Genomic DNA, 144,179 nt, shown 5'->3' with positions numbered 1-144,179 from the left:
ATCCAGACCAACACATTCTAAAGTACTCTGATGATACAGTTTTAATTTCACTCTTAGATAGTTCCAGTGATCCTGGACTGCACCAACTCAGAGTGAATAAGGTGGTTGAATGGAGTGATAACAACGCTCTCATCATTAACACAAAAAAGACAGAAGAGATTGTTTTTGGTGCACCACCAGATACACACAGATCTCCCATTACTATTCATGGTGAACAGATCAACCAGGTATGCTCGTATACGTACCTCGGAGTAGTAATAGACCATCTTTTGTCATGGAAAGATCAGATTGAATCTGTGTGTAAGAAAACAAAGCAAAGAATCTACTTCCTTCGCCGTTTAAGATCATTTGGTGCTAGTAGACAGATTCTTCTTATGTTTTTCACGTCTGTCATTATGAGTGTTCTCCAGTACTGTAGTACCACCTGGTATGGATGCTTGTCTGCAGCCCTAAAGTCACAACTGCTGCAACAACTGAACATTTGTTCAAAGATAGTTGGACAACCACTTCAGAGGCTATATACGAATACGTATGATAACAGCATTCTAAAGTTGGCAAGAAATATTACCTCTAATAGTAGCCATGTGTTGCATAGAGAATATAGATTGCTGCCTTCAGGAAGGAGATACGAAGTTCCAGCATACAAAAAGGTCAAACTGAAAAGGTCCTTTGTCCATCAGTCGACTTTAAGGCTTAATCAGGAGCTTGGCCATAGGTAGGCTTGGCGGTGGACACTGCTCTCGTCTATATTATCCTTATGTATGTAAACCAGTCTTGTCTTTTTTTTGTTACATGTGTTAAATGTGTGTATATATGTTATGTGTCGCATACATGACCTGCTGTGTCGCAAGACAAATTTCAGTGTGAACTGACAATAAAGTACTATATCATATATCATATCATATCATACAGAATATTTTGATACAGTTAAAACATTTAATTAAGTCACCACAGGTTCTGGGTGCCACGGCAGAAACAGTGCAGGCTTCAGCGTGTGTGTTGTTAAGAGGGGGCGTGTCCACTGGCCGAACTCCGTCGTTATTTTGAATCACGCGGGCCGCGGACCCCCTTGTATTGATTCTGGCAAATTAATTATGCGGACGTTGGAGCGACGGCTATATCCTTCTAACGTGGAGAGCTTCTGTTTGATCCAGTTGTTTTCTTTTAGTAGGCTAGCATTAGCCGCCTCCAGCTGGTCAAGACGTTGGGCAACAGTGTTTGCGTTAGATTCGAGATCTGATATACATTGAGCTTGGCTATCAGCTGCGGCCTTCACGTCGTCCAGCTTTTTCTCCAAGGTGTCGAGTGCTGCTTTCCAATCAATAGCAAGCGTCGCTCTTTGTTTGTCAAATAGCACAAGCATCTCAGCCATTGTAATAGGGGCAGTGCCACTAGCTACGTTGCTAACGCTAGCATCGTCGTCTCCGTCACCCAAATCTTTGCTGGCTGCGCCGCCCTGGTCCTTCCTACTTCTTCCTCCAGGCATCGTTAGGTTAGTTAAAGGTTTAGAAAGGCGAAAAGTCACTCTTAAGGAAAAGTAAACAGGGTTTAGGTTGGAATCTGAACTTTGTTTGTGGGGAGCTGGTGAATCGTGCGTCTACTCCATACTCCTGCGCATGCGCTCTCCCTATATAGCACATTTAAAAACAATTCTCATTGTACCAAAGTGCTTCACAGGTTACCGTTAAACATGCATCATTACAAACAATCAAAAATGAAAATAAAATAGAATTGACAACGTAACCATAGTACTTTACATAAAATTTACATTAAAAACATAAAAAATAGTAGGGAAAAAAGAAAAGAAAGGCCTCTAATCGAAAAAGTGCACAGTTCATCATGGGGATTCAAAGGCTTGTGAAAATAAAAGTGTTTTAGGCCTGGTTTTAAAAACAACAGAAGGGGCAAACCTAACAGAGGCGGGAATGCTATTCCACAAGGTGGGGCCAGTGACTGCAAAGGCGCGGTCCCCCCTGTGTACCTTGTTGGAGAACGGGACCTCAAGTGTCCCCCTATCTGCTGATCTGAGGGTCCTGGTGGTGGTGGGGGGATAAGACAGGAGTTCAGAGATGTATGGGGGGGGGGGGGGGGGGGGGGGGGGGGCGTCCATTTAAGCCTTTGTACACAAACAGTAGGATCTTGAAATGTATTCTGTACCGCACAGGTAGCCAGAGGAGAGATGCCAATATGGGTGTAATGTGCTCTCTCCTCCTGGTGCCAGTCAGGAGTCTGGCCGCAGAGGGAGTTGCAGTAATCTAACCGGGAGGATATAAGTGCATGAATGATTATTTCTAGGTGATGTGGAGTGAGACCTGTCTCTTTGTCCTTTATGGCATCCTCCTCCTCTTCTCCTCCCCCCTCTCTCCCTCCCCCCACTCTCTGACACACACACACACACACACACACACACACACACACACACACACACACACACACACACACACACACACACACACACACACACACACACCTATCTTACCCTTCCTCCTTCTCTGTAACTCCCCTCTCTCCCTCTTCCCCTCCCTCAGTCTCTCTGTGTCTATATCTGTCTATCTTACAGTATGTATTTTCATATAGTTACTCTGACAATTGCCAGCTAAAGTATGCTTAATCTGTTTGTATGATCCCTCCCACTATTGTATCTGTCCTCCTCTAGGGAGGAGTCAATCTGTATAAATACTTGTGTATTCTCCTATTCGGGGTGCTTCCCCCTACATACCAGATGCGTCTGACATCTGACGTGTAGATGGACACACCCGGACATATAGTATGTTTTGTTACAGTATGTTATGCTTCGTCTCTTTGACATACTGTCAATGAGACAGAGTATACTACAATGTTCGTGATCAATAAACACGCCAGAAAGCCCGACCCAGTTGTTCTTATTGAAGCAATTCTCAACACCGTTTGCCTCCAAGATGTACTATTGTACGTCCCAAAATCGCCCTATCAACGTCATGCTATCCACAGTTGTTAAGTGCTATAGAAGTACGTCTAATAGTCTGTTATTGTCTCTCCAGGTTGGCAGAGGGAGTGTAGCGCCCAGGATTACATTAGATAGGCCTCATTAACAAACAAACAAATAAATAATAATTATATTAATAAGAATCAAGTTTGCTGCAATAAATAGGCATATAGATGCTATTGACCGTTAAAATGTTTATCTGCCTGGTGTCTGACCGAGTGGAGCAGGCGCAGGAACTCCTGAACAGAGTGGAGGTGGAATGTGCTAAGGTTGGCCTCAGACTGAATGCAAAGAGACTGAGGTAATCACCTATAACATCCACACGGCCATCAGATGGCAACGCTCTGCAAGAGGTCAATGACTTCAAATACTTGGGTTCCTGGATGAACTCCACAGAACAGGACCTTAAAGAGGTGGTGCCATGATTTCCTCCCCCCCCCCCCCCCTCTAAAACATGATTATCAGGTATTATGATTATACTAGGAGGAAGATTTTTTTCCAAAAAAGTATACAGAAAGAGTTAAAATTGGGTTTTTATGTGGCCACACCCCCAGTTCATTAAGTATGCATGGATCATGGATGTCATGGTGGGTGGAGACCCAGCTGAAGTTAGCCACACCCCACAGTGTTGGGTGAATGGTAATTAGGGGAGGAGTTGATACTGTGACATACTTAGCATGTGTGTTTTTTAACTGACACTTTTGACCACAAGGTGGCAGCCTCCAAGAGAAAACAAACAAATACTAAGAGAATACATAATTAAAAAAAAAACACATCAGGGGGTCTAATGAAGTACTTTCAACCTCCTAGACACATGAAAAACAGAAAAAGTACAAAACTATGGCACCACCTCTTTAAGGTCAGGAAGGCACTAGCGTGGAGGGCCCTGAACGGCATGTCAAGATTGTGGTGCTCGAATCTCCCCCGACACATAAAGCTGAGCCTATTCCACTCCACTGTGGAGTCTGTCCTCCTGTATGGCTGTGAAAGCTGGTCCCTGACACCCACCCTGCAGAAGTCCCTGGATGGGTGCTACACCAGAATGCTACGAGCTGTTCTGAATGTGGACCAGAACATCCACATTACCAACAAGGACCTGTACAGGCAACTGCCGAGGCTCAGCAAGAAGGTAGCAGCTAGGAGGATGAAGCTGGCCGGCCACTGCCACAGACATCGGGAGCTCAACGCGCGGGCATCGATCGCGAGGACGTTCCGCGCTAACGTATGTGGACGTCCTGAAGAAGGATGCGGGAGCTAAGAGTTAAGATCTGTTTATTTGACAGGGACCGTGCTCATTAATGGACATGTCAGTTTTCACTTCAATGTAAATGAGCCAGAGTTAGCCCGCCGCGTGCTAATTTTCATCTGCAGTCCCTGGACCCCCATTGGTGGTGATCAACCCCCCCAATCCAACCCTTGATGCTGAGTGCCAAGCAGGGAGGCATTGGGTCCCATTTTTATAGTCTTTGGTATGACCCGGCCGGGGAATTGAACCCCCGACCTCCCAGTCTCAGGGCGGACACTCTAACCACAAGGCCACTGAGCTGGTCAGTCAGACAGACAGACAGACAGACAGACAGACAGACAGACAGACAGACAGACAGACAGACAGACAGACAGACAGACAGACAGACAGACAGACAGACAGACAGACAGACAGACAGACAGACAGACAGACAGACAGACAGACAGACAGACAGACAGACAGACAGACAGACAGACAGACAGACAGACAGACAGACAGACAGACAGACAGACAGACAGACAGACAGACAGACAGACAGACAGGATCCCCATTGGTGGTGGTGATCAACCCCCCCAATCCAACCCTTGATGCTGAGTGCCAAGCAGGGAGGCATTGGGTCCCATTTTTATAGTCTTTGGTATGACCCGGCCGGGGAATTGAACCCCCGACCTGCCAGTCTCAGGGCGGACACTCTAACCACAAGGCCACTGAGCTGAAAGCTCTTCGGAGCTGGCCGGGTGTATGGAGAACCGGAAAGATTGGAGACTCCGATGGAAGCTCGTCTGAGGACGACCGAGAGAGAGCCCTTAATTATAAAGACCACCGGCTATTGTGTCCGCCTGGGAAAATGCTGTTATGTTATTAGGCTTTTTTTTATCATTTAAGCCTATTATTAATAATATTATTTGGATAAAGTAGAACAAGCATTAAAACATCATAATCATTTAAAGTTTGTATCGTTAATAGCGTAAATACAGCTGCCTGCCTGTTATCCCTGGGAGGTCCACACCACACACACACACACAAACACACACACACACACACACACACACACACACACACACACACACACACACACACACACACACACACACACACACACACACACACACACACACTGTGGCAGGGCTAAAATAGGCATGAATCTGACTCTCTGGAGGATAGCAGGGGCTCAGTGGAGGGAAAGGGGAGGCAATGGAAGGTACAAGATTGGAGGAAAATACACAAACTGAATGTGAAGTGTGTGTGTGTGTGTGTGTGTGTGTGTGTGTGTGTGTGTGTGTGTGTGTGTGTGTGTGTGTGTGTGTGTGTGTGTGTTTGTGTGTGTGTGTGTGTGTGTGTGTGTGTGTGTGTGTGTGTGTGATAGAGACAAACAGTGGGAGAGATGTAATTAGACGGTTTGGAATCAATCTTGTCCTCCGCATAGCGTTCACCCAGAGTTCATCCAGCAAGCCTTGCAATAGTTAAATATAAAATATATATATATTAGAGCTACAGGCTCACAACACGACAGGTTGTGAGATTGTGTGTCTGCCATTTAGATATGCAGAAACACTGTCGTACGGCGAAGGCTTCTCCAGTTAATCAGCGCTGTGTACGGGGTTTAGTTTAGTTTTACTGTTATGACAAACAGAACCGGGCCTGATCTGAACCAAGCTGGACCCGGTTGAGGATAATAAAACAGGGATACAAACTTCTATGGGTGGTGGAATCCCTTGGCTTGGATACGATCAAGCACAGACTGTCTGATCACAGCAATGGATTAAGTGCCAAGTGGTGAAAGTTGGTGACACAAAGGTGCTTGCCATCATGGCATAAAACGAACCAAACAAAACATGTTTGCATATTAAGGTTGAATGAGATGTAAAAGCCCAAATCATATATTAATTGGTAGGCGACTGTACGACTGCATTGCACAATCACAACGTAGTTTGGACCTCCTCTGCTCCTCTATTTCTGTAGCATAATGTTTTGGTGTAGAGGTTTTAAAAGACTAAATCCTTCTTTATTGCATTTGACACAACAATGTCACGGTCTAATAAATACCAAACAGTTAAATCACTAAATTGGTCATCTGTGTCCGTCATCCTCCAAGACTATCATCAAACCCATAGCGGCTCTGAGTTGCGCCCCCTAGAGTTGGATGGACCCAAATAATCCCAGAAACATTTGCACATACCCAGAATGCATTGCGCGATATCCAAGATGGCACTATTTGCGAACTGGGTTATGCTTGTAGATCTGCTATTTTAGAGTGAAAACGGGATTGGGCCTGGTATACAGCCTTGGGAATACAGTGAACTAAATATAGGTTTGAAGTGGTTCAAAAAGTCATATTACTTTGACTGTAAACTAATAATCAATAAAGTGTAGTTTGTCTTTTACCTGAGCAGGTGAGTCCAACAGTCTTGTCAGGTGAGCTGGTGTTTCTAGTTGAGTCTGAGGTTCTACAGTCCAGGAGAACAGACTCACTGCCTTCACACTGGAACTCTTTGGTCCACATGGGAGCCTTCCCTTCTCCATAGAGCGCCCCCTGGAGGACTGAAGGAGCCCCACAGCCAACATCCCTACAGACCACCTCTGCATCCTGCTGGTCAAAGTCACCTTCACACACTGAGAGCCACGACTGATCAGACTTCACCTCCACTCTGCCTGAACACCAACCAGGACCATTCACCAACCTCACTGACTCTGGAGAGAGAGAGAGAGAGAGAGAGAGAGAGAGAGAGAGAGAGAGAGAGAGAGAGAGAGAGAGAGAGAGAGAGAGAGAGAGATTATTTTGGGGGGTCTCCAGTTCAAACGCTGTGTCCTTGTGAGAGCTGTGAACTGCTAACAGTGATGTATGTGTGTTTCTATATCAGTGGTCAAACTTTTTCATTTCAAGAACCCATAAAATCATGTTTCTGTCTGCGGACCCCCATTTTAAACCATTTTGTTCCAGGGACCACAAGTTGAAAACGTTCCCATATTCTTTTTTTCTTTTTTTTATAATAATAGTCAAAGATTTGAGAGAAAACATAGCAGATTTACAAGCTCATGTCACGCCACAAAGTGACAAGCTAAGAGCTGATAGATCTGCTACTTTTTAATAGACATAGATTTTTGTTTTAGTTTTCATGTTAGATTTTAATCTCTTCAACCAGTATTTTATACTTTGTCTGTTCATAAATAACAGATCTATAGACCTTCTAGGGTCCCTGGAACAAAATGTTGATAGGAGTCGACGGCCAAATACTGACAGACAGACAGACAGACAGACAGACAGACAGACAGGCAGAGACAGGCAGACAGACAGGCAGACAGACAGACAGACAGACAGACAGACAGACAGACAGACAGACAGACAGACAGACAGGCAGTATAGATTAGTGTCATTGTTGAAGTCATTGTTTGTTACCTGAACAGATCAGATCCAGACTGGAGGAGGAACTAATAGAATCCATTCTACCTCCACACTCCCTCAGTGAAGATTCAGATCCAACACATTCAGATCTAATCCTCCATGTAGGTTGACGTGTAGAACCATCTCTCCTCTCTGTAGAAACAACAGAGCCACAGCCCAGTTGTCTACACACTACAGGTGAATGATTCTGGTTCCAGAAATACTGATCCACTGGTCTCCATTCTCTCTGGTGTTTCATCTCCAGTCTACCAGTACAGCGTCTGGCTCCTCCCACCAACCTGACATCATCAGACTCTGTACACAGACAATAGAACAAACAGTTAAATAAAGTAATATTACTTTTATATTACTTCTAGGTTAAAATTTATAATATTGATGTGTTTATTGATGTTTGTTTACCTGTTGTGTGGAGAGACTGGAGAGCTGAAGAGAAACATGATCACATTAATGAGTCTGAGTGAAACCAGTGGAGGAAGAAGTACTGGAGTAAAAGTATCAATAAATACTCTGTTACAAGTAAAAGTATCAATAAATACTCTGTTACAAGTAAAAGTATCAATAAATACTCTGTTACAAGTAAAAGTATCAATAAATACTCTGCTACAACTACAAGTATCAATACATACTCTGTTACAAGTAAAAGTATCAATAAATACTCTGTTACAAGTAGAAGTATCAATAAATACTCTGTTACAAGTCAAAGTATCAATACATGGTGTAACCCAGTGATTAGCTGTGTACATGATAAAACCTGAAAATGTATCATAAAGAAAATATGTGCCAACATATTGATTATATTACATAAATATATTTAACACCATCTAACAGGATACAATGGGTTAAATATGTATGATTAAGCACAATGTGAAAACTACTAGACATCAACCAAGTTTGTTTTATTCTGAAGCTGAGTACTTTTATTTTGTAACATGACACTTCCTGTTGAGGGAGCATAGTGCTATGTGCAGCACCATGACACTTCCTTTTGAAGCCACACCTGAGAGAGAGAGAGCAGCCACAGAGCAGCCACAAACCATTACCTGGTTTTAAACTGATAAAAGTTACAAAGTGCAGCTAAAAAGCAGTCCAGCTACTGTTTTAGCCAGAGATAAATCCTATGGTTCCAGCCAGAGGGTCCATCCGTCGAGTTTGATGTGAAAAGAGAGATAACCAGCATGGTGAGGATTGTTCATTGGTGGATGCTACAAACAATTAGCATGCTAGCTGAGGGGGACATGGTGAATGAATGAACTGGGTTGATGTCAGATGTACTGTATCTGTGCACAGCAGTTACAAGTTGGATGTTTATTGGGAGAAGTGTACACACTCTCCCTGGGTTCTATGAATACTGAAATGCACTTTTGTGTAGAGTTAATTTTTACAGCATGTGACTGTACAGGCAGCCTGCCCTGCACCCACTAATGGAGGCTGCCATTGCATTGTACAGGCCACATAGCAACATGTTTGATCCTGGTGTAGCAGTGTTATGCCATTTCTGTAAAGATATTTATTTTATTTTGGTAAAAAGAATTGTTTTGTATTGATCCAGATTATTTGATTATTTATTTTATTTGTTTTGATCAATGGAATTGTACAGTAAACTGATGTGTATTGGTTTAAATAGTAATTCCCAATTGATGTGAAATGATGATGAGAGATAATTACAAGAAGAAGTTTTATTTAGCTTTGGTTTATAATTCCCTATATGCCATAAAATGACAGTGCCTACTCTGACTTACTACTGTAGGTCAGGTTTTTTGGAGCCTGTTGAATCTGCTTGGAAGATCCTGAACTTTAGATGGCGAGCTAAACCCACAGACGAACCAGCAGAACCGGAGAACAGAGAGTAATTGCATGCAGAAGACTGAAGATTGATCCACAGACTGTCTCGATTTCCAAACCCATCCAGCTCACTCTACAGTGTGGTAGGACAAAACCAAACTCCACTGCACATCCACAGTGCAGTGGGACTGAGTCAAGCACACGCCACTCTCCTAGTGGTGTGATTGAACTATTGGGAATTGTACTGATTTCACATCAGTGACTACAGAGATTAAAGGGAACATTGAATTTGAACTTTGAATTTAGATATTGGCCAATTAGGATTTTATTTTGTTTTTGATTACCCGGGTTGTATTTGTATTTTGAAGGTTTAAAAAGTATTTGAATGTTTTTCTTATTTTTCTATTTCATCTTTACATTTATTATTATTAAAAGGAAGTGTTTGCATTTCATGCCTTCCGAATAGTACAACATTGCAGTGGTGTTCTTCCTGGTGTGAAACAATTACTGGCTCCCTAGTCGAACCTAGGACTTCTGATAATTAGCCCAAAACTCCCCAGCATAACTATAATAGGATTATATGGTTATGCCAATTGATAAAATCATTCTTTAAGTTGTAGTAAAGTCATACAGGCTACAATACTCTGTTACAAGTCAAAGTATCAATAAATACTCTGTTACAAGTCAAAGTATCAATAAATACTCTGTTACAAGTCAAAGTATCAATACATACTCTGTTACAAGTAAAAGTATCAATAAATACTCTGTTACAAGTCAAAGTATCAATACATAGGCCTACTCTGTTACAAGTCAAAGTATCAATAAATACTCTGTTGCAAGTCAAAGTATCAATAAATACTCTGTTACAAGTCAAAGTATCAATAAATACTCTGTTACAAGTCAAAGTATCAATAAATACTCTGTTACAAGTCAAAGTATCAATAAATATAGACCTTCTAGGGTCCCTGGAACAACATGTTATGGGATGGGAGTCGACGGCCAAATACAGACAGACAGACAGACAGACAGACAGACAGACAGACAGACAGACAGACAGACAGTGTCATTGTTGAAATCATTGTTTGTTACCTGAACAGATCAGCTCCAGACTGTAGTAGTGTGTATCAGATTGTATTTCACCCCTACACTCCCTCATTGAAGATTCAGATCCAACACATTTAGATCTAATCCTCCATCTAGGTTGACCTGTAGAACCACCTCTCTCTACTGTAGAAACAACAGAGCCACAGCCCAGTTGTCTACACACTACAGATGAATGCTTCTGGCTCCAGTCCCAAGGATACACTGGTCTCCATTCTCTCTGGTGTTTCACCTCCAGTCTACCAGTACAGCGTCTGGCTCCTACCACCAACCTGACATCACCAGACTCTGTACACAGACAATAGAATAAACAGTTAAATAAAGTAATATTACTTTTATATTACTTCTAGGTTCAAATGTATAATATTGATGTGTTTATTGATGTTTGTTTACCTGTTGTGTGGAGAGCCTGGAGAGCTGAAGAGAAACATGATCACATTAATGAGTCTGAGTGAAACCAGTGGGGGAAGAAGTACTGGAGTAAAAGTATCAATAAATACTCTACAAGTAAAAGTATCAATAAATACTCTGTCACAAGTACAAGTATCAATAAATACTCTGTTACAAGTAAAAGTATCAATAAATACTCTGTTACAAGTAAAAGTATCAATAAATACTCTAAAGAATCAATAAATACTCAGTTACAAGTAAAAGTATCAATAAATACTCAGTTACAAGTAAAAGTATCAATAAATACTCAGTTACAAGTAAAAGTATCAATAAATACTCTAAAGTATCAATAAATACTCAGTTACAAGTAAAAGTATCAATAAATACTCTGTTACAAGTAAAAGTATAAGAGATAAATACTCTGTTACAAGTAAAATTATAAGTAAAAGTATCAATATATACTCAGTTACAAGTAAAAGTATCAATATCACAATGTTCAAAATGTATTTCTAAAACTCACTCATTGATTCACTCTTAAACCAAAATGTGTTAAAAAAGGTTTCTCAGTTCAAATATTTAGATGAGATTAAACATTCATTTTGATTAATTAATTACAAACACTAATTAATTAGATTGTTTTATCGAGTCCCAGATCTACTAGATCTCATAATAGATCTGTAGATCTGATATTAGATCTACTAGATCTCATGTTAGATATATAGATCTGATAATAGATCTACTAGATCTCATGTTAGATCTGTAGAGCTGATAATAGATCTACTAGATCTCATGTTAGATCTGTAGAGCTGATAATAGATCTACTAGATCTCATTATAGATCTGTAGATCTGATATTAGATCTCACCATGAAGCAGCAGAGAGGTCACCATCATCCATAGAACCATCTTCATCCTGTCTGCACACGCACGCACGCACGCACGCACGCACGCACGCGCGCGCGCGCACACACACACACACACACACACAGACAATAATGCATTATGTTGACAGTATCCTATCATAAGTACCGTATAATACAGAATATAATCAGACATGCAAGGTGAAAAAGGTGACAACATTTTGTGGGGTTAAAATGTTCGCTGCGCATAGCGCGGCGCGAAATTTTGGACCTATTTCTGTAAGACCCCGCCAGAACCCCCTGTACCTATGGTACTGCCGAGCAAATCTCCTATTTATTTATAAACATGTTTTAAAAAAGTAAAGCACGTAATCATAACAACACAATCGGATCGCTCCGTGCAAGCCAGCAAACAGGGTTTTTTTTTTTTTTGGCCAACCTTTTTTCATGGTCCAGAAGGCTGTTCTCGTCCGGTCATTAACATGGAGCGATACGGGGAAAACAGCGATAATAAACAGCACCCGAAAATACAATCCGTCTTCTGTGCACGCACATCGATCTAATTCCATGTATTCCACTCATTCCGAAGCCTTGATTTCGTCTGTCGTCTGCTCGAAAAAGACGAGAGGATGGGCTAGCCAGCCGGCTGCATACACACTACAAGGGAACGTAATGGCCGCTCGTGGATACCAGTTTCAGTCCCAGCCGATGACGTCATCACGTTTCTGACGCGATCTCGTCTCTGGAGAACTCTTAAAGAGACAGAGCACGACCGGCGACTGTATTTTTAAAAAAATTATAATTAATTTCATAAATTACGGGAAAGTACGGGAATGTACGACCTGGCGCACTGGGTGGTCCAGACAAGTACGGGCAAGTGTGGACGGCTTACAAAGTGTTAACGGGTCGGGTGAATTTGCACGATTCTAACTCGGTTAAACAGTGACTTACTCATACATATACAATACATGCAGCAAAATTTGACTTGTTGCCTACCACCGATTGTTCTAGATATAATAAAGAAAATGTAATCTACAATAAAAATATAATATAGCCTACAGATATAGTTATAGGAGTATCCTAATATTTAGGGACTTGTCTTTAATAGACAGGCATAGACAGAGACACAATGCGCACTGTGAGCTTGTAGATCGGCTATTTTCACTACTTCTTAAATAGGCCTATTTGTTTTCTAAGATCATTTCTTAGATCATTTGTATTTTATTTATTCATGAAATTAGAAAAAAAATATTTACATTTTTTAATCATGAAATGTTTAGCTTTTTTGGGGAGGGAATGTTTTTTGAAAATGTTTTGAAATAATACGTTTGTAATTGAAAATGAAATGTAGGAAACCAAAAATTAAGGGACCCATAAAAATGTGTCAACGACCCACAAATGGGTCCCGACCCAGGGTTTGGGAAAGGTTGATCCTTTTCACTTGTAACTCGAGCTCAGTTAGTTTGTTCTTGAGAGACTTTTTGTGACTAGTCGTAGTCTCAGCCTCATTCTGTATCTGTAGGAGGCATAACAGCGAAACGCTCGCGGCACTAGCATTAGCATGTAGCTAGCTCATCATCGTTGAGTAAAATCAACAAGGATATAAATAGTCGATTATATAACGCCACGCATCAATGCAGAATAGTGCACGACCGCGATGCAAGCGAATCAAAAACCACAATCAAAAGTCCACAGTCACTCCACAACTACAGTACTACACGACCACACCACAGCAACTTTCGGAGCTTTGCAACTTTGAGCGCCCTGCTCTGTGGCTCGCAGTACAGTGGCTGGCTGGGCTCATTCTGAGCGCTGCCTGCAGTTGACGACGTCGCATGCAAGAGAAGGGAGCGCTTGATTTGTTAAAAAATAAAACGACCCACTTCCCCATCCACCTTCAACACTATTGTACTGACAAAACGGACGGAGCTGAGAACAAGAAATGAACGCTCCTCTTCTCACTGCTGCTCTGACGACACAACACCTATGGAGATAGGTCTGTATCTTATTCGTGAGAGGAGATTTGTGATGTTGTGCAGTTGTATATTAAGATTTGTGCAGTCGTACCTCTGAATTTGCAGACTTGTATGATGGAATCTGAACGTGAAAAGGAAAAAAAAAACTCCAACACACGTGCGCTTTTCTATTTGCAACTACAAATCCCTGTCTACACGCTCGCAAATCGTCCTTTACAACCTCAAATCCCTTTCTACACTTGCTCAGATTAGTTTAAACTGTTGCTCTCTAAATTGCAACATATTCCTCGATATGTCGATGCAATATTTGGCAAAAGCGAGCCGGGGACACTGAAAAAATGCGAGCATCTGCACATGATGATTCGAGAGGTTGTAAACTGACATTTGTACGTGTGCAAAGTGTTTTTTCTTTCCAGATTCCATTATACACGTGTGTGCCCTGCCCTGTACACGCACGCATTTCCATTTGCAACTACAAAGCCCTGTCTACACGCTCGCGAATCGTCCTTTACAACCTCAAATCCCTTTCTACACTTGCTCAGATTAGTTGAAACTGTTGCTCTCTAAATTGCAACATATTCCTCGATATGTGGTAGCAATATTTGGCAAAAGCGAGCCGGAGACACTGAAAAAAATGTTAGTTCTTGTATGCTTGATTTGAGCATCTGCACATGATGATTCGAGAGGTTGTAAAAAGACATTTGTACGTGTGCAGAGTGGTTTTTCTTCCAGATTCCATTATACATGTGTGTGCCCTGCCCTGCTCACGCTCGCATTTACTTTTACAACCTCAACTGCCTTTCTACGCGCTCGCAAATCCTCATGTACACATGCTCAAATGTGGTAAACTGTCGCTCACGATATTGCAACATAATTATCGATATGGTCTTTCAAAATCTGGCAAAACCGTGCAGGGGACACTGAAAAAATTCGAGCGCTTCCAATCTTGATTTGAGAAAGTGTACAGGGCGATTTGCGAGCGTGTAAAGACTAATCTGAGCGCGAGCAGAGGCAAATTCGTGAGGTGAATCTGCTTTGCAGAATAATTTTGTTACGGGAGTGTGTGTGTGTGTGTGAGATGCGAGAGCACAGTCAGCTCTCCTTAGCCTTGTAGGAACTGCAATGATTTTTCTTCACCACCAGGGGAGCTGTTTTCAATGTCTCCCCATCTCAAGATCGCCTATTTCTTCCGGTTCAGAGTTAACATTATTGTTTATGCATATTATAAACTATACACTGTATAACTTTCTATGTGGAGATGAGTATATAACTTGACACATCTATTTGACACAATTGTCTCAAAGAGGCTTTATTGGCTGAATCATGGTTTTGCTAATATCTCCACTTGCAGAATAGGGGCGGGCGCGCAGAGGCTTTCTGTGTACTATCGGTTCATCCACAGACACAGTGTTGTGTAGTCATTGTCTCCGTTAGATAAAAATGCTTTCTTTTCACTTTTTCTACTTTTATCACTTGTCAAAAGACGTTTTATTTGGATGCTTCATCTTTTTACCGTTCATTTTTTTTGTTAGTGTTGTCATCGGTTTTTCTTTATAAAGGGAAACGTATGTATGCTACAGTCTTCACAGCAGAGCAGACAGACAGAGAGAGGTAAGATAACGCTATTATTATCATAAAATACAGCAATCTATCTAATAAAACGTTTGTTAAATGTGCTTAGCAGTAATGTCTTTTAGGGTTTGGGCCGGGGTCTTTATTTGATGTAAAGAAAGTTTAATATTAACGCTAGCCTCATTAGCATCTTAGCTCCGTCTATAATAGGCTACTGACTGTTGGTTCTCTAAGTGGGGTCCGGGGACCCCCAGGGAGTCCCCAGCTAAATTATAGTTAGTGACCAAATGGACCCTTAGGGGTATGTAACTGTACAAACCATTTGGTTCCATTTGTACACTGAGTTATGCTAACATGATTTTACAATATAAGTTGGGGTCTCAGGGATAGAAATGCTATTAAATGGGGGTCAGTAGCCTAATGGATGTTAAACTGGGGGTCCTTGAAATTAAAATGGTTGGGAATCACTGCTAGAGCCGTAAAAATGGTCTCTTATGGGGTCACTGGCCTAAATGAGTATATGGGGACCAAACAATCTGTACAAGTAGAGTAAAAATCCTCAATGTCAATTTCAATCTGAGTTTAGACCTTTACAGGTCCATTTGGTTAAATGTATTCTTTAATTAAATTAAAATGGAAGATTTTACTAAGTAAAAATAGTCTACAGTACATGTTATAAACAACTTTACTTTTGACCAAGTCCAGTTTCATTAACATTGTAAAATGATAGCTATAGTAACAGTAAATATCTGTTCTTACCATACATAAAAATACATTTAATAATATACATAGTCTTGGGTACATTTCTTTTTCTTTCAGGAACTGCGATGACATGGACCACATCAGCCGATCAGGGTTCCGATGGCAGGATGTAGCAGCAATCAGATTTGAGAATTCAACCTCTTGAAAGAGCTCCAAGTAGAGGTCTTCACGGGTCCAATTTGAACTACCCGAACCCAAAAGGACCCGGGGGAAATGGACCCGGACCCATATGGCCCCGTCTATCATTTGGAATTTGAGAACCGTTACCCGATCAGCCCCGAGATGTGATGGATCCGATCCGAACGGCCCCGCCTGTTATTAGAAAAATTGGATCCGATACCCGAGCAGAACGAGAGATCCGAGACCCGAACCTGTCGCCCCGAAATGAAAGAATGCCAACGTTATTATATTAAGAGTTGTATCAGACATATTTCTTACCTAACGTCGCCACGGTGCTGCTGTTGCTGTCAGCGGCGCTGTGCCTCTCGCCAAAAGATGATCTTTTCCCAGACCAGTAAGTCAATGCGGACAGTTTGTAAATACAAATAAATCCATGTTTTTATTCCTTCTTCTTTGGCTAGCCAATGCTAATGCTATCGTTTTCTGTCGCATGTGTTGTTCATTATATCTTTCTGCTTTGAGTGTCCATTTTGCTCTGCAGAGCATGACAACACGCAATGACAACTCCATTGTAAACCGTTAACCAAAACGTTACGTTAATATCTTTGATAATAATAACAATCCAACTGATACAGTCAGTGTTGTTGTGACTGAGTGCTGAGTGAGTTATACTTCTCAGTTCTCACAACCAATGCAACAGATTACATGCTGCATCTTTAGTGCCATCGTGTGGCGTTATCTATTTGGTGCAGTTGTTGCGTTCGCTTTCACTTCAATCTCGGCCTGTCTCGGCTCCACTCGGGTAACAGGAGATACCCGGGGAACCGGGGCTGACGGCCCCGGCCCCGGCCCGCCCCGCGGTAAAAGCTCGAAAACGGCCCCGTTACCCGGCTCGGGGCGGTTCGGATCGCGGGTAATTTCGTATCTCGGGCAGGTCCGAAGACCTCTAGCTCCAAGGTTGACGACTGTTTGATTCAGGAAAACTCACACACAGACATTGGGAAGGCAACTATTGATTCTATTCACAACACACATTTGTCTTTGCCTATTAGCTACACCTACATTATTCAGAACCTTATTCAATTTAATTTACCATATGCAAACAAAATCCCCCCAAAATACAATACTCTACATTCTATTGTTTTCCTAAATAAAAGGCTAATTACCTGTGAAATGATATTGCCTGTATTGTCTGAATGCATTTGAATAAAGCTGATATAATTCACAAGACGTAAACATGTCATGATTCATGTGTTTAATCGAAAAAGATGAATATGGTTAGTAGTACAGAATATTATATACTTCTATGGGAATACATTAAAGCTGAAAACAAATATATAGCAGCATAATGAATTACAATTCTTATTGATGGACATTTATTGCAGACCTTGATCAGACCGTGATGACCTGAAAGGGTAAGAAAGAAAGTGTTATTTTTTTCCACTGTGAACAATTTAGTTATTTAATTTTATACTTTGTTGTGAAATATGACTTAAATGGGTCTTTGAATGAGACATCTGGCTCAATTAGCAGCCTATGGTTGTCAGGAAACGAGGTTGTTCATATTTTAGTTAAAAATTAAAGTTCTATGAACAAGTCTATAGGGGGGAACAAACATGATGATGACACAAATTAATTTCAAGGACCCCCAGTTTGACATCCATTAGGCTACTGACACCATTTTAATAGCATTTCTATCCCTGAGACCCCAACTTATATTGTAAAATCATGTTAGCATAACTCAGAGTGTACAAATGGAACCAAATGATTTGTACAGTTACATACCCCTAAGGGTCCATTTGGTCACTAACTATAATTTAGCTGGGGACCCCCTGGAACTCCCTGGGGGTCCCCGGACCCCACTTAGAGAACCAACAGTCAGTAGCCTATTATAGACGGAGCAAAGATGCTAATGAGGCTAGCGTTAATATTAAACTTTCTTTACATCAAATAAAGACCCCGGCCCAAACCCTAAAAGACATTACTGCTAAGCACATTTAACAAACGTTTTATTAGATAGATTGCTGTATTTTATGATAATAATAGCGTTAGCTTACCTCTCTCTGTCTGTCTGCTCTGCTGTGAAGACTGTAGCATACATACGTTTACCTTTATAAATAAAAACCGATGACAACACTAACAAAAAAAATGAATGGTAAAAAGATGAAGCATCCAAATAAAACGTCTTTTGACAAGTGATAAAAGTAGAAAAAGTGAAAAGAAAGCATTTTTATCTAACGGAGACGATGACTACACAACACTGTGTCTGTGGATGAACCGGAAGTACTGTGACCGCCTCTGCTAAACCTAAACGCGCTAGCGCCTCCTATTCTGCAAAAGGCCCATAAACACCGTTAATAAATAAAAGGTTATCTTTAACCATACAGCAAAACCATGATTCAGCCCTAAGATAAAGCATCTTTGAGACAATTGTGTCAAATAAATGTGTCAAGTTATATACTCATCTCCGCATAGAACGTTATGCAGTGTATAGTGCATAATATGCATAAACAATAATGTTAACTCTGAACCGGAAGAAATAGGCGATCTTGAGATGGGGAGACATTGAAAACAGCTCCCCGGGTGGTGAAGAAAAATCATTGCAGTTTCTACGAGGCGTAGCAGAGCTAATCCCTCCCTCGCATCACAGACACTCTGCTCCCGCTCGAATTAGTCTTTACACGCTCGCAAATCCTCCCTCGCATCACAGACACAGACACTCTGCTCGCGCTCAAATTAGCCTTTACACGCTCGCAAATCGTCGTTTACACCCTCAAATCCCTTTCTACACTTGCTCAAATTAGTTCAAACTGTTGCTCTCTAAATTGCAGCATATTCCTCGATATGTCGATGCAATATTTGGCAAAAGCGAGCCGGAGACACTGAAAAAATGCGAGCATCTGCACATGATGATTCGAGAGGTTGCAAACTGACATTTGTACGTGTGCAGAGTGTTTTTTTCCCCCAGATTCCATTATACACGTGTGTGCCCTGCCCTGCACACGCACGCATTTACTTTTACAACCTCAACTGCCTTTCTACGCGCTCGCAAATCCTCGTTTACACATGCTCGCGATATTGCAACATAATCATCGATATGTCCCTTCCAAAATCTGGCAAAACCGTGCAGGGTACGATTTGTGAGCGTGTAGACAGGGATTTTGCAAATACAAAAGCGCACGTGTGTTGGAGTTTTTTTTCCTTTTCACGTTCAGATTCCATCATACAAGTCTGCAAATTCAGAGGTACGACTGCACAAATCTTAATATACAACTGCACAACATCACAAATCTCCTCTCACGAATAAGATACATAACTATCTCCATAACACCCCCCCACCCCCCTAAACAGCTACGGTAATTACACTACATGATGCGCAGCGAAATTTGGACGTCGGCTGTCAGGTGAAAAGAAGCAACTTGGACTCCTCAGTCCGTTGTCTCCCCAGGCGCGGCAGAGGGAGAGCAGAGACCAGGATTACATAGGCATTGGCACTGGGTGAAAAAATTGGTTACAAAATCATGGGATAAAAAGTATAAAGTAAAACAAATAAAATAAATAAAAGTAAAGATACAAGTAAAAGTGCGGAATTCAAATTTGACTTGATTAAAAGGTCAAAATGTAGTTAAAGTACCAAAAGCAGGAATGCAAAAGAACCATTTCACAAGCTTTCAAATGTATAACATCTATACAAGCTCATAATGGGTTGATTGCGACACATTATGAGCTTGTATATCTGCTATTTTCAAATGGCTGAAATGTAGACCTACAGTATACGGGGCTGAAGTGGTTAATGTATGTTTTGTAGTAACAATACAAATCTACAAAGTAACTCAAATAATTGCTTCAGAGATGTAGTGAGTAGAATTAATAGTATGGACAATTGGAAATACTCAAGTAAAGTACAAATACCTAACCCTATGTACTTAGGGTTAGGACATAGACTGGTTGCTTGTGTTTGACTTGGTGTTTAGATACTTGATGCACTGACTAGCATTGACTGTAGTCTGGCTGCCAAATTAGCATTTATGGCATAGGTATGTTATTTGGTAAATAGTTTTTTTTTTTTTTTTTGCCTAAAATGTTGTCTATATATATATACGTTCATGAAACCACCTGCTGACCAACTGTCAGCATTGAGCAATTTCTTTTATAGGGGGTAAAAGTTTGGGGCCCATTCACTTACTATACACACTATACTAGAAAGGAAAAAGAAAAACCCAAAAATCTGCTTTAAGTAGCATGTGAGGGCCTGCGGGGTCAAACTAGGGGTTTATAATTATTCTGAATCCATTGCAAGCATTGGTTTGGCATGAAAAACATTCCTTGGCCTAAAAACAGACAAATAAAAATATGGTTTAGTGATGAGTCATCACTTTTCACAATTTCGTGGGGGGCTTTTTAAGCCCAAGGAAGGTTTTTCATGCAAAACAAATGCTTGCAATGGATTCAGAATAATTATAAACCCATAGTTTGACCCCTCACATGCTACTTAAAGGAGATTTTTTGGGGAGTATTTTTTCCTTTATACTAGTATAGTGTAGTGTAAATTGCTCAATGCTGACAGGCGGTCAGCAGGTGGATTCATGACTGTATGTATATAGACAATAATTTAGGCCAATAAAAAAAAACTATACCAAATAACATACCTATGCCATAAATGCTAATTTGGCAGCCGGACTACTGTTATGAACACTGTTGTTTACACCAGGAAATACAAGTGAAAACAGAACGCGATCGGATAAAAATACGTCTTATTAAAGAACACAGAGGATACGGGTAATTATAGAATGCCGTACCGTATTTAGACATGAGTGAGACTTTATTAAGCACTTTGTTTGTGAAATGTGAATGTTGGTGTAGTTGTAGGGGGGTAAATAAGTCACTCTGAACCCATGACGGTCAGGGCTTGGTCTCTACAACCATGCGTGAGCTACGATGGGCTAAAATCACTTTGGGAAACTCGGCTAATATCAGATGCTGCACAATGTCTCTGACTGACACAAACTAACAGCAATAATGACAATACTTCCAAGTGTGTTCAGATCATGTGTGCATGTGTAGCTAGAACTAGTGTAGTCAGTGTTCAGATCATGTGTGCATGTGTAGCTAGAACTAGTGTAGTCAAGAAGCACTGATTTAAGCCGATTCTACAAACATCTTCTAAATACTGAAAGGTTTCTAAAAAAAATGTTTCTATGTATTTTTTCTATGTATTTGATTTATATTAATTCATTTATTCTGCTATATGTTTTCATTATTTTCGGTTTTATTTGATAATTCTATGAATGTGATGATGATTTTGAATAGAGTTGTATGGGTTGAATGAAGAAATGAATTGTATTGAATTGAATGGGGTTGAATTGAGGTCCCCTCCCCGTTGATAGAATGATTTGGGTGCGGTGAAAAGAAATGTGTGACCCTGACTTTGGTTTGATGTTAGACAGGGAAGCATCACAGTTTGTTGACTGCAGCAGGCTATTTTTTATTTCATAAAGTATTCAAAAGTTTTTGTGACAGAGTAACGGGTGAAATAAATAATTAATTGACGCAACTATCGGATCTCCGTGACTGTGATTGAGTGCTTTTATTTAAACAAGAAGAGACGTGAGTTAAACAACAACAAGACTGCAACACCACCACAACATGGAATGTGGCTTTATTTGTTTGAAAGAAAGGCCACAATAATCAGTGGTTCTCAAACTTTGTCATGTCAAGGACCCCCCAAAATGATATATACTTGGTCGCGGACCCCCATCTCAAAATATTTTGTTCCAGGGACCCCCAGGAGGAAAGATTTGAGTTAAAAATGTTCACTCTAAATTTGGAACTTGCCTTAAGCTAGATGCAGAATAGATACAAGCACAAAGAATTCAGGATAATCAGTAGAGAGTTGAAATATGGAAGGTTTGACACAGGAATGTTTGTACTTCTCACTCTGTAAGATGTTCAAATGTGTTCTTTGTTGTTGTCCAAGTTGCACTCTATCACACACGCATGCACTCACTCATTCACTCACTCACTCACTCATTCACTCTCTCACACTCTCACACTCTCTCACTCTCGTACAAAGGTCATAAACCCTGCCAGTGCAGTCAGACAATATGAAAGAACACACAGTTACAAAGAGCCTAAACAGCAGAACATTGTTACATACAGAAGGCCAGGGTTCCACAATTACATTTCTCAGAGGGCCACATTATGTCTAGGGTACCGCGCGCCAGGGGCCGGATTATGTCTAGGGTACCAAGCCAGGGGCCACAATGTCAGAAAGGTTATTCTGGCTGCTTTAAAAGGTGTAATAAATGAACTCAAAATGTTTTAAAAACTAAAAAAACAAGTCTAATATTATAAACTCCAGACATTAACCATGTCTGTTAATCAACCATTAACAGCCAACAGTTCTGACTGGGAGGTCCCACAATAGATGACCCCAGAAAGGACCTGGGGTTCAGGGACATTTGACACAACATCATTGTCTCATAGTTTGGACTCATTAGAAACGTATGTTTTCTCAAGCCAATAAAGCTCCTTTCAAATGAATTGTATTGGATTATCTTGTCTGTCTCTCTTGGAGAGCAACTGCAAGCAGCCTCAGTAAAAGGAGCTCAATGTAAACAGGACTTTAAATCCTATTAGTAGACTTTGGATCTGAACTGAACTGAACTGAACTGAACTGAACTGGGCTTTACACTGACAACTGATAAAAAACTATTCAATCAATCAGCCTACAATAACAGAACATGACATTAAATCACATGTTTTCAGCAGGATCAATCAATAATCATGATCACATTCACACATCATACAGTAATCAGTAATCATGATCACATTCACACATCATACAGTAATCAATAATCATGATCCCATTCACACATCATACAGTAATCAATAATCATGATCACATTCACACATCATACAGTAATCAATAATCACATTCACACATCATACAGTAATCAATAATCATGATCACATTCACACATTATACAGTAATCAATAATCATGATCACATTCACACATCATACAGTAATCAATAATCATGATCACATTCACACATCATACAGTAATCAATAATCATGATCACATGCACACATCATACAGTAATCAATAATCATGATCACATTCACACATCATACAGTAATCGATAATCATGATCACATTCACACATCATACAGTAATCGATAATCATGATCACATGCACACATCATACAGTAATCAATAATCATGATCACATTCACACATCATACAGTAATCAATAATCATGATCACATTCACACATCATACAGTAATCAATAATCATGATCACATTCACACATCATACAGTAATCAATAATCATGATCACATGCACACATCATACAGTAATCAGTAATCATGATCACATCATACAGTAATCAATAATCATGATCACATTCACACATCATACAGTAATCAATAATCATGATCACATTCACACATCATACAGTAATCAATAATCATGATCACATTCACACATCATACAGTAATCAATAATCATGATCACATGCACACATCATACAGTAATCAGTAATCATGATCACATCATACAGTAATCAATAATCATGATCACATTCACACATCATACAGTAATCAATAATCATGATCACATTCACACATCATACAGTAATCAATAATCATGATCACATTCACACATCATACAGTAATCAATAATCATGATCACATTCACACATCATACAGTAATCAATAATCATGATCACATGCACACATCATACAGTAATCAGTAATCATGATCACATCATACAGTAATCAATAATCATGATCACATTCACACATCATACAGTAATCAATAATCATGATCACATTCACACATCATACAGTAATCAATAATCATGATCACATTCACACATCATACAGTAATCAATAATCATGATCACATTCACACATCATACAGTAATCAATAATCATGATCACATTCACACATCATACAGTAATCAATAATCATGATCACATTCACACATCATACAGTAATCAATAATCATGATCCCATTCACACATCATACAGTAATCAATAATCATGATCACATTCACACATCATAATGTAATCAATAATCACATTCACACATCATACAGTAATCAATAATCATGATCACATTCACACATCATACAGTAATCAATAATCATGATCACATTCACACATCATACAGTAATCAATAATCATGATCACATGCACACATCATACAGTAATCAATAATCATGATCACATTCACACATCATACAGTAATACATAATACATACAAAGACCGGATTTGCCGGGAGAACTGTATAACAACAACAGCAGCACGGTTCCAACATGGCGTGGCCATAGGAGGAAGAGAGGGAAGCGAGGGGGTTCACTAGTGAAGCTACGTGGACGCCCTTCGCGACCACCCATCCCCAGCATACTGTTGGCAAACGTCCAAGCGATCGACAACAAGATGGACGACCTCCGAACCCGGCTACGCGTTGAAAGGGATATAAAGAACTGCTGTGTGCTCTGTTTCACGGAGACGTGGCTGAAGGCTGACGTTCCTGACAGGGCGGTACAGCTAGATGGCTTCTCTGTGTTCCGTACGGACCGTTCGATGGCAAACACGGGGAAGACGAAAGCGGGCGGTGTTCTGTTTTACATCAACGACTCTTGGTGCAATAATGTGGATATAGTCTCACACCACTGCTCGTCGGTGCTGGAGCACTTAACACTACGGTGCAGACCGTTTTACCTACCCAGGGAATTTCCTTGTGTGTTGCTGACGGCTGTATACATCCCACCAGAAGTGAATGCATCCGAAGCTATGGACGAGCTAAGCGATGTCATTTGTAAGCAGGAAAATAAGCACCCGGAAGCCATTTCAATCGTGGCGGGGGACTTTAACCACTGCAACTTGAAATCGGTGTTGCCGCACTTCTACCAGCACGTTAAGTGCCCAACAAGGAAGGTAAGGACGCTGGATCACTGTTATTCCACCATCAAGGATGCCTACAAAGCGGTCCAACGGCCCCACTTTGGGAGATCTGACCACCATGCGGTGCTACTACTACCTGCCTACAAGCAGAGGATGAAGAGCGAGCAACCCAGGGTGAGGTCTGTACAGTGCTGGTCCACAGATAATGTATCTAAACTCCAGGGCTGCTTTGAATCGACAGAATGGTCCATCTTCAAAGACTCAGCCACAAGTTTGGATAACTATGCTGACACTGTCACCAGCTATGTTAAATTCTGTGTGGATAATTGCATCCCAGCGCGAACCGTTCGCTCCTATCCCAACGAGAAGCCGTGGATGAACCAGGATACTCGTCTGAAGCTGAGGGAGCGCCGAGCCGCTTTTCAATCTGGGGACGAGGAACGGTACAAAAAATCCAGATACGACCTGAGGAGGGCGATCAGAGACGCTAAGAGACAATATAGGGACAAACTGGAGAACAACTATAGTGGCTGTGACGCACGGCGTATGTGGAGAGGGCTGCAGGCGATTACGGATTACAAACCGAAGCCGGCTGTTATTAACACCTCGGACTCTCTACCAGACGAATTGAATAACTTTTTCGCCCGCTTTGAATCTCACAACACGGACCCAGTTACACCGGTGCGGGGTACACCCGGTGCGGTGGAGCTGCAGGTGACACAACGAGATGTGAGTAAAACTTTTAAAAGCGTTGGGACTCATAAGGCGGCCGGTCCTGATGGGATTGCCTCACGTGTCCTTAAGTTGTGTTTTGACCAGCTTTCGGGAGTCTTTACTGACATTTTCAATATGTCCCTGTCATTGTGTGTGGTGCCGTTGTGTTTCAAGGAAACCATAATTGTACCCATAGCAAAGAAAAATCCTGTCACCTGTCTTAATGATTATCGCCCTGTGGCTTTGACCTCTGTTCTTATGAAGTGTCTGGAAAAAATGGTTATATCACATATAACGCACATTATCCCTGCCAATACTGATCCATTACAGTTTGCATACTGTGCTAATAGATCAGTCGATGATGCTATTTCTCTCGCACTACACATTGCCTTGAAACATCTGGAGAATAAGAACTCTTATGTCAGACTACTCTTCATAGATTATAGCTCTGCCTTTAACACGATTGTACCATCTAAGCTTGTGTTGAAACTCAGGGGGCTTGGTCTGGGCAGTAGTATCTGCAACTGGCTGTTTGACTTTTTGACAGGCAGGCCACAATCTGTACGAATAGGGAACAAGCATTCATCTAAGATATTGACCAGGACTGGAGCGCCCCAGGGCTGTTGCCTCAGTCCCTTGTTGTATAGTCTGTTCACCTATGACTGTGTTGCCAGGTGTGGAAATAATTCTATTCTCAAATTTGCAGATGATACCACGGTTATAGGACTAATATCCAACGATGATGAGAGGGCCTATAGGAGGGAAATTGAAGAGCTAACCCTATGGTGCCAGAATAACAATCTCTCTCTAAATGTTAGTAAAACAAAAGAGATCATCGTTGACTTTAGGAAATCTGAAGTCAATCACAGTCCCGTAACCATAAATGGTTCACCTGTAGACATAGTGGACAGTTTCAAATTCCTGGGTGTTCACATAACAAACTCACTCACATGGTCTCAAAACAGCGAAGGTATCCTTAAGAAAGCGCAGCAGCGATTGTACTTTCTGCGGCGCCTCAGGAGATTTGGCCTAAGCACCAAGGCTCTTGTTAATTTCTATCGCTGTACCATAGAAAGTGTATTGACAGGATGCATAACAGTGTGGTTTGGTAACGTGACTGCTCAAGACAGTAAACAGTTACAGAGAATTGTGAAGAGAGCTGCCAAAATCATTGGCACAGAATTACCACAGCTACACACAATCTATAACACACGCTGTAAGAAAAAGACAGAGAACATCTTAAAGGACAGCTGTCATCCCGCCCATTCCCTGTTCTATCTCCTCCCTTCAAAAAAACGTTACCAGAGCATCAAATCTCACACCACCCGTTTCAGTAATAGTTTTTATGCTCAAGCAATCAGGCTGCTTAACGAAGAGATGGAAGCGAGACGTAGGTAGTCATGTACAATATACGCAGTTTTTAAACTGTACACTGTCACACTGTATGGTTGTTTTGTTGTTTTTTGGGTTGTCCTGGGTGACCTGTTGTTGTCGTATTGTTTTGTGTGCAATAAGGCTGAGAGTGCTCTTGGCACAAGCATTTCATTGTTTGTCTGTACTTGTATGGATACGCATTTGACTAATAAACCGAACCTGAACCTGAACCTGAATCAATACTCATGATCACATTCACACATCATACAGTAATCAATAATCATGATCACATCATACATCATACAGTAATCAATAATCATAATCACATTCACACATCATACAGTAATCAATAATCATGATCACATTCACACATCATACAGTAATCAACCCAGAGTCAAAACCAACAAAGGGTCAAACTCTTTTTTCTGCTATACAACCAAAATGTGGAAAGCCTTACCGAAGGCCATAAAGGAGTGTGGATCACTTGCATCCTTTAAAATTGCCCTGAAAAACCACTTACAGGCAGCAACCGTTCGCAACTGGTAAAAATGAACCTAGCCCAACCCTACCCTCCCCTGCCCCTTCTTTATCTAGCGCAGCGTAGTTCATTGGGACACGGAAGTTAGAGTCTAGATATAACCCGAAACCCCCCCCCTCTTCGTTCTCTAACAGCTAATTAATTCATACGCCCACGTTCATTCTCATTCGCTACAAGCTCCTTCACACACGCCCTCTTTGCCCAGTGTAGGCTTATAAGCAGCCTCTGCTCACTGCTCATTCTACAATGTTCAGCTGTCGAAGCAGGTTGTGTGATGTGTGTTAGAAAAATAGTCTGGTTTATCAGCTGCATGTAGCATTTGGTCGGAGATCAGGCGGGGCAAAGAGCCTAAACCATGGGTATGGAGGTAAATGGTTGTCTTGCTCGAGTTGTTAAGTTAACCTGATATCTTGATATTTGCTGTTCTGTGAAGTTGCAACATAGTCATTCAATGGATTCTGACAGTCGCAGGAATTAGCCTGCACCATCTTCTGTAGTGGGGAAGCTTTCATTTCTGCCCTGCAGGAGTTCAGTCTCTTCGGCGTATACGATAAGTATGGTTATGAAGGTCTCATTTTGTGGCTTATAAATGTAGGCACCAGTAAATTCTCCAATGTGGTGGAAAGCTTGATAATGGAGGCTCCTTTGTAACCAAGAGCCTCTCATAACCAGTCTGTACTGCTTCTATCATTCACACATCCACACCTGTTCTCAGGCTGGCAGTGTTGCCACGTCTGCTCATTATAAGCAACTTGATTTTGTTTTCTGTTAAGTTCTAGTAGTGGGTTGCTTCTGTTTGGGCTTGTTCTGAAGTGTAGTTGTCTATATGGCCTTGCTTCATCGTTCCTTTATTGGCAAACTTAATTAGAGCGGTGAAGTGGTGAAACCTTGGGCTTGTTTTCATAGACCTGGTCCCTTGCTTCACTCACAGACTCTGGCAACCGTTTCATCTTGGTGGTGCAGTGTTGGTCTCACCTCAGTCAGCACTCTCTTGCTAGCTTGCTTTGGAGTCGATTAGTATAGGAATTGAGTCGAGATTGAGAAATTATATTTAGTTAAATGTGCGATGGGAAATGTGGTCAAGAGCTGCCTTAAGGGCTTCCAGGTTCGAGGCCTGTCTGGCCTAAAGCCTAGTTTGAGTGTTTGGTCTTGAGGCATGATGTATACAGCTAGTAGCTACTTGGTAAGTGACTTTGAACATACGTTGACATTTCATGTCAGGCTGTATGAGGAGGATATAGCCATTTGGATAGTCTGAGTATTGTGCATTGTAGCATGTGGTATGATGATTTCCTCATTCTAATTGTTTGGTGGTGAGCCAATGCTAGCATCCAGGTTGTTTGTTCATGCTAAGCTAAAGCTAGCTTTCATCTATTCCGTTGCTTGTCATGTGATGGTGGCTTCATTGCTTGGTTAGCATAACTGTATGCAGCTCTAAGCATTCTAGCATTGTATACTATTGGCGTCTATCAGTTCAGCTTCATGCTTCAGCTGCCATGTCTGTTGCTAAGCAGCTAACATGCATGCTAGTCATTTCAGTTAATACTACTTTACCCAGGCTGTTGCTAGTATGGCAGCCAAACCTTAAAGCTTGATGCTTCCTCTGTGGTTACTATGAGGTCAGTCATGAGTCTGCTAGCACAGCAGATCGCATTGATACTACAGCTTCAGCTGCTACTGGGGATACCATGAGGTCGGTCATGAGCCTTGTCCATTGAGTATTTTGCCATTTTGCTGAGTATCAAGTATTTTCTAGTAGGCCTACTGAGTATTTTCGAGTACTGAGTATTTTCGAGTACTGAGTATTTTCGAGTACTTCCGAGTGCTAAGCATTTTGCTATTTTGAGCTTTGAGCATTTTGCTATTTCGAGCATTGCATTTGCTACATTCTGCTTTTGCTTGGCATGGCAAATAATTATTCTGGGCTGGCCTATCATGGTTTATATTCTGGATTGCAAATGTATTCATTTCTGTACTGGCCTATCATGGCTTTATAGATGCTTAATGGTCCACGTCACATTGATATAAACCAGTATGCGCACGCCGGTCGGCACCAAATGAACCCCACAGTTCATAGTATGCAATGGATGGCACTCGTGTTTAAAAATGCATTCCATCAACTTCAGATGCCGTTTTTCTCCCAGTGTGGAGGAAGGATGCTTAGGACTTTTACTAACAGAGGGAGCGCTCCTCATGATCACCCACCCGATCCACTGGACCACCGAGCGTATACTGCTCGCCCAGCTGCAGTCCATGAAGCGACGGTGTTGCGCGCAGAGCCGCAGACCTCCAAGCTCAGAAGGGTGCATTGGTGACGCGATGTGAGTTTGTATATCAGCTACTCTTGACGTGGAACGCCGTTGTGCAATGAAGTATATATGTGATGTCTCGATAAGGGCGCACCCATGGGAGCACCTCACTAGCACTCAAGAGGAGGTTGAATAACCAGTGCTCCCCAAAACAACAGGTTTGGGGATCTGTTGGGAATTGATTACATAATACAGTCAGCTGTGCATTTAGTCTCATGTTTGTAAACAAATAATTGGCCGATATTTCTGCACTGCAAATATATGAATTCTGCTCTGGCTTATTGTGGCTATTTCTGCAAAGCAGATCTATTAATTCTGGTTTGGCCTATCGTGGCCTATTTCTGCAAAGCAGATCTATTAATTCTGGTTTGGCCTATCGTGGCTATTTCTGCAAAGCAGATCTATTAATTCTGGTTTGGCCTATCGTGGCCTATTTCTGCAATGTAATGTATTAATTCTGCTTTGGCCTATCGTGGCCCTTCTCTATTTCGGCACTGCAAACGTATTCTTTGCTGCGCTGGCCTATCATGGCCTTTCTCTAATTCTGCACTGCAAATGTATTCATTGCTTGATCTCATACTGTGCTGTTTTCTGTCTTATGAGCGATCGCCATCATGGAGATGTAATGCTGTCGGGACGATCTTGGGTTCATCAAGGAGGCTGGAAGGTCCAGGAGTGCGTGGGTGCTGCGGGGTTTTCATCTTTTGCAGCCATGGTCATTGCCCAGCAGTAATCAAGCTCACCTTGGTATTTGGATCTTCTCCCAAAGCCATGAAAGGCAGGTCATTCGTTGATCAAACTATATCTTTCTCAAATTAATCCCGTTCAAGTCTGTTGTATGCTATGGTGGCTGGTGTTGCCCGATATGCAACCTCGTAACCATTCACTCCATTCATTTCAAAAGAGCTTTATTGGCATGAGAAACATACGTTTACATTGCCAAAGCAAGTGTCGCAATTTAAAATAAAACTGTTGGAATTGTTTCAATTAAGCTGGAGCAATCATGCTAGCAGATATGATTATTTGTCATAAGATCTGATACCGCTGTTTTCTGTCATTCCTCTATGTCCCGCTACCTGCAATGATGACTAAATCCTGGAGGTTGATCTCATCTTCACGGATACTGGGAAGGCCATGTCAAGGGCTGGGTTCGCTGCCAGGCTGTGTTCGGTGCGCCGGAGATGTGGATTTGCCCCAAGCTGTACTCGGCAGCATTCTGGTTCATCATCCATTAAATCCACGGGACATTGGCATCTGCTGCCACGATTCTTCATTTAAATGCGTCTGAGATTCTTCAGCTAAAAAGGAGTGTTGACTCGTAATCAAGTAGCAAATAATTCAGGAGGTTCATTATTTATCCCAGTCCCTCCCTGCTAGGCATTCAGCATCAAGGGTTGGATCAGGGGTAAATTCCTGCGTCATATTGGGGCATGCCCAGGGGGTGTACTTGTCATCAGCACTGAAGCATTGGTCAGACGTTGGCTGTCTGACGCTTTCAAAACGATATATCGGCTTAAGGCATGAGATCTTGCATCTCAGAAAGCACGAGCATTAACTAATGGTAATCTATCATTCAGATGGTATGATATTCTTTGATGATTGGTCATCTTATACTCCTGCCGTAGTGCGGGTTGGGGGTTCGGGTTTGGTGATTATGCGAAGGCTTTACGTATTTACAATTTATTCATGACAGATATGTTCTCGCCGGAGAACAAGGGTTGCCCATATGTCTCGCCGGAGACCAAGGTTGCTATTACGCATTTATTACAGTAGTTCCTTAGATAGCATATTTTCTTCATGCCAGATATGACTCGCCGGAGCATGATCTGCCCTAATAATTCATCTGGCTGTATCAGAATCAGAGCTGAAACAGGGTCCACATGAATGGGGCGTCATCTTGAGTGCTCGGATGACGTGATGAAGGAAATTTCACATAGCTAGATCACTAGATAGAATATTTTGTTCATATCAAATCTGTTTTCGCCGGAGAACATGGTTTGCCGATCTATTCATGCGATGTCTCGGATCGCTTCTGAGTTATCACATGAGTAGTAGGGCTGGGTCATCGTACCTTGCATATGAAGAAAATTACACATAGCTAGATCACTAGATAGAATATTTTGTTCATATCAAATCTGTTTTCGCCGGAGAACATGGTTTGCCGATCTATTCATGTGATGTCTCGGATCGCTTCTGAGTTATCACATGAGTAGTAGGGCTGGGTCATCGGACCTTGCATATGAAGAAAATTAGACATGCTGTCTATTACTAGTTTTATTCGTTAGATTTCCATTAATCCTCATCTACGTTGGCATCGGTGTGGGATAACGGTTTAGATGAGGAGGGCATACGGCTCCTCGTTAATGGAAATGGGACACTGCACTCATGGCGTTATTTCATCGGAAATAACCTTATATAGCATTTAACCACATTTCATTCACTTATCTATCTTCTCTCATTCTTAAAGGTGTGGCTCTGCATGGATTATTCTCACAGCGGTGAGTGAGTGTTGGGGGTCTGAGATAGCAGATTCTGTGACATGTACGTTTACACAGATAAATCTGTATATCATCAGAGCAGAGCCCATCTGCCAAACTCAATGCAATATCATTGCATAAACGTTACGTTACTTCAATAAACGTCTTATGTTCAACTCTAAGCTGAAGTGTCTAAATGAAATCTAGCGCAGCGTAGTTCATTGGGACACGGAAGTTAGAGTCTAGATATAACCCGAAACCCCCCCCTCTTCGTTCTCTAACAGCTAATTAATTCATACGCCCACGTTCATTCTCATTCGCTACAAGCTCCTTCACACACGCCCTCTTTGCCCAGTGTAGGCTTATAAGCAGCCTCTGCTCACTGCTCATTCTACAATGTTCAGCTGTCGAAGCAGGTTGTGTGATGTGTGTTAGAAAAATCCTCCACCTCCCCGGCCTCCTCCCTGTGGCATTTAGCTTCAGTTGTTATGGATGCGCTGCGATAGGATAACATGTGGCTTGTACTATGGTTATTCCATGATTGTGATATGATGAAATGTTGTTGTACTATGGTTATTCTATGTTGTGTTTTGATATGTCGATTGTATGATGGTTATTCTATGTGATGTAATTTATGATGTATTGGAAGTTCGTGTACTTATGTAACTTATGCTCTGCTCTGGGGGGTCTGAGATAGCAGATTCTGTGACATGTACGTTTACACAGATAAATCTGTATATCATCAGAGCAGAGCCCATCTGCCAAACTCAATGCAATATCATTGCATAAACGTTACGTTACTTCAATAAACGTCTTATGTTCAACTCTAAGCTGAAGTGTCTAAATGAAGTACTGTTTGTTTAAGAATTACTGTCTTCTTTTTTGTTTTTCTTCACATATCTACTGCATAGTACTGTGTTCTATCTGTCTGTCATTCAATGTTATATGAGATACTTCAATGGTTTCCAGTGGAAATAAGCTTAGTCTTTTCATGGATCTCCTTTTAGTAGACCTTGTACCAGTGAACTGTACCGTCATGAAACTGTACCTTTTCCTATGCAAACTTCTAATAAAGTCTTCAATCAATCAATCAATCAATCATGATCACATGCACACATCATACAGTAATCAGTAATCATGATCACATCATACAGTAATCAATAATCATGATCACATTCACACATCATACAGTAATCAATAATCATGATCACATTCACACATCATACAGTAATCAATAATCATGATCACATTCACACATCATACAGTAATCAATAATCATGATCACATGCACACATCATACAGTAATCAGTAATCATGATCACATCATACAGTAATCAATAATCATGATCACATTCACACATCATACAGTAATCAATAATCATGATCACATTCACACATCATACAGTAATCAATAATCATGAACACATTCACACATCATACAGTAATCAATAATCATGATCACATTCACACATCATACAGTAATCAATAATCATGATCACATTCACACATCATACAGTAATCAATAAGCATGATCACATTCACACATCATACAGTAATCAATAATCATGATCACATTCACACATCATACAGTAATCAATAATCATGATCACATTCACACATCATACAGTAATCAATAATCATGATCACATTCACACATCATACAGTAATCAATCAATCAATCAACACAACAGTGCACTTTGATTGAAGAGGAAACCTTATTCCCCACATGATTATTAATCTGCAGTAATCATGTTATAGCAATGAGTTATAGCAGACACACGCACGCGCACACGCACACACATATGTGAGTGCGCACGCCCGCACACACACACACATACACAGAATGTTCAGCCACGTGAACAGAAGCAGGGACCCCTTAGCTGAGAGAGAGATGAAGCAGGGACCCCTTAGTTGAGAGAGAGATGAAGCAGGGACCCCTTAGTTGAGAGAGAGATGAAGCAGGGACCCCTTAGCTGAGAGAGAGATGAAGCAGGGACCCCTTAGCTGAGAGAGAGAGATGAAGCAGGGACCCCTTAGCTGAGAGAGAGATGAAGCAGGGACCCCTTATCTGAGAGAGATGAAGCAGTGACCCCTTAGCTGAGAGAGAGATGAAGCAGGGACCCCTTAGCTGAGAGAGAGATGAAGCAGGGACACCTTAGTTGAGAGAGAGATGAAGCAGTGACCCCTTAGTTGAGAGAGAGATGAAGCAGGGACCCCCATAACCTGTTCATAGATTCCATATAGTTTCATTGTTTGACAGCACAATCATCAGTGTATTTTGGATTCATGTCAATTTGTGTTTTCAGATATTTAACCACTTGAACCGTCAATACTTAATAAACTTGACCTTTCACTCTGTACTTAGTCTGCTCTTTTTCCCCCTCTACACCAAAGCCCCTTTTCAACTGCAGCTTTAGCACCACACCACACCACGCCACGCCACACCACACCACACCACACCACACTACACTACACTACACTACACTACACCACACTGCATGGCACTAAATAGAAATATCTACATTTTCCATTACACAAAACCGGTAAGAAACAAATTGACCCTTTTATCTGTGATTATAATACAATATAAATTTGTAATATAACTACCCAAATTATAATACACTATAATGGATTATAACTGTGATTATAATACACTATAAAATATTAATGTATTACTATGATAATTATAATACACTATTAAATAGATTATAATAGTGGTTATAACACAATAGAATCTATTATCATGTATTACAACTATATCCTGGTGGTCTAAATGAAAAGTCAGTGAGTGATCAGTCATTATGAAGTGTTTGGCCCTGTTTGGCCCAGCTCAGACCTACTCTAGACTGGATACTTTTTAGTACCACGTTTAGTACCACTTTCACACGACTCTACCCCGGTCCTTGTAGTGGAAAACCTGGCACAAGTGGGCGGTGTGGTGTGGTGTTGGGCCATGTCAGTGGAAAAAGGGCTAAAGAGGTGTTGTGAGCTTGCAGATCTGCTATTTTTGGCTTAAGTTCCCTGAATATGGACGCTATATAGGGGTTCAAGTGGTTAATATGAAAAAGGAGAACAAAAGTTTCTGTCACACAAAGATTTGGAGGACCCCCTGTACTAACTCTGAGGACCCCCTGGGGGTCCCGGAACCCTGTTGAAGACACACACACACACACGCACACGCACACGCACCACACACACACACACACACACACACACACACACACACACACACACACACACACACACACACACACACACACTCTTGTCTGTCTCACTCTGAGAACCAATGGGCTACAAAGGTCAGAGGTCATTCTGAAGAATGTGCATTGTTAACCCCTTCCCTCCCACTGTGTGTGTGTGTGTGTGTGTGTGTGTGTGTGTGTGTGTGTGTGTGTGTGTGTGTGTGTGTGTGTGTGTGTGTCTACTCGAAGCCCCAAACCCTAATGACCTTTGACACGGTGTCATGTTACCCTCTCAATACACAGAGCTGTAAGGGTCCATTTGGTTCCTTTTCTACACCCTCAGTGACACACCTTTAATAGGGGGGGTCTATTAGATATACGAATATTCCAATATCAGGCCTTGAATGGCATGAACAGTGTATGGAACTCCAACCTCCCCCGCCAAATCAAACTCTACTTCTTCTTTGCAACGGTGGAGTCTGTTCTCCTCTATGGCAGTGAATGCTGGACCCTGAAGCCAACCCTGCAGAAGTCTCTTGACGGGTGCTACACTAGAATGCTGCGTGCAGTACTTAACATCAGCAAGAGTGCACATGTTACCAACAAGAGCCTGTATGAGGGAATACCAAGGGTGAGCGAGAAAATTGCTGCCAGAAGAATGAGACTAGCAGGACACTGCCAAAGACATCAGGAGCTTCCTGCCAGCAAACTGGTGCTGGGCACCGGTCACGAGGACGTCCCACACTAACATACGTGGATGTACTCAAGAAAGACGTAGGAGCACAAAGCACCAACGAGCTGGCCAGATGTATGGAGATTTTGGAGAACCGGGATGACTGGAAGCGACGATGAAAGGCTCGTCTGAGGACGACCTAGAGAGACGTTGTTTACCGAAGTCGAATATTTTATGTTTTCTCTTTAAAAAATCTATAGTTTATAAAGCTTGGCGAGATAGGAAGTCATAAGAATGAGTTGTCGATGAATTTGTTAATGCTCTATATACCAGGGCTTCTCAAACCTTTTTAGGCCGTGACCCCCCCCCCCCCCCCCCCAAAATAAACATATTTGAACTGGGGACCCCCACCCTGACAAGCACTTGGAATTGTAGGTATTACATTTAATGTGACTCGGTTTCGCAGATAAATATTGTGAAAATAGCCGATCTACATGCTCACAACGCCTCGCGTTGCAAGGCGTTGTGAGCATGTAGATCGGCTATTTTCAGAAATTAGAGAGTAAATAGTTACTTCATGTCAGTGGTTCCCAAACCTTTAAGCTCTTAACCCAAAAGACAAATTAGATGTTTGTCTGAAAATAGAAGATCTACAAGCTCACAACACGTTTGTCTATAGGACCCAAACTAGTGGAAATAGAAGATCTACAAGCTCACAACACGTTTGTCTATAGGACCCAAACTAGTGGAGATAGAAGATCTACAAGCTCACAACACGTTTGTCTATTGGGCCCAAACTAGTGAAAATAGAAGATCTACAAGCTCACAACACGTTTGTCTGGGACCCAAACCAGTGAAAATAGAATAGCAGTGACCCCTTAGCTGAGAGAGAGATGGAGCAGGGACCCCTTAGCTGAGAGAGAGATGAAGCAGGGACACCTTAGTTGAGAGAGAGATGAAGCAGGGACCCCTTAGTTGAGAGAGAGATGAAGCAGGGACCCCCATAACCTGTTCATAGATTCCATATAGTTTCATTGTTTGACAGCACAATCATCAGTGTATTTTGGATTCATGTCAATTTGTGTTTTCAGATATTTAACCACTTGAACCGTCAATACTTAATAAACTTGACCTTTCACCACTCTGTACTTAGTCTGCTCTTTTTCCCCCTCTACACCAAAGCCCCTTTTCAACTGCAGCTTTAGCACCACACCACACCACGCCACGCCACGCCACACCACACCACACCACACCACACCACACCACACCACACTACACTACACTACACCACACTGCATGGCACTAAATAGAAATATCTACATTTTCCATTACACAAAAGTACCCCTACCGGTAAGAAACAAATTGACCCTTTTATCTGTGATTATAATACAATATAAATTTGTAATATAACTACCCAAATTATAATACACTATAATGGATTATAACTGTGATTATAATACACTATAAAATATTAATGTATTACTATGATAATTATAATACACTATTAAATAGATTATTGCGACCGTCAGGGAGCAGTTTACTATGAAAACCTCCACCGGCCGGCCGTCCGTCCGTCCGTCCGTCCGTCCGTCCGTCGGTGACACTTCACACGTCACACCTTTGCCCTGCTCATATCTCCGCATCAGTATGACATCACACCCCATGTGTACACAAACCTTTGTGTACGTTGCTGTGGCAACAGTCTGTTGTTGCTGGTCTGTTAGTGTACGTTAGCAACCACCTTAGCAACCATGGTTTTACCCTAGCAACCAACTGTTTACCCTAGCAACCAACTGTTTACCATAGCAACCATGTTTTTTTTACCCTAGCAACCAACTGTTTACCATAGCAACCAGATACGCAGAGCAGGGATCTCTATATATGGGCATAAACTGGTGACATCACACTGATGTCAGATACTCAGAGCAGGGATTTCTCCATAATATATGGGCATAAAAGGGATTCTGTTAGGGATCTCCATATATGGGCATAAAAGGGATTCTGTTAGGGATCTCCATATATGGGCATACAAGGGATTCTGTTAGGGATCTCCATATATGGGCATAAAAGGGATTCTGTTAGGGATCTCCATATATGGGCATAAAAGGGATTCTGTTAGGGATCTCCATATATGGGCATAAAAGGGATTCTGTTAGGGATCTCCATATATGGGCATAAAAGGGATTCTGTTAGCTGTTAGTGATCTCCATATATGGGCATAAAAGGGATGCTGTTAGGGATCTCCATATATGGGCATAAAAGGGATTCTGTTAGGGATCTCCATATATGGGCATGAAAGGGATTCTGTTAGGGATCTCCATATATGGGCATAAAAGGGATTCTGTTAGGGATCTCCATATATGGGCATAAAAGGGATTCTGTTAGCTGTTAGTGATCTCCATATATGGGCATAAAAGGGATGCTGTTAGGGATCTCCATATATGGGCATGAAAGGGATTCTGTTAGGGATCTCCATATATGGGCATAAAAGGGATTGTATCCCAGATGATGCCCTGTTAGGAGATCCACACTAACAGAATCCATATATGGTCCTACCGACAGCTGCTATAAGCCAACCCTGGCGATAAGGTCTGAGTCGAAGAAATGCTTCTTTCCTGGCAAGAATTGCCCCTTTATACTGTAGGGCTCGTTTGTGTATTGTATGACATCACGCCACATCATCGGCTGAGGACTGTGTGATGTCAGCATATCTCCATATATGGAGACATAAGTTGCTCATGCCCAAATATGGGCTGGTGAGGTCAGACTTAGTGTGATGCGTAGGTTATCTCCATATATGGAGATTCAACTTCAATGAGTAACCATGGCAAACTGTCAACTGCCCGTATGTCTTGATAATTGGTAAAACAAACTTTTGGCCTATTTGTGGAGATAAGCGACCAACGGTCGCTTATCTCCCGATTAGGGAGTCTTACTGGTAATAGTGGTTATAACACAATAGAATCTATTATCATGTATTACAACTATATCCTGGTGGTCTAAATGAAAAGTCAGTGAGTGATCAGTCATTATGAAGTGTTTGGCCCTGTTTGGCCCAGCTCAGACCTACTCTAGACTGGATACCTTTTAGTACCACGTTTAGTACCACTTTCACACGACTCTACCCCGGTCCTTGTAGTGGAAAACCTGGCACAAGTGGGCGGTGTGGTGTGGTGTTGGGCCATGTCAGTGGAAAAAGGGCTAAAGAGGTGTTGTGAGCTTGCAGATCTGCTATTTTTGGCTTAAGTTCCCTGAATATGGACGCTATATAGGGGTTCAAGTGGTTAATATGAAAAAGGAGAACAAAAGTTTCTGTCACACAAAGATTTGGAGGACCCCCTGTACTAACTCTGAGGACCCCCTGGGGGTCCCGGACCCCTGTTGAAGACACACACACACACGCACCCCCCCCCCCCCCACACACACACACACACACACACACACACACACACACACACACACACACACACTTGTCTGTCTCACTCTGAGAACCAATGGGCTACAAAGGTCAGAGGTATGGAACTCCAACCTCCCCCGCCAAATCAAACTCAGCTTCTTCTTTGCAACGGTGGAGTCTGTTCTCCTCTATGGCAGTGAATGCTGGACCCTGAAGCCAACCCTGCAGAAGTCTCTTGACGGGTGCTACACTAGAATGCTGCGTGCAGTACTTAACATCAGCAAGAGTGCACATGTTACCAACAAGAGCCTGTATGAGGGAATACCAAGGGTGAGCGAGAAAATTGCTGCCAGAAGAATGAGACTAGCAGGACACTGCCAAAGACATCAGGAGCTTCCTGCCAGCAAACTGGTGCTGTGGGAACCAACACATGGGCACCGGTCACGAGGACGTCCCACACTAACATACGTGGATGTACTCAAGAAAGACGTAGGAGCACAAAGCACCAACGAGCTGGCCAGATGTATGGAGATTTTGGAGAACCGGGATGACTGGAAGCGACGATGAAAGGCTCGTCTGAGGACGACCTAGAGAGACGTTGTTTACCGAAGTCGAATATTTTATGTTTTCTCTTTAAAAAATCTATAGTTTATAAAGCTTGGCGAGATAGGAAGTCATAAGAATGAGTTGTCGATGAATTTGTTAATGCTCTATATACCAGGGCTTCTCAAACCTTTTTAGGCCGTGACCCCCCCCCCAAAATAAACATATTTGAACTGGGGACCCCCACCCTGACAAGCACTTGGAATTGTAGGTATTACATTTAATGTGACTCGCAGATAAATATTGTGAAATGTGATTCGCAGATAAATATTGTGAAAATAGCCGATCTACATGCTCACAACGCCTCGCGTTGCAAGGCGTTGTGAGCATGTAGATCGGCTATTTTCAGAAATTAGAGAGTAAATAGTTGTCAGTGGTTCCCAAACCTTTAAGCTCTTAACCCAAAAGACAAATTAGATGTTTGTCTGAAAATAGAAGATCTACAAGCTCACAACACGTTTGTCTATAGGACCCAAACTAGTGGAAATAGAAGATCTACAAGCTCACAACACGTTTGTCTATAGGACCCAAACTAGTGGAGATAGAATATCTACAAGCTCACAACACGTTTGTCTATTGGGCCCAAACTAGTGAAAATAGAAGATCTACAAGCTCACAACACGTTTGTCTGGGACCCAAACCAGTGAAAATAGAAGATCTACAAGCTCACAACACGTCTGTCTATAGGACCCAAACTAGTGGAAATAGAAGATCTACAAGCTCACAACGTGGCTAGATAGATAGATAGATAGATAGATAGATAGATAGATAGATAGATAGATAGAGTACAGTAAAGAGCAAGGTACATCAAAGAAAGGGAAGGTGGAATATATTCATAAAGCGTCAAACACAGTCAATGCTCATAGGTGAAACAGACAACTTAAACAACAAAAAAAGCAAAATAGCAATCTTTAAGCACATGGATGTGATAAATATTTAAATAAAGCTGTTTCTAATCCACAATGTGGAGCATTTTATAATACACTATAATAGATTATGATAGTGGTTATAACACAATAGAATCTATTATCATGTATTACAACTATATCCTGGTGGTCTAAATGAAAAGTCAGTGAGTGATCAGTCATTATGTGTTTGGCCCTGTTTGGCCTATCTCAGACTGGATACTTTTTAGTACCACTTTTAGTACCACTTTCACACCACTCTACCCAGGTCCTTGTAGTGGAAAACCTGGCACAAGTGGACGGTGTGGTGTGGAGTAGAGGTCTTCACGGGTCCAATTTGAACTACCCGAACCCAAAAGGACCCGGGGGAAATGGACCCCGACCCATATGGCCCCGTCTATCATTTGGAATTTGAGAACCGTTACCCGATCAGCCCCGAGACGTGATGGATCCGATCCGAACGGCCCCGCCTGTTATTAGAAAAATTGGATCCGAAACCCGAGCAGAACGGGAGATCCGAGACCCGAACCTGTCGCCCCGAAATGAAAGAATGCCAACGTTATTATATTAAGAGTTGTATCAGACATATTTCTTACCTAACGTCGCCACGGTGCTGCTGTTGCTGTCAGCGGCGCTGTGCCTCTCGCCAAAAGATGATCTTTTCCCAGACCAGTAAGTCAATGCGGACAGTTTGTAAATACAAATAAATCCATGTTTTTATTCCTTCTTCTTTGGCTAGCCAATGCTAATGCTATCGTTTTCTGTCGCATGTGTTGTTCATTATATCTTTCTGCTTTGAGTGTCCATTTTGCTCTGCAGAGCATGACAACACGCAATGACAACTCCATTGTAAACCGTTAACCAAAACGTTACGTTAATATCTTTGATAATAATAACAATCCAACTGATACAGTCAGTGTTGTTGTGACTGAGTGAGTTATAGGTCTACTTCTCAGTTCTCACAACCAATGCAACAGATTACATGCTGCATCTTTAGTGCCATCGTGTGGCGTTATCTATTTGGTGCAGTTGTTGCGTTCACTTTCACTTCAATCTCGGCCTGTCTCGGCTCCACTCGGGTAACAGGAGATACCCGGGGAACCGGGGCAGACGGCCCCGGCCCCGGCCCGCCCCGCGGTAAAAGCTCGAAAACGGCCCCGTTACCCGGCTCGGGGCGGTTCGGATCGCGGGTAATTTCGGATCTCGGGCAGGTCCGAAGACCTCTAGTGTGGAGTGGTGTGGAGTGGGGTCTGTGGAAAAGGGGCTTAACCCTTGTACCTGACTAAATACTTTATAAACGTTAAGGACGTCCACAATTACAACACCAGAGGCAGCACCACAGATCACGTTCAACCCAAAGTCAACTCAAACAAAGGGTCAAACTCGTTCTTCTTATACCACAAAAATGTGGAACGCCCTACCGAAGGCCTTAAAGGAGTGTGGATCACATAGCATCCTTTAGAATTGCCCTGCAAAACCACTTACAGGCGGCAGCCGTTCGCAACTGGTAAAAACAAACATAGCCCAGCCCTACCCTCCCTGGCCCTGACCCCTCTTTGTATTTACCTACTGACGTACTGTATGTTTTTATTTTATTTGGCCTGACCCCTCTTTGTATTTACCTACTGACGTACTGTATGTTTTTATTTTATTAAAAAAAAAAATGTTTTCCCCTTTTTTCCTGACTATATCTACTGCATAGTACTGTGTACACACTCACACACACACACCCCTCTGGGCACAAACACAAGCACAACTACTAGACGGAAAACACTTTGGACCAAACCAGATTATAAGAACACAAAAAGAAAGCTACCTGACATACTGGAAAGAGACAACCCAAACCAAAGCAAAATGGAATGATATCTGGCACTAAAAAGAGAATATACATTAGCAGAATATCTGAGCACAGTAAACGACCCAAAACTCAGGAGATTCTTGACTCAGCGAACACAGCCTTGCAATAGAGAAAGACCACCACAGACTAATGCCCTAACACAGACAGTCGTTAATGCCCTAACACAGACAGACCCCGCTCCCAAGGGAAGATAGACGAATACAGGTCACTTCGCCAAAAATCCAACTCGCCAAATCAACTAGCCAGGACATCTCGCCAATGAGCAGGGTTGTCAACATTGGACTGTCAGTCCAGGAGAATCCAGGAGATTTATTTTTAGGGGGTGCACGGAACTCCCCAACCGGGGTCTAGTGGTCCTTCCCCCCTAAACTTCTTAACATATATATATTTTCCTGTATTCTGTTGAATTTTGTGCATGTTTGATACTTTTATCAGGCTTGCTTTACTAGCATGGGTACAATTTCAGCCTTAAAATGCCAAATGTAGGTGTACAGATTTGATGACAGGATTGTTGGCGACATGACCGGTTACCAGATGCACCCACTGCACACAAAATGTGGTAGAAACAGAGCTACACTTTCTAACCACCTGCCCACTGTACCAAGACATGATCTTTGTAAACAGAGTCATGTGATCACAACATTCAGACATGGAATGTGAAAATGAAGCGGATTCTGAAAACATCCACACATTATTATTCTCTCACACACACACACACACACACACACACACACACACACACACACACACACACACACACACACACACACACACACACACACTCTGGGTTGGAGAGCAACTGCAAGTCATTAAAAAGCCAGTTTTCGACTGCAGCTTTAGCACCACACCACACCACACCACACCGCATACAAAAGCCGGTTTTTCATACCACTTTTTAGCCCGACACTACACGACACGGCACAACACTGCACCGCACCGCATTTTTTAGGTAGGTTTTCCACTACAGTACCCCCCCCCCTCCTCTCCTCCTCCCCTCTCCCCCTTCTCCCCTCCGCTCTCGAAAGAAATCGACGCCCCTTTCAACATACGGATACTCGGACGGATAGGATCAGTCTGTAAACACAACGGAGATGCTAACTTGCGTTAATTGTTTTTAGAGATGTGGTGGACAATGTTTTAGATGCCACACACTCACACAGGTCTTCATCGAGTCTTTACTACTATAGCGACGACTAACGTCGGGGTGAACATAGTCAAATAATAACTTTATTGGCCAAACTATACAAAGAAGAGTGCAGTTTATTTTATCTGGTATATGTAACATTTACAGTAAGCTTGATTCACATTTATAATCACACACACACACACACACACACACACACACACACACACACACAAAGGCTATGACATATAAAAGTATGTTACAAAATTATACAAATATGTCGGCCTATAATAACAATAATTTGCATAATTAGCAATGTATTACCTAAAATAGGAAACTACTATCACTTTGCTTCTTCTTAACTTAGAAAGTTGATCTAAATGAAAATCTTATCTTGCCATAACTAAATTATGAAGTCTTTTGTCATTAAGCATATTTGCATAAATTATGAAATAATCGGGCTGAAACCCAGAAATATCTATGTATATACATATCGTCACTGTCGGGCAGAAACCTTGTATCTCCAAGTTTCAAATTTGTAATTTTTTTCGCTAAGCAAAGCCCAGCTTCATCATACAAGGCAGTCGCACAAAAGTAATGAAAACAGCAGATCTACAAGCACACAACGCCTCGCGGTGCGAGGCGTTGTGTGCTTGTAGATCGGCTGTTTTCACTAGTTTAAATAATTTTTAAAATGATAAATACAAAACTAACGGTTTTGGACATACAAGGTTTCCATCCGACAACGACGATAGCCTATGTATGTTTTGCTTTTAGTTTATTAAGAAGGATCTTACAGTCTATGTCAGTTTAGATGTCCATAAAATGATATCTTGTCATAAGTCACCAAGGTGACAGGTCACCTTGATGACTTTAAACCTGGGACAAGCCTTGAAGGTATCAAACCCTACTATGCACAAGACATGGTCTGTATTCATGCTCACAACTGAAGCTGAGGATGCCCAGGTCGTGGACAACATGCCAACAGATGACCTGTCACCTTCTTGGGTGACAGGTCAAAGAGGCCAAAATTTGAGTAATGTGACACCTTCTGCTGGACCTAGTTAACAGTCTTGCTGTAGTGTTTTGGATGAATTGAAGGCGATCTATGGAAGTTTTATTGAGGCAGGTGAGAACTGAGTTGCAATAGTCAAAGTGGGAGGACACAAAGGCATGGATAATCATTTCTAGGTCTGAATGAACAACCAACCAACCTAAGTTTCGCAATATTCCTAAATTGGGAAAAGAAAACAGGTGCGTGTTACAGATTTTATGTGTGAATCGAGGTTAATGGCCTGATCAAAATTGACCCCAAGGAAGGTCTTAGTGTGGGGATTTAAGGGGAGCTAATGCTAATTTTGTCCAAGTCTGCGACCTTCGGGGTCGCCACAGCGGCCAAATCAAGTTGGGCTCTCATTGACTTTCTGTACAGGAGGAAAATACCCAGATTATTTTTCTGGGTATTTAAGGAGGATCTGAGGGGTCTAACTAGTGGTTTGTCATGATGCTGAATCCATTGCAGGCATTTGTTTTGCACAAAAAAAAACATTCCGTGGGCTAGAAATGGCCTCAGAAAACAATACACATATGGGTGAGTATTCATGTTAGTCAGAGGCCTTAGGTTTTTTTTTCTCGTGCTAATCAGTCTAAAAGTTCAAAATTTTGCACAGATGTAGCTCAGGGCATGTTCTAATGATTTAGCTAGGGCGCCCGAGTCTGCGACATTCGGGGTCGCCACAGCGGCCAAATCAAGTTGGGCTCCAATCGACTTTAGTGATGAAAAGTGATGAGTCATCACTTTTCAGAGTTTTGTGGGTGCTGTGGTGACCCCGAAGGTCGCCGACTCGGGCGACTCGGCCTCTGTTTTCTGAGGCCATTTCTAGCCCACTGTAGTAGAAATATTTATAGAGTAACAAATGTGTGTATATAGCCTACTTGTTTTCCTTCCATTCAATCTCATTGAATGAACGGTCAACCAGCCTTCAAAGTACACATGCTAATTCAACTCAACTGTCAATCTAACAGCTGAGTTCTCTCCCCCATCAATGCTTGCTCTCTCACTCTGTCAGCAAATCTGTGCCGTGTGTAACTATTTGTATGTTGTCTTTATCTTTAGTACAGATCCTTATAAGAACATGTTTAGAATAGCATCTCTGTCAGAATGGACTATAAGAACTGTATGATAATGGAACAGGGGGAGTCTTCTGCCCGACAGGGCAAAGCTCTGGCCAGCAGGCCAGAGCTCTCTGATGCTGTGTATGCTGTTTCTCTGATGCTGAAATCTTCAATAAATGTTTGACTTCACCCTGACTGGATATTAATATTTTTCTATCATAATGGAATGTTTTTTGTGCAAAACAAATGCCTGCAATGGATTCAGCATCATGACAAACCCCTAGTTAGACCCCTTAGATCCTCCTTAAATACCCAGAGTTTTTTTTTTCTGGGTATTTTCCTCCTGTATAGAAAGTCAATGGGAGCCCAACTTGATTTGACCGCTGTGGTGACCCCGAAGGTCGCAGTCTCGGGCGCCCTAGCTAAATCGTTGGGCAAGCCCTGGGCTACATCTGTGCAAAATTTTGCGCTTTAAGACAAAATTGCACGAAATTAGCATTAGCTCCCCTTAAATCCCCACACTATCTGGAAGACTGATAAGCTTGGACCTGGCTCTGTAGGAACACACACAGCAACTAGAGATGGGTGGACAGCACTGAGGGCTGCTGGCAACACAATAGATGGAAGATAGTTGGCTTGATGAAGCCTGGAATGAGGCACATATACTGTACGCTATATGGTCCCGATACAATAAGGCATATCCTTGAAGCAAAGCACAAGAAGAGGGCCCTAGAAGCACACAGGAAAACAGTCCAAGCAATGTTTGACCTCTATGTGTAAGAACATGCAGACTAGTCAGCACAGCTAGTTGACAGCACAACTAGTTGACAGAACATGCAGACTAGTCAGCACAGCTAGTTGACAGAAGATGTCAACCACCATGAAGAGGCGGAAAATGAGCAGCAGGCCTTGCTAGCACAACAAAGTCCTTGAGGAAGAAAGAATCCAGTAATCCTAAATTCTCTCTACACCTTGGGGAACTTCACCTTTCTTCTCTAATGCAAGTATTTATTTGCTCATAACAAGCAGACATATATGGCAGACTGATTCTCCTCTAAACTGCATAAATTAAGGCCCTCAGTGCAGACCACACAGATATACCAATAATTCAGCAATGGACATTTCACTTTTAATAAGACTTAGATGACATTCTGTGCCACTGGGTAGATAATGCACTTGAGCACAATCACATGTCACTGGAGGCCTTGTGGACATTATTCAGAGGAGAGAGCAAGGTCATGACCATATAATACTCAAAAGGTTGTCCAACCAGGACTGAATGGTGATGACTTTGGTTATGTTGATCAGCAACCAGAATGTTACCACTGAATGTTTCCCCTGCCAACAGACCAAATATATATAGTGAAATCTATGTAATGTTTTGACATCCATGATCTCCCATTTTCCATGAAGTAGCTAGGCCACATGGAAGAAGTGGTACAAAACTTCAGCTTGAGTCCACTGACACTGATATGTTTGTTCTTTCAATTAAATTACACCATCAGCTATGCAATCTGGTGTTGGAAACAAGAAATGTACTGTATAATTCTCCTAGAAACAATAGTGCAGGTACTGTAGTTGGTGCAGTGAAACCTAATCAGTGAGAGGTGGAGGCAGATGTAGAAACTTATAGTATAATATACTGAAAGTATAATATGGAGTTTGATTATGTTAATTGATTTACCACTTCCTTCGTTGAGTCCCCGTTCTATATTTTCAATACCAGTTAAGACTCACTATATAGCTGTTCACATCGTGTCACAATGTGAGATGTTGTGAGCTTGTAGAGGGGAGCGCTTCACTGTTTCTACATGTCATCTTTTCGACTCCCAACTCTAACCCTTACCCTAACCTCCGTGGGGTGAGTCGATAACCCTCCGGTCGAAATGATGGTAGTTCGAAAGAGTGAGATTTTACCCTTGTAGAGATGCCATTTGTTGAATGTTTACCCTGTGCTAGAGTTCATGTGGTTAAATAAGTGAAATAAGTGAATGAAAGAGGTTGAACAATGTTTTCTTTTCCCTCTGCATGACATGTTTTATTTAAAAAAACAGTTAGACGTTTTTGATTCTGTGGTCATTGTTATGTTATGTTTTATTTATTTGAATATGGACATCACAATCACATTGGACGAACCAGATGCATTGATATAAGTGATTTTAGCACAAGTACTAATTCTCATCACCTGTCCACAGCATTGAAGGCTGATAACTGTGACTAAGCTACCTCTTGACTTGGGAAGGGCTATCATGCTAAAATATTATCTAGGCATATAGACCTTTTCAAAATACCAAACTAGATTTATTCACCTTGAATGTCCCCCGTTTGGTGAAAATTCAGTCTGGGGCTCATGGACTATTTGCTTTTATATTTGATTTGCAGCCGTGACTGCATACTAAAATCTGTCTCAAGTTGTTGTGTTGAAAGACACAGCTCAGCCGTGAGACTCTGTCTCTGACCAATCAGTATCAGCAGCGTGTATACGTCACTGATTTGGCCTCACTTGGCATAGGGGTACTAAAACTCCACTCGAGAGTGGAGCCGTTTTAGTACCCCGTTAAGTACCACTTTCACACCACTCTACCCAGTTCCTTGTAGTGGAAAACCTGACACAAGTGGGCGGTGTGGTGTGGTGTTGGGCCTGTGGAAAACCGGCTAAATATCTACATGTGAGTGTGAGTGTGAGTGTGTGTGTGTGTGTGTGTGTGTGTGTGTGTGTGTGTGTGTGTGTGTGTGTGTGTGTGTGTGTGTGTCTACTTGAAGCCCCAAACCCTAATGACCTTTGACACAGTGTCATGTTACCCTCTCAATACACAGAGCTGTAAGGGTCCATTTGGTTCCTTTTCTACACCCTCAGTGACAATAATGGGGGGGTCTATTCGATATTCGAATATTCCAATATCAAAGTCACTATTCGACGTTGTTCACCGAAGTCGAACATTTGCTTTTTTTTATGTTTTCTCTTTAAAAAATCTATAGTTTATAAAGCTTGGCTAGATATGAAGTCATAAGAATGAGTTGTCAATGCCCCTGGTGGATGAATGTGTTAATGCTCTATACCAGGGCTTCTCAAACCTTTTTAGGCCGTGGCCCCCAAAATAACATATTTGAACTGGGGACCCCCACCCTGACAAGCACTTGGAATTGTAGGTATTACATTTAATGTGACTCAGTTCTGCAGATAAATATTGTGAAAATAGCAGATCTACAAGCTCACGACGCCTCGCAACCATAGACTGTAGAAAAATATGGACGATGCAAAGCCAAAATGGTTTCTATGCAGCACTAATGGCCCTTTCTACCCCTTGGAATGGGTGTTGCCATCATAGAATTGTAAAGGCATCAGAGATGCTATTGGCTGCCAACGGTCACGTGCAACGCAGGGATACATGGGAGAATGTGGTCGGAGCCTCCCGAAATACAGCACACGAAGAAGAACACAGCCGGCTGGTATCAGTTTAGTTGGCCACGCCCCCCCTCAACTTTATAATTTATTTTAAAATACATTGGACCACATTTCGACAAAACGAATATGATGGTGATTGAAAGGCAATTTTTAACTAGCGATAGGAACCATACAGTATTCATGAAAATGTTAATTAAGGTTAGAAAACGAAAGGGGAAAATGAATGGGATCCAATGGAGAACAATTCTTTTTGCGATCGGCCGGGGGGAAAACAGCGCAACTAGCGGCCAATCATAGGAAGTTTTACTTCCGTATTGGAGTCATTTTAAATCGGCAGAACTATGCCCCTGCTCGCAACGCGAGGCGTTGTGAGCATGTAGATCGGCTATTTTCACAATGCTTGCTTACTTAATATTTACAGTTTGGCCAGTCCTGTCCAATATTCCACTATTCGAATACTTTGAGGTTGAATAATTCAAATACTAAAAATCACTATTGGTGAATGCCCTACAGTGTCTATAGACATGGAGGGGTTCAGCATTGTGTAAACAGAGCTATTTGATCTAATATAATGAAAGCAGTGTGAAAGGGGATGGGGGGGGGGCTATAGAGTTGAGCATTGTGTAAACAGAACATTGTCATCACAACATTCACATGTAAACATAGAAAAAGCAGAACTCTGCAAATCCATCTTCCACACCCAACAGAAAACAACAACCAATGCTTGCAGGACAGAATTAGGACGACACCCACTCATTATCAAAGTAAAAAAGAGAGCACTTAAATTCTATAATCACCTGTAAACTGTTCTGTCTTTGGTGTAGCCAAAGCGTGTGTGTTCTGTGTTAGTGTGTGCTTAGCTCTGGTCCATAGCTTGTGTGTGTGTGTGTGTGTGTGTGTGTGTGTGTGTGTGTGTGTGTGTGTGTGTGTGTGTGTGTGTGTGTGTGTGTGCGTGCGTGCGTGCGTGCGTGCGTGCGTGCGTGCGTGCGTGCGTGCGTGCGTGCGTGCGTGCTTGCGTGCGTGCGTGCGGTGCGTGCGGTGCGGTGCGTGCGTGCGTGCGTGCGTGCGTGCATGCGTGTCCAAGTGAACGTTTTCTCTTAATATCAAGCAGCCTTCCCAGTATCACTCCAAAACCATAAGGACATTTTTATTTCTCCATCCTGGCTGAATGGCAGCAGGCCTATTATTATTATTATTGCTACGTGATTATTTAGTCTACGTTATGCAAGCTGAAAGTCAAAGTTCCAGGTATTATATTGCCTTTATGTCTTTAGTTTGCAAATATTAACTTGAAGCAAAAATACATTAAAACTACATATTTTTTTAACTTATCATGAGATGAGCCATATCGTTATTGAGGCATTCAACAACGTTATTGAATACCAAAGGCTTTACTAATATCACGCAGCCTTAGTGCTCAACTATTTTGTCAACTACTGCTGCTCATGCAGAGAAACCTAAAGTAAAATATTTAGTAAAATATCATCTTTGGCTCATTGTCAATCATTACATCAAGACAAACCTATGGTATGGTCGTATGGAAATGAACAACTATCATCAGCATGATAAGGCTATATGTATTAATACCACGCTATACAAAGAAAAAGATGGTGCTACCTAATTTAACACTATACAAAGAAAAAGATGGTGCTACCTAATTTAACGCTATACAAAGAAAAAGATGGTGCTACCTAATTTAACGCTATACAAAGAAAAAGATGGTGCTACCTAATTAAACGCTATACAAAGAAAAAGATGGTGCTACCTCATTTCTGGTGGTGCTACCTAATGAAAAGGTAGGTGGCACCGGTCTGGAGCCCTGAACCTGATTATAAGAACACAAAAAGAAAGCTACCTGACATTCTGGAAAGAGACAACCCAAAACCAAAGCAACATGGATGCTATCAGCACTAAAAAGAGAAGAGAGGAACATGGATTTACTCCAGTAAAGTAAAAGTACCTCAACATTGTACTTAAAGGGGCACTCCACCACTTTTCAACCTATCTTCATATAATAGGTCCTCACTAATGTTCATGATAAAATATCACAATTTTTTTCTACTCAGTTTGGGTCTCATAGGAGAGCTGTGGGTGGGTCAAATCCTTCCTACCGGTGACATCATCAATGGGAAATGCAAGCTAATAGAAACTGCAGGCTTTCTATTCCATAAAAAGTTGCAATGTTAAAGTGGAAGCCATTGTTCTCGTGATAATAAAAATCTATATATTTTTTTTCAAAAATATTATTTAATTTTATTTTGTCAAACGATGATGTCACCGGTAGAAGGATTTGACAGCTCTCCTATGAGACCCAGACTGAATAGAACAAAATTGTGCTATTTTATTATGAACATTAGTGAGGACCTATACAGGTATATGAATGATGGAAATGTAAAATCATATTCCATATTGATGAACAGTTTTTCCCAACCATAATAACGTACTCCACACAAGAAATGAGTCCACACCAGTGCAATTGGGTTTTGAGTTAGTTGTATTGAAATTATAGTCCGAGTTTAGATTGTACTGTACAAGTACAGTAGAGAACAACTTCACCCATAGTTTCTCTCTGTATAAAGCATAATGATTCACAGATATATGGAGTTTACAGAATACATTAGTCACATTTTGATTGGACAATTAAGCCCAACAGTGTGCGTCAGATGTTTTCGTGTTGTTCGTCCCAGTAGCAAGGCCAGATATCCTGGCCTGGCAATATCATTTTGTTATCCTGGATCCTGGACATTGTGACCTGATTGGCATCTCTCAGCGTCATTGTCCTGCGTTAGTTATTTGTTCAAAACATCATGACATTGACGTTTAACACTGAAAATGATATCTATACCATATTAAACACAATAACATATTTTACTATCAATTCCCCCGTGAGATAGCATTTGAAGTGTTAAAGGGTCAAAGGAACATAAACCAACAAGGGAAGAAAACATGGGTTAAACTTTTTAAAGGTATTTGAAACAGAACATAATAATTGTCAAAAGTCAAAAACATTTCGATAGATATTTTCCAAAGGTATTTAAGTCAGAATATCATAATTGAACTTTGGTTTTTTTAAAGTAGAGGTAAAAGATTTTTATTATCTTAATTATTAATTATTATATATATATATTTTACAAAGGTTCAATGTGTCCAAGGTTGATTTGAAATACCATGTCAAGCAAGATAAAAACACATCAACATCACGCTCCCGGGTGGTTATTACAATTTGGGGCAAGACGAACTTGACTCTTTACCATAATTTAGGTTAAAGACAAAAGCATTCAAAATGTATTTAGACAGCATCACGAAGATCAGCCGTTTGGCGGTCATAATTCGTACACCTCCGAGGTTACCTTTAGGTAATGAGTGGTCTTAATTGTCCCTGCAGGTTGGGGACATTTATAGTGAGGTGTCAAACCGGAGCCGCCTTAAAGCCAACTGTCTATTCCTCCTTACTGGCTTTTGTCCGAGTCAAGGTCTGAAAGAAAACTTTACAGCGGGAAAACGTGTGTGATGCAGTTTCATACTCACGAAATACATATGGATTTTTCAATCATCCTTTTTGACATTTCCACTTTGGACAGACATGCAGTGAAGTATGTGTCTGTCAACTCATTCTCAATTATCATCTCAAAATATCTTTATCTGTAAGACAAGGGAAAAGACAGGGACAAATCAATCCATAATGTAAGGCAATAAGGTATTTATATATAGAAATGAAATTGAAATGTTTAGATACATCACCAAAAGAGGACACAAGTTGTGTCAGTTTGTTCTGTTAGGGGAAACAGATTAACCCTGTATTGATTGGAATCAACTTCACAAAATGAAATATATTTAAATGGGATGAAATGAAAACAAAATGAAATATGAAAATATGAAATCAGAAAATGAAATATGAATTCAGAAAATGAAAATATGAAAGAAATAAAATTAAATGAAAAAATATTAATTCGAAAATATTAATTCTAAATATTAATTCAAAATATTAATTCTAAATATTAATTCTCCAAACACATTCCCTCCCGTTTGCCACAGCCAAAAATATTGGGTGTGACAAAAATTGTTTTGTTTGGAGGATAATTTGTTAAAATATGGTTAAATGAGAAACAGATGGTACCGAGGTACAGTAGGGTACCGAGGTACAGTAAAGGACAATGACTCTGCTCACTGTCAGAGTTAGAGTGAGCTTCCAGGCCTGTGAGGGGGGAAGTGTACCATACAATAGTTAGCGAGGCCTGTTTAAAGCCTCTCTAACCAGAAAATGAATGAAACTTTAAAGAAATAAAAATAAGAAAAATTAAATAGAAACACATAACATAATCATAATGTCATTATTATTATTATTATTATTTTTTTTAATGTGTAATCCCGTATAAGCCCAGTAGGGTTGTAATAATTGTGGAATTTGACTGGGAAGGTTTGACTGGAGCCCAGCCATCTAAATTGTTTTTGGAACCGTCTCAGCCTGCTTTTACTCAAGTAAAGAGGATAAAGTATTACCAAAAATAAACCAACATGAGAAATTAAAGGTTGAGTAAAGCAGGGCTAGGCCTCTTCCATCCTTAACCCATACTGCAGTTTATGTGTTAAGAATGGTAAAAGTAAATGTTTTTGGTTCATGTCCATAAAATGTGGTTTAAAAGAACAGGATTACTAAATAATCCCACTGAGCAATAGTCGTTTTTTACACGACTAGTTTTTTTTTAGCCTTAATTTCACCCGGCTAGATTCCGGTTATATTCACACCGAAAATATACTTTGCAATTTATTCCATGATTCGATAACAATTTATTAAAAAAAACAACAGTAAGGTGCTTAACTGATCTCCTAATATTGGACTAACATAATTATAATATCCGTTGATCATTATTAAGTATAGTTTAGATCTAGCCGAGATTTAGCCAACTAATTATAGTCGCCGTATCAACGTTTATATTTACACCGAATTTAGACAATTAGATTTAATCCATATTTCAATAAACATTTCTTTAAAAAAACAACTCCACGTTGCAGAACTGATCTCGAAATATTGGTGTAAAATGATTCCAATAGCCATCCGATCATTAAGCTATTTGTCTGGGTGTAGTCGTTGTATAGCCGGCTTTTCAACGCCTTTTTTTAAACCAATGTCAATATAAAGTCTTTAAAACAAAAATATACGATGAAATGAACTCCTCGTCTGTCAGTCAGACAGTGCAGTGCCGCGTGATTATGGATCCAACTGGGAAAGATGGATGGAAACGGCAAAGAGCGCTCGTTTTCAGTTATTGTCCACGACATTGCAAGCGGCCGGCGGAGCGCCGCGCGAGTTACGAAGCCGTGGTGAATGCAATCGTTATATTTACGGCCTGGGCAAGCGCACGATAAACGCCATGATAATTGGGTTTTGGTGCACCTCGCGCGGTCCAAGTGACTACAACGGAGCGCTCCCTACGTCCGGTTCAGCCAATCACAAGCTTCAAAAATGAGTGGAATTGTGGAATTTGACTGGGAAGGTTTGACTGGAGCCCAGCCATCTAAATTGTTTTTGGAACCGTCTCAGCCTGCTTTTACTCAAGTAAAGAGGATAAAGTATTACCAAAAATAAACCAACATGAGAAATTAAAGGTTGAGTAAAGCAGGGCTAGGCCTCTTCCATCCTTAACCCATACTGCAGTTTATGTGTTAAGAATGGTAAAAGTAAATGTTTTTGGTTCATGTCCATAAAATGTGGTTTAAAAGAACAGGATTACTAAATAATCCCACTGAGCAATAGTCGTTTTTTACACGACTAGTTTTTTTTTAGCCTTAATTTCACCCGGCTAGATTCCGGTTATATTCACACCGAAAATATACTTTGCAATTTATTCCATGATTCGATAACAATTTATTAAAAAAAACAACAGTAAGGTGCTTAACTGATCTCCTAATATTGGACTAACATAATTATAATATCCGTTGATCATTATTAAGTATAGTTTAGATCTAGCCGAGATTTAGCCAACTAATTATAGTCGCCGTATCAACGTTTATATTTACACCGAATTTAGACAATTAGATTTAATCCATATTTCAATAAACATTTCTTTAAAAAAACAACTCCACGTTGCAGAACTGATCTCGAAATATTGGTGTAAAATGATTCCAATAGCCATCCGATCATTAAGCTATTTGTCTGGGTGTAGTCGTTGTATAGCCGGCTTTTCAACGCCTTTTTTTAAACCAATGTCAATATAAAGTCTTTAAAACAAAAATATACGATGAAATGAACTCCTCGTCTGTCAGTCAGACAGTGCAGTGCCGCGTGATTATGGATCCAACTGGGAAAGATGGATGGAAACGGCAAAGAGCGCTCGTTTTCAGTTATTGTCCACGACATTGCAAGCGGCCGGCGGAGCGCCGCGCGAGTTACGAAGCCGTGGTGAATGCAATCGTTATATTTACGGCCTGGGCAAGCGCACGATAAACGCCATGATAATTGGGTTTTGGTGCACCTCGCGCGGTCCAAGTGACTACAACGGAGCGCTCCCTACGTCCGGTTCAGCCAATCACAAGCTTCAAAAATGAGTCCGGGGCGTACACACACACACACACACACACACGCACACGCGCACACACACACACACACACACACACACACACACACACACACACACACACACACACACACACACACACACACACACACACACACACACTAACATTTAGTTTCCTCAACAATGTGCACTACACTAAAATGAACACAGGTGGGCAATGTCACCTTTTAATACGGCCAGAAAGTCAATACTATCATATCAGCATTGATGGCTGAGTGGATAGCGTCGCCGACTTGAGTGTCAGAGATTAGTGGATCGAATCTCACCGTCGCCCTACTTTTCACTACTTTCGACGGCCGCTAACGGCGAAATGTAGACGTTTTGTATCCGACTAATAGTGGTATATGTAGCAACCCGTGTAAATATAGCCGACTAAACAACTAGTCAAAAATATCAAATCTAGACCTTTACAACACTGATTTTCAACGCGTGGTGTAGAAGATAAAAACACGACTATTAGGCAACTAATACACCTCAAAATGCTTACTGGGATAAATCTCACACACACAGACCCTCTGACCTTGAAGGCCTGTCTTCTAGCAGACTATCAGTTGTTTTAGAAAGGAATGAAAGCAAGTCAGTTGTTTACACGTTCTCTGCAAGAGGAACGGTTTTCACGACAAAACAGTAGGACAGGAGAAAATGGGTTATAATAAAATAAACAGTCATGAAATTAAACTGGCTAAAATAAAATTGAAATAAAACCGTCAGTCCGTCAAGTTGAGTGTCAGTCAAGTTGGTTAGCGAGTTAGTGGAGTTCCTTCCACGATACCTGTCTATCCAGGTCGAGTCCGTCCTGTCCCCTAAAATGAAATAAATAAAGTAAAAATAATCCCTACCACATTGGTGAAAAAGAATTAATACATTAGGGAGAAAAAAAAATATTAAGACGTTAGGGGCATCATATATAAACATTCAAATAAACCCAAGCGTTGGTTGTTATCAGTACGAGTGTAGTCATACCAAGAGTGAATGAGATCCCTTTTTAGAGAGAGAGAGAGAGACAGTCATATGTGTAAATAATTCCTAGTTTTGCAAACCAGGCAAGTGAGTTAGAACACAAACAGAGGGAGAAAAACCCAAGACAGATTCAAATAAGACAGATTCAAATATAACCCCAGCACATTGTTATCAAGCCCTGTATTAGAATGTAAACAGTAGATTATACAGAACAAGAGCGAATGAAACCCATTTTTGAGAGAGAAAGAGAGAGCAAGGTCACACAGAAACTGAAACGGCTCGTGGCCTCTCAAGGTAAAAATAAGAAAAAATGAAAATAAAAAAAACAATTCCAGCCCCTCATAGTTTTTTTTTCAAAATAAAACAATAATAAACCATAAACCAAAATGTAAGTATCGGTCAAGCGAGCGCGGGCAAGCAGCAAGCCAGCAGCATAAGCGAGATGCACAGAACACATGAGCACTGCTCACTTCATACTTGGTTTGATTTTTTAGTTTCCCTTTCTTTTTTTTTTTCATAATAGTTGTAACCCGGGGAGGAAAAGGGGATTAGAGATGATTAGACAGAGACAGATTATCAAAAACATTTAACACACAGGTTTGTCAGTCAGAACTTGATTTTTCTTTTTTTTCTTTCCAGAAGTCGTTCTTAGTCAAAAGTAAACAAAATATATAGTACCATTATCTCGGGGCGTCCCAAGGGTCAAGAGTGTTTGTTCTTTTCGGGACATTGTAATCCATGAAAGTCACGTAGCAGATCGACAAGCTCACAACGCGCCCCATCGCAGTGCCAGCCAGGTTCGGCTGGGGGGGTTGGTGTGTTGTCAAGCCTTTCAGCATCTGAAAATATTGTTTGCGTTGTCTGTTCCTTCCTGATGAGGTTTGCAGATCTACAAGCTCACAACGCGTCCCATCGCGAGTGAAAGGCATCCAGTGGCAATAATGTCACATATCCATTGAAATGTTCCAGGAAAGGTTTTAGGTATTGTTGGTTCCAGAGTAGATTGTAACATCTCCTCCGTGTGGGTCCAGGTTTACACGGAAAAAAACACTGCTTCTCGGAGCAGGGGTCTTTTTTTAGCTTGAATGGTCATGTTTCTAAAAAACAAAAATGTTCTTGGGAGCGCTGAGATAAAAAGCTCCTGTATTCAACATCTCAGAGTGGCCTGAGACGGAAATTAAAAATAAAATAAGATAAGACGAAAACGAAGACATGTAAGCTTAAAGCATGAAGATTTCCGTCAGAACGTTCGGTTCTAGAGCATAAAGTGAAATCTCCTAATTAAAATAACCACGCTATTTCTTATGTGATTAAGTGGCTCTAATCAGCCGTATTGGGTTATCGTACTGGCCGAAGAGACATTCCTTCAGAACAAAATATGTTCTGGCCCCAAATAAAAAGATTTCTTCTCAGAACTTCTTGAAACAGCCGTTCTAGAGCATAAAATGAAATCTATATTGAAGTCTCGTACTGATACAAACCCAACTATTGACATGCAATCTCCGTGGCCAAACGGCTGCTATGTCTTCAGAACAGGAAACCTCAGTCCCTATTCTGTTACTCCTTCGTGCAACAAAAAGCGACAAACAATAGACTACAAAACATTAAACAATAAAAACGCAGCTGTGTTAAGAGCTAGCTAGACTCTTAAGACAGCAGGTATAAACTTATGACCTGGGTTCTGTTGAATTTGGACAGTGTGTGAGAATGGAGCTGTCCAGAGCCAAACCTGGCCGCCTCCATTTCGGCTTGTCTCTCTTGGCCGTAAAAACTGTTCTCAGTTCATTCTCCAAGCTTTGAAGATGTGTACAAACGGTGTTGTTCCGTTTGTAAAAAGGTTGTTTAGATTTCGGCAGGTGTTTTCTGCCTCCCTGTGCATTTTCCATTTTGCAGCTGGTCGGGTAGGTGGAGGATGAGATAAAAGCTAGTTTGCTTGCCACCTCAGCTGGCGGAATAGACGTCCCATGGTAATTTCTCCGCGCGCAGGAGAAAAAAAAAAACGTGTAGAGAGTCCTTTCCGTGGGAGTCAGGGGAAACGTCTGATAATATCCTCGACTGGTTGTTAACTGGTTCTAGCAGCGGAGGAGACCCATATCTCCTCGGAGCTAATCCGGCAATCGAATGGACCATTGATGGAAATGTGAAATCATATTCCATATTGATGAACAGTTTTTCCCAACCATAATAACGTACTCCACACAAGAAATGAGTCCACACCAGTGCAATTGGGTTTTGAGTTAGTTGTATTGAAATTATAGTCCGAGTTTAGATTGTACTGTACAAGTACAGTAGAGAACAACTTCACCCATAGTTTCTCTCTGTATAAAGCATAATGATTCACAGATATATGGAGTTTACAGAATACATTAGTCACATTTTGATTGGACAATTAAGCCCAACAGTGTGCGTCAGATGTTTTCGTGTTGTTCGTCCCAGTAGCAAGGCCAGATATCCTGGCCTGGCAATATCATTTTGTTATCCTGGATCCTGGACATTGTGACCTGATTGGCATCTCTCAGCGTCATTGTCCTGCGTTAGTTATTTGTTCAAAACATCATGACATTGACGTTTAACACTGAAAATGATATCTATACCATATTAAACACAATAACATATTTTACTATCAATGAAGACAGGTTGAAAAGTGGTGAACTACTCCTTTAAGTAGAGTACTTGAGTAAATAGTTACTTTATGTCAGTGGTTCCCAAACCTTTAAGCTCTAAACCCAAAAGAGAAATTAGACATTTGTCTGAAAATAGAAGATCTACAAGCTCACAACACGTCTCTCTGGGACCCAAGCTAGTGGAAATAGAAGATCTACAAGCTCACAACACGTTTGTCTATAGCACCCAAACTAGTGGAAATAGAAGATCTACAAGCTCACAACACGTTTGTCTATAGGACCCAATCTAGTGAAAATAGAATATCTACAAGCTCACAACACGTTTGTCTATAGGACCCAAACTAGTGGAAATAGAAGATCTACAAGCTCACAACACGTCTGTCTGGGACCCAAACTAGTGGAAATAGAAGATCTACAAGCTCACACCACGTTTGTCTAGTGGAAATAGAAGATTTAGAAGAATAGAAGGGAACAAGGAATATATTCATAAAGTGTCAAACACAGCCAATGCTCTTAAGTGTAACAGCCAACTTAAACAACAAAAAAAGCAACATAGCAATTAGGGCTGTCCTCGACGCAGGATTTATGAAGTCGATTCGAGTCGCGGGGGTTAATCCGACGCGTCGACGAATCGTTTTATAGTCTACTTTGTATAAAAAAATTAAAAAAAAAGTGTTGCTTTAAACCACGTCAACATAATACAATAATACATTAAGAGATGAATTGAATACACAGTGTTTTCGGTGATATCGGTGCGCGAGCACAAATGGTATCTGCATAGCAGTGTACAACCATAGAGTTATAACACACCGTTAAAACAAATAAAACATCTCCGCTGTTTCAACTCTGCCCCGTCTCTCGGCAGCGTGCAGTAGATGAGACATTCGCGAACGATTCCGCTCTCTTGAACAGCTCTTTTAAATGAACGATGGGATCCAGCCCGCAGTCGCGGGACACAGAGCACTGACAGAGTAATGAGTCAGTGTCGAGAACGGATTCATTTCAGAAACGGATCATAAAAAGGTGGAGGCACAGCTCCCAGCTAGAGCCCTCAGTGTGGACATGTCATGGACGCAAACACAGCGAAACACAATCATTCATCATGGATTACAACACTGGAACAATTCAGAAGCACTTTAATTAGAAAATGTAACTTGTAGCCTACACTTGTGTATGTTAATTTGACTTAAGAAGATTGTTTACTTCGTGGACGTGCGTTTGTGCTGTGGCAGGAGGTTATTTAATTTGGGATTTTGACAGCGTGCTTCCTCCTCTTAACGGAACACCCTCCCGTCTCCGAATGTTTTAACGAAGCGGCGGTTCTGAACCGTTCTGGCCGTTCTGTCTCACTTTCACCCCTACGCTGGTGCGAGACAATAAATAACTGTTCGCCAATTGCTACTTCTCATTGGAAGTACATGACACCAGTCCAGCAGCGCAGTAGTAGGCTAACTGGTGATATAAAAAATATATATATTTTCGCCTCGACTCAAACAATTGGCGTCGATTCGCGGGGCTTAAAACGACGCGTCGATTCGTCGATTTTTAGAGGACAGGCCTAATAGCAATCCTTAAGCACATGGATGTGATAAATACTTAAATAAAGCTGATTCTCATCCACAATGTGGAGCATTTTAAAATGGAAAACCTCTCACTGTGTGTGTGTGTGTGTGTGTGTGTGTGTGTGTGTGTGTGCGTGCGTGCGTGCGTGCGTGCGTGCGTGCGTGCGTGCGTGCGTGCGTGCGTGCGTGCGTGTGTGCGTGTGTCTACTTGAAGCTTCAAACCCTAATGACCTTTGACCCGGTGTCATGTTACCCTCTCAATACACAGAGCTGTAAGGGTCCATTTGTCCTGTCAGGCAGGGCTTCTCAACCTTTTCAGGCCCTGACACCCAAAATAATCATATTTGAACTGGGGACCCCCAACATAATCATATTTAAACTGGGACCCCCAAAATAATCATATTATGAACTGGGGACCCCCAAAATAATCATATTTAAACTGGGACCCCCAAAATAATCATATTTGAACTGGGGACCCCCCAAATAATCATATTATGAACTGGGGACCCCCAAAATAATCATATTTGAACTGGGGACATGCTCACAACGCCGTTGTGAGCATGTAGATCTGCTATTTTTACAATTTCTGCCTCTAATATTTGACAATTTGACCAAAGTTTGACCAACGGTACTAAAAGATTCCTTAATAAATCACTTTATAAATAAGTCACTTTATAAATGTGCAGATACCCTGTATACACATATAATGTATGTTGGTAAACAATGTTAACATTTAGCTAAACATCTGGGGACCCTCCATCCATCCATCTTCAACCGCTTATCCGGAATCGGGTCGCGGGGGTAACAGCTCCAACTGAGACCTCCAGATTTCCTACCAGTTCCTCTGGTAGTCACCATATTGAAAGTTTTGCTAGTTGTAATTTGGAATAGCTGACCACCCAAGGTTCTCCCGTAAAAGAGAATGAAGTGACATGAAACAGTACTGCAAATTGACATGATATTTATTTCTCCAATGCAGTAGCCATGTTCTGGCAGAGAAACACAAACAAATGGAAGCAATTAATAAACAGCCTTTAAACCAAACAAATCCAAAGTAAATCATATTGTAAAGTAAAGTAAATCAGAGTAAATAAACAATAGAACAAAGCTTACATTTGTCATGTACGCATGGCTGCATGGCATGGAGCTGGGAACTGGGTTGGCTGGTGACTGAATACTGGAGTGTGTGTGAGAGTTTGTATAGGGGGCACACCCAGACAGGCATTGGTTGACAACTTCGAATCAGTTATGGCTGACACCTGTCCATTATTGGTGGGGCAGTGACGGGGACCTGGCCACCAGAGGCTGCCATTTCGACAGCATGGGGAAAATTCACAACAGCCGCCCCCACAGTAGCTCAGCTAGTGTGAAATAAGGGAATTGTCTCTGATGCTGTCGGGACTATAGGTAGAGTGAAAAGGTTCAACTGGTCAGTTCAGGTTCAGAAATTGTTTTGGTAGAGGGACGTTCCGCCGCCCCATGGAACACACATTGGGGCTTGTGAAGGGAGGCGTTCAGCCGCCCCGTGCCGACCAGATCTTTGGGCATGTGAAGGGGTCTTGACCTCAGGCGGGCGGCCCGGAGGCCGGTTAGGAGCAGGACTGGCGGCCCCAGTGTGGCCAGATGGTTGGGGCCACGCTGGAGACTGTGGCCATCGACACGACCACTGTGGCGGATAACCGCTGGAGGGGAGCTGCATGGGTAGTCGCTGGCGCTTCCTTGGTGTAGGGCCCAGAGGGCACCCAGAGGAGTGGACCCACAGGGAAGGTCGGTGGTCCCAGCGGGGCCGCCCCGGAGGACGATGATGCAGGTGGGGGCGCACAGAATGTAAAACCGCTGGCTCAGAAGGCGGCTTTGGAGCATACTTTGGGCGTGTATTCGTGGTTGCTGTGGGCACCTGGACTGAGGACTCTAGGAGAGGGGGCGCTGGGCTCACCGGTACAGGGGATGCCGGGCTCATCAGGACACAAAGTGCCGGGACAGGAGGCATCAGACGCCTCTGAACACGAGGCTTCGGGACAGGATGCAGCGGACGTGTCCGGACAGGAGGCGCTGGGGTATAATGGTCAGATAAACCCTCATGGCCTTGGAGGGTCCATCCTAGCTGTGTATGGGTCCTCCCTGAGTGCCTCTTCTCATAGGCTCTGTAGGCCCTATTAGGTGGGCATTGTCAGAGCCAATCAGGACCAAAGGTTGGACATTACGGAAAGACTGAAGTGGGACATCTCTCAGATGTAGGTAGCGATGCTTCAGAGACTCAACAGGATAGGTTTGGTCAGGGAGAGTGATTTCACCGGCTGTGAAAGCATGTTCGATTGGGTATTTGACTGTCGGTGTCGATATGGGAGAGATCTTGAATTGCACACTCTTCCCCTCAATTTTTGAGAGGTCTGATTTAATAGTGTGGAGAGCAAGTACCTCCTTCTTCCCCTTCAACTGAAGATGCTGGACTGCTGCAGGTAGGATCATAGAACGAGCAGAGCCATCATCCAAAACAGCATAAGTGCTGAGTGAGAGGTCATTGTTCCAGAGAAGTACAGGAACAACTTTAAGAAGTACACGGTCAGGAGAGTTCAAGTGAGAGAAGTACACTCTACTGGATGAACATGAAGGTTCAGAATGTGGCTCTTGGTTAGCCACTGGATGCAAGACACGAAGATGGAGCTCACCACAGTCAGGGCAGGGCAACGGTGAGGTAGTTGAGCTCGTGGATAACTACAAATTCCTCGGAGTACACCTGAATAGTTCACTGGACTGGTCGGACAATGCACAGGCGATTCACAGCAAGGGGAAAAGCAGGCTGTTCCTCCTGAGAAGACTGAGATCGTTTGGGGTGTGCAATAGGATGCTACAGATGTTCTATCAGTCTGTCATGGCAAGTGTCCTCTTTTTTGGTATAACATGCTGGGGTGGCAACAACAGAGCAGGTGACACGTTTAACCTAAACAGACTGGTGAAGAAAGCAGGCTCTGTCGCGACCGAGTATTTCCCGGTGAATCTGTGCGCAAAGGTGGGGGCCGATGGGCAAGGAGGGTTGCGAGCTTATGAGAAACAACTAAAATAAGACCTTAAAACCTGGCGAAAACAGTTGCGTGCATTAGCGCAAATGGAAAACATTCAACTAACTTCTGAAAAGCCTACACGGCCTTTAAACAGCCTGCATATGGTGCATTAATTAGCGCAAGATTAGATGAGGATAAAGGAAATCATTAAATGGAAAACATTAAATTAACTTCTGAAAAGGCTTCTTCTAAGCCTACACTATAGCCTACTAAAAACGAGTGAATCTTGCCAATCTTCAGTGGTTGTAAACAATAACACAGACAATATAAATCCTTAGTCTATAGTTGTGGGAAGAAAAGGATATCATCATCATCATGGCCCCAAATAACTTTTAAATATCTTGCAATTGGCGACGAGTCTATTACTAAATCGGCAAGAGTGCCTCTCATTTTCAATACATAAAGGCTAATTAAGCTCTCCATCATCAGCAATAGTCAGTGGTGCGTGGTCCCCACACTCCCAAGCCCCCACCGTTGCGCACAGATTCACCGGGAAATACTCGGTCGCGGCTCTGTCGCTGGGTCCTCTCTGCAGGGGGTGGAGGAAGTAACCAGGGTGCGCACAGCGAGTAGGGATGGGTATCGTTCACCTTTTAATCGATATGATACCTTTTTCGATACCTGGGAATCGATACGATACCTTTTTCGATCCCATTTTCGATACTTTTTATTTATTATTATTATTATTATTTGCCTTTTTCTATGGGCTATTTTATAGACGTTGGATCATCCCTCAACCTTAATTAGAATCGCCCCAAAAAATTGTGTGTCTGTAACTCCACGTTCAGCAGTTGTTCAATTGTCTAAAAAACATAATACAAAAATCAATAACGCATGTACCTTGCCCAACATCAACTTTATCACCTTCAGATGTGTCTCTACTTCTCATAATCCCCAAATGTTTAAAATATTTTCCCAAATTTTGGCCTGTAGGTGGCTGTCCTGTGATGCGATTTACATCACAAATGGGCGTCAACAAGCAGCGCACTCCCAGTCCCAACTGCCTGCAAGCAGAGATGGAGTGAGGGGGAGGGGGGCAGTTCCAGAGAGAGCAACATCACAGTCTGTCTGCTTCACACCAAGGGGCTGTAGGCTAGTTATCATAATAATAAACATTATAGGCTATTCTCGGCTATTTTCACAGTAACGAGTGTAACCTACTAAAGCAGTCATTAAACTTTCAGTAGCCCAACTGTTACAGATGCGACCGGCAAGGGGTGCATTCAAAAGTATCAAAACAAGGTATCGTTCGTTTTTACGTGAACCGATACTCGATAGTATCGTTTCAGTGAATCGATACCATTAAAAGTATCGCCGACGATACCCAACCCTAACAGCGAGGAAGCTGGATTCCATCTTGGAGAACTCCTCCCACCCCCTCCATCTAGAGATCACCAGTTACTGGAGTAAGAGAGGAAACGACCGCTTTACCTACCCAGGACGGAGATGTGAGAGATTAGGAAAATCTTTTGTACCGGCTGCCCTTAAGCTGTACAACGAGACACATAACGGACGCTTGAAAAGGTCTCCCTTCCTAACTTAGACTGACGGAACCATTGCTGTATTGACATTGACCTCTAAGGAACTATTGCTGTATTGACTTTGACCTAAAAGGACCGTCCAGGAAGAGTGCTCATGTGCGTCTTGCGGTGACACGCTTCCTAGTTTCTTCTTTTTTCGCACTGATTTTTGACATTGCACTATTAGTTTGTGTTGGTAGTTTCTGAGTATTTTTGCTTTGTTTAACACTTTATGTATATATACTTATATATTATTCGCCCCCTCTATTGATGCACCTTCTCTTTATTGGTACTGTACTGCTCTTTTTTTGTTCTTTTGTTTCTTTCCCTCTTATCTATTTTTTTCTTACGTCTCTGTAACTTTGTAAATAACTGTATACTGCTGTGCTACTACTGGACAACTGAATTTCCCCCTTGGGATAATAAAGGTATCTATCTACCTTTGACACAGTGTCATGTTACCCTCTCAATACACAGTTGGAGGGGGTACAGCATTGTGTAAACAGAGCTATGTCGCATTGTGACATTTTATACATATACAGGGTACAAATAGCAGCATTATTTTCCTCAAAATGCATTTAAAGGTATCAGCTCTGTTTCATACTGTGTACAGTAGGTCTAGATGTCAATCCATGGTTTGTAGTCCTTAGCGTGGTTGTGTTTCTAGCCTTCTTCTACTCACCAGTTAAGAGTGGGGTGGCTCAGAGTAGATGACATAGTACAGCAACTTGCAATGGGCCTGGTGTACAAGATACACTACACCACTAAGATAGCCATGTACCTGACTTAATACTGGTCTACAAGATACACTACACCACTAAGATACCCATGTACCTGACTAAATACTGGTCTACAAGATACACTACACCACTAAGATACCCATGTACCTGACTAAATACTGGTCTACAAGATACACTACACCACTAAGATACCCATGTACCTGACTAAATACTGGTCTACAAGATACACTATACCACTAAGATACCCACCCACTGAGCAATAGTCGTGTTTTACACGACTAGTTTTTTTTTAACCTTAATTTCACCCGGCTAGATTCCGGTTATATTCACACCGAAAATATACTTTGCAATTTATTCCATGATTCGATAACAATTTATTAAAAAAAACAACACTAAGGTGCTTAACTGATCTCCTAATATTGGACTAACATAATTATAATATCCGTTGATCATTATTAAGTATAGTTTAGATCTAGCCGTGATTTAGCCAACTAATTATAGTCGCCGTATCAACGTTTATATTTACACCGAATTTAGACAATTAGATTTAATCCATATTTCAATAAACATTTCTTTAAAAAAACAACTCCACGTTGCAGAACTGATCTCGAAATATTGGTGTAAAATTATTTTAATAGCCATTCATCACTATAAGGTATACGTCTGGACGGTCTGGGTGTAGTCGTTTTAAATACAGCTTTTCAACGACTATCTTTAGACCATGTACAAGTTATCCTTGGTAGGCTACTAAGGCGCGGTAAGCCGGTAGAGTGTTACCGTGATTGTGTGTAGTCACTCACTGTAAAGTGGAAACGTCCAGACGCTACTGCAGCTACTCTGAATTACATTTCTGACAGCAACACACACAGTCAAACACAGCCGCGGCGCCGCCCCCGCCACATACGTATTGATTAAACAAAATAATTGTAATCTAATCGCTATAGCCTTATTAGGCGCCCAATACATGTAGTTTCCTCAACAATGCGCACTACCCTAAAATGAACACAGGTGGGCAATGTCACCTTTTAATACGGCCAGAAAGTCTATACTATCATATCAGCATTGATGGCCGAGTGGATAGCGTCGCGGGAGATCCCTGGATCGAATCTCACCGTCGCCCTACTTTTCACTACTTTCGACGGCCGCTAACGGCGAAATGTAGACTTTTTGTATCCGACTAATAGTGGTCTATGTAGCAACCCGTGTAAATATAGCCGACTAAACAACTAGTCAAAAATATCAAATCTATACCTTTACAACACTGATTTTCAACGCGTGGTGTAGAAGATTAAAACACGACTATTAGGCAACTTTTACACCTCAAAATGCTCAGTGGGCATGTACCTGACTAAATACTGGTGTACAAGGTACACTACACCACTAAGATACCCATGTACCTGACTAAATACTGGTCTACAAGATACACTACACCACTAAGATACCCATGTACCTGACTAAATACTGGTGTACAATATACACTACACCACTAAGATACCCATGTACCTGACTAAATATTGGTGTACATGATACACTACACCACTAAGATACCCATGTACCTGACTAAATACTGGTGTACAAGATACACTACACCACTAAGATACCCATGTACCTGACTAAATACTGGTGTACAAGATACACTACTACACCACTAAGATACCCATGTACCTGACTAAATACTGGTCTACAAGATACACTACACCACTAAGATACCCATGTACCTGACTAAATACTGGTGTACAAGATACACTACACCACTAAGATACCCATGTACTTGGCAAAATACTTTGTAAACGTTAAGGACGTCCACAATTACAACACCAGAGGCAGCGCCACAGTTCACGTTCAACCCAAAGTCACCTCAAACAAAGGGTCAAACTCGTTCTTCTGCTATACCACCAAAATGTGGAACGCCCTACCGAAGGCCTTAAAGGAGTGTGGTTCCCTAGCATAGCATCCTTTAAAATGTACTGACTATATCTACTGCATAGTACTGTGTTCTATCCGTCTGTCATTCAATGTTATATGAGATACTTAAATGGTTTCCAGTGGAAATAAGCTTAGTCTTTTCTAGGATCTCCTTTTAGTAGACCTTGTACCAGTGAACTGTACCGTCATGAAACTGTACCTTTTCCTATGCAAACTGACAATAAAGTCTTCAATCAATCAATCAATCAATCAATCAATCAATCAATCAATCAATCAATCAATGCCCAAGATGTACCAAGACATCAACTCTGTGTAAACAGAGTCATGTGATCACAACATTCAGACATGGAATGTGAAAATGAAGCGGATTCTGAAAACATCCCACATTATTATTTATCTGCAACAACAATGTTATCCTGCTCATCACTGTCATAGCCCCGCACGCACGCACGCACGCACGCACGCAGCACGCACGCACGCACGCACGCACGCACGCACGCACGCACGCACGCACGCACGCACGCACGCACGCACGCACGCACGCACGCACGCACGCACACACACACACACACACACACACACACACACACACACACACACACACACACACACACACACACACACACACACACACACACACACACACACATACACACACACACACCACATAAAAATATCTATATTTTCCATTACACAAAAGTACCCCTATCGGTAAGAAACAAATTGACCCTTTTAACTGTGATTATAATACAATATAAAGTATTAATGTATTACTGTGATAATTATAATACACTATAATGGATTATAACTGTGATTATAATACACTATAATAGATTATAATAGTGGTTATAACACAATAAAATCTATTATCATGTATTACAACTATATCCTAAATGAAAAGTCAGTGAGTGATCAGTCATTATGAAGTGTTTGGCCCTGTTTGGCCTAGCTCACCTGCTCTAGACCGGATACTTTTTAGTACCACGTTTAGTACCACTTTCACACCACTCTACCCAGGTCCTTGTAGTGGAAAACCTGGCACAAGTGGGTGGTGTGGTGTGGTGTGGTGTGGTGTGGTGTGGTGTGGTGTGGTGTTGGGTCTGTGGAAAAGGGGCTAAAAAAGTGAACTGAGCCCAAAGGAGCTCAATGTAAACAAAACTTTAAATCCTATCAGTAGACTTTGGATCTGATCTGATCTGAACTGAACTGGGCTTTTACACTGACAACTGATAAGAAACTATTCAATCAATCAATGCAGAGAGCCAGCATAAAGCCAACAACAACACAAAGGGAAAAGTCTATCTCTGCTTCATAGCATCAGGCTCCGTCCAAACATTTGAGACAGCTATCGTGTCCGTATCGTGTCCGTATCGTGTCCGTATGGTCTGAGAATGAGGGGAGGGCGGGTGGGTCCAATTCATTCTCAATTAGCCAGTAGCTATGCCCCTCCCCTAAAAGCTTTTGTCCAATGCTAGCTTAGCAACCGGCAGCTTGCCAAGGCTGTTGATTGATTGATTGATTGATTGATTGATTGATTGATTGATTGATTGATTGAAGACTTTATTAGAAGTTTGCATAGGAAAAGGTACAGTTTCATGACGGTACAGTTCACTGGTACAAGGTCTACTAAAAGGAGATCCATGAAAAGACTACGCTTATTTCCACAGGAAACCATTAAAGTATCTCATATAACATTGAATGACAGACGAATAGAACACAGTACTATGCAGTAGATATGTAAAGAAAAAAAAAGAAAGAACAAAAAAAAAAGAAAACAGTAGCCTAAGTCTAAACAAACAGAAAGTATATACAAAGAAGGGGCAGGGGAGGGTAGGCTTGGGCTAGGTTGCCAGGAAGTTATTCTAAGCTAGCATTGGACAAAAGGTTTTTGGGAGGGGCATAGCTACGGGCTAATTGAGGTCACGAGTTTTTTCTTTTTTTTGTCTCTTGCAAATCTCTTGGCCAAAAGACAGCCTTCGGTTGAACAAGAGACACGGCAACGACATGAAACCACGTGATTTACATAGAGAATGTATTGGACCCACTCCCCTCACCCCCCCATTCTCAAACGATACAGAGAAGATGTCTCACGCATAATGTGTGATTGCGGCCTTAGAATGAGTTCTCATTAACACTATGTCACTGACGCAGGGACGTGCTGGCCATTGGGAAAAGCGGGACAACTCCCGAACGGCCGGTTCATTCCCGGCCGGTCCAGGCCGGCCATTAGGAAAAAATAAATACAAACAAAATGTCGGCTTTCGTTCCATTTTGGGGGCTGGGCGGCCAACAAAGTAAATCGTCACTTGTCGGGCAGAAACCTCGTATCTCCAAGTTTCAAATTTGTAAATTGTTTCGCAAAGCAAAGCCCTGCTTCATCATACAAGGCCGTCGCACAAAAGTAGTGAAGATCGGCTGTTTTCATTAGTTTAAATCATTTTTAAAATGATAAATACAAAACAAACGGTTTTGGACATGCAAGGTTTCCACCCGACAACGACGAAATATAACTCATGTACAGTAATTGGCCCACTGGCTTGTCACTTGTCATGATCTGAAATGGCAAATCTTTGAGTAGCAGCAGCAGCGCTATAGAGAGAGATCTCTCCATAGTGCGCAATGAGGGCCTCTACAACTCTTTTTCCTGGGCTGAATCAGGGGCCCAGCACGTCCCTGCACTGATCCACTGCGCTGCAGCATGACGGTCGTTGATAACACGACCGTTGTCGTCATGGATGGGGACTCACCTCGGTTTGCGCACGCGACTTCAAAAGCGTCTACAAACTACACAAACCTTCACATTTCACAAACAAAGTGCTTTAGAAAGTCACAACTCATTGCAAATCTTGGCCGGCGTTGTATAATTACCCGAGACCTCCGTGTTATTTAATAAGGAGCATTTTTATCCGATATCTTTCTGTTTTGGATTTCCACCCACATCTCAGTGTTCAATAGATGGCGTTGGTGCGCATGGGGAAGACCAGGAAATCCATGGGGAAAACAGAAAGATATACCAGGATAAAAATGCTCCTTATTAAATAACACGGAGGTCCCGGGTAATTATACAACACCGGCCAAGATGTACAATGAGTTGTGACTTCAGAAAGCACTGTGTTTGTGAAATGTGAATGTTTGTGTAGTTTGTAGACGCTTTTGAAGTCGCGTCCGCAAACCGAGGTGAATCCTGATCCATGACAAACACCAAACACACTTTCTCTGCTCACCAAAACAAAGAGTGTTTTATGAGATAAACTTTATCTCATAATCTGTTTTTATCTGATAAAGTGTGTTTGTTGTTTTTACTACAGCAGAGAGGCTGAGCTGCAGCGCAGAGGGTCATCAGTGACATAGTGACATCATAGTGACATAGTGACATCATAGTGACATAGTGACTTTGTATTTACCTACAGTATGTTTTTATTTTATTAAAATACATTTTTTTCCCCTGACTATATCTACTGCATAGTAGGCTACTGTGTTCTATTCGTCTGTCATTCAATGTTTTATGAGATACTTCAATGGTTTAATGGAAATAAGCTTAGTCTTTTCTAGGATCTCCTTTTAGTAGACCTTGTACCAGTGAACTGTACCGTCATGAAACTGTACCTTTTCCTATGCAAACTTCTAATAAAGTCTTCAATCAATCAATCAATCAATCAATCAATCAATCAATCAATCAAAAACTGTATGTTTTTATTTTATTAATATAAAAATGTTTTCCCCTTTTTTCCCTGACTATATCTACTGCATAGTACTGTGTTCTATTCGTCTGTCATTCAATGTTATATGAGATACTTTAATGGTTTCCTGTGGAAATAAATAAGCTTAGTCTTTTTAGGATCTCCTTTTAGTTGACCTTGTACCAGTGAACTGTACCTTCATGAAACTGTACCTTTTCCTATGCAAACTTCTTCTAATAACGTCGTCAATCAATCAATCAAAGAAGCTAGGAAATACTTTAAAGTTGAACTCACCACAATGAATGGAAGAATGAATCCACGGAATGAATGAATCCACGCTCCACGAGGGAACCGTTAATTCCACAAGGATCCACGCAGATCCACGTGGTGATTTAAACAGGATGAAAACAAGACAAGTCACCTCCAACTCCCTATGCCAACTCCTCACATAGAGTTATAATATTAATAGAGAGGACACATATATCCCCGCCCGTCCACTTGCATTGAGTTGCTCACCCAGCGCATGAGGCGTTTTCACCCCTCCATCCGGGTAGTAAAACGTGACGTAGTGGGTCTACTGTGACGCATTTTGCGTCATCGAATTTGTTCATGGACGCGCTTGGGCACAAAGTCATGAACGAGCACTGCCACTGTGAACGCGCTGGGGCTCAAGTCATGAACGAGCGCCGCGAGTACGAGCTCTGTTTGTTTAGACGGTTGAGAAACGCTCTCTAGTGGGGAAGAAAGGGAAACGCCGCCCAGTACAGCTCCTCTCCCCGGTTGAGAAGCACTCTGCTCGGATTCGATCTTACGATACGTCCCGCTGGACTGAGGCATCGCCTGGAAGTGTAACTCCACGTTGAATTAATTAACCATTGTGTATTTCATGGTTTAACCTAGGGGGTCCGCGGGGACACTGCAGGGGGTCCGCGAAATTGTTGAAAAAAAAAAAAACGTTATATATATTTTTTTTTATTTAAAAAAAGAAAGAAAAATAATAATTTGTCTTTAAATATAACAAAAAGACATGATTCTGTCTCTTTTGAATAGCTTGTATACATGATTATTGTGCAATTGACAGATTGTTAGTGATAGATTGATAGTATTGACATTGGTTCTCAGTTATTAAGGTATGTTTATAAATGGAAGTGGTACAGCCATGCACTTGTACATGCATGTTGGATGGAGCAGGGACCCCCAAGGTAGGGGGTCCCTGCTCCATCTCCCCATCAGTTTGGGGGTCCCTGGCCTGAAAACGTTGAAGACCACTGTAAACAAACAAACAGAATGCATTTCAAATAGATCAGTGGTTCTCAAAGTGGATTCCAGGGACTCTGTGGGGTCTATACAAGTGTATACTGACAGTGTACAAATGGAACCAACATTTGGTTAATTTGGTTCCATTTGTATGCTGTAAAGAGTTAAGGGGAGACCTTGAAAATGTGAAAGTTTGAGAAACACTGGAATAGATTACCAAAGTGGAATCCATATTAATAACCAAGTCCATTGCTTGAAGTTTCTGAGGTAAATTAGTTAATGTATACCTCTATGAAATTAACTGTTATGGTTTATACACACAGTACAGTGTATTAGTATGTATTCAAATAATGTGATGGAATATGATCAAAAAGATGATCTGGCTGGCTGGGAATTGGCTGGGAATGTATATTCTGTTGTTTCAGAAATGTATTTTCAACATGGTATGAACAATGTATAATTATAATAAAGCTCTATATTCTGATAGCAATCATTACCATAAGAGTATGTGTACAGCAACAGGTGTCTGTATCTCCAGCTGTATAAACTGAAAATGATTTTAGGTGGGTTGACAATTGTATCACTGTACACTGATTGAGTGTACAGTGAGTGCTCCAGTTCCAATGTTGCATGCTCACTTGTTTATCAACTATCATGACATAAGTTCTTGCTTTGGATAGAAGTGGTATTTTGGACTCTCCCATTATTTACAACAGGGGTCTTCAACAGGGGGTCCGGGACCCCTAGGGGGTCCTCAGAGTTACTATAGGGGGTCCTCCAAATCTTTGTGTGATAGAAACTTTTTTCTATTCCACTTGAACCCTAGTGTCCTTATTCTGAGAACTTTAGCCAAAAATAGCCGATCTGCAAGCTCACTGTGAGCTTGTAGATCTGCTATTTTTGGCAAAGGGCTTTGGTGTAGAGGGGAAAAAGAGCAGACTAATTACAGAGTGAAAGTGAAGCTTATTAAGTATTGACGGTTCAAGTGGTTAAATATCTGAAAACACAAATTGACATGAATCCAAAATACACTGATGATTGTGCGGTCAGGCGATTAAACTATATGGAATCTATGAAAAGGTTGTGGGGGTCCCTGCTTCATCTCCATCTCATCTGGGTCCGTTGCCTGAAAACGTTGAAGACCCCTGATTTACAATATGAACCTGTGTTGTCATTCAGTGTGGTAATCTTAGCATTTTGCATGGATTCCTTGGGTGAAACGAGTCATAGTTAAAGTTACTGGTCTGTTCTAGACAAGCCTAGAGTTGTGTTCTGTTCCAGAAACAAGTTTAAATATAATTCATATAGTAGCTACAGTCTGAAATAGAGTATTTTTATTAGATGACAGTGTCTTGACATATAGAGACATTCTTTGAAATCCACATTAGATATTATATATATATACTCTATGCATTAGATGCACTTTGTCCAAAATGAATACATTTAATTACGCATTTGTAAGTGTCACAGACAGAGTGATGGAGACAGGCCATGAGACAGACCCACTTATAACTATGAGACAGACAGGCCTACTCAGAAATGGCTTTCGCCTACTTGTGGGTTATCAAACCATGTATGTATCGCATTTAAATTCCATTTTGATAGTAAATCTTCATTAACATTTCACGTAAAGCTTCTATTTAAAAAAAAGATCGGACTTTTCAGAACCCAATGCAAAGTCAATGGCAGACAGCCTCTGTCAAGATGACAAAACGCGAAAATCGTAATAACTAATACTAATGAGTAAACCAACAGTTTTATAAGAACAATATTGTTGTAACTAAGAGATTCGGGAAGGTATCTATATTTAATAAACACAGAATAAGAAGTAATAAGAAGAAGTCGCTATGGTTATTTCCTGGTTTAATGCGGTCTGCGGTGCGGTGCTCTCCGCTCCGGAGAGGAACAGAGGATTCAGCTGTCTGGAGTGGAGGGGGTGGAGCCAAAATGCGCGTTCATGAGATTAGACCCAACTGCAGTACCTCAAAACGGCCAACATGTCCTTTTGGTTTCAGGGCGCCCCCAGGGTTCTGGGGGCTTGAAGTGGATGCCTGGGGTCACTTAATATTCCCCATTCATTTTCGCCATAGACTTTTACAAAAATATTTATAACAATTATGTTAAGCCTCGAACCGAGCCATCCAGGATGGAGGTGAATCATGATCATATAACCTTTGATCCTATGTGAAAACATATTTTAATATTACATTATTTGATATACTACATTTAATAAACCCTTTGTTTAACGATTTTCAAAATGTTCTTTTCATAGAAAAAAAGGTTGTATGGTCATGATTCACCTCCATCCTGGATGGCTCGGTTCGAGTCTTAACATAATTGTTATAAATATTTTTGTAAAAGTCTATGGCGAAAATGAATGGGGAATATTAAGTGACCCCAGAAAACCACGCCCACTGCGATGCTCTATCCTGCTGTTAAGTATGACATCATTTTGTAGGCAGAGGAGAATTTCTGCCCCCAGTTTCCGTGAATCTTTTTACTATTTTTACTATTTACACATTTTCTTCTCTTTGTTGTTGAAAGGAAAGTGTTAGAATTATACTTTAGTCGTTATTTTTTAGTCGTTGTTTTTTTAAATAGCGAGGGATAGAAAATGCTCTGGGGGCAGATTCTCCTCTGCCTACAAAATGATGTCACGGCTTAAAAGCCCAATAGTAGTAGTAACTCTACGTGACGTCATTCCATTCATAAACGTAACGCCCCGTTGGAGGAGCTGACGTTGCCAGATCGGTGGGCAGAAACAAGCAAAGCAGGGTCTGTTTTGAATGAAATGGTGGTGGAAACTGGAAATCAGGCGAATATAAACCTGGTTTAAACATGATGAGATACACAACACACGGACGAGAGCAGATCTACAAGCTCACATGGGGGCTGGTAGGATCGTTTTCAAAACGAATTTTGCTATTAATGAAGTCTTTATGAAGAACACAATTCTTGTGTGAGGGTCCCTGGCTATTTTTGAAAAGTCATGAAAATGTGTGAAAATCTTTGAATATATGTATTATTTTAAGAGAACGTTTGTAACTCAAATTTTGCTTCTGTGGGGGTCCCTGGAACTAAATATTTTTAGATGGGGGTCCGTGGCCAGATACATATCATTTTGGGAGTCCTTCACATGAAAAGGTTTGAGCACCACTGACATGGAAACATAGGTTTCTTGCACAGATTTTCACGATTTTTCAAAAATAGCAGATCTACAAGCTCACAGCGCGGCACTCTGTGCCACGCTGTGAGCTTGTGTATCTACTATTTTTCAATAGTTAACCTGTTTTCACATTTCACATTAATTTAGGGGTAAATGTTTGAGGACCACTTAACCCTTTCCAAGCCACGGGGAGCCCCTTAATATTAAAACCGTACTATATCGGGGGGTTGAGAGAGAGAGAGATGAAGCAGGGACCCCTTAGCTGAGAGAGAGATGAAGCAGGGACCCCTTAGTTGAGCGAGAGATGAAGCAGGGACCCCTTAGTTGAGAGAGAGAGAGATGAAGCAGGGATAGGACCCCTTAGCTGAGAGAGAGATGAAGCAGGGACCCCTTAGTTGAGAGAGAGGTGAAGCAGGGACCCCTTAGCTGAGAGAGAGATGAAGCAGGGACCCCTTAGTTGAGAGAGAGGTGAAGCAGGGACCCTTTAGTTGAGAGAGAGATGAAGCATACTGTGTTCTGTCTGTCTGTCATTCAATGTTATATGAGTTAAATATCTATCATAGTACTGTGTTCTATCTGTCTGTCATTCAATGTTATATGAGTTAAATATCTATCATAGTACTGTGTTCTGTCTGTCTGTCATTCAATGTTATATTAGTTAAATATCTATCATAGTACTGTGTTCTGTCTGTCTGTCATTCAATGTTATACAATGTTAAACCTCTTCCCGTATCCGAAACCTAGGTGTAATTTTCGACCCCGCCCTGTCATTCCTCCCTCACGTAAACAATATAACTAAAACAGCTTTCTTTCACCTCCGGAACATCGCCCGTCTACGCCCCTCCCTGACTTTCTCCGCTGCTGAAACCCTCATCCACGCATTCATCTCCTCCCGACTAGACTACTGTAACGGCATACTTCATGGCATCACCTCCAAAACCCTAAATAAACTCCAATATGTCCAAAACTCAGCCGCTCGCCTCCTCACCAGCACCCGCTCCAGAGACCACATCACACCTGTCCTCCATGACCTCCACTGGCTCCCCATAAAACAATGTATCCACTTCAAACTACTCCTCACCACCTACAAGGCTCTGCACAACCTGGCTCCCCCCTACCTCTCCGACCTCCTCGTACCATATGCCCCAACACGCTCCCTCAGGTCCAGTGAGGATGGCCTCCTTAAGGTCCCCAAGGCTAAGAAGAAAACCTGGGGTGACAGGGCTTTCTCTGTAGCCGGCCCCACCCTCTGGAATGAACTCCCCAAGCCCATCAGAGATGCCCCCTCCCTCCCTGCCTTCAAAACGGCCTTGAAAACCCACCTGTTCCAAATTGCCTTCCCCAGTTGACTTATTTTTTAACTCCTGTTTTATTCTTGTTGTTACTATTGGATGTTTTATCTCTCTTTGTACTCTTTCTTAATTATTATTATCATTATTTGTTTTTTCCTAATAAAGTTGTTGCTCTTAGCTTCCCTCCCCTTAGCCCCCGTAGGCCCAATGTAAAGCGTCTTTGAGTACTCAGAAAAGCGCTATATAAGTCCCAGATATTATTATTATTATTATTATACGAGTTAAATATTATAATACACTATAAAGTATTAATGTATTACTATGATAATTATAATACACTATAATAGATTATAATAGTGATTATAACACAATAGAATCTATTATCATGTATTACAACTATATCCTGGTGGTCTAAATGAAAAGTCAGTGAGTGATCAGTCATTATGAAGTGTTTGGCCCAGCTCAGACCTACTCTGGATTGGATTCTTTTTAGTACCACGTTTAGTACCACTTTCACACCACTCTACCCCGGTCATTGTAGTGGAAAACCTGGCACCTGGCACCACTGGTGGGTGGTGTGGAGTGGTGTGGTGTGGAGTTGGGCCATGTCAGTGGAAAAAGGGCTAAAGAGGCGTTGTGAGCTTGTAGATCTGCTATTTTTGGCTAAAGTGGTTAATATGAAAAAGGAGAAAAAAGTTTCTGTCACAGAAAGATTTGGAGGACCCCCTGTATTCAGATTCAGATTACTTTATTAACCATTGTGTAATACACATAGGAATTTGCTTTGGCATACTACATTTTTGCATTCAAATACTTTTTTCACATATAACATAAAAACAAAAAACAGACAAACACCAAACAACCGACAGAACGCAACACGTAGTCACCACAGCAGCCATGGGCGGCTGTAGTAACTCTGAGGACCCCCTGGGGGTCCCGGACCCCTGTTGAACACGCACACACACACACACACACACACACACAAGCACGCACGCACGCACGCACGCACGCACGCACGCACGCACGCACACACACACACACACACACACACACACACACACACACACACACACACACACAGGAGGTCATTCTGAAGAATGTGCATTGTTAACCCCTTCCCTCCCACTGTGCGCGTGTGTGTGTGTGTGTGTGTGTGTGTGTGTGTGTGTGTGTGTGTGTGTGTGTGCGTGCGTGCGTGCGTGCGTGCGTGCGTGCGTGCGTGCGTGCGTGCGTGCGTGCGTGCGTGCGTGCGTGCGTGTGTGTGTGTGTGTGTGTGGTAACATGTTATACATAGTAATTGATGTTTGGAAAATGTATTATTTCTTTTTTATCTATGACCTTCATCTTGTGTGGTGTGGATACCAAAGGCCTGGTGACATAAGGTATTTATGTCATCCTAGGGACCCCCTGCATATTGTACAGTCTAATTGTGATGCAGATTTTTCATTTTCATAGATGCCATCTCATAGATTTGTTTGACAGCACTATCATCTGTGTAAACTTCACCTTTGGCTCTGTACTTGGTCTGCTCAATTTTCCTTCTACACCACCAAACCTCTTCGGTGATCTACAAGCCGATCTACAAGCCGATTGCCGACCTACAAGCTCACAATGCTCGTTCTGTGAGGCGTTGTGAACTTGTAGATCTGCTACTTTTAGCCAATGTTCTCCTCTGAATAGGGATGCTAGAGTTAAGTGTTTGATGTAAAAAAAATAAACCTTGCATACAAAGATGTGTTGTGGCCCCCCTGTAGTAACTCTGAGGACCCCCTGTTGAAGACCCCTAGTGTAGACATTTAGACAACAATAAAAATGAATTCATGGTCACAAAGTCAAAATCATATCCAACTCCCTTGACCAAATTCATGACCATTTGATTGTCTGAGAACTTGAACACGTTTCAAAATCCCTGTCATAGTTATCAACTGAGCTCATAGAGAAAAGATAATACTGCACCATACAAACTCATCAGTTCCCATTCTACCGGACATCCACCACACACAGATCCAAAGCTTCTGGCCGAAAGGGCTAATGCTTTGGCAACCATAGCCATGCCTCAAACACACACACACACACACACACACGCACGCACGCACGCATGCATGCATGCACACAACCATTCGTACACACAGGCAGAGTCCCAGACGGGAGTATTTCCTGGGAGGTGATCCGAGGGGCATCAGCATTATCCCTGGCCAATGTAAACTCATATCACTGAGAGAGACAGCTTAGACAGAGAGAGAGAGAGAGAGAGAGAGAGAGAGAGAGAGAGAGAGAGAGAGAGACACACACACAGAGAGAGAGAGACAGAGAGAAGCAAGTGGTTGTATGAGAGTGAGACAGACAGTGGAGAGAGATACTGACAGAGTGAAAGAGTCAGAGCCAACCAATAGAGCGATAGAGAGAAAGAGCGAGAGAGAGAGAGATGACCATCAATTGTTGGATAAATGAAAGCGAGAGAGAGAGAAAGAGATAGGGATAAACAGTTGACATCATCGTTCTAGAAGGATCAGTGTGTTGGCAGGATCTGTTCGTATCTCTGTGTGTGTGTTCATGTTTTCGTGTGTGTGTGTATGTGTGTACGTGGGTGCACAAACAGGGAACCAAAGCCGAGGGCCAGAAGGGAGGGGTCAGTCGAGGCCTATAAATGGCCCTGTTGAGGCGAGAGCAGAGCAGCATGCAGCAGCTCCACGACCAGGACGGACCCCACTACAAGAGACAGAGCCAGACCACCAGCTATCAGACATCCCCCCCGACCCTCCAGAGCCAGGACCCGACGGCCCAGTCCCCTGCCTGACACATCTCTGCACCCCTGCTGGCCTATTCCACCATGGACATCCCCATCCAGTACCCCTGGTACCGGCGGATTCCCAGCCCTCGGCTGACGCTGACAGACCTGCCAGCGGCGGCGGACGCGCTCTCTGATTGGCCACTCCTCTGGCCATTTTCTTGGGCCCTCCCTTGGGTACGCCCCTCCTACCTGCGCTGGTTCAACTGGCCTGACAACGGACATGCTGAGGTAAAAAATAAAAATGTTCCCTTTTACGTACTGGGACAACTCTCCTAGCCGGTTCAATACTGTCCGGAGATGACACGCCCTCTACAAGAGTAAAAAAGTATTTTTGCATACTGGGTGCAGATTCTAGTAAGTATCAGGAAAAACTCTCTGGAGTAGTTTCTTGAAGTTTTATTCATTATTTTTAGCACAACAGCAATCTCACCAGTAGAGGACCGGTATCGGCCTTTGGCCTTCTTCAGCGTCTCAAAACACGTTTTGAGACGCTGAGGAAGGCCACAGGCCGAAGCCGGTGAATAATAATGAATAAAACTTCAAGAAACTACTCCAGAGAGTGCGGATATTCTCTTTTCCCTTTTACTTACCCTCCATCGACTACTTGTCTGTCCTCAATGTTTTGAACAGACAACGTGACGGAATACATATTCAACAGGAAGCCACGAGAACAAAGGTCCACGTTTCTTGTCAACCGAAATGTGGGCTTCTTATGTGGGGACAATAACAATAAGCTATTGTGTTATTGTGGTGCCTGGCAGAGTGCTTGTCAAAGGCCTGCAAACCTCAGCTATCATTCTCAGAATCATTCATAAAACTCACATTTAGGCAGTAAGTGATACTGATAGAATGCCTGATGACCACAACTTGTAGGTCTGTAAGAAGCAAGTGCCCAAGTATCAGGGTCAAATATCACAATAGAAGTACTGGTCTCATCCATGTGTTGTCTGCTGCAGATGCGTGTGGAAAAGGATCGATACATCATTTATCTGGACGTGAAGCATTTCTCCCCAGAAGAGCTGTCTGTCAACGTGAGCGAGGAGTTCATTACAATACATGCCAAGCATGAGGACAGACAGGTCAGTGCATGGGATGTAAACCAATAATGTCTCTTTAATCTGATGATGCATGGCGGCCTAGACTGCAGCAGCAGTTGTGATTATTATTCTGATTCTGTTTCAAACATACATCCCTCTGCAGCTTCCTGCTGGCAGCTATAACCCTAATTTAGCACCAAAAAACACTATGGTTTCTCACTTCATCACATCTCACCTCACCTGGAATCATCTCAATTCACTTCAAATAATCTCACTTCACCTCCTCTTATCTCATGTAATCTAATCTAACCCAACTTCCTCTCATCTAATCCTCATCTCACGTTTCTGTCCACGAATGCATGTGCTAGCAGGACGAACACGGCATTGTGTCGAGGGAGTTTCTGAGAAAGTACAAGCTCCCCGGGGGCGTGTTGGCCTCCGAGGTCACTTCCAGCCTGTCGTGTGATGGCGTGCTGACGGTCACCGCCCCCCGCGGCTCCCCCGCCTGTCCGGAGCAGCGCTCGATCCCCATCACCTGCGACGACGGTGCCACGAGACAGAAGAAGTAGAGCAGAACCCATGACCCCGTGACCTCTAGACCCTTATCCAGTGCAGTGGTGGAAGAAGTACTCAGATATTTCACTGAAGTAAAAGTAGCAAAACCACAAAGTAGAAATACTCTCTGTTACACAATAAGGCACGAAATGTGTTCAAAATGTTACTTGAGTAAAAGTACAAAAGTATTGTCATCAAAATATACTTAAGTAAAAGTACTAAAATGTTTGAAAATAGCAGATCTACAAGCTCACAACGCGTACTGTAGGGCTAAAAGTAGTTAATGTGTGTTTTATAATATAATAATTTATATCTGCAAAGTAACTAGTAACTAAAGTTTTCAAATAGTTACAATATTTGCCTCTGAGATGTAGTGGAGTAGTATAGAAAATTGGAAATGCCCCATTAAAGTAAAAGTACTTCGTTACTTTCCACCACTGCACTTATCCAACCACTAACCCAAACCGCTACTGTCCCTGTATCTCTGTACTCAGTATATGTCCCGTCTGTCCCATGCCTGTTGACAGCAGTGTGAGCGTATATGTTTGTCTGCTTACTGTACATGTTGATAGCACAGAGTGCTTCTTTGTGATCAGTTCATATCTGGCCCTACAGCCTGGGTTTATACTTCATCACTCGGCAGTGCCACTCGTCGAAAATATTAATAATTATGCACAATGTTGGGTTTTTCACTTGAAAATCTCATATTTTCGGCAGGCGACACCTTTGTGCGATGAAGTGTAAATTAGGCGTTAATTTATAGTTTACTCTGTAAGCAGATGGTGCTTTCAAGCCAAAGTCTAATTCACTGAACGGACGTGATAAAGCTATGCTGCCTGGGATAGGCTACACTGAATGGCATTTTAAGACGTAGTGAGGAGCAGCATTAGGTGATTAACACACTGACTTTTATCTAAAACACTCATTTTATCTACCCCATCACATATCTGCAGAGCAAATGTATTTTTAATATACCTTTGTGCCTTATGTTATATTGATGCCACTGTGCATGTGAATGACTTGTTCAAAACTGTACCAATGGCATTTAGAATTTAATTATGTACAAGTCTGCTTATCGACAACCTTTAGGCATTAAAGTTACTAGAAAGTAACAGCATGTTGACAACATTGTCAGCATTCATTGATGGAAAAAAATAAATGTACACTGCTGATTCCAAGCTAACAACAACAGAATTAAACATCAGTTTAAATTCAGCAGTGCTGGTACAGTGAGGCTTATTCACTAGTATTTTCAAGTGCCTGGTGAAGAGTAGGCTACTAATGGACATAAATTCAAAATGTCATGGTGTGCCGAAGATAATGTCTGAGAGAGTAATGTGTTGGTTTTGATTGTTTGTTTCTCTGTGTGGAGGAAAATAAGGCTTTCTGGAAGCATATAGGTGTAAAGCCTGATTTGGTGTATAAATCGGGCTTCAGTATGTTGTTTAAAAACAGACGAGGGACCAGGTGTAAAGTCTGTCTCTGGAAGGACCGGGGGCAAAGAAGAGGGAGGGTGGATCAACAGGAGGACAGCTGAGGATGGGGGGGCCAAGATCAGAATTAATATTGAGAGAAGGGGAAGCTGGGCTCCTTGCTACCGAGGAACATGAGCTCAGAGCTGCTAAGATCAGTGTGTGTGTGTGTGTGTGTGTGTGTGTGTGTGTGTGTGTTTGTGTGTGTGTGTGTGAGAGAGTGTGAGTGAGTGAATGAGTGTGTGTGTGTGCGTGTGAGAGTGTGAGTGTGAGTGTGTGTGTGTGTGTGCGTGCGTGCGTGCGTGCGTGCGTGCGTGCATGCACGCGCATGTGTGTGTGTGCACGCGTGTGTAAAGGTGAGTGTGAAGTCTGTGTTTGATATGACCATGAGCCTTCATATTTATAGCTGCATTCATGTTTGCTGAGATATGGCCCATGGCTCCATCAATACCCTGTAATGATAACACCTCCATCGCCAGATGTATTAACAAAAAACAAACAAACCTGTTTTGCATAACAATCATTAGAATAAACCTTGAAACATTAATTTATCTCTGTGTCTTCTCTTGTTTGCATTAAAGCAATGTTGAACTTTTGTATCTGTTGCTTCTAAAGCAGTGATTCAGTGTGGAAATGTTATGACAATCACACAGTACACATTATTATTGCATACAAACTGTCACGCATTTTCTATTTATCTTTTTTATTGTATTGTAAAATGGTATAATTGTATCACATGAGCTGGTAGAACAACTGAATACAGGTATGCCTTGATTTTGAGTTGTCCACTGGTGTCCCTTATGCACCAAAAATGTAAACCCACTGTTCTATAGCGATTCTATTCACATTGAGAAACAATTATCAAAATCTAAAATTAGCACATAGACAAGTGTAAACAAAGAGGATTCTGTCAATTATAAAAAACAATGGATGTGGCAAGTATGCAGTAGCACAGGTCTCCAAGGGATAATCAAAACAGGTTGAAAGTCAAATTGATCGACATACAGTTAGGGTTGTCACGATTATGACATGTTACATGACGATTAATTGTCAGTCAAATAATTGCGATTAACGATTTAATTGTGTTTTTGTCGTTGACAATTACATTTCTGTTTGGCTTTTAGGCTTTGAAGTTGCACATGGCAGATATGACACATAACCTAAATATACAAAGAAATTACTGACATATTTGACAATTTTATACTTAAAAAAGAACATTGATAGTGGAAATAGCCGATCTAAAAGCTCACAACGCGTCGCGATGCGACACGTTGTGAGCTTGTAGATCTGCTATTTCCACTATTTTTTACTTTAAAAAAATATATAAAACATTTTCAACATGGAAACGATTATGAAAAATAATCACGATTATGTCAAATAATAACGTTTAGACGATTATGTAATAATTGTGACAGCCCTACATACAGTACATGCACACATGCATTATACATGGACATGTTGCCAGAAAAGTAGGAGGTTAGATGGGTTGACATTTGACAAGCAATAAAACACAATGAGCATTGCACATTTTTAAGCAGCAGCGGTGCTTTGTTCAGCCTTGTTAAATACCAGTTACATTGGTAGCTGTGGGGCTTAGTTTTGCATAACAGCTTTAGGAGTTTGTTCAGCGCTTACAGGAATAGACAGTTGTATTGTACTTAAAGTCGTTTAGGCTACAAGAAGGTTGTGTTCTTCACCGGGGATGAATGTCAGCTGTGCACCTCAGTAACAGTAAAAGTCCCATTTCTGCAAATTAGAGGAGAAATACAGTAAAAAGGGGACATTAAGACCAGACCACACACATGAATCCACTGTGAGTGAGTGAGTGAGTGAGTGAGTGAGTGCGTGTGTGCATGTGTTTGTGTGTCCACCTACAGTAGTCTGGACCTCAGTGGTTGCTGGTGTGAGTGCATGTGTCTCCTCTACCACACTGCTGGGGAAATGCCCAATCCTAGCCTCCTGCTGCCCATAGTAGGAGTCCTGAACCTGTTACATTAACAACAAGGATCCAAATGTAAATAAAATAAAATAGAAACCACAAAAATATATGCAAAGTTGTGAAACTATAACACTCACACTGCCGGCCCAGTAAAGGTTCCCTCTGTCCTTCAGCATGGCATAAACATAGACCAGTTGGCCCTGTCTGATTGGGATGAACCGGCAGTCACCAGGATAGTAGTCCTGCAAGGCACGTGCTATCAAGATGGGGTCTATAGGACAGAAGGAAAACAGAAGACACACAAATGGTGAACTTAAACATTCTCACTCCCAGGTCTACGGACAAGTTGAGCATCAACTTAGAGGAACTGTGATGTGTTCATCTGCAGTCGTTGCACCCTCCCAGTGAAACTCCTCACTGTCAGGTTAATAAAAGAAGCGACAAGCTGGCAGTGGCACCTCTGTGTGTATCAGAGGAGACGTGTGGTTGTCTAGTCTGCACCTTCCCCATGACCAACCAAAGTAGCACAACACAACACAACACAACACAACACAACACAACACAACACAACACAACACACAAGTAACATTTTCATAACGTTTAAAAAATGAAAATCCAGAGGGGCTATATGGTTGAATACAGTTAATATAATTACTACTCACTGCTGCACTCGGCATCGGCACAAAGTTTCTTATCGGAGAGTTTGGGCATCTGTCGTCCAGCCTCAGAGAGAGGCAGCACAATGCACAGCAACAGGAAACAAGCAAGACTGCAGGACATCTCTGTATCTGTGTGTGTCAGCTTAGCTTTGGGTCGTATTGTGTGGAGTTGTTTGAAATCCTGTGTCTGACTGCTTTTCTCTGAGAATGGGGTCCAATGATGGCAGACCCTTTTTCTCCACACCCCCACCAAACTTAAACGTTGACACACACACGCACGCACGCACGCACGCACGCACGCACGCACGCACGCACGCACGCACGCACACACACACACACACACACACACACACACACACACACACACACACACACACAAACAAACAGAGCTCCTTTCAGCCCTTCTAGCAGCAGGTAAACAGGACGAAGGGCATGAGGAGGAGGAGGAGGTGCCAGAGTAGACAGACCCCTGGTTGTGTACTGACCTCCTTCTCTCTTCCCCTCTCACCCTGCATTACCTCTAGTTGTGAAATGACTGGCTGAATGCTCACAGGGCACTTGGGACTTTTTGCACTTCCATAGCACTTTGCCATATCTTTCAGGTTTGGTACCAGGTTTTTGTCTGGCTGATTTGTGTATAGCAACTATGCCTATTGAGTAGTAGTATGCATGGATTATGTGAAGGCTAGATACAGTAATGCCTTGTCATGTATTCCTATTCCTATAGAGCAACGTCGCTTGCTCGAAACAGCACACAAATGACACAAAAAATGAAAGTGGGGTCCGGCAGGGACCCGTCCCTTAGGTTTCCGGGGTGGTTCCAAATGGACCCTTACAGGTCTGTAACTCTGTGAGTGTGTAAATGGAAACAAATGGAACAGTAAGGGTCCCTTTGGTTCCATTTGGAACCAAGAGTTATGGGGTCCTCCTGGTCCTTGAAATAAATAAAAAACTTTAAAAGCCATTGTTATGATTCTCACCTGTAATTACCTGGTTCTACCAGTAGATGGCAGGGGAGTGGCTTACGACAAAGGCTTCACTGATTCTACCTCTCATCATGTTGTTGTGTGACTCTCTCTCTTTCTCTCTCTCTCTCTCTCTCTCTCTCTCTCTCTCTCTCTCTCTCTCTCTCTCTCTCTCCAAGGGGTGGAGTCTCCTATGTTTCCACTGCTCCCAAGGAAACCAGCCAAACGCCGCGCACACGCACACGCACTCACACAACAACATAGGCACATGCAAACAACCCACCAGACAGGAAGAATCACACCGGAGGAGTTAGCTGGCAACTATACAGTAACAGCACAGCAGGTAAGGAAAACTTTTCTTTTTGTTCATTCAAAGTTCTATTTCACCAAAGAAATCCGTGGTTTAGCATTGGTTGAAGGGAAGTTTATTTTTATTGTGATTATTATTATTATTTAAATGGTGGTCATTGATATGAGGGACATAAAGTTCTTAACAGGTGAGGCTGATGCTGACGCAATAAGGCTGACAGACAACTTTTCTTTTGGGGGTTTCTGTAGTAATAATAATGATAATAACAGCGTTTTTATAGCACTTTTCAAAACAACAGTCTTTACAAAATGGAACAATTCAAGTATAGCCTATACTATATCCTGTGGCTATATCCTACAGCCACAGAAGTAGCTAAAGCTAGATTGTTATAACTTTGTAAAGGAAATATATCTCACAGAATATTAAGGTAGCCTACATCCATAGAAGTTGCTGGATAGTGACTGGTATCTTATAAATCAAGCCCAGTTCTGTTCCAGACACATTTTATTTTGGAAGCTATATTCAGTGAGTAACACTACAAGTTGAATGGGAACATACTTAAAATCTCAAGAATCACAGCTGAACATTGAACCAACTGAGATATAAATCATGGTTGTTATATTTATAGTAGCTGGTAGGACAATAAATGTCAGTGCATAAATAGACATTTCTGTCTGACCCGTACTGTATCAGTAGGTGTTGGCCTAGCCGGAGAATAATACCATTGGAATTTGGAAGGGGGTGGAAAAAAGATAATAGTAAAACTGGTATTTCGGTCAGAGCAACAAAAGGTGCTTTCACACAAGGTACCTGCTTAAAGGCTATGCTAGATTACATTACCAGACACAAATACTCTGATACTCACTCAGACAATACATCCTACACAAGGTCAAGAACGTCACACATGCCCCACATCTTGAAACGGAACAAGGCAATGCTGAGCTCCATAGTTATTACCGTAAATTGACATTAATTTTGAGAGATTTACTTACTAACATCTTATCCAAGGGAACTGGAGCCTGCTTTGGAAGGATGTATTCTTGCTCCAGGAAACGTGGCAGTTGATGATGAGCACGCTTCCTACTGCTTTGCCTACTAGATGTACTAAATGTCTGTTTTTTTCATTTTCTTTTTTACAGGGTAAATATAAGGAATAAATATGAAAACATCAACATCGCCACAGTGGAGGACAACTCTGTAGCAGGTGAAAGAGGCCGTGTTCCAACAGGTCCGACCAAACCAACCCCATAGGCTACCAAACCCTTCGAGGTCAGAGAGGCGAAAACGTCCAAATCGCGTCAATCTTCTCCTTTTGACACAAACCCCTATTTAAACAGTACAAAAAAGGGGCTGCATTCCTTTCCACGTCCTCCTGTGGGCCTGTGACAGCGTGTCTGTGGATCATTAACCATGCTGTCGAAGCACTGACCTCCACTCTCTGTACTGCGCCTTCTTCAACCTCCCCTGGATACGATGTTCAGCCCTAGAAAGAGCAGCCTTCCTTCTCCCAGCCTAGAGGAGTCCTTCTTCCCTTTCTCCTCGTCCTCGCTGTCCCTCTCCCTCACTCTCCCGACATCCATGTCCTCTCCACTCTCTGGTGGGGTCGACGGAGGAGGACTGGAGACGGACCTCATCCTGGCGGCGGAGCTGGGACAGGCCCTGCTCGAGAAGAACGAGGAGCTGGCGGCCACTCTGGAGGAGAGGGAGAGACAGGTGGAGGTAGGTCAGAGACGCTACAGTATGTATGTTAGTATGTTAAACATATCGTCGTTGTCGGGTGGAAACCTCGTATCTCCAAAGTTTCAGATGTATACATGCTTTCGCAAAGTAAAGCCCTGTTTCATCATACAAGGCCGACACACAAAAGTAGTGAAAACAGCAGATCTACAAGCACACAACGCCTCGCGGCGCGAGGCGTTGTGTGCTTGTAGATCGGCTGTTTTCACGAGTTTAAATCATTTTTAAAATGATAAATGCAAAATGAACGGTTTTGGACAAATACAAGGTTTCCACCTGACAACGACGATATGTCCGTTTCAATGGACGGTACAGTGGAATGAGTACAACGAGGACTTTATATGGAAGGCTATGGCAGTGTTTCTCAAACTTTCAAATTTCTGACAGTGTACAAATGGAACCAAATGAACGCGTCAGGGTTCATTTGGTTCCATTTGTACACTGCCAGAGTTACACACTTGTCTTGTATGGGTCAATTTAGACTAGACCCCCCCTAAAGGAACCCACAGAGTTCCACTGGGATTTGGTACACGTCTGGAGAGCCAGATGCAAACTCTGGACTTGGCAATGATCTTGTCAAGGGCCACGGCACTAGCTGTTTGAGAATCTCCACCACGATCCAGCCTCCCTCCACTGGCTCCCTGTTTGTTTACAGGATTCAGTTTGAGATTTTGATGTTTGTTTTTAGGTCTTTAAATGGGTTGGCACCAATTTACATATCAGAGCTTCCCCCTCCCAACAACCCTACAAGGGTCTTGAGTTGGGGTCATCAATAGGTCCATACACACAAATGTGTCTGTGACAAAGACTAGGCCTTTTACACACCATTATAATGTTCTTATTTTGATCAAAATCCCCAATTACTGAACGTTAAGTGGTTTTCCTCAGATGTATGACACTGATTTACTATGACACTGTATTGCACATTATGAGTCCAGTTCCCAAATCTTTTATTTGTAAGGACACCCATAACTCTGACCATAACAGGCCCTGAATGACCTGTTATGGTCATTCTGGGCTAGGTCTTTATGTGTTCTGGTAATATTATTCCCTTCTCATTTTGTATGTCCGTGGCAAAAATGTCTGTCTCAGGTTCTACAGCAGGAAAAACATGTCCTTCAAAGAAAGCTGGAGATGAGTGAGCTGGTGTCTGGCCAAAGGGAGTCAGAGTTGACCAATGACCTGGCCGTCTTACGGGCCGAGGTGGAGCGAAACCACAGCCGAGGACGGGACAAAAGGAAGGACGAGAGTGACCAGCTGACCCAGTTAGCCAATCACAATCAGCGCTTGGTGGAGCAGCTAGCAGAGGTGATGAACTCGTCAATGATAGGACAATGTAATCATTGTCCTATCATTGTCCTACTGTACTGTTGTCTTGTAAATTGTCAAACATGTTTCACATCATCTAGTGCAGTGGTTCTCAACCTGTGGGGGGTCCCCAAATTATTTTGTGGCGTCCCCAGATGATTAGCTTAATGTGCAACATTCTTTTCTCACTCAACAGTAAACAAACCAACATACAGTATAAGTGTATAGAGGGTATCTGCACATTTCTAACGTTACAATTTAAGAACTATTTATAGTCCTTAATATAAATATATAATTTTAGAGGCAGAAATTGTGAAAATAGCCGATCTACATTGCTCACACATGCTTTTCCATTAAAAGGAGCACTTCACCCACTTTAACCTAACCTCTTACTTACTTATTATGTTATTACCATATCATTGGTCCTCCTCACTAATGCACATTATAAGATGGCACCAATTCTGTGTATTCGCTCTGCATCTCAGTACTAGGCTGTGGACAGTTCAGAATCCTACCTACCAATGACCATGTCGATGGTTATTCCAAGCTAATAGAAACTACAGCCTTTGTCTTCCTGAAAAGTTAGCATACTGAAAAAACCTGCATAAAAACCTGTCCTCAGCCCACCTCTGACGACACAGGGCGAGTGGACAGAAATAGCACCATGTTGTAATGAACATTAATGAGGACCAATGCAATTATATAAAGATAAGATTGAAAATAGTTGAAGTGGTCCTTTAAGAGAATCATTTCTGAGTTCAGAGTGTGGGTAAGAGAGATAGAAAGAGTAAACGAGAGAGGAAGAGGGATAGCCTACATAAAAAAAGAAAGAAAGAAAGAGAGTGTTCCCATGTTGTCATGTGGTTATGTCAAATCATAGATAGGAGCAATGTGGCCTGGCAGGTTCAGGGGCTCTTACCGTTGTTACTTCAACGTCAGTGAGAACAATAGTGTTTCTAACTCTGTCTCGTCTCTGTCCCTCCCTCTCTCTCTCTCTGCCAACCATTCAGGCTGTAACACTGGAACATACCCTCAGGACAGAGCTCCGCTCTCTTCGAGAAGAGATGGACGAAACCTCCTTCAGCAGAAATATAAGCTACACGCAAATGGGGAGCATACAGGCAGAGGTACAGTACATACTGTACTACTCTATATATGTGACATCAACTACTGAAGTGTCCTTGAGCAAAACTCTGATCCCCAGTACCACTCACTTGTTGTTAATGGCCCTGGATAATTAACAAAATGTATGCTCACTAAAACAACAATAATTGCAACCAAAGGAGATCCCTGATGTCATCAATATAAATATTAAGCCCATATCTAACAGGACTTCATATGGGAATGCCCATATAGGGAGGCCACATACCACACTAACAGAATCCATATATGGCCAAGACAGCCCATATCTGTGTGGCTGGCTCTAGTCTACAGACAGGGATCTCCATGTACCGGTATGGGCGTAAAAGGGATTGTATGGATGAAGATGTCAGATGTCATAGACGAGATGTCATAGGACAAAACGAATAACTGAGTAAGCATGTTTGGGCTCTCACAGCATATCTCCATATACCGTACATCGATCTCCATACATGGGTACCAGGGGTCTCCATATATGGGTAACTGGTATGATATACCACTGGCCAGATGGCCAAGACATGGCCTTTAGGGCGAGGTTGCTTGTCGCCCTGAGGCGTCTTACTACTGTTAATAATAATAATAATAATGACATATGATTTCAGGTGCCCCATTCTCTCTGGTTTTGATATATGGGCATGTAAGCACCATATAGATTTACAAACACTTATCCAGTACCACCGTGTGTCCAATCTAAAGCCTGATTTATGCTCTGTTGCACGACGGTGTTGTTGTGCAACAACGTAATGAATTGGGCTTAACCCTGATCCTAACGCTAACCCTCAATGTCTGCCTTCCCCCACTGTAGAACAGAATGTTGCAAGAGAGACTGTCACACATGGAGGAACAAATCAAAGCTTCCCAAGAGGACAGTGAGAGGTTGCGAGTGGAGAGGGAAGGGCTGAGAGAAAGAGTGACAGATCTGCAGGGCAAACTGAACGAGAGAGAAACCGAGGTGAGGCCACCAGCAGCTTGTCGGTAAAAAGACTTGAAGTGATTTGAAACCTTTAATTATTTCAAGACTGAGAATGAGGGATTAAGCCTGAGCAGGGGTGATTGTGTGGGCCTGTCGAATAAGAAGTAACTTACATCACTAACCGTTTACTAACACGACTTGGTGTGAGACACACTCATTGTTGCTGTGTATGTCTAATATCCAAGTGTGTGTGTGTGTGTGTGTGTGTGTGTGTGTGTGTGTGTGTGTGTGTGTGTGTGTGTGTGTGTGTGTGTGTCTCTCTCTCTCTGTGTGTGCTCTCACGCATGTCTGTGTATGTCTATGCATGTCTGTGTGGATATGTGTGTGTGTGTGTGTGTGTGTGTGTGAGTGTGTGTGTGTGTGTGTGTGTGTGTGTGTGTGTGTGTGTGTGTGTGTGTGTGTATGCTGTACATAGCTAGAGCAGGAGCGAGGAATGGTGTTTGAGTTGCGTACGTTGAATCGCTCCTTGCAGAACCTTGGAGAAGAGCGCTTATTGGAAGATTCATGCACGCAACCTATGTCCCTGCTTAGCGAAATTCAGCAATCACAGGTACACAGAGACCCCCCAACCATATAGTATATATAGATATATTATATACACACACACAACACATGACCGTACATGGCAATCACATGGTACACATACAGTATGCAGGCGCATGTACAAATACACAACACAGTGAACAACAATGTTACAACAATGTTGTAGAGTTTGCAAAATACTTACCGTACTAACCCTCTACAGTAGGTAACTAGTATGCAAATGCATGGTTGGTTAATTGATCACATTATGTTCTGTTATTTAAATAGACACTATTTGTTTGAACACTGCTAAGAATGTTCTTTAGCTAGTTGTTTAGACAGATGCTTTAGGTTTGATGTTTACTTAGTATCCTACTTTGTAGCAATTAATTGTTTTTCTTTGCACTCCTTGACCATTAACACTGCTGTTTGTTGACTACAGTAGGGTTCATGCCATCCTATTGCTCTGCATAGAAGCACCTGCTAAATGTCTAAATTCAACTAATTTCAGTCTCCATTTCTATCATTCCTCTCACACTGAAATGAAATTATGTGCATGTTATTAGTTATTTGTCGTTACTTAAAGGGATAGTTCCCCCCCATGACATTCCATGGAGACTTGAATTCATGGAGATTATTTAGTTTTTGTCGCATTCCTTAGCCAATATTTTGAGGAGACTCTTTGTGTCTCCATAGGGAACCAATGCTGGTCATCAAATTATTGGCTTAGGAATGTTACAAAAACATGAATTTAAGTCTCCATGGGGTGAGTAATCAATATATATTTTATTTTATGTCTCTTAATCTGGCTATAATTCTTCTCACAGTAACTCTAGCTAGTGTTTGTTCAGCATGTACTGACATCCTTCTTTTCATGATCTTTTACTATTTAATACAAAGTGCTGGTCCAACAAGAACTGGGCAGTAGCTTTGCTAATTAAGACCTCTGCTGTGTGGTAAACTATAAAGTATAGACTGAAATATCATGATATCACCACCAAAACTTTATTTCTGGGTAGATAACGCCGGCAAGGATCACAATGGAGCAGTGTTAACCTTATTTCTGGAAGAACTTATAGTATTATGATATTGTTAAATATTGTTACGAAATTAGAAATATATTATTTTGTTCTAAATATCCACAGGCTACTGACATAGCTAATGTTCTGGACACTTTATTTTATATTGTGTAGATATCCATAGACATTCTATGTCAGTTTGTTTACACACATTCTGATCTGGTCTATACTCTTCCTTCCTAACCAGGCGACAGAGGCTCTGCTAGCACATTCTACCGTCCTGCAAGCAAGAGATGATGAGATTCAGGCATTGAAAGAGGAGGTTTGTAACTACGTATAAGTATGAACTGTTCTTGAACACTAATAAGCTAAGAATTTAGTGTTGTGTAACTGAGGTTATGTGCTTTTGTTGACTTGAGATTCATGGTGAAAGTATGTACTGTAGGCACATACAGTACATTACTGTAACTGTATACTGTTGGTATTGCAGGTGCCTATTACTGCACTTATACATGAAGTACTGCAAACTTGAAAAGTATGATCTTATCAATTGTCCAAATGTTTAAAGTGTGATCTATCATGCTCAAGAAAACATTTGTTACTAGTAGTAGTTGACATTTTTGAGTATATGGTGTTCAAGGAAGAAATAAGACAATGTTCAACAGAGGTTACAGAGCGTATCCCATTTTTAGCCTATGAACTGTGGAATCATTGATTGGATAAAGTATAATTACCTTACTGTAATATAGAAGTATTAATGATATTTTCAATGTAGATATCCAAGTACAGTGCAGATACAATTTGTGTCTATTCTCAGTATAAGTTGTCCTTTCACCTGTACAACAATATACTGTAATACAATGGTATAATTTGATTGTGATATTAATAGCCTTATATATGTTTTGTTATAAGCATGTACCTATAAATCCCAAAGAGAAATCTGATTTGTTCAAGTGTGGAATAATGTAAGTATAATAATGCATTATTTCCTTTTTTCAGTTGCGCTGTCAACAGGAGGAACTTGAGTCTCTGGGAGAGGAAGTCAAACCATTTAGAAGAAGCTCAGGAAAACCAAGCTACAGGTAATGCTTGAGAGAGACTCTTGGGGGAAGGGTGGGGTTGCCTTAATTCACCTGTACAGGTATAGGTAGAATGGGATCAAGTCTGAGTCTTAAGTCTTAAACAATTGAAAATGGGACTGACTTTCAAAATAGTCAAATCAATGCAAATCTACCATCAACCCCCACAGTGCCCGCATATATGACCAAACACCTCCAAAAAGTTAGCGACACCCACAACTACAACACCAGAGGGAGGGCAAATAACGATTTGATAATACAAATCCATAGTACAAACATGGGGAAATTCTCCTTTTACAATACTGCCACTGAAGTGTGGAATTCCTTGACTATTTCCCTTAAAACAAGTAGCTCGCTGGCCTCCTTCAAAAACGGCCCTGAAATTCATCTTTCAGGAGGACAGAGGCTTAGGTAGTCATCACTTTCTCCCTGAAGACAGACAAGAAGTGAGACCCTCCCCCCCTTTTCCCCTGTGCTGAACATATAGTGAACTATTTATTTTTATCAAATGCAACGAATATTGCTTTGTTATTGTTACCATGTTCTAAATTGAGTGCCAAGGACTTCCAATGGAATCAAGACTGTAAAATGACTTATTGGGATGTTCCTATTGGACAGAATGCTTTTAGCCGTACCAGTGATGTGCTGCATGTTTTTTTAAATGTGTCCACTGTACTTGTGTGTAAATTAATTGTGCCTAATAAAATAATAAAATAAAAAAATCGAGAGCGGGTACGGAAACGATGCATGCATGTTACCACGTGTGTGCACGTAAATGACCGGATACGGAAAGCAGGCTCTCTAAACAGGTTCACGTTCAAGTTGATACGAAAACCAGGCTTTCTGGCGTGGAAAACCCGAGTAGTTAAAGAAACTGGAAGAGACACACCACTCCCCTATGTTTTTTGTTTGTTTTTGAGAACATCAATCCCCATTACTAGTCTGTATTGGAAGGGTAATGAAATCCAGTCCTCCTGCGATTGCCTGTCATGTGTCTAACAAAGACTATCAAAAAATAACGCCACTGTATGAACAATTATAAATTAAGCATAATCAAATCAAATTCTTTGTATGTGCTAGCTTACTTGGCCAATTAAGGAATTCCAGACTCACAAGATTTGCCAGTCATCTACAGTATGTGCATCCTTTTCCAGTTCCCTAGAGAATGAGTTGTTGATGGTGCGGCAGGAGAAAGAGTCACTGACCCAGCAGCTCCTCAACACCATTAAACACAAGGTGGCGCTGTCCCAGGAGGTTGATGCTTGGCAGGTGAGTCTGCTTGTGTGTAATGATATGAAAAGTAACACAGTACAGAGGAGGTGTGGGAGATGTTGTGAAATTATTCATAACTTATTTTCATCAACAAAAGTTGAACTCAAGTGGCATTTTTATGCCAAGGACCTCCAAAATAAATGCATTTGGCTGCAGACCCCATCTGACCCACCAGAAGAGAAGATTTGTGTTCAAAAAATAGTAGTCAACTAGCACAGTGGTTCTCAACCTGGGGGTGGTCCCCAAATTATTTTGGGGGGTCCCCAGATGATTAATTTAATGTGCGACATTGCTTTCTCACTCAACAGTAAACAAACCAACATAACGTTTAAGTGTATATAGAGGGTTATTCACATTTCTAAAGTGACAATTTAAGGGCTTTTTACTACCTCTAAAATGACAAATACAAAAATGCCAAATTGTCAAATATTAGAGGCAGGAATTGTGAAAATAGCAGATCTACATGCTCACAACGCCTGTGAGCATTTAGATCTGCTATTTTCACAATATAACCATGTATACATAATGTAATGCCTCAACTCTTAGTGCACGTCAGGGTGTGTGTGTGTGTGTGTGGGGGGGGGGGGGGTCCCCAATTAAAATATGAGTATTTTGGGGGTGGCGGCCTGAAAAGGTTGAGAACCACTGAACTAGCATATCAACAAGTCTCGCCTAACTGCCTCACTAGTGACCCCTAGAGGTCTATTAAATCCATTGTTTTCATGATGTTATTTCATTTGGCAATAATGTGTTGAATGACTTAGCATATTTAATCAAGTACTGTACTTAAGTACAATTTTGAGGTATTTCTTTTACTTTACTGGAATATTTCCAATTGCATTGTATATATATTGTACTAAACTCCACTATAGTTATTTGAAAAGTTAGTTATTTGCAGATATACATTATTATATTATAAAACATGCATTTACCACCTTATACATAAGCTATTTTCTAATATTTTAGTACTTTTGGTACATTTTGAACACAGGCCTTTTTACTTGTAACAGAGTATTTTTGTATTGTGGTATTGCTAGTTTTACTAAGTAGTTCTTTCACCACTGCTTGATAGACAGATTGACCAAAATCATCCTCCTTAAAAAGAAAAAGATGCATTATTATATGAGTCAGCGCCGATTTCCTCCGGAACAGCCTGATGTCAACAATCAACCCCGCATAAGGAGATTCCGAACGTTTCGCGCCGGTTCGGGAAAACCGCGCGTCGGGTCGGGTCGAGACCCGGCACTGCACTCCGTGCCGCGGCGGGGAACGCGCGTGCCGAATCTGAAGCCGGTGGGACGAACGGTTCTCGAGATACGCGGATTACAGACACACACACAGACAGACAGACAGACAGACAGACAGACACACACGCAGAGACTTCTCGCATTTATAGATAGATATTGTCACTTCCAATTTTGTACTTTTTTCACAAAGTAAAGCCCTGCTTCATCGTACAAGTGTCGCACAAAACTAGTGAAAATAGCAGATCTACAAGCACACAATGCTTGTAGATCAGCTATTTTCACTATTTTTAAAATGATAAATACAAAGCGAACGGTTTTGGACATACAAGGTTTCCACCCGACAACGACGATATATAAGCAGCATAAAGGTGCTGCTGTTATGGGGCATCAAACCAGCAACCTTTTGTTTACTGGCTGTCATTGATCCTTCTGTCTATTTGAACCTCTTTGCAGGAGGACATGCGGCTGGTCATCAATCAGCAGGTCCAACAACGGGAGGAGGAGCGAGAGAAACTGCAGAACAAACAGGAGGAAAAAGAAAAATCTACAGGACTGCAGAGAAGCAAATCCTTGAGAATGAGGGGAGAAGGAGGGAAAGGATTCTTCTCCTCTCTGTTCAGAGATAAACAATAGACTGGTGCTCTTCATCCCCAAACATTGGATAAACACATTAGATAGAGGGTAGAGATGTTTTTTGTTAGTTTTTTAAAGAGGAGACGTTCTACCTACCTCATATTTGAATATATTTAACTTTTTTGTATATATGTACAGTATCTATAATTTCATAGTTTGTTCTCCAGCAGTTCATGTTTTATCTTCTGTAAATTGAAAAATAATTATTTTTTATCTGCTATATCATTTGGTGACTGTTTCTTTGACTGGCTCAACTGACAACACAGAGAGAACAGAGACCACACCGCTTTGTGAACATTATTATCACAATTATCGTTAGTGCTGCCTGCTGTCAATATGAGACACGATGATTAAACACAAAGGCAAAGCCGAGGTGTTAAATCATCCCGAAGGGAGTTTTTTCTCAACAACAACTGGTGCCAAGGCAATTATCCCGCTTATTACACGGCTACTTAATAAATACATTAAATGTGTATTTGTTTACATGTCTGTCATGTTGGACCCAGCATAAAAATCAAGCAACGCAGCCAGGTGCTCTGAGCCTTTGATTAGACAGAGGTCCGTTGTTGAGCTGTGCAGTCATTATCCAGAAATAACACACCGCTGAGTTCAGGGATTGACCAATCAGAATCAAGCATTCAACCAAGCTGTGTAATAACAATTAATAATACCGTAACTTACAGTATACAGAGAGAGGCTCTAATCAGTTTCCTTCATTTCCTCCAATGCTGCTAAATTAGTTCTCATAAAAGTGAGTACTGTAAACACTGGATGTCTGGTTGTAAATGTCAATGGTATGAACTACTGGTATTCTACAAATGCCTTCTAAATCAAGTGTCCTTGAGCAAAACACGCTAAACTACACGCTATATTGCTCACAATGAACAGGTTGGTGCCTTGCATGGTTTCCTCTGCCATCAGTGTATGAATGTGTGTTTGAATGGGTGAATGCATAATCATTTGATAAAGGCGCTATATAAATGCACCATTTACAATTGTATTTTTTTTATTTTTTTTAATAATTGATGTGAACTCTGTCACCCACTTGACTTGATTTTTAAAACTATATTATAGTTATAGCGCTCAGTGTGAATGGCCCCACTTGGTACCTCAAAGCTCTCCATAAAACACCTTAAGAAATCCACCAGTACAAATACAGAAAAATAAATAAATAACCTCTTTATTGATTTTAAACAAAACTAAACTAAACACACTTACTCCTTGCCAGAATGCTAATTAATAGGACAACAGTCCATAAATAATACATACTGTACATACAAGTTACATTTAATCTGTCAAGAATAACTCAAAAGGCCCAGAGTCAGGAGTGTGTAGAGTAGTGCAGATTGTTGCATACAGTTCCGTAGGATCAGTATACATACTGTACATCTATATACATACCTTCCAATACACTATGTACCAAGCCCTAAAGCAGTGGTTCTTAACCTGTGTACATTATTTTAAAGGGAGTCCCCACTCCCCAGATGACAGTAAAGTGATAATTTAAGGACTTTTAAGACATTTGTAATACAAAAAAAAGAAAGAAAGAAAGAAAGAAAGAAGACCATTACTGCATCAAAAGTAATCAACAAACTATACTATAAAAACTGGTCAAACATTGGCCAAATAAATTGTCAAATAATAATATAAGAAAGAGGCAAAAACATTTTATCTGTGGAACCGAGTCAAACTAAATGCCGCCCTCAACTCCTACATTCCAAGTGATTATCAGGGTGTGGGGTCCCCAGTTTAAATATGATTATTTTGGGGGGTCACAGCCTGAAAAGGTTGAGGACCACTGTCCTAAAGTAGGGCTGTACAATGCTCTGACAGGGTCATGAACAAAGAGCAGTAACATGCTCCAGCTGGCTTGACAAAGGACTTAAAGCTGCAATCAGAACTTTATTTTAACCAATCTAGAAGATATCCTAAGTCATGTTTTTTCCTATGACCACTAGATATATATCATATTTGCATACTGGACCCTGATTGGTCCCTCACTACTTCAGAGGGAGTGAAATCAGTGCCAGACCAAATCTGTCACTTTTTTTTGTTTGATTCCCGGGTAGGACATACAGTACATCAGTACAAAGTGCGGGCGTCTCATCAAAACTATAATATAGTGCATGTGGACTTGGTGGACATATACTTAAATAGTTTTCCCGAAAAGACTGTTTAAAAAGTTAATAAGCACAATATGTATTTGAAGGGGAATGCCACTGTTAATCTAACTCTTATTTGTAGAAAAGTGACCAACTCTATACAAATGATCTGTCAAGACACACTACCTGTAACTGGCAGACCACATACAGTAGTTTTGCTTTGATTTGGCAATTGCTTTTAATGTTGCTTTGCAGTGGAATTCCCCTTTAAGAATAATAAACATTTAAATGTATAATTCCATGACTTTCAAGCAATGTTATTCTTTTTAAATCAAGAGTTGTTTTCAAGGATATTCAAGGACTGGATTTTTACCCATGAAATTCAAAGTCTTTTCACCATGTTCAGGTATCCAAGAATTGTGATTATTTCGTTTTTACTCCTGACTTAATGGTTGACACAAAGTTTGGGTCCCAGAAGAACCACCAGCACCTATCTGATATCTTCCACACTAACATACACACAGAAGCATGCGTTGCGTACGCTTATGTACACACAAACGCACGCTCTCTCTCACACACACACACACACACACACACACACACACACACACACACACACTTTATAAATCATGTTTTTTCCTAAGTCGTGTTTTTTCCTAAGACCACTAATAATATAAAACTATTTGTTTAAGTCTATGGTATAGCACTTATCCTTTACATTTTCAGAGTTTAGCAGGAAGACATTTTCTCGGATGTCAAGAGTCCTGTCAAGGGGTGGCTCATCTTCAGTAAGTGTGTAGGGGCTGGCTGCCGAGTTCGAGAGACTCGTGAATTGTTTTTCAATTCCTCCTGATTTTGTTCCTGGCGGGAAAACGATCACCTCCATTCCCAAAGGCAGGCAGACAGGAAGATGTGTTCATAACAAAATCGAGAAAACACTTCCAACGCGTTTACAATCCACAGCGTTCAGATGTTTAGTTGCAAGTTGGTCAGTTGCATGTTGGTTACTAACTATCTTCAAAGAAAAATAACGCACATCCTCCGTTCTTCGATGCCGAGCTAGGAACAAAGAAGGTAGCTCGCACTCACTTTTTTGGTCGCTCCAAACTTTTATTGACAAGCAGCAAAAATAGACGTTTCGACCTGTTATACTGAAGAAGACCCTAACAGGTCGAAACGTCTATTTTTGCTGCTTGTCAATAAAAGTTTGGAGTGACCAAAAAAGTGAGTGCGAGCTACCTGTTCCGGTTACTAACTAGCTCTCAAAGAGATAGACTCTGATACACCATAGTAACAACGTTTTACCACGTGGTCTCACAAATGGCTCTCTGAACAGATAGGACATTCCCGCAGTCACTTCCAGAATTTGGTGTCTTACCAGGCTATCCCACGTTGACCCCAAGCCCCACCTGCAACTTGTCACCTCTGCGGTTAACGAAGGCTCCCATTATAAGAGTGGCGGGGAGTGGAGACAGACGTTTCTCTAGCACTCCTCCTATTATACACCTGCTGTTCACCATACCTTGGTACACAAAATGCAAACACAAAAAAGAAAGAGCACATACATTTACAGTTTCAACAGGCAGGGAATAAAAAACTAACAATTGGCTCTAAGTAGAAGAAGACATAAATACATTATGAATCAGGGCCCACTTGAAAATCTCGAAAGGGTAACGTGCATTTTCAGAGCATACTGTATTTATTTTAGGTCAATCAATCAATCGGTTGTATTCTAACATGGATCAGTGGAACTAAACTTTTAACTTCATATATTTATATTTATAGGCATCACAATTAAACATTTTCAAGGTTTTATATTAATGTTCTAACTGTATTATGAATACATTTTTATGTGGTTTGCTAATTATTTGGGAGTCCACATGCATCCTCACGGGCAAAACAGCGGGCTCTGGCACACAAGTTGGGAATCTGTAGACATAGGGCTGTCACGATATGACATTTTACATGACGATTAATTGTCACTCAAATAATTGGCGATTAACGATTTAATTGTGTATTTGTCGTTGATAATTACATTTCTGTTTGGCTTTTAGGCTTTGAAGTTGCATATGGTAGATATGACACATAACCTAAATATACAAATACATTACTGACATATTTGACAACTTACTACTTAAAAAATAACATTGATAGTGGAAATAGCCGATCTACAAGCTCACAACGCGTCGCGATGCGACGCGTTGTGAGCTTGTAGATCTGCTATTTCCACTATTTCTGACATTTTTCAACATTCACGATTATGACGATTATGACAAAATAATTGCAATAATGTCAAATAATCACGATTAGACGATTATGTAATATTTGTGACAGCCCTATGTAGATACTTTATTCACATTTAAACAATGTTTCGACCACTGTGGGTCTTCATCAAGTCTGGAAACAAACAAAATAGCTCGCACTCACTTTCTCTGTAGCTCCAATTTTTATTTAGCAAAACAGCAAAAAATATAGACGTTTCGACCGTGAGGTCTTCTTCAGTGAAGAAGACCTCACGGTCGAAACGTCTATATTTTTTGCTGTTTTGCTAAATAAAGATTGGAGCTACAGAGAAAGTGAGTGCGAGCTATTTTGTTTGTTTCTAGTACTACTGCACTGTCAGTTTTTAGCTCAGCACCAAAGACAGGAGGATGTGCGTTATTTTTTCTCGAATCTTCATCAAGTCTGACCTGATGAAGACCCACAGTGGATAAGTTGAGTTCCAGTGTGCAAACTTCCCTTCCTTTCCTCCTATGTACTGTACGTATTGTTGTTCAGCACCTGAAACGTTTTTTTTTTTTTTTTCTTTTTTTTGGGGGGGGAGATGCGCGCTTCCCTTTGGACTCTATTTCTGATCTGTAGATACGTACCTCTGAAGACCATGTTGGCCTCTGGGAGTTCCATCTGGTATCCAAAGGAGGCGGTGGTCTCCTGCGTCCTCGTACTGGCCTCAAACTCCACTCCAACTTGGATCTATGGAAAACACATGCTCACATGTTTAAAATACATCCCAAACTAATAATGTGTGTATGCAGTACCTGTCTATATCTTTTCAATACCTGTTTGTTGGCTCGGTGATAGTAGCTAGCGTGGGCACCTCCTTTCCCAGCATTCAACGTGGCCACCCAGTTTGGTCCTGCATAGATATTATACACAATACCACAAGATACCATACTGAAAACAAATATCTAAAAGTGGGAGAAAATGCAATAAATACACCGGTATATATTATTCTTTTCTCTGAGATTATTTCTGTATATTTGTGCTTTATCTGGACAGAGACTGGAGGGTCGAGGTGGGATGACATGCAGCAAAGAACCTAGGGTTGGATTTGAAAGTAGCCTTATTTTTGTGTTGTGCGCGTGGTAGGACAGACCAAAACATTTTTTTTAAAGGACATTTCCATGGTCTAAAACATTATAGAGTGACGATACAGAAACAAAGCCCTACTTGAGTATTGTCCAGCCAAAGTGAGAATGCCGCCTTCCTCTGCTCGTCCACGATGGTAGACCAACTCCCCTCCTAACACCAGACTGGATGACACACTCTGAAGGAAGTGGGCTACGAGGATCACTGTACCAGGGGAAACACGCACACACGCAGCAAAATCAAGTAAAGCAGAGGTTCTAAACCAGGGATGTCAAACATACGGCCCGCGGGCCGAATCCGGCCCGCGAGATGATTCAATCCGGCCCCCCAGGCTAGAGCATACTTTTCTGAGCATTTAGAAAAAAAAAGTAAGTCTCTAGCCCATTCCTGTCAAGAGTTATGATTGTTTTAAGAATTAACCTAACTAATGTCTGTACACTGCAGGCTAGGTTTCTCCCACCTGGCAGTGATTGAGTTGATTGATTGGAATGTTAAGTGACCAGCTCTCTCTCTCTCTTTGAAGATGACAGCATTGCTAGGAATAGGGTGGTTGGTCTGGCTATGAATAATACCTGAACATACCTACAATATTCAAACTGTACTCAAAGATTACACATATTAGACATGGAAATTAATGTTGTTAAAAAAAAAACGTATTTAAAAAATATAATAATAATAAAAATGTAAAAGTTTTATTATTCCGATATTTTCTGAATATGCCATTATTGTTCATTACTTTTATTTTTTTTATTATAAAATACAATAAAAATTATTATTGTCCTGCATCAATAATATTTTTTTTAGCTATTTACAAATTATAGCGTACTGGAGACTATCAGGAATTGAATTATTCTATTATCAAATGGTTTATTCTTATTGGCACTTCTTAAAGGAGTAGTTCACCCCCAAAATGCCATGGAGCCAATGTAGACTCATTCCTAAAACAGAAATTTGATTACAATAAATGCATGCCTATTGATTCCGGATGGGGACCCAAATGCAATTGGGTCCCCATCCGGAATCAATGGGGGGAAGTGTACTATTATCACATTTTTGTCTTAGTAATGCGACAAATAAAAAAAATATATATTATTGAACTCAATTCTCCATGGCGTGAGTAATCAAAGAAAAAAAAGTCATTTTGGGGATGAACTACTCCTTTAAACAAATAGCATCTCTCGTACCTAACTGCAACTGTAATACCAATAATGAAAGTAGCTATTTTACTTAATGAACACAATTTGTAAAATGATATACTGCTATACTGCTAGCTACAGCAGTGGCTGAGACGACAGGAAGAAAAACAGAGCGAACATGTGCGCGAGTGTGCATGCCATCCGATCCGCGACTGGTTCGGCCCTCTTCAAGTCGCCTTTCATCCAATGCGGCCCTCACCCCAAGATGAGTTCGACACCCCTGTTCTAAACTGTATTCCTGATGATCCAGACTACCGATATGTCTGTACTCGTTGTAGAGTATATGTCAGGGACTATGGATCACACTGTATTTTCAACTCAACTGTATGGAGTTTTGTGGCTGTGTTCATGAATATGTTCTGACATCACATTGTCGATTATATATGGTCATAAAATATATGGGCATAAAAGGGACATGAAGCCAGAGTGTGATGTCAGAGCAGCAAACACATTCTGTTAAGAGTGGTTCCCCTACATCACAGTGACATCAGAGCATGATGTCAGAGTGATGTCACAGTGACAAGGGAACCAATAGACTGAAAAAATGTGTACTGACTGACTGAAGGAAGGACTGACATAGATAGACGGAGACAAGTTGCGACATTTCTCATGGTATACTGCGACCTTCGGTCACAACTAATACTCTTGAATGCGATTGATGACACCTGGTGCTTAGACTGACTCCTCGCTTCACATCTGTCATTTCTCACCTGACTCTCTGAGGACATCTGGGTTGGCCACCGTCACTGCAGCGGTGAAGTCATTGCCTCTGTACTCTGTCTCAAACTGCCATGTTACAAACTGGTCCTGCTGCGTCTGTGAGAGAGTTAACGTTTAACTAACAAACAGTAGCATAATATAAAGATTGAGCATTAAGCTGATGCTTTTATCCAGAGCAATTACACAAAAGTGTGCTTGAGGGCTGGGTTCGGTAACCGCCGTACCGCCGTATCGCGGTATACCGCGGCCTACCGCGGTGTCAGGGTCCTTACCGCGGTCAAAAAAGACAAAAAATAGGCTATTTTTATTGAGAACGAGCGAGTTTTAAAACGGGGGAGAAGCGAGGACCGCATGCGCTTCATGCCGCTCTGCTCTGGGCCGCGCACCACATGTTTGGAACAATTGGAATCTTGGCCCGTCACAGTCTCCGACAGGCGACAGAGAGTGAGACACAGTAGACACTGGAGCAGTGCAGCAGTAGCCTCGGTCAGCAGCGTTAAACTTTCTCCATAATCCACACGACACAACTCACACAAGTATGTTTATACATACCTCGTGGCCGTTTCTTTTTTATTAATACGGGCGGAGCGCGACGCGAGGACTAAAACCGAAAATGAAACCAGCGCTAGTGAGTAGCCTACTTTTACAGTATAGCGCGTGTGCCCATCGTTGTTCGACTACAACCTTTTCTGTCAAGTCTGGTAACTAAAACCTGTTTACTATGTTTATATCACCACTCAATCAATGCGATTTGAGACGTGAGTTTGCATAATCACAGACCGTACACAATCACTATACCCGTCTCATCTGGTTTGTTCACAAAAAGCGTGCAGTGAAGCCCCAGTAGCCTACCAGTGGCGTCAGTTCAGAAAAAGCTAAGGTATGGCAACATGACAGACACCAGTCATGTTGCCATACCTTAGCAACAGGCACGATGAAAGTCCATTTTATTATTTCCCCCTGTAGCCTAGGTATGGCAGGTGCCATAGCTTGCCATACCCAATTGACGCCTCTGTAGCCTACGTTACTATAGTAACCCGACACTGCAAAGATCTACAAGCTCAGAACGCGTTGCGAACGCGACGCGTTGTGAGCTTGTAGATCTGCTACTTTCAAAAGCCAGACCCACTGTGCTGTACGGGGAACTCGAGCAGTCGGGCTTATAGGACCGTGGAGAGACGAATTTTGGGCAGATGATAGGAATATTTTGTCTTATCGCCGAACCTTAATTAATAGATACGGGGGTGCGGTAATTACCGCAATACCGGCGGTAAATGGGAGGACGGTAACCGCGATAACAAAATGTTGATACCGAGCCACCCCATGAACACAAAGTATTTGAAAATAGGTGCATGATGTTTATATAGTAAGTTGATTTTAATAATGATAATAACGATAACAAAAAAGGTGTTATGCCGAGCCCAAAAGATGACAACAACAAATAAATTCACAGAAATATAATATGTATCGTCATTTTAGCCAGTCCATCAAATGACCTCACCTGGAACACAGCCTTGGATCTTACACGCTCTGTGAGATGCAGCAGAGAGTGAGCATTGAGACTACCTGATGAATCAATCTCACCAATCAAGGCTGGGGCATCCTGTTTTCAGACAAACCATAAGACAACCTATAAAGACAATGCAGCGGTCTTTCTATTTTAATCAATGATTATAATCGATTCACAAATGCATGTTTATTCCATCCTAAGATTCCAAATGTGCACTGTACTACAACAATCCAACATTGTTATTAGAAATCATCTACTCATACATAATCATCTGGTTTGTTTTGAGGATCCTTTTCGAGTGCTACACATAGGGCTGTCACGATTATGACATTTTACATGACGATTATTTGTCACTCAAACAATTGCGATTAACGATTTAATTGTGTTTTTGTCGTTGACAATTACATTTCTGCTTTTAAGTTGCACATGGTAGATATGACACATAATTACTGACATATTTGACAACTTTATACTTAAAAAAGAACATTGATGCGACGCGTTGTGAGCTTGTAGATCTGCTATTTCCACTATTTTTGACCTTTCATTTAAATATATGAACATTTTTCAACATGGAAACGATTATGACGATTATGAAAAATAATCACGATTATGTCCAAAAATCACGATTAGACGATTATGTAATAATTGTGACAGCCCTAGCTACACATCTATACATAAAAACACACATGAAAGAGAAATGAAATCTTTTGTATCAGGGACTTGTATCTGACCTTGTCTTTGCTGTAATCATCTGACTGTAAGTGTTCCACATGGAATCTGTAATAGGATGGACAGACGGCGCTGAGGTGGAGTGTGTGACTGGCCTGGAAACACATACACAAACACCCTGTTAAAGACCACAACCCTACAGACAGGCTAAATATCGATAGTCCGACGTCCCATTAGTCTGACAGTGGTTAGATTTAGGCTTAGGCATAGTTTTATTGAAGTTAGAGTTAGGGTTAAGGTTAGGTTTAGGCATTGTTTACCGAGGTTATAGGTACCGAATACTAGTGGAACGTCAGAACAATGGGATGTCATTACAAGGCTACGCAAACCTACAGACACTGTTGTCAACTCCAAATCTAAGATTTACATTGAATCACAAATCTTACAAGGATAAAATATTTGTCTGAAACTTCAACTGTTTTAACGGTTTATTTTGCTGTTAAAATAAACGTGTCTGTCTCCTTTGTGTGTGAGTGTGTGTGTGTGTGTGTGTGTGTGTGTGTGTGTGTGTGTGTGTGTGTGTGATTTATTTGTGCCGTTACAGTTGCTCACCTTGAAGAAGCTGCTCAGGGTCTTATTTACAATCAACTTGACCCCCTCAATCTGCTGAGGAAACACCTCTGGGAGGAAAAGAATGGTGAGGAACAAAATTAAGAGGTGAATATCATAACTGTCAGGCAGAATCCATGTGTATGCAAAACCGCAAATTATCAGTACAGTAAAAGGAGGAACTATGCAGATGGAAAAGAAAATGATGGAAAAACAACAATTAGAGAAAGACCAAAAGCAAAATAACGAGCCTTGCTGGATCAAAAACATCCAAACCTGTAATTTGCACTAACCAAGGCTGGGCCTATAGCTTTGGACTAGAGGTGATACCCGTACCTTTGCAGCTTCTGTGCAGTGCGTGGAAGCTGCCTGGGTTGGGCAGACGGCCATCGCGTTTCTCCCAGCGAGGAGGGTTGTCCCAGTGAGCAGGGTGGGAGTCCCAGCGAAAGGGAGGAGGCTCCGTAGAGAAAGGCCAGTTCTGATGGCCAGAAGACAAGGCCAGAACACTGCCCATGTGGGCGCAGCACGTCCTTGAAAGAAGATGGATTGAAAGCAAAATAAAATCGCATGGTGATTGAAAAAGTTACATAACACAATATGTAAAATGATGATGTTTCAGTAATATTGTTTATGCAGTTCAGTTCTTCTACGGTAAATACTGCCATCCAGGTGATGACAGATTGAGGTTTTACCCTTTGCTTGTGAAATATCCCAGACTGATAAGATTTTATGGAAGATGTTTCTGAACATAATAGTATGACCACTTCTAATCACTTATCTGAAAATAATAACCGCAAATAGATGATCTACAAGCTCTTAATGTGTTGCAGCTTGTAGATCGGCTATTAAGAATCCAAATGACGGCAATCTTTAATCCATGTTGTTGTTTTTTTTACTCATTTCATGCATCTTGACTTCATGAATGGTTTTCCACCCTGCCTCCCTATAATCGTCTCTCCCTCTCCGTTTTCCTGTTGTCCATGCCCATCTAAATAATAGAATCAAATCTGAAGTGGACTGCCCAGTGCACAGTGTATTTAAGTGGTTTTGGAAATCTGTCTGAGAAAGTGTGTATTATATTATATTAGCTACAGAGTGAATGGTTTCTACTTTCTATTTATATTCAAGGGAGGGTGGCTGCTAAACTCTAATTCATTCATATGTCACTATGATTTATGGCTATGGTCACTCACAAACTTATGGGTCTGTCTGTCTGTCTGTCTATCTTATTGTACTCTAGGGGCTGGACATCGGTGGATAGTCTGGATTACACAGAATATTTAGCATGCATCATTATAATGTTGCTTATGTGCCTTTCTGGGCGGCAGGTGCATCTGCTCCGTTAGCTACGTGTATAGCATGACCTTAGCATCAATTGTAATTTCATACTTACTTCAAATGTTATCACGAGACCTCAATGCTCCAAATGAGAATGAGAACGGCGCATTACGATAGACGATAAATAATGCGGATTTAAGAATGTTTAAAAAGCACTGATAAGCCAAAGGATGCTGATGCTCAGATCATGTGATGCAGGAGACCAGCACCGCCTCAGCTCCTCCAGATGTCATCTTCCATGTGGCAAATACGTCCTTCCAGAAACACGACAGGTGCACTTGGTTCCATCCTGATTCCTGACTGAACTGAACGTTATACCCTGTCATTATTTTTTATGAAATCATGTTTCTTCTTCCAATCATTTATTGTACAGCATGCTCGAGGAACTAGCGGCATTATTTCAGAATAATTAGCATAGTGTGAAATTGTGTTCCCTGATGGGTGATGGGAGAATGTGCCGATGGTAAGGACGGTGCAGGTTCACATTCGTCCAGCAGGTGGCATCACTTGGTTGGCTACTTGTAACGCCCTTACACAGTTTACATTTTATCATTATGCAGGTGCAATGAACAGTGAACACACATTTATATTTTCGTTGTATGGAGCTTTTTAAATGCAATTATGGGCAGTGTTTTATTTTATTTTATTATCAGACACCAACACACCATTTAGATTTAGTTGTTGTGAATGCTAGAGATATGTCAGGGGGAACTATTAGTTGTTTGAACTACGCGGGATTTGTTTCTAATCGGACCACAAACAGTGACACAGTCACACTGCAGACGAGTTTTGGGTTTTGCGTGTAACCATCTATTTTGCATCTAGCATGATGAGGCAAGCAAGAGAAGACTGGACGATATATGTGATCCTGTTTTTATTGGTTACTGTAGTATTCTGTATGTGTTTTCGGCTAGCAGGCAAATGTGGAAGGAGAGACAAAGAAGCACTCGTGTTAAGAGGCCCTGGAGGGCTCTCAGACATTCGTTATGTCAACAAACCGGTTCGAGTTGATAACGATGTCCGTATAGGTCTGTCAAAGGTGAAGAACCAGAGCAGGAGCTGTACACTCAGGAAGAAAATGAACGGTTTCCCACGAAAGCTGGGTTTGTTTTGGGTGGAACAGAAGATGAGAGACTAAACAGACTTTCTGAGGTGAGAGTCGGAGTATTCGGCTCGACCCCTCCCCGTGTGGCCACAAGTCCACTCTGCCGATGTACAATGGAATATGTCTCCCAATGTCGCACTGTTGACATGATACGAGGTTTCCACCCAGACGGATGAAGAAAAAACGAATATCACTGCCTGACAGACTGAAGAAGAGCCCATATCTTTTTTCTCTCGTCGCCTCACACTCGTGTGTCCGCTACGCTGGAACATATATGGACTACTGATCAGTATTTTTTATCTCGGTCCTCCGTGCTATCTGTGTGTCAGTTATAGCTAATTTAGGCTCGTAGATAATGATAATTGCATATGCTGTAATGTTTTTATTTTTAATTAAGTAGAATAAATATTGTCTTTCAACAAACAGACGTCCTTTGTGCAACAAGCGTCATTCTTGAGCACTGCAGAGGCTTTACCTTCTGAAGTGGTTATTTCCACGGTATTAAGTAGTTTATACATTTGAATAGAAGCCTTTCAAATATGGTGACCCCTTGACGTGATGACGTTTTGTTGCTTTTTTCTGATCTCGGCGATTTAACCGATCACCATAACTGCATCAGATCAACCACCCAGACGGCCGTCAAACTAAAAAGGTGAGCAGAACCTCTTAAACAGAAACTCTGCACATTGGCATAGGTTCCAAATTGTATGGTTGATTTGATTACAAGTTACACGTGATCTAGAACCGTTACTGTATGACAGACACACACATACGGGACCCACTTAATAGTAATAGCTGCGGGTTTTTAAAGGTTTGTTCTACACCGAAGTAAAAGCTAGAAAAGTAAGAAGGTTTGTTCTACACCTAAGTAAAAGCTAGAAAAGTATTGTAAGGTTTGTTCTACACCTAAGTAAAAGGTAGAAAAATATCTCCTAGACGTAGGAAAGTCTACCCGAGGTAAAGGGGTAGATAAATGTATTAAAATAACAGTGTAAAAAGAGAAAGTTCAAAAAATAATAAAATCACACCCGTGTGAATTGAGCAAAGCATATAAGTGAGTAGGGGGTCGTGGATCTCCGGAAGCAAAGCATATAAGTGAGTAGGGGGTCGTGGATCTCCGGAAGCAAAGCATATAAGTGAGTAGGGGGTCGTGGATCTCCGGAAGCAAAGCATATAAGTGAGTAGGGGGTCGTGGATCTCCGAAAGCAGTGAGTAGGTGGTCGTGGATCTCCGAAAACAAAGATTGTATTATATTAGATTAGATTAGATTAGATTAGATTAGAGTTTATTGGTCATTGTAACAAAAACAAAGCATAGAATTGAGTAGGTTAGATTAGATTAGATTAGAGTTTATTTGTCGTGGAACTCTGAAACAAAACACAGAATTGAGCGGTGGTCGTGGATTTCCGAAACAATGCATGTGTGTGTGTGCGTGTGCGTGTATGAGTGAGTGTGACTGTGACCGGCCTGAACACAGACACGGAGACAGACAGACAGACAGACAGACAGACAGACAGACAGAAAGACCCACACACATGGCCACGTATAGGAGCGTTGTGACCACCGCTCAAAAAGGGATTTACAGAGAATAAAGTAACTGTGTACACACTGTAAAAGAGAATACCAAAGGGATTTGTACTAATCAAAGAGAGAATAAAATACCAACATAAATTCAGCGATTTGACTACGCTCTGATACTGGACATAGATGTTGTCTTATGAATAAAAAAAAAATTGATTGAATAAACAACAGTAATAACAGGGAAACACTGACCATAATTATAACAAGATAAAGATAGGGGACCTGGTCAAGCATTTCCCATAATAGACTGATTCGTCAGTGGCTAAAATCTGTTGAATAATCAATCATGCAAGCACCCACTACGTTTGGAGATACCTGGGACCTTTTGGTCGAGAAAGCAAAAAATGACGACCTCAGATGGACTCCATCAGAGCGCGCTCAGTTTGCTGAAAAAGCTGCGATATGGAAAAAGGGATGGCAAGAGAAAAAATTGTTACCAGAGGATACAGATCCGATAAAAATAGATCCATCTGGTTTTGTTACACCAACTTATGTGAATAGTATAACCTCCCTGCTGCACAAAGAGCTAGAGGAAACACATGGCAAAATACAACTACTCGTTAAAATCCTCACTGCACGTACCAAATATTTGGAGGAGAATCAATGGCGCCACAGCACCACTAGGGGTGGTGGCTTTCAAATGGCTCAAAATGAAGACAAAGCAAAAAAGTCAGAAATGAAAAACCCAGGCAAACCCCCCGTCATATGCCATAACTGCGGTAAAAAAGGCCACCTTGCCCGCAACTGTCGCAACGCCCCTAACCCAAATAACCAAGGATATAGGGGAGGGAGAGGTAACTATAACAGGGGAGGCCAAAGCAGGGGAGGATACAACAACCAGGGTTACAGCCAACAGGGCTACAACAATCAGGATGAGCAAGGCCTAGGTAATCATAACGACCTATAGCAGCCAACCTAATTGACTCACTGCCACCCACGTTATGGCCAAAAGACGATTTTGCTGTAGGTCACTGTCTAAACCTTACTCCACAGATAGTTAAGATGGACCCGAAGTTACCCATTGTTACTGATGGGTTTTTGGTTTAATACCCATATTTATAATTCCTTTAGAATGTTATCTTTTCACAAGAAGACTCAGCTTCTACCCACAGGATAAAATCACAGTTAGTCAGAGTCTCACACAATAAAAGAAGAACACACTAGTGCAAGTGGGTTTTCTGTTATATTGGTAGGTATATTGAAAGTATAGTCAGAGTTCAAAGTGTACAGAGCGGTTATATCAGTGAAATACATATGTATGTCATGTAAAGTGTCATGTTTTGTTAAATGTTAAATGTTTGTGTGTGTGTGTGTGTGTAGGCCTACAGAGTAAGTGTCCAAGTGCTGTTATAATTTATAGATTGAATGGAGGGTGTTGTTGGGGTCTGCAGGCCCCAAACATGCATCACTGCCTTATTTTGACCATGGTGCCCCACCTAATAATGTATGAAATCATTCAGAAGCAAAATTGATGAAGGAAAAAAAAAAAAAAACCCTCTCCACAAGTAATTTGATAGTTATGTTGAAAACAATAGAGGAATTAGGTGCACGACTGTGCTCGTATGAATTAATGATTACCCACATCCTATGTATACTAGTTCAAAATGTGTATCAAATAGTAGTATAGGAAGTATTTGTCTTAGTGTTGTTTGTTTATTTATTTTATTTCTATTTTATGATTTGAGTACAAAGGGACCCCGATGCAAACAAGCCAATGAGCTTTATGTGGTTTGAAACTTTGTAGTGGTACTTCTATAAGTGACCTATAGCCCCCCCGTCATAGTAACCTCAGGTTATGTGTAGTGTCATTAAACAACATATAGTTTTTAACGTGTAAAGGCCTCAGCCTAGATTGAAGGCTTTATGCCAGTTGTACTTTTTATATCTAATTGTCAGTCAAGTGTTATATAAATCCCACGATGCAAACAGCTGGATTGTTGAGGGCAATCACCTTTATTCTATTTTTTATTTATTTTTTTCCTCCAAACCCATAGCTCCTCTGTCTAATAGACAGTTGACATGATCATTATATAGGTAGCCTCATCATCGGCTGACCTGACCTTTATCAGTGGTCAGAACACAACAGAATTGTTGATTAAAGATGGTTTGCCAGTTACATACTGTATCAGACCTTGTCTCTACGATCACCAGTCACCTAGCAAAGGGGGTGTTAGAACCTTTTAATTCTCTGTGGAAAACCGCCATTATGGCCGTTAAGAAACCAGGTTCTGATAATTATCGTATGGTACAGGATTTTAGAGACTTTAACAAAGGCATTAGCACATCTGATCTACCTGTACCTGACGTCTACACACTGTTGAATGCAATACAACATGTTCACGCCTATTTTTCGATCCCAGAGTTTGAATCCAACTGTTCAGCTCTCCGTGCCATGGTACGAGGGAAGGGGGTGAAAAATGGCAATTTCAGCCTAACGTGGACTCCAGAGACCACACAACAGTTCCATGACCGTAAGGTAATGTGTCATAATGCAGCCACTAGAGCAATTCCATCGAACACTCCGTTTCCCATAGATGTTTCTGAAAAAGACGTTCTATTCCAGAAACATAAGGGGGGTGAATGGGGGCAACCGTAGAATTACGTAGAATTATAGCGTACTAAAAAGAAAAAAATTATTTAAAATTTTGCCTCCTTATATTAGATGGCCTACCCAGAAACCAGGCAGAAGTCCACTCATGTGCAGACGAAACTAATAAAATGAAATGTTTTCTCTCTCTACAGAATACACGCATCACCTCTGACTGAAAAAACACGAGACCTGGGCGTAATAGATAAGTATACATTCACATAAAGTAATAAGTAAAAACCAGCCTCAAGGTGAATACATTATACATATTATAAACAGAGGTGATTAGGGTGAAAATTTAACACATAATACACATACCGGTAGACACAACACCCATAGGATGCGGATCTTTAATTATATTTCTATATGTTGTGGACAATATTTCCTTAAATGCGTTGTAATTGTTAAAATTAACTCAAAATTAAGAGAGCACCTCGTGGTCTCTGGCTACTGCGTAAACTCCTCATTGACCTGTGTGCGATACCAAAGATTCAAACTCGCGCCACCACTGCTTACATCCCCTCAGGAGGTTTCACCTATTTTGCCATGACCATAACTTGTACTGAAGGTGTGACCTGTTCTGGGCGCACTTCCCATAGGTGGTACACTCTGTACCGGTATGTCTGTGTTGACTCAAGCAAATATAATTGTGATGTCATTTCCCATTCTGGATCCCTCTGGTCCCTAGGTACTCGTTCCCTAAATGGTGACTGTTACAGCCAACGCAAACGTTGGACTACTACTGCTAGATATACGTATGGAGACCAACCCAGATTATTCATTGTACCAGGAAAAGATGATCTCCTTATTAAAATATAATCCAGTCCCAGCAGATACAGGCAACTATTGGATGGCCAAGGGAGAAACAATCTAGCCGATGTTTTTGGCTGACTCTTACTGTATGTCCAACTTAAAATTGATCTCGAGTTAACTAGTTAATTATTAGAGAAATGGTGTCATTCCTATACAGTTTTGAGGCCTAAATACGATTAACATACCAGTAGTGAGCTACCTATATTCTAAATAATTGTATGTTAGGACTAGACTAAAATGTGACACTATGATCTTTAACTAACAGTCAGGTTGTAGAATGGCTCATTGAAAAGATTATGATTTTCAGCTAAATAGTGCATCCTATAACTTGTTTAACGCCGACCAAAAGTCAACATGCCAGTTGTGTGAATGTCTCAACTTAAGAATGTATGGACAGTATGTCAGACACTTTTAGTTCTAGCAAATTGTAAATCTCTGCGGTATTATTAATGTTTTTTTCCCCCGTCACATATACTGACATTTTCAGCCCTACTAAAGAGAGTGACAGTGTGATTTTTCCACCCGAGTAAACATTTATTCCCATAAAATCAAAGGAAACTGTGTAATGAGAGACATACAGGTTTTCTGTAGTGGACCAGGGCCTGTCTGGAGTAGTGAGAGCAGAGAGTGTGATAAGAAATAGAAGCAGGCAGCGAGTCAGGGCCATACCGTATGCCGTGTAGCGAGTTAGATTATCTTTGATAAATATTCCAGACAAAGTGTGAAGTGTCTTTTAAATTGATGTGCTGTCTTTTTTATAGTAATAATCAATATTTTTAGTTCACTGGCAATAATATCTACCATGAGTTATTAAAGAGAACTGTGTCTGTAGACAAGAAATAATGGAGATGTTGGTAGAAAAGTTGTTTTGGAAACTGTGTTCTTTTGAAATATGTAAACAAGGCACAGACATGTCTGCGACTCAAGTGGACTTTGAGAATACATTATTTGAGCTTGTAGAGCTGCTATTTTCTTTCACATGGAGAGAGGGAGACAGGAAGTTTTAAGCTCATGACAATATTGATTTCCTTTAAGTGAATTTAGAGAAATAGAAAAGCCAGGCTGTCACTTTCACAAATCATATGCTGTATATTAGCATTTTATGGTATATTCATATTTATTCTGCATCTAGCATGAGGCAACATGTTTAACCAGCTCTGTGTGTGTGTGACCTGGGAAACGTCTGGTTATTTTCCCCTTTTCCCTTGCCTTATTGACATTTGAGTCTCACTCTGTTTTGACTGGATTCTGAGATTTCCTTATTTGAGTAAATATACTTGGTTACTTTTGTACTCCTCCAGGTGGCCACAGTATTTTGTTTTCCTTCCAGACTGGAAGGAATTAACAATAACATTTTAGTGAGCTTGTAATCTGCTACTTTTGGTGAATATCCCCTTAGAATAGGGATGCTGGGGTTTATTGATTGAATACCAAGTATAAATGTTTATTTTAAATCTGTTCTATAGAAGCAGATGTTTTCTCAAGTTATATGTTTGTTAGGCCTATTATGGACAGTACTGTATTTGTTATTATTTTAAATAATAGTAAATATGCTACATTTACATAAAGCAAGTATTTGTCTACTCCCGTCACACACACATATCTAGAAGACAGAGTCAATCTAAAAAAGAAAGATCTAAAACACATAGGATCAAAACATAGATCTGGAACTGCTCAAATTCACAGCTCCACTTCGTACCGAGGTTTGATTTTTTATTTTGTTTTGAAAGTTGTGTAAATAATTTAAGAACTGTGACATCTGTGGGTTTGAAATGTATTTTTATTTTTTATTATTTTATCCAGCTCTTTCCTGTAAGACAGGAGAATCTATGTCTACCAGAACCTATGTTCTACCTGTCATCCCAACGGTAGCCCCTCTCTGTTTATGTTCTCACGAAAAAGAGAACGTGAATCACTCTGACTCTGCTGTCCTCTGGGTGTGTGGACGGACTGCAAGGCATTTTCTACCAGCTAAATGGAATGGCTGTTGTTATGCAGGTATAGTCTACACTGGTACTGAGGTATACCCTGTCGTGCGCCGTCTAGACACCCAGATGGCAGGTGAGTCCCGCGCCAAGCGCTCTATAGACACTGAAACAAACCTAGACAAAATTAGAAAGAACTACCCTGGCTACCATTTTCTGGATCCCTGGTCAGATCCCGACACCTCGATTGCTTATGGTATAGGCTCAACTACCATGCTCTCTGCAGGAGTTATTACTGTTTACACTCTTAAGAAAATGAACACATTGGCCGCCGAAATCCTGATGATGCATGATTCCACAGCTGATCTCCAGATGAGTACTGTACTTCTTAACCAAGAGCAAATGGCCATGCGTTCTGTTGTCCTTAGAAATCGTCAGGCCTTAGATTTAGTGACAGCCAGAGAGGGAGGAGTTTGTAAAATGCTAGGTGGAAAGTGTTGTTTCTTAATCCCTAATGGTCACGATAACATAACCTCTCTCATTGCCCACTCCAGAGAAGCAATTGCCACAATCCCACCGCCACCACCGGATGAGTCTTGGTTTGACTTTAACATTTTGGGAGGAGTAGGTAACTGGTTCGTGACCACAATAGTTCCCATTTTAGTAATAATAGCCATCACAGTATTTATCGTTCTCCCAATATTGAAGGCCATGTTTAACAGAATAATCCGCCTGACTGTCCCCAACTCTGAGTTCCAGTTGCCCTTAATGACTACAGGAGCCTCTGAGGAGATCTATTCAAGGGGCCCGCACAAATTCTCTAGAGCAGTCCTTCTCAATCTTTTTTGGTTATTTCCAACCCAACTTTCCCTGATTTGGGAATCCAAGCTATGATTTCCCCCAGTTTTGCCCTTTATTACAAGTTTTTAGTTTTTTTTTAAGTGTGAATAGTATCGTGTTTTTCTTTTTGGGGCATATTTTTTTTTGAGTGCCCCTGCAGTATTTTCGCTTACTCCCATTTGAGAGACACTGCTCTAGATTAGAAAGCCATTTTTCTTATTTTCTAAACCTAGATTGATGTACACCACCATGGTCTGAAGCCATGGACTGGTGCAGGATGTATTGATTACAATATGTTTGTTGGACAATTTTTATTGAATAAGCTTTTTTATACAGCACAGTATGTCTTATATTAAACAGCATTGCTAAACTATGTATTTTGATACTGACACACATATCTGATTGATGGAATACCTGTGAGTAAGGTATCCCAAAGGGGGACTGGACGATATATGTGATCCTGTTTTTATTGGTTACTGTAGTATTCTGTATGTGTTTTCGGCTAGCAGGCAAATGTGGAAGGAGAGACAAAGAAGCACTCGTGTTAAGAGGCCCTGGAGGGCTCTCAGACATTCGTTATGTCAACAAACCGGTTCGAGTTGATAACGATGTCCGTATAGGTCTGTCAAAGGTGAAGAACCAGAGCAGGAGCTGTACACTCAGGAAGAAAATGAACGGTTTCCCACGAAAGCTGGGTTTGTTTTGGGTGGAACAGAAGATGAGAGACTAAACAGACTTTCTGAGGTGAGAGTCGGAGTATTCGGCTCGACCCCTCCCCGTGTGGCCACAAGTCCACTCTGCCGATGTACAATGGAATATGTCTCCCAATGTCGCACTGTTGACATGATACGAGGTTTCCACCCAGACGGATGAAGAAAAAACGAATATCACTGCCTGACAGACTGAAGAAGAGCCCATATCTTTTTTCTCTCGTCGCCTCACACTCGTGTGTCCGCTACGCTGGAACATATATGGACTACTGATCAGTATTTTTTATCTCGGTCCTCCGTGCTATCTGTGTGTCAGTTATAGCTAATTTAGGCTCGTAGATAATGATAATTGCATATGCTGTAATGTTTTTATTTTTAATTAAGTAGAATAAATATTGTCTTTCAACAAACAGACGTCCTTTGTGCAACAAGCGTCATTCTTGAGCACTGCAGAGGCTTTACCTTCTGAAGTGGTTATTTCCACGGTATTAAGTAGTTTATACATTTGAATAGAAGCCTTTCAAGACCCAAATTCAGAGTTTTGATTGAAGACTTTATTAGAAGCTTGATGAGGCAAGCAAGAGAAGACCCAAATTCAGAGTTTTGATTTAAGACTTTATTAGAAGTTTGCATAGGAAAAGGTACAGTTTCATGACGGTACAGTTCACTGGTACAAGGTCTACTAAAAGGAGATCATAGATAAGACTAAGCTTATTTCCACAGGAAACCATTTAAGTATCATATAACATTGAATGACAGACGAATAGAACACAGTACTATGCAGTAGATATAGTCAGTAAAAAAATAAATAAATAAAAATTAAAGAACAAAATACAGTAAGTCTGAGTCAATACAAACAGTAAGTATATACAAACTAGACCAGGTCAACCTGGTTGTGCCAGACCCCCTGTCTGTCATCATCATTTATGACATCATGCCTTTTGTAGGCATGTCATCATCATGTCATCATCATATATACCCTTTATATAGAAAACCCGGACAGACAGACCGACATTTGCTTATGTAGGCCTACCCATTTCATGGGTCTGGCAAAAAGGGGCAGTGGAGGGTAGGGCTGGGCTAGGCTAGGTTTGTTTGAAGGGGCAGGGAAGGGTAGGGCTGGGCTGGGCTAGGTTTTTACCAGTTGCGAACGGCTGCTGCCTGTAAGTGGTTTTTCAGGGCGATTTTAAAGGAAGCTAGTGATCCACACCCCTTTAAGACCTTCGGTAAGGCATTCCACATTTTTGTGGTATAGCAGAAGAACGAGTTTGACCCTTTCTTTGAGTTGACTCTGGGTTGAACGTGATCTGTGGCGCTGCCTCTGGTGTTGTAATTGTGGACATCCTTAACGTTTTTAAAGTATTTTGCCAGGTATCTTAGTGGTGTACACCAGGCCCATTGCAAGTTGCTGTACTCTGTCATCTACTCTGAGCCACCCCACTCTTAACTGGTGAGTAGCGGTGAGAGTGATTTACGGTGTCAAATGCCTTCTGGAGGTCCATCATGACCATGCCGCTATATATTTCCACTTTGCGTTTGATTTGGTCAGTCAAAAAGAGATTGGAACTCGTAAATCAGATTATTCTCATCAAGATATCTTGCAATCTGTTCGTAGACTATTTTCTCCATGACTTAGCTAAGAATGGAAACGGGGCGGTAGTTTCCAGGGTCTATTTTGCTACCTTTTTTATGCAGGGGCGTTACTTTTGCTAGTTTGAAGTCCTGGGGGACATGACCCTGTTCGATGGAAAGGTTAATTATGTGAGTAATGATTGGAGCAATGGAGGCAGCTGAATCTCTGAGAAATCTAGCTTGCTACCTTTTTTTATGCAGGGGCGTTACTTTTGCTAGTTTGAAGTCCTGGGGGACATGACCCTGTTCGATGGAAAGGTTAATTATGTGAGTAATGATTGGAGCAATGGAGGCGGCTGAATCTCTGAGAAATCTAGTGGGAATTTTATCAAGGCCAGTGGCCTTGTGTTGAGGTAGGGCGCTCAGTTTTTTAAGCACTTCATCAGTTGTCACCGTGGCAAGTTTAAAACTGTCTTTGCTAACGCCCATTTTTTTGTAGAATTCTTTAACAAATTTTACACCATACTGCCGAGATGGGGCGACCAGTCTTTGGACCAGTGAATGGGCTGTGGTGGTAAAGGTTTTGTTAACTCATTTAATGCCACCCTTTCACCACTAGAGGGTGCCCAGAGTGCCATAGACAATCCCATAGAGATATGCTGGTATATGCAGAAGCCCTGCAGCCATGACTTGCCTGAACACTTTCCTTTGTGCATGTACAGGAAGAGGATGAAGTTAGCTTGAAGTTAGCTATTGGCTACCAAGCATTTTAAAAGCCTTATTTTCGTCAACTTAGCCATGATTAAACCTTGCACACCTCATGCATGGGAAAAAAACAGAGAAGAATGAGCTCTAAAAAATCCAATGCAATCCTGGATTGCATTGGAGTGGATTTGTGCAGTTTGTTCACAGCTTTCAAACAAAAAAATCCGATTGGAAATCCGTTCAGGCATTCTTGAGATAATAGCCATTATGTTTTACATGTTATGTAAACAAACATGGCCGCCCTGTATGTTAGATGGGGTTGTATGGGGGTGGAACATGCAAAATCGCGATTGAAATCATGTTCACTAGATTTGATGGGGTCCAAAAAAGAGAATCAAAAAAAATGTTTAATTTTTTTTTTTTTTTTTTTTTTTTTTTAATCACGAGATATCTCGTGATTGGCACTATGGGATGCGATGATATATCCCGAGATATCTCGTGATTGGCACTCACATTTGTCAGAAATGAGAGCGGCGTCCGTTTTGATGTTTATGTTGTGGCATATGGTTTTAGGTTCTAAGCCTAATTGGTTGTTAAGCAATTTCCTAGGTCACATTTTTAACTCAAAAACTCAAAAAGTGAAAATTTTTAACTCAAATCTTTGCTTCTGGGGGTCCCCGGCCAGGACTCCCCGCCCCCGGAACAAAATGTTTTGAGATGGGGGTCCATGGCCAAATACATACAAACTTTGTCTTGTCAACTGGACCGCAACATGATATGTATTTGGTCGTTGACTCCCAATCACTGTAAGGTCAACTAAAAGGAGATCCTAGTAAGCTTTACGGCTTTTTTACACAGGAACCTGCCACTCTTTATGTATCTCATATAACATTGAAAGACAGACGGATAGAACATATAGGCCTACTACTTTGCATAGGATAACATCAATTAGGCAACAAAAGCAGAAAAGGGGGGGGGGGGTGGAAGCATGGGGGCTTAGTCTATTTACAAGTCTTGAGTAGCAGCCGCCTGAAGGTGACTTTTCATACCAATTTTGAAGGAGGCTATGGATTTGCACTCCTTTAAGGTTTGCTGAAGGGCGTTCCACATGGTGGTGTAGCTGGAGAACGAATTAGAGACTTTTAAATCTAGGTGGAACATGATTAGTGGAGCTGCCTCTGGTGTTGTGATCGTGGACATCCTTGACCTTTAGGAAGTAGTTTGTCAGGTAGCCTACATCATGGGTATCTTTGAGGTGTAGTGTATCTTGTACACCAGGCCCATTGCAAGCTGCAAGAAAAAAAATTGCTACCTGGGTTGCATCCTGGAGGCTAACCTATCCAATGAAAAAATGACTACCAAGGTAATCAAAAACGTCAACCAACGAATTTGTTTCTTGCATAGGGTTGCCACGCTGATCAATATTAAAACACGAAAGACTCTAGGAGGTGCTCTTATTGGGCCCCTCATTGATTACGGAATCCTTGTTTTTATCGCAATGACCAAATTGCAATAAAGTTAAAGCTCCAAACAGCCCAGAACAAACTGATTAGGGTCGTGCTTGGTCTTCCTCCTCGGGCCCACCTTAACGATTATCACCCCAAAAGCGTGGGGTGGCTCAAAGTAGCTGACAGAGTACAGCAGCTTGCAATGGGCCTGGTGTACAAGATACACCAGTAAGACTCCCTAATCGGGAGATAAGCGACCGGAGGTCACTTATCTCCACAAATAGGGCAAAAATTTGTTTTTCCAAAATCTTCCTGATCCATGTTGATGACATGAGTGTAGACATACTGTGTAGTGATCTTCGTGATTTTAGGGCAAAATCTGTAGGGGCAGTGTCCAAAAATGTGTTTTTAAAAATCGGCCTGGAGGTGGCGCTATATGGGACAGATTCATGTTGATGGGATGAGTGTAGACATACTGTGTACCGATTTGCGTGATTTTAGGGCAAAAATGTTAGGAGCAGTGTCCAAAAATGTGTTTTGCAAGAATCGGCCTCATGGTGGCGCTAGAAGAGGGCCATGTGAGAAATGAGGGGTGGGGTCTCCGCGCCGCCAAGGCGGACGAATAGGTACCGGCCCCGGCTGTCCCGGTCGCTCCTAGCCGGAGTTACGGCATTTTATGTGAGCTGCAGTGTAGGGGGTCCTCCACTGGGGGCGCCACCACTTTTGCATCCGTTCTGGAGCACCAGGAGTCGGTGGTCCCCGGGAATTCCCCGTGAGCAGCCCCGTTGGGGTGGTCATTTGGTCAGTTTAGCACATTTGGTCATTTTTTACATCTGGGGGTCCCCCAGGAAGCTGGGGGTCCCTGGAGCTCCGGGGGTCCTTGGAGGTTGTAGTTTGGAAGGTAAGGAGTGTGTGTGCAAAATGTGGCATGGATGGGGGCAACGGTTGTGCAGATAGGAGCAGGGCAAAATTACACCTGGGGGTCCCCCAGGGACCTGGGGGTCCCTGGAGCTGCGGGGGTCCTTGGAGGTAGTAGTGTGGCAGGTAAGGAGTGTGTGTGCAAAATTTGGCGTGGCTGGGGGCAACGGTTGTGGAGATATGAGCAGGGCAAAAGTGTGACGTGTGACTGACTCACTCACGGACAGCCGGTGGAGCTTTTGATAGTAAATGCGACCTACGGTCGCAACTACACCTCAAAGATACCCAGTGCTGTGTTCTACCTGTCACACTGGTACATGTAGCCTACCTGACAAACTACTTCCTAAAGGTCAAGGATGTCCACAACCACAACACCAGAGGCAGCTCCACTAATCATGTTCAACCTAGATTTAACACTATAAAAGGCACTAATTCGTTCTCCAGTTAAAACCAACATGTGAAACGCCCTTCCCCAAGCCTTAAAGGAGTGCAAATCCCTGGCCTACTTTAAAATTGGTCTGAAAAGCCCCTATGCTAAGCACCCCCCCCCCCCCCCCCCTTTTATCCCCATTTTTCTGATTTTGTAATGGATGTTATCCTATGCAAAGTACTCTGTTCTATCCGTCTGTCTTTCAATGTTATATGAGATACATAAAGTGGTTCCTGTGTAAATAAGCCATAAAGCTTACTAGGATCTCCTTTTAGTTGACCTTGTACCAGTGATTTGTGCTGTAATGAAACTACTTTTTCCTATTGCAAACTTCTAATACATTCTTCAATCAATCAATACTGTACATAGCAAGTTGAAATATGGAGATAAGAGGTTTCTGCCCGACATCTACAATATTTCCTATTTATAGAAGTAGTAGTAGCAATGCAATACAAAGATAAGATAAATAAAGAACCAACAAATCCAGCTGTAATAAAAAGAAAAGGCACATTTATTTTATTTTATGTGTACAACACCTTCACCATTGAGGATAAAAACTTACATATCGTCGTTGTCGGGTGGAAACCTTGTACCTCCAAGTTTCGAATTGTACGTTTTTTCGCAAAGTAAAGCCCTGCTTCATCATACATCGGCTGTTTTCACTAGTTTAAATCGTTTTTAAAATGAAAAATGCAAAACGAACGGTTTTGGACATACAAGGTTTTCACCCGACAACGACGATATAATATACTAGAGATCAGAATCATTACAAATCATAACCCAGTCATATAATAAATTGAAGCCCAAAGTCTTTCCAAAAAGATTGCATATGTAAACGTGTTATTTTTGGTCAAAATCAGTGTTAAATAGCTCTATATTCTGTTATAGAATAAAGGTCCATCTTATACCTGTATGTCTCGTTGACTACAGCTAGTTTAAATGTCAATGCTACTTTTTGTTATTTAGTTTTAGTAGATGTAGTCCGGGTGTTTGCATGCGTGGGTGCGTGCATGCGTGTGTGTGTGTGCGTGTGTAACACTATACAATTTCTGTTCACTAAAGAGTTGGAGGAACAGAGAGACACCCCTGCTACTGAACACACACTCTGTAGCAATGATTTCTATCACAATCGAGCTTCAACCTGTTCCCAAACTCCTTTAACTCTAATAACCCTGATCTCAGTTATCATGAATTTCCACAGTCATGACAGGTGTGTAAGTGTCTGTCATCGAGGCCGTGACTGTAAAATCACCATCTGAGTGAGAGATCAAAATGCCTCCTTTCTGTCTGACAAATCCGTTCTCTGAGTTGTAATACATCTTGTTAAAAAGATCGTGGTCGCAGGCTTTGTTCCTGTCAAAGAATCCCGCCGCCTGCCAGTTTGAGTACAGGCTGTAGTTGTAGGGCACAGAGAACATGACAGCTAGTTTCTTGGTGTGTGATTCGCTGTCGGGCTTTTGGAGCTCGTAGGTCAAGACACCGACAGCGCCAGTCACAGTGAGTGGCGTCTTCTTGAACTCCACCGAGGCCTTCGTACCGGACGAGCCGATTTCATCTGGTAAAGGAGATGTGGTGCAACTGCCACTTGAAACGTACATCCTTAATAGTAGGAAGAAAGAAAAAAAGTTAGACAGCCAGAGGCAAAAAACACTTAAAACCTATTTCCAAAAACGCGAATAGTGAATCTACAAGCTTGTAGTTCCACTATTTTCACTATTTCTGGGGGGTGGAGTTGGGGAAATATATGGTATGCATAAAACAATTTTGATGAGCAGCAATTGCCATCCCCAGAGAAATGATACCCTTGGTTAGAGCAACTGATGATAATAATAATAATGAAGGAATATAAAACACATTTTGTAAAAGTAAACAAATACCTCAGATTAATGAGTGAATGCATGGAAGAATGGTTGCTGATCGTAATGGTGCACTGGCGAGGAGGTCCCCCAAAATTGCCCTTTGCACCTTGAATAGCAGTTCCTAGCTTGGATAATGCCATGATGAGAACTGGAAAGACAATGCCTGGCCAGGGAGCAAACAAGAGGTTAAACACTGCTCGTCATACACACACACACACACACACACACACACACACACACACACACACACACACACACACACACACACACACACACCCACACACACACACCCTGAGGCCAGGCCCAGCAGCTGACTACACCACATTAGTTTCTCCTCTGTCTCTGTCTTGTCTTGTCTTGTCTTGTCATGTAGACAGTGTCTCTTTCTTGTCATGTAGACACATGTGTGTTTTGTTGAGTCCCCAAAATTATCTTTAACTCTTAAATTCAATTAATTATTTCAATGGACTAAAATCTTGTTTTATTAGATGGCCTTCCTGCCCTAGCATTTGGCCTTGGTGCCCTCAAAAAATGGACAACACCAAAGGCCAAGTGGCCTTGCCCCTAAAATGACGAAATTCCAGGCCTGGATACAGCACATATTTTAGGCAGCACAGTTTTATATATTTACTATTTATTTCAGATTTTGTAGTCTGGAATAAAAAAAAAAAGGATCGCTCAAGTGATATTTATTTTATTTTTATGAAAATAGCCAATCTACAAGCCCATGACCCCAATTGATGATGTAAAATCACTTTTCATTTAACTCTGATAGAGTGTAAAAATGGCTAACAGGTCCATTTGATTCCATTTTTGTACACTACAAATTATTGGTGTTTTCCATTGTCTCCGCCAGGCCAAAAGGCATGGGCGAAACTACGTTTTACACCCTGTCCATCTGTCCGGGTGTTTTTTATTTTTTATTTTTTTTCCCAAAATTCACCCAAATTGGTACACAATACCTCTACTAGAAACGAAACAGGTCTCTCAGATATTTCATATTCCTTCCTAATTGGCTAAGATTGCCTTCCAAAGTTTGCAGTAGTTTTGAACAAAATGCCTTAAAGGTATATTGTGATTGTATTTCATTCAAATAAAAATTATAATTGGTACATTTTCCATTCATTCTCCTCACTAGAATGTGTGCTGACCATATAAGGACTTCCACCATGGCCCGTGTTACGAGCATAGCTAGATTCCGTTTTCAGAGGTGGCCAGCCAGTCCTCGACCAATCAGGGTAGAGTATGGCCATAGTTATGTTATGATGTTCAGTTACCGGTATGATGGTCAAAATAAGCTTTAAGAACCACAGTCGCTCTGAATTAAGAACGTCTGCTAAATGCCTAGATTGTAAACTACTGAACTCATAAAATGCCACAGTCTCATAATCAGTATCATACATATCCTGAAGCTGGAGACGTAGGCCTACTGATATTCAGTGATTGGGTCTAATGATCAAAACGAGAACATTATAATGGTGTAGAAAATCTATAAAAAACTAGAAAATTTTAAGTGTGCCTGCAGCTCGCTAAGTGTGTGCAACCTTGTATGTGTTAACATTAGCATATTTGTTAGCATTAGCATTTGTTAGCATTAGCATTTGTTAGCATTAGCATTAGCGGTTACGTTTTGCGCGTTTGTGGTGCCCCTATGGGTCGAAGTGGAAATGCTTTTGGGTATATGTTCAGTATAGCGCCCCCCACTTGTGGTTAAAATTTGGTGTTGACTGGATGTTTCGTTTGTGATTTATGGCTAATTCTTACAAAACGGGCTCCTCCCGCTAACTTTGGAACCCTGTTACAGAAGAACGGTATGGACTATCAAAATATCGTTTAAATATGTTTATCGCATGAGTCCATAGATCGTGTGTATCGATTTTTGTGACATTTGGAGAAAATATGTAGGAAAAGGAGCAAAAAGTGTGTTTTGAAGAAAATTCAAAATGGCGGAAAATCTATCCTGACGCAAATGGGCGTGGCCTATATGAGGAGATGCGTCATGACCCAAGGAATCCAGGGAAAAAGGAATTTTAATTTTCCGACCCACGGTTCAAGAGTTACAGGCCGAAAGGTAAAGTGGACTGTTATAGCGCCACCATGAGGCCAACTGAGGAAATTATTTTTTATGTAATCCTTGATATCATTATAAATCTCCTCTCCAAGTTTTGAAACTGTAGCCCCTATGGTGTGCGAGGAAAAAAATATTGAATGTGAGTTTTTGCGATTCCCATTATAAGTCAATGGGTAAAATTAATTCACTAATAAATTAATATCAATTAAACGATACAACTTTTCTCTTAGAAAAGTAATATCACACCATTCCCGGCCGAGCCGCACGTTTTGATGTATATATTGCGGCGGTGGCGTAAATTGTGCGGCAGTTATTAGCGCACCAAATTTGTGGGATCGTCATTAATTAAGTATGGCGGATTACAATAAGTGTTTTGCCATTGCATGGCAGGCACACTTAACTAAACATTTCCACGCTGTGACAAGATGACCCCCGGCCACTTTCATTATCACTGAATACACCTTTAAATCATGAACACTGCAGCCTGCGGTTTCCGTGACATTTTGCACGCACATTCCCACTAAGCCGAAGAAGAAATGCCACTTTCTAATCAGTCTCATGGTGGCGCTCAGCCATACAATGTAAAACATTGTATGGTCACTCCCTAGAGGCCAAGGAAAAACCTTTGCCCTGTCTTTTTCTAATCTGCCTTTTATAGAGCCAGGCTGACTTATGTGAAACATTTAATTTTTTTATTTTTTGTCATTCACATTTTATCTAAGGCAAATCGATACACATGATATTTTTGTCATGTCATGGAGACGGATCTGTCAGACTTTTCATATTCTATTGTGCTTGGCTAAGATTGACATCTATTAACATTCCTCACCTGGCGCGCGGAGACCTGTGCTCGGGACAGCACTGCATCTAGTTTACGTTTTGAGAGTCGAGACCAGGCTTGTAATGCTCACTTTCTCATATTATTGTAGTTCTGTATGTTCAGGTGTATGTGCACCTAAACATAATAATGTCTTTGATTGATTGACTGGTTGATTGAGGACTTAGGAAAGGGTTCATGACAGTACAGTTGTACAAGATCAACTAAAAGGATAAATACAGCAAGAAAGCTTTTGGGCCACTTTAGGGACTCTATAAGCTTTGAATGTATACTACCTGACTGCTACCAAGTAAAACATATACAGTATTATAAATTCCTACCTGGAATCAAAATGTATGTTCTTCTGTATTCAGTTCTTCAAGAGCTTCTTGAGTTCCTTTTCTTATGACACAAATGGAAACAAATAGCATGGGGCAGAGCCTTGTCCTCATAGATAGACCCCTCCTTTTTAAATCCATCCCCATTCCTTTGTCACCTCACGAATGCCTGCCCAACACTCCTGAAATTAGCAGAAGACTTGTGAATATTTACGCATTCTCCTGCGGTGCTTCTGCATTGTAATATCTCCTGAAGATTTAAATCTCCTTAATTTTGGACGACTCAAGCCAGACTCTTGACATTCATCATACCAGGTTAATCACCAAAGGTGACAGACCATTTCTTTCTGTATAGGGCCCAGACTCTGGAATGCCATGCATTTCCTCATGGCCTGAGAGCTTGACATTTTTAAGAACCACCTAAAAAACACTATCTGTTTCAACAAGCATTTGGAGAAGGCAATAGAGCTTCTCCTCCAGGTGAAATGTGTCTGCTGTTTTGTTTTTCCAGAGAAGCATACAGTTTGTGTTTTTGTTGTTTCTAATCATTTTAATGTTTGTTGCTGTTTAATTTCTGCATGTAAAGCACTTGATATACTAATAAAAAATGTCTTACTTACCTACAGTACTTACAAAAGTTAGCTTTCTTTATAAATTAACATGGGTGTGAGACATCCCAGTGATACAGTATGTAGCCATGCAGCCATGCAAAAAGTAAAGCATGATAAAAGTACAAAACTCCCTGTTAAAATGCACCAGAGTACACTCTGTTAAAAGGTTATGAAGGAGGGCACAACTGACATACATGACTGACATGCATGTGCATGCACGTGCATGTAGCTCAAACGGCTTGACTACATCCTTGGTCTTTAGCGATTCCCTTATTATATTATTATTAAATTATTGATTTAATTATTCTTTTTGAGCAATTACTCACAAAACCATGAAAATGTTCATTTGCTGTTACGAATAGTTACCAGGCCCGGCTCTAGGCTGTAGTACTAGGGGGGCAAGAAGAAACACAAAATTATTGAAAATGTACAAAGACATTTCATGATGAGCCAGCTGACCTTTGCCATTCTTGAATCAATGTTCTACTGGAAATAAGTGTATTGTTATGTAATCACATTAACAAAAAAGTCACATTTAAAGTAACCTATAGCGGCCTACTCTGGCATGACATTTTGTTTAAAGAAATGTTTCAAGTTTATATTTCATTTGTCTAAGCCCTTACCCGTTCAAAGATATGAGCTCTGAAATGATGCACTGTGCACACAGTATATGAGGGATGGAAAGTAACTTTAACTGGTGCTTACATGATAATATGTAGGAGCATCAATGTAAGAAATACCCGTTTCGTTTAATGGCTATAGAGATACTGTGTATCGATCTGTGTGATTTTTGGACAACATCTGTAACAGGGGCAGACACCCCCCTCCCACCCCCCGCCTGCGCACGCACACACACACACACACACACACACACACACACACACACACACACACACACACACACACACACACACACACACACACACACACACACACACAGCTGGTTATACATGTTGCCTCATGCTAGATGCAGAATAGATAAGCCTCATGCTAGATGCAGAATAGATAGTAGATACACCATAAAAATGCTAATATACAGCATACGATTTGTGAAAGTGACAAACAGGCTTTGCAGTTATGTCAGGTGTGTTCATATGCTAATGGTGATGCGGATTCAGATCAATTGGTCCAGCCATCGAAGAGAAACGCTGTGACAGACAGACAGACATTCAGACAGACATTTGGATAATTATATGTTTGATATTGGGTGGCTGCACCCCAAGCTGCGGAATTGTGAGTTGAAATAATTTGCTCAGTGGAGCACTACTCTTTTCAGTGTGGCTATAAGGTGTTCATGCGATACGTGCTTCTGGTGCATCAGCCTAGGCCTACACATCACCCGATCCTTACGTTACCAGCCCATAATGTGGGGATCGGGTGTACAGAAAGCACTCAATTTGTGGCCCAGTGACGTAATCAACAACGTCACTGTGATGTTGCATCAGCCTAGGCCTATACATCACACGATCCGATCCTTACGTTACCAGCTCATAACGTGGGGATCGGGTGTACAAATGGGTACTGGCATGTGTACAGTGACATAATCAGTGACGTAATCAACCATGTCACTATGATGTCAGCGCACTGGCTATATTTAGATTATTTATGTTGCACTGATGTCAGTATACAACTGACCAAGGTGAAGAAATTATCGTGTACTGGAAGGACCTTAAAAGCGTGAGGTCTAGTGATAAAACAAATAATAATTGTATATTATTTGATTATTATTAAATGAATTCATTTAATAAGATCCAATCCATGGACTTTCACCGCCCTAGCCCACTTGCAGAGCTATATCATCACGATAATGCAACAGCATATCAACAACGGCCTGGCGCCAAGCCAAAGGTCTCTAACATCTCTGGCCAAACAAAGGACATTCACCGCCCTATAAACTGCACTGTAAGCGGCCCTGTAAGCCAGGCCAGCTCCCTTTCGAGCCATTCCAGCGAGGCAGCATTAGTGGAAGGGAGGACGATAAGCCGCCCTACAAGCCGCCCTATCAGCCCTAACTCACTCGCAGCTAGTTGCCAAGCGCTTAGTCATGACATTAGTCCTTTTCCAAAAGAATTTATCCTTGATAAGCATGAGTATGAGCCTACTCAGGTATTCTATAGTGACACAGGCTATGGAGCCAAGCTCTCTGGAATGATTCCTGAAATCAGTCCTTGCCCAAATGAATTTATCTTTGATAAGCATGAGGATGAGCGCACTCAGATGTTCTATAGTGACACAAGCTATGGAACCAAACTCACTGGGAGTCCTGAAATGAGTCCTTTCCCAAAAGAATACATCATTGATGAGCGTGAACATAAGGTCACTGAGGTGTTCTACAGTGACAGCAATGACAGTTATGAAATGAGCCCTGAAATGACTCCTCCAAAGGAAGTTATTATGCAGGGACAAGCTAAGTGTGAGGGTGTTGAGAACACTGAAAACATCCAAGCTAAAGCTAAACCAGAGACCACCCCTTCTGTTCAGGGTGGTGAGCATACCAATACGTTCCCCAGGAAGCAGCAATGTCTCACCCACAGTCATCCTGGCAAGTTAGAGAAAAAACAAAAACGAAGGAAGGCTAGGAAGGCCAGGAAGGCTGCAAAAGAATCTAGCATTCAGGGAGATAAGTGTGAGGGTAAGACCAACAAACCAACTGTGTACCCATCAGTTCCAATGAATGGCTACAGCCAGCCCTGCTTCAAGCCACAGGCAGGCACCTCAGTTCAAGGTGCCGAGCGTACCTTACCCATAATGCAGTGCGACTCTAATATTCGCCCTGCATTTCCAATGAATGGAGAAATTAGGGAGGACGCGAACAACACCCGTCAAGAACCAAACAAAAACATGCACACTAACCCTGGTCTATATTTCAACCAATTCCAAACACCCCAGAAGCCTTTCTGCTACCCAAGTTGCCACTTACCTGTTACCTATCCAGCGAAAAACATTACAGCACATCACATGCATCATCTCGCCTACTCCCAGGCTCCGACCACGAATAATTATTCCTCCCCCTTCAACCCGCAACATCAGACACCACCGGCCACGGCCTTCCAGCACTTCGGCGACAGCTTCCAGCAACGATACGATGCGCCACCGCTGCAGCAGGGCAATTGGCAGGGCCAGGGCCCTCTTATGCAGACTTTGTGGCAGCAACCCCCTCCACCCCGTCAGGCTGTACATCCCCGCCCCATGCCCCACTACAACCACTACACCCCCCACTTCCACCATTCCCGCGCACCCCTCCATCCCCCCCCAGCCATCCCCCGTCTACCCGGCAACCAACAAATCCACCGACCAACATGGACGCCCCGTCCTGTTCTACGGCAAGAGAATGGTTTGCAGTAACCTCAACGATGTCAACTGTTCCAATCAGCTTCCTGCAAGCTACTCCATGTTTGCGGCCACTGTGGCGGTGCCCTTGGCCGGGCTTCCTATAGAGTTCCTACCCACAGCACCGCACTAAGCCCTCCACTCCCAAATGACTATCCCACTACTTTCATCCTCCATGCATCCATCTATCTATCCCAGGGGTCTTCAACAGGGGGTCAGGGACCCCTAGGGTGTCCCCCTAGGGCGTCCCCAGAGTTACTACAGGGGATCCTCCAAATCTTTGAGTGATACAAAGTGATTTGGTGTAGAGGGGAAAAAGAGCAGACTAAGTAGTGAGTGATCGGTCAAGTTTATTAAGTACTGACAGTTCAAGTGGTTAAATATCTGAAAACACAAATTGACATGAATCCAAAATACACTGGTGTTTGTGCTGTCAAACGATGAAACTACAGGTATATGGAATCTATGAAAAGGTTGTGGGGGTCCCTGCATCATCTCTCTCTCAACTAAGGGGTCCTTGGCCTGAAAACGTTGAAGACCCCTGATCTATCCCAACCTCCATTCAGCCATCCCTCTACTCATCCAGTCATCCTCCATTCCATACATCTACTGTAGTAACAGCCGATTGTACTGCTTGAGTGTGCCAACGGTGACACAATTGTAGTCCTTAGCGGCCATTTCTTGGGTCAAAACACAGGTGTTTCAATTGTTTGATTGCATAGAACTAATGCTCTAGTCCAATCAGAACACCTGTGTTAAGGCTCATTTCCACCGGCAGCGATAACGATGACGATAACGATTTAAAAAAGTGGGGTTTCAATTGAAGTGGATCGGCAGCATCCACCCAACACCGATAAAGACAACGCCGACAACTACATCGTTAGGATCAACAACGATGTGGTTAAGATCACAGCGATATGGAACTGGATCTCTGACAAACAGCTCGCGATGCGCACTGAGCGAGCGGCTGTTGTATTGACGCCTCTTCACATTGATGTCCGATAACTTTATCGGACATAAATGTGAAGGCATAATTATCGCTGTGATATTTTATGGCTATCGTCATCGTTATCACTGCCGGTGGGAATGAGCCTTAAGGCTGTGTTGACCCAAGAAATGGCCGCTCTAGAACTACATATTGGCACACCCTATATTTTTGGAGTTCCATCACTAGTGGTCACTACAAATGCATATAGTAGACTGAATGATCTTTTGTTCAGCTGTGTACACATGGTCACATGTCCACGTCATTGTGATTTCCAAATTGAGTAAGCTACAGTTAAAATACTCTTTCTTTCTAAGGCTTTAAGGCTTTCTAGGCTTGTATAGCCTATGGTGAATCCCCGGTCAGGCTGAAGGCAGGGGCGGACTTATGTTATCACCCCTATGAGTGTGTGTTGTTACTGCAGTGTGTGTGTGTGTGTGTGTGTGTGTGTGTGTGTGTGTGTGTGTGTGTGTGTGTGTGTGTGTGTGTGTGTGTGTGTGTGTGTGTGTGTGTGTGCGTGCACTGTGTGGCCCTGGTTAATCTAGCAAACTTCTACATACATCAATGTCAAAGGATATTTTTTAATCCGTCAACAACAACTGTGCTTTTTTTGTGACTTCATAATCTCCCACGCATCACCTTTCCAGGCTTCGGTATACGTGGGCAGCTAAATGGGTGCGCGTTGTGTCGACCTGAATGGGATCTACTGATAGTGAGAGAAAGCGGGCTTAATCTAACATCACTGTTTTACAATTCATCAGTGAGACACAGACAGACAGGCAAAGACCACACGCACCACACACATTCAGAGAGTGAGACACAGAGACATATGACAGAGACAGAGTGACAGAGATCACCTACTCCTTGTATGCTGCGAGAGAGGACACAGGACAAACCTGCTTTTTGATGGGCACATGTACACGTGCACGGGACAGACACGCCCGTCACAGAAACAGGGAGAGAGACGCAGTTACATCAAACAGTGTATTATTATTATATTATACTGATCATGCTGTGAACATTATGTAACATATTGTGAATATAGTTTCAAATTCTGCCATTTGCTGCTGCAGCAAGCTGTTGCTTTTATTCTGACACTCACTTTTTGAGCTCCATTACTTAATGCCACGCCTAATCTAAAAATCACACCCAGTGTGACGTGAGCAGTGCCTTTGATGAGTTAATTTCATTAAGCTACTGTAGTGTATATGAACTAGAGGAACAATATTAAATCCCTGTCCATCCATTTCAAGGCTGCACAACAGCACCGCTGGTTGGCTGCAGCTGCGTGCTCATACGGACAAACACACTCGGGCAAATGTTGGAACGTAAGGTACCGCACATAATCAACACATTATGCCTAGAACAGATTCTACTCAACACAATCCTCCTGCCATGACCTATACCCAGTCGTCACTTTACCCTCACAACCTTTACTAATATGCAAGTGCGTGCGTCCTACATCATACATGCTGTTTGTGGTGACGCAATGTCGCATATTAATTGTCCCTACTAATGTCACTTTCTGCTGCTCATACAGCCCTGGCTAGGTCACCTGGCCTGACAGAGATATGCGCTCCGTGGTGCGCCCGTTTCTCTTTAATCTGAAATGCAAAATATTGTGGGTTTAAATGCCATGGGTATGGTGTGGCTCCTTGGACTGAGCCATCTCGGAGAGGCTCTGTGTGTGTGTGTGTGTGTGTGTGTGTGTGTGTGTGTGTGTGTGTGTGTGTGTGTGTGTGTGTGTGTGTGTGTGCGCGTGTGTGTGCGTGCGTGTGTGTGAGCGTGATTTCCTCCATATTGTAAATATCACACTAAGGATGCAGATGATGACACGACTTGCAAAATATCACAGGTTACTCAGAATTAATGTGAATATACTGTATCTTTCCTGTGCCTGTTTTTTTTTTTTTACCTTTTATCGTATCATTACTTGCGCCAGCAGATTGCGGAAGTACTGCAATCGGATTGGTATGTATTGTCGGTGTCATGCTTTGTTTAAGCCTGTATAGCCCAATCAGGGACCAGCATTTCTGGCAACGTCATCATTAACAGCCAATGAGGGACCAGCATTCCTGGTGATGCCAGTGGTGAGCGCACCTCATGGTGCACAAGTAGGCATACTTGGCCTACTTGTGCACAAGACGCAAGTTGGCACCTCGACAGAGTGCAGTCCAGTTCTAGATCTACCCAACGGGCACTCCAACATGGAACATCATATATGGGCATAGAAATCTTCCCAATGATGTAGAGTGATGTCATGTTTGATCCTATAAAAACTAGAACCGAACTAGCATTCGATTCTAGCATTTCATATGCTCGCACTTGTTGGTGATGTCACCAAGACATCCTCAAGACATCCTCATTGGCTAAAGGCCCTGCCTTTGTACTGTCGGTAATTTTTTTGAGGAGAATAAACTTGGTCTATAAAGATTTGAGAGAACATACTGGTCTTGCCTTTCAGCGAGCCCAAAGATTTCATGTGGGTGTTGTTATTTATATCAGACATAGACTGTAAAAAATATGGACGGTGGGAACTGGGAACCCATTGGTTTCTATGCTATGAAAATAAAGCTTTTTTTGCCCTTGTATGGGTGTCGCCATCATTGTTTTAATGGGTACCAAGGAATGCTATTGGCTGCCAACGGTCACGTGCAACCGCAGGGATACTTGGGTAAATGTACTGAGCCTGACGAAAATAAAGCACACGAAGAAGAATCATCACAAGCCTCCCTTGCAAGCCAGATGACGTCATGATGACGTGATGATAACGTCCTCTGGTGACTCCGGTGACGTTCGGAACTAGGCCAGATCACAGCCCAAATGGCAAATGGGGATGATCTTGACGTCATTACCAGGATGTCATATGGACTTTTTTGTTTGACAGGATTATTGTTATTGTTTGTAAAGTTAGTTGAAATATGAGCATATAGGGTTATATTCTGGGACATACAGTATCTGACTAGTTATGATATTTATCTGGCCTCGACTGGACCCTCTCTGATTAATCCAGGACGTCCGTTTTCTGGGCATGCAGGATTTATGTTGGTTGAAATCAGGTGATATTCTCGGCCAGATCTGACAAGTCATAGTTTGACTTGATCCCAATTGAGACGTCACTGATTGGTCCAGGTCCTGACCGTGCTTGCTGGGCTATGATCACAGGCCCCTCTACAGCGGGAGGCTCTCTCCATTCCGACATGTCGCCACTCCGAAATGGACTTCTTATTGTCGGAGTGGCGACACTGCCCATGGGCCTAAGGTTTAGGGTAGGGGTAGAGATAGGGTTAGTGTCGGAATGGAGACATGTCGGAAAGGAGACATGTCGGAGTGGAGAGATGCACCCCTCTACAGCATACCCTGCTTTAACATCAATTATATCATGTGTTTTTTGAGCGGTGGTAAACCGCTCCATAGAGTGGCTGTGCGTGTGTCTGTAGCCACTCTTTCCTCAGCGTTTTGCCATAGCAATGTGTTTTTCCTCAGCGTTTTGCCATAGCAATGTGTGTGTGTGTGTGTGTGTGTGTGTGTGTGTGTGTGTGTGTGTGTGTGTGTGTGTGTGTGTGTGTGTGTGTGTGTGTGTGTGTGTGTGTGTAGCCTGTATTACATCACCAATTACATCCTTGACCTATCTGTAGCCACTTTTTCCTCAGCGTTTTGCCATAGCAATGTGTTTTTCCTCAGCGTTTTGCCATAGCAATGTGTGTGTGTGTGTGTGTAGCCTGTATTACATCACCAATTACATCCTAGTCTGTAGCCACTTTTTCCTCAGCGTTTTGCCATAGCAATGTGTGTGTGTGTGTGTGTGTGTAGCCTGTATTACATCACCAATTACATCCTAGACCTATATCCTAGTCTGAAGACGTTATGCAAGCACGACCACCGCTCACTTCACATTGGGTGTGATTCTTTTTGTTACATGAGATGATTTGAAATCCTTTGAAAAATGCAGTATTTCAGATACAGTTCTACAGTTCAACACACTACCATCCTATGTCATTTTCATGAATTGGCCTATATATGGAGCTATATTTAATGGCAATGTGTTGATCTTTACTGTACTGTACAGTGAAACGTACAGTAAACATCAACAAATTACCATTAAATATAGCACCATTAAAAACGCACCACCACCACCACCATCACCACCACTGGAGGGGAGGCAGCCGTTCCCAGCCTCAGCCTCACCACAGGGTCCTCAGAACTGGTCCTAAACAAACAAAAAAGACAAAATAAACATTATTATTCCACAGGAATAGTAACAGGCAAAATAATGGGACAACTAAGACAAACAAACATTACATTTATACAAGCTATAGCATACTAAAATATAAACAATAAATATATTCATACAATGTCTAAAGTAAAAGACAAATAAAATTGCAAAAACAACATGGGCATATGAAACCTGCTACAACTCAACACATTGATAACTAGAACTAGAACTGCACTCTGTCGAGGTGCCAACTTGCGCCTGGTGTACAAGTAAGCCATGTATGGCCTACTTTGCATTGCGTGTGTGAACCGAGTCACATGTTGGGTGGGTGGGCACTGGGGAGTGTAGTGGAAAGAAATAGTACAGAAAAAAATAACAACCAATGTGAAGTGAGCGGTGGGCGTGCTTGCATAACGTCTTCAGACTAGGATTTGAGTCTAGGATTTACAGTCTAGGATGTACAGGCTATGCTACACACACACGTTTTGCTATGGCAAAACGCTGACGAAAAAGGCTACAGACACACGCACAGCCACCGCTCAATAACATTAATTTAAGAAATACATTCATATAATTTCCAATTTAAAAGGCAACTAAAATCACAAAAACAAATTGATGGAACCTGCTACAACTGAAATAATGTAATAATAATAAGGGTAATAATAAATAATAATAATAGCCTAATCATAACAACAACAATAATACATTTAATCTCTATAGCGCCTTTGAGAAACCCAAGGACGCTTTACAATTACAAAAATAAACAAACTGTTTGCCTAAAGTCTCATTGAACAAGTGTCTCTTCAGTTGCTGACTTGACAGTCATAATTAAGACCACAGTTCCGCACATGGGCGTAATCCTGGAGGAGGTCTGCAGGTGCTGTATAGGCTCAGGGCATGGAGAGCTTTATAGGTGAGGAGGAGCAGTTGATGCAAAACTTAACCGGAAGCCAGTGTACGTAGGTGTTTGAGGGTGCTGCCAGTGCCAGGGCTGCCATGTATCGGTATGGTAGAGAGGCAGCCGCACACACACCAGGAATGCTTGCCTAGGTGACATTCCCTGCTTCTTACAGCTTTAGTGGGCAGCTAATTAGGTGTCAGTTACCCAAATAAGTTAGAGAAAACCCGCCCTGCTACAGACAAAACTAATTCTTGTGAGGCAATCCTAAAATTAAATTAAATTTTGGAGCATGAGCAAATTCCAACAATGGTTTGATCGATCTTTATTATTCCTTATAGCAGCTTCTTGAATATTTCAACGTATACGATTTCAAAAAATCCCTACTTTTGACAAAGAATATGAATGTTTTAACTACTTGAACCCTATACTTAGTTGACTGGATTCCCAAGGGACCCCTCCTCCTGTATTCACTCACTGAAATCTTGACAGAAAATAGCAGATTTACAAGGTTATAACATGTCGCTATGTGATGTGTTGTGAGCTTGCAGATCTGCTATTTTCACAGACGTTCCCTCAAGTATAGGGGTTCATGTGGTTAAAGCTTTAAAGAAGCTTCTAGGTGAAAATGACAAAGCTAAAGCATTCCATTTTTGAGAATAATAAGAATAGAAATCGAACCCACTAATAATAAAAATCTAATACTACTACTACTACTTACTTACTTACTTCAGTATGTCTTCTAATTTAATCAAGTGGGACATTTTTACACTAATGTAGACAGTGAAATTCCTCAGTAAACTATGTAGTGTAAAGCTAAGATACAACCATACAGTATAAAACATTTTGTCGGCTTATAGAGCCAACTAAATGTTTTTTTTTGTTCAAAGGTCAACAGCCCTTGTTGATAGAGCCGGCAAGTGCTGATGACCTTTGCATCACATCTCCTGCTCAGCGTAGAGTTTACATCCCATTGTCCAAAGGGACGGGTGGCTGCAGTATCCAATAACTAAAGATTTAAATTTATACACAACAAAGTGCCTTCTCTCAAAGCACCTCAGGGGAGCCTCCTCTTTCCTATCCCTTGGCTTCTCAAGTCTGGGTTGCAGGTGGTGGATCCAGGGAGGAGGCGAGGAGGTGGAACCATAATAATCGGAATTTGGCTTGAGACAGCAGGTTGACAAAACAAAGGAAAGGAAAGCTGTGGAAGCACACGGGTTCCATGGACGAACGGCGCATGCACAGGGCGAAACGTCCATGGAGGAATGGCACATGCATGCGACGAAAGATCCATGGGAGAATGGTGCATGCGAGGGACAAAGGCATGATGCATGTTCTCTGCCCTGCTAGGATTATTGAAGCACACAGGGGCTGAACTATTAATTGGGCCGGGGGCCGCTCTCCATTCCGACATGCTGCCATTTAGACATTGACTTCTAATTGTCTGAGTGGCAGCACTTCCATAGGGGTTAGGGTTAGGTATAGGGTTAGTGTTGGAATGGGGGGATGTCTGAATGGCAGCATGTCGGAATGGTGGACCAACAACATAAGGAAACACAGAAGTCATGGATGTGCTTCTGTCATCTGTCTCCTGCACTTTTCTGCGTTTGTAGCCAGCTTCATCCACAGCCTCCTCACCTTCATCACGGCAATGTTTATTCATTGACCAGACAGGGCGACTATGAGTCTCAAACGGCATCATGCGTAATGCTTCAGTACACTTCTCACCCTGAAATGAGAAGGTGGTCTGTGGCATGAAGTGGGGGAGGCTGTAGACATTCACTGGAGCTGAGTGCACAGCCTCCAGTGGCTTGTAAGGTTTGTTGGTCTTAACCTCACACATATCTCCCTGAATGACCAACTCCTTTGCAGGAACATTTGCAACTGAATTCTTCCACAGTCTCCGAACCGTCCTGGACTTCCTAGCCCCCCTTCCTTTTCGTTTTTTCTCTAACCTGCCAGGAATTTGGGAGAGACCCTGCTTCCTGGGGAATGTATCTGTATGCTCATAATTCTGAACTGAAGAGGTGGTCTCTGGCCTGAGCATTGGGAGGCCGTAGGCACCTGTGAGTGTAGAGTATGCAGCACTGCTGACCTCCAGTAGTGGCTTGTAAAATCTGCTGGCCTCCTGAAGACTGTTCTCAGTGCTCTCATCCTCACACGTATCTCCCTGAAAGAGAGATTCCTTTGGAGGAGCATTAGCAACTGACTTCCTCCGTGATCTCCGAGCCTTCGTGGTCCTCCTAGCCTTCCTTTGTTTTTTCTCTGACCAGCCAGGATGACCGAAACACCCTGGAAAAGGACTTTCAAAGATCTTGGCTCCGATCCTTGTGTGTCCCAGAGGTTTAGGGAAGTCCTCCCTTGGAATCTTTGAGCCAAACATGCTCTCACCATGACGGTCAGAGTACTTGTTTCTCTTCTGGTTCCACCCAGAGCTGTTGAAGTCCTCTGACAGATTAGCTGCAAAGTATTCAGGCCTTGGCCAAAAATGTTTATATTCTACACCCCACAGAGGACTATAGCTTGCTGCATATCTCAGAAACCTTTCTTCCTCCGGAGAAAATAGAGGACTGTTACTGAGCTCCTTCGATCCCCGATAGAGAGCTGCAGGTGGGCTAAGGTACTTGAAGCACACAGGGGACGAACCATTTATTTTTTCAACATACGGAATTACCGAAGTCACAGCCTGTTCACCTTCCTCATCTTCTGCACAAGATTTAAACAAGGAAGGAAGACTATTAGTGTCACATTGCATTGTGGGAAACTCGTTGATAGACTCACCACCCTCACACTTATCACCCTGAATGATCATTTCCTCTGGGAAATTACTTGATTCTCCTGCACACTTATCTCCCTGAATGAGAACCTTCTTTGGAAAAAGACTCATTTCACCCTTACACTTATTTCCCTGATTAATTATTCTATTTGAAAAAGGATTCATTTCACCCTCATATCTATCTTCCTGAATATCCCCACCCTCATATTCACCTGTTTGAATGATAACGTCCTGTGGAAAAGGACTCGTTTCAACCTCACACTTATCTCCTTGAATAATAAGCCCCTTTGGAAAGGGACTCATTTCATGAGACCCTCCAAAAAGCTTGGCTCAAAAGGCCTGGATGTTAGCCTTCTCAAGGAATTCACCTCTTTCAGTCATTTTTTTTGTCTTTCTTTCACTCTGTAACTGACACTGACTGGGAATATAAATTATAGCCAGTGCTCTGACATCATAATGACGTTGACAATTCTGATTGGTCAATCAAGGAGGCCCCTGCCACTTACTGCACAACAGACATGTTTTACTTTGGGTTTCTGCAGCCAGGCCCCGCCCATTTCCGCCTCACAAGATTATCCACCAATTTGTGTTTTCCTCACTTTTTGTTTCAACCCCTACACAGTTTGTCCAAAACTCACCCGAATCGGTACACATTATCTCTGGAGTCGTACGATCAACATGTATATGTCAGGTTTTTGAGCGGCTCCATAGTGGCTGTGCGTGTGTCTGTAGCCTTTTTCCTCAGCGTTTTGCCATAGCAAAACGTGTGTGTGTAGCATAGCCTGTACATCCTAGACTCAAATCCTAGTCTGAAGACGTTATGCAAGCTCCATAGAGTGGCTGTGCGTGTGTCTGTAGCCTTTTTCCTCAGCGTTTTGCCATAGCAAAACGTGTGTGTGTAGCATAGCCTTTACATCCTAGACTCAAATCCTAGTCTGAAGACGTTATGCAAGCACAGGTCTGATTTAATGCAACCTCTAATCATCCCCAAATTGGAATCACATACTTGAGGGGCCTCTACAGAGTGCACCCCACAAATTGTGTTCACAATCACCTCTGCCCATAGAGGGCGCCACAAGCATGCAAAGTTGCACCATCTGGCATACAAACTCTATTTCCCCCTCATCTTCCTCATGTCCTGACAGCTGCCTGACACAGAGTTAGGCATTTAATAGGTAATCTGAGTCCCCAGAAGTTATTTTTTCCGCCACTAGGGGAGGCATTAGGCAACCCGGTCTGGCGGAGATCTGCCCTCATAGTAGGCTACTCAGCAGCACACTTTCGTTTTCCACACACTTTTACTTTTAAGCATTCCATTGACAAAAATAAAAAATAAATACC

At 41.7% G+C, this 144,179-nt stretch overlaps 4 protein-coding genes and 1 long non-coding RNA gene across 5 annotated transcripts; 3 read left to right on the top strand and 2 right to left on the bottom strand.

Moving 5' to 3' along the window:
* Nucleotides 1–80,962: 80,962 nt before the first annotated feature.
* Nucleotides 80,963–82,529, top strand: LOC308304690 (alpha-crystallin B chain-like; the record flags this gene model as incomplete). The annotated part of the gene is made up of 3 exons (XM_080749316.1): nt 80,963–81,151; nt 81,880–82,002; nt 82,332–82,529. 3 exons carry the CDS (start codon nt 80,963–80,965, stop codon nt 82,527–82,529), a joined length of 510 nt encoding a protein of 169 aa, XP_080605442.1.
* Nucleotides 82,530–85,266: 2,737 nt separating this feature from the next.
* On the bottom strand, nt 85,267–86,806 carry mia (MIA SH3 domain containing). Its single transcript, XM_080749875.1, has 4 exons — nt 86,589–86,806; nt 86,064–86,197; nt 85,863–85,973; nt 85,267–85,733 (listed from the first exon to the last, which is right to left on the bottom strand). The coding sequence occupies exons 1-4, from the start codon at nt 86,704–86,706 to the stop codon at nt 85,710–85,712; spliced, it is 387 nt and encodes a 128-aa protein (XP_080606001.1). The 5' UTR covers nt 86,707–86,806; the 3' UTR covers nt 85,267–85,709.
* A 981-nt stretch (nt 86,807–87,787) lies between these two features.
* On the top strand, nt 87,788–98,873 carry bicdl2 (BICD family like cargo adaptor 2). Its single transcript, XM_080748528.1, has 10 exons — nt 87,788–87,893; nt 89,000–89,579; nt 90,690–90,905; nt 91,916–92,032; nt 92,851–92,997; nt 93,434–93,568; nt 94,807–94,881; nt 95,559–95,641; nt 96,793–96,907; nt 98,611–98,873. Exons 2-10 carry the CDS (start codon nt 89,334–89,336, stop codon nt 98,788–98,790), a joined length of 1,314 nt encoding a protein of 437 aa, XP_080604654.1. The 5' UTR covers nt 87,788–87,893; nt 89,000–89,333; the 3' UTR covers nt 98,791–98,873.
* Nucleotides 98,874–102,274: 3,401 nt separating this feature from the next.
* On the bottom strand, nt 102,275–109,485 carry LOC308304366 (mitochondrial import receptor subunit TOM40B; the record flags this gene model as incomplete). The annotated part of the gene is made up of 9 exons (XM_080748955.1): nt 109,302–109,485; nt 108,969–109,036; nt 108,419–108,511; nt 107,679–107,780; nt 106,168–106,273; nt 104,343–104,465; nt 103,952–104,028; nt 103,763–103,865; nt 102,275–102,414 (listed from the first exon to the last, which is right to left on the bottom strand). Exons 1-9 carry the CDS (start codon nt 109,477–109,479, stop codon nt 102,275–102,277), a joined length of 990 nt encoding a protein of 329 aa, XP_080605081.1. The 5' UTR covers nt 109,480–109,485.
* Nucleotides 109,486–111,100: 1,615 nt separating this feature from the next.
* On the top strand, nt 111,101–120,282 carry LOC308305160. Its single transcript, XR_013963091.1, has 2 exons — nt 111,101–115,465; nt 115,732–120,282. It is a non-coding gene; the product is annotated as an uncharacterized lncRNA (long non-coding RNA).
* The last annotated feature ends 23,897 nt before the right edge of the window (nt 120,283–144,179 follow it).

Source organism: Nannobrachium achirus (assembly GCF_963921795.1).
Source record: "Nannobrachium achirus genome assembly, chromosome: 19".
NCBI classification, from domain to species: domain Eukaryota; kingdom Metazoa; phylum Chordata; class Actinopteri; order Myctophiformes; family Myctophidae; genus Nannobrachium; species Nannobrachium achirus.
Note: the sequence above shows the minus strand (reverse complement) of the source record. Positions and strands in the feature narration are given on the sequence as shown.

Excerpts from the sequence above, each read along its gene's own strand:
- bicdl2 (XM_080748528.1), top strand. The coding sequence starts at position 89,334 with ATGTTCAGCCCTAGAAAGAGCAGCCTTCCTTCTCCCAGCCTAGAGGAG. Across the intron at positions 93,569-94,806 it reads GCGAAATTCAGCAATCACAG|GCGACAGAGGCTCTGCTAGC; the intron begins GTACACAGAGAC and ends CTTCCTAACCAG. Across the intron at positions 95,642-96,792 it reads TCAGGAAAACCAAGCTACAG|TTCCCTAGAGAATGAGTTGT; the intron begins GTAATGCTTGAG and ends ATCCTTTTCCAG.
- mia (XM_080749875.1), bottom strand. The coding sequence starts at position 86,706 with ATGTCCTGCAGTCTTGCTTGTTTCCTGTTGCTGTGCATTGTGCTGCCT. Across the intron at positions 86,198-86,588 it reads TGCCGATGCCGAGTGCAGCA|ACCCCATCTTGATAGCACGT; the intron begins GTGAGTAGTAAT and ends TCTGTCCTATAG. Across the intron at positions 85,734-85,862 it reads CCACTGAGGTCCAGACTACT|AAATGGGACTTTTACTGTTA; the intron begins GTAGGTGGACAC and ends TCTAATTTGCAG.